Below are 142,977 nucleotides of genomic sequence, written 5' to 3'. Positions count from 1 at the left end.
GCGGGTACCCGCAATGTCGGGTACGGGATATCGGAAAAGGGTATTGGGTAATCCCGATACGTTGTGGGGCGGGTATTAGGACAACAAATTTGGCTAAAATTGGGTACGAGTACCCGTGGGTAACCCGTTTCGCCATCCCTAGTATGTAACATGGGCAAATTGGTAGTTACAAATGTGATTGAGCCATAGGCTTTTTAGTGGGCTTTGTACGGGTCGGATACAAAATACGAGCTACGCAGATTAATAACATAGCTACCAAACACACAAACAAACCCGGATTAATCCTTTATCTAACCCTAGACCCTAAACCCTTTATATATCTTTAATTCTTCTTTCCCCTTGCTTCCTTCTTTTTCCGTCTTTCCTATTATTTCTTTATCTTCTTCTCCATTTTCTCCTTCTTCATATGAATAGCACTATAAATAGAAATGCATGAATGGGTAACTAATTTAAAACTTCCTTTTAAGATGCCAGAAATGCTCTTCACGGCTTGAAGGTATCTTGTGTGTCTAATTGTACGACCAACGCTTTTATAAAGTGGTTTTATTGTTAGTGTCCCAACTAAAATTAGGGAACAAATAGAAGCGCCTAAAAAAAGGATTAAGATAATTTTCCCTCAACTTGGCAGTGCTTTTTTTTCATCCTAAATTATGATTATTTTTAAAATTTTCAAGCGATGCTAATTGTGTCTCAGTTTTTACATCCTTAAAAGATAGTGCTAAGTTTTTTTTTTAGCTTAACTTTCTATAAATCCTGATAATATTAAGTTTTTTCTTTGTCAATTTATTAATCCCTACATTGTTCGAGAAAATCTATTTAAGTTTGAAATGTAGAAATTTAATATCTCGACATTGTTTCGATGTCGAAATTTATTCTCTGCGAAGGAAGTAAAAAAAATTTCATTTATTTGATCGTTCAACTATTGCATATCTAAGATGCTAAAATAACATCAAACAGAACCTCACATTTTCCGCATATTAACCATCTCTGTTTGTGTCATAATAATTGTACCCAACTCCCATTTTTAAAAAATAATTTCATATTTTTTTTATTCATAAAAAATTAATCTTATACTATTAAAAATGAAAAGTTATTACTATTAATTTGTCACACACTTTTTTATCCTTCTCTTTATTACTTTATCTATATTTTTCTTTCTTTTTCACCATTTATCAATTTTATAATAAAACTCATATGAATAAATTCAATTATTTTTTATTGAACGGTAAAGTATTTTATTTACTCTTTATCCTTAGTACTACTATTTAAAATTATTCATAAATGTAAATAACCTGTGCATAGCAATCGTACTGACGGTCCCACGCTATGATACAATATGAGTAGATTAATGTACTCCACATTTTATAATACTATACTATAACCGTGACAAACGATTAAATCATTCGTTTCTTTTTTCTAAATATTCACCGCATTTCACTAGTACTTTTATTATATTTAAAAGTAATGTTATGCTCTCCCTTATATAAAAAATAATTATATTTTCTGTTTTGGCTTATTCACCAAAATCAGTTTCTACATATAGTTTTATCTCTTTAATAAAATAGTAATTCAAATTTGTACTAACAATATCTAAACCACATTTTTTTTAATCTCTTTCTTTCTATTTTAAATTTTACATTAAATTCATGTCAGACAATTATTCATACTATTTTTTATTGACGGATGAAGTATAATAGTAGATCTTTATTAGTAATCTCTACGTTCATTTGTATTTGAATATTCCCTCCATCTCTGCTTAATAGAGGCATTTCTTTAGGCACAGATATTAACAAACTTTGTCAAAGGAGTACTAGAATAAATGAAGATAAAGTAAAATATGAGAGTAAAATAAGAAAAATAAGAGAAAATAAAGTAAGAAATTGACTAAATTAAGAGTAATTAGATATTTATTTCTGACTTTTTACTTGTAATTAATTTGTATTCACTTTTGCTATAAAAATATTCATTAACTCGAAATATTGAAATGGAATTTGTTACTGATCATATCATGGCAACTTAAACATGATCTTGTGGGAAGGAAAGCAAAAACAAAATAAAAACAAAATAATAGGCCAACTTCCAAAATGCATGTAGTAAGAAATTTGTAGTACAATTTTCAGTACACATTAGGTTAGCGAGTCACATGTTCGTCTTCGGAAGATATCGTATGTGGAGTAGATAAATTGAGATTTCAACCTTTTCACACTTCAAACGATATGATCATATTTATATTAGATCAATAAAAAATTATAGTAGTAGTAAATGAATGGAATAATAAAATTTTATTTGGAGATCCATTTTGTATCTTATTCAGGTAAGATTATGCTAATTTATAAATTTACTCTCACACCTCTCTCCCTCTTTCTGGGGTTTTCTTAATATTGAGAGATATTTATAATGTGAGAAAGAGTAGGTTGAACGGATCAACCAATGGAAGAATTAAGAGAAAGACAAAATAGTTTAGGGATCGGTCCAATAAATCGACTGGCAGTTTTCAGGTTAGTTACCAAAGCCTTCACTTGGATCTTATTCCACGTTCTACTATTATCGAGTACTAACATTTTAGTTTGTGTCACACTTCTTAAGTAGGAGAATATTCATATAAATTTAGATTTTTGTGTTGGATCCATACACTTATTTCCACTTTTTAATTGGGTCTTTGAGTTCTATATTGTACACCTGTTGTTCATTTATTTTAAAATAAAATTTTTAATTAAATTTTATTAAAGAATATTTTTTGTAAGCTTTATCTCACTGTGAAGGAGTATTTTTTAAAATATTACTGTATTTTAATAAAAAGACAATTATTTTGATAAATAAAAGCGTAATACTAGAGACATACTATAGACTAGGGTGTAGTCCATTGGAAATAGGAACATTTCCCAGAAAAAAAAAGAGAGTAGTGACAAAACCAGGTACCAAATTAAGTTTAAGTTGATTTCCATTGGTGTATAATCAATGCCTTTTATATTTGTTTGAAAAGCAAAAAGTATATAAATAATTAATCATTTGCTATAAAAAAAAGTACAAGAAAATCCATCCTCTGATCTCCATTTGTTGGAGTTTTTTATTTTTAAAGTTGAAAGTGTGATGGTTTAGACACTAATTATTTGATTAAGTTCCATACGGTAGAAACAAAAGTTTTGAATGTATTTTTAAGAATCCATCTTGGGTGACTATAGACATTATAAAGATGTGCATGGATCATATCAAATGAGAAGCAAGAATCCTAGTTATAATTGTCAGATGAGATGTTAATGCAATCCTATTTATTATTGTAAATTATTACTCCCTTAACGCGACCCGGAAGGTGTATATACCACTAAAAATAAATTTACGAAAAATATTTATTAAAAATAAAATAAGATTAATTAAGACCATCTCAAATGTACACTATAGAAGTTAAAATAGAGTAGGCAATTAGCTCCAATGGCACTCCAAAATCAATTTCATTTAGAGGTAATTTTGAGTAAAACATAATACTCCTACTACTTATTTTTAGGTTCACACTAAAACAAACCCAAATTATTTTTCAAATTCTGCGAGTGAAAAATAGTGAAAATAGAATATTCTTTAAGTTTGAGTTTAATGTAAATGGTTAGAGTAAAATTACTATTCCCCCTTGCCCATCATTATGTATCTCAGTTTTCCATTTTAGTTCGTCTCATATTAATTGTTTCACTTTACTTTTACCATTTTTAATATGGGCATCACATTCAACTAACATATTTATATTCACATTTTATAAAAAACAAATTCTATACAAACGTAAGACTTACATTTCACTAATTTTTTTAACTAACTTTTTATAATAGAATGTTAATATCTATTAAAGCTTATGTTATGTTATGTTAAAAGTAGGACACATATTAATGAACAAAGGACATACATACTCCTACAATTTAATGTGATATTTCTATTAAAATAAGTTTAAATTTAAAGATAGCTCAAATTATTATCTAAGATCCAGCAAATAAGAGACTACTTTGACAAAGTGTAAAGAGTAAAACAATAACAATGATTGGATCATGCACGTTGTGCAATGATAGGATGTGTAGTAGGTATTTGTGTGCCCAAGAATATAGTAAGATTCTTCTAGGAGTAATACATCTTTATATTTTTATAAAGAAATTCACCAAGATAATCTATCCCCAAATGCACTACTTCCTCGCTTTTTTGTTAATTAATTTCATTTTTTTATTAGAGTAATACTTCCTCGGGATGCAATTAAAAATTTTAATTTATTAGTTTCAGTATACTTTTATAATAAATGATAAGTATTTCACTGTCTCATTCTACTTACTCCCTTCGACCATCATTCAATTTAGCTTACGGGTTTTAGAGCATCTCCAATGGAGATAGGCTAGCCACTCTCTCTCTGCCACGTCATCAACACTAAAATTCCAACTATCACGTCATCATTTTAAGCAAATAGGCTAGCTTTAGCTAGCCTAAGGCTAGCCACAAGCTAGCCGCAATAAAAATAATTCAATTTACATAATTAAATTTATGACAAATTACGGAAATAAATTTAAGAGACATATACGGGAAAATTCATTAATTTCATTTAAATAAAAAAAAGGTACATTGTTTAAAAAAAATAACATTAAATAAAAAAATTTATATAATAAAAAAAAATCGGGCTTCCGCTCACGAGCCCCGCCTCTCTCTACTCCTCGCCACCGTTGCCGCCGCCACCCGAGAACTCCACATCTGACCCCGCGTCTGAGCCCCCCAAATGTGCCCTCGCGGCATCCAAATCGACCTGCATGCTCTCGAGCATCGAGTGAAGAAACCTCTTCTCCATGGGTCAGTTGCGGCCTTCCAATCTTGGAAGACCGTGTACATCTGCTCCCGCGTTTTTTGACGCGAGAAGAAGGTGAGCGCGGGTGGGGGGGTTGTCGACTGGACCTCCTGGGGCGATAGGGGGGAGGATCCCCTCGCTGCCCGTTGCGCCCGCTTTTGGCTAACCGGGCGAGCAAACGATGGAAGGGACGGAAACTCCTCAGCATCCGGGGAGAGGTCGTGGGAATCGCCGCTGTTGCCGCTGTAATCACCGGAATAGTTCAGTTTCTGCTTCTTCGGCCACCCAGCTTCGACCCCCGCCTGGAACTTTGCGGAGTCCTTCAGCACCAGATAGCAGTTCCAGTAGGTGAATTCCTTATAAATCCCCGGCTTGGGGAACTAACTCTCCACTATCCTCTAGCAGTCCTCCTCGGTCTGCCCACCAGTCTGCATGCGGAGGGCATTGGCGTACAAGCCCGGAAATCGGCCAACCGCGGCCCTGATGTGTTCCCACGCCTTCCGACACTCCTCTCCGGTGAAGTCCTTTCCATGCGGGCAGTTCCTCTTGTAAGTTGCTCTAATCTTAGCCCACATATTGACGATCCTCTGGTTGTTCGCAACTAGAGGATCGTCGTAAACTGATACCCACGCCTTGGACAGGGCGACGTTCTCATCGTCCGTCCACTTCCTCCGTGCGGTGGTGTCGTTAACAACCGGCTGCGACGACTCGCTGACCACCTTGCTCTTCCCCTTGTTCTTCTTCTTCTTCGGCGCGGCCCGACCCCGCTCTGCTCCCCCCGTTGGAACGGGAGTGTCTGCCTCCTCGACATGGATCCCCAACTCCTGTAACGAGAAACGGTCATCCCCAGTGAACTGCGTCTCACCGGGGTCGATGTGTGAGACGAAGCCGTCAAAACATCAAGAGTGAGACGATAGACCATGCCCCCCCCCCAGAAGCCCCTGCATCCCGGGCTGCACCCCCTACCATACCGACATCATCTCCATCATCTGTTGTATCATCTGCGGCGTACCTCCCCACCCCGACATTGCCTGCCCGTCGCTGGCCTGCCCCCCGCCCGGCATCGCCTGCCCGCCGCCATCAATCCCATCAACTGTTGCCAAGGGTACATGTTGTACTGCCCGCCCATCTGCCCCATCCAGATCCCACGGGTACCGTGGGAGTCTGAGACCCGCTCGTCGCCGGAGTAAATTGGTTGTTGTTGTCCATCTCTCGATGTTGCTCTTGTACAGAAATTTAGATAGAGAGAAAAATCGTTAAAACAAGTGGTGCAAATGAAAATGACGTGAAAATAGCGAATATATAGTGTTTCAAAAATTATAAAATATTGCGCTGGTCGATCGCATCGTCCAGCGCCTTCAAATCGGCGTGCGCTCGCCTAATGGCTAGCCGATTCGGCGCTCGCCGGTCGTAGTAGTTTGGCTAGCCGACCGGCTAGCGCCGCGAATCGGCTAGCCGGTGGGCTAGCCGCTGTTGGAGATGCTCTTAAGACATTACTATTTGACATTGTGAAGAAAAGTAAACGAAGAAAGTGAGTGGAATGTGAGACTCATTTGAAGCATTAGTTTTATATTGAATTGTGAGTGTAAAAAGTTGGTGGAATGTGGAGTTCTCATACTAAAAGTGGAATAAAATAAAGGGGAACATCTTTTTAGGTTCACGAACTTTGCCAAAGTATCATTTTAGGTCCGTGAACTTTAAAAATATCATTTTAGGTCCGTCAACTATAAGTTAATATCATTTGAGGTATTTTGAACTTTTTCCAGACGAAAATGCCCTTAAGGCCTTCAAAGGGAAATTTGGACAATTCTTTCACCACTCATCTTACGTCAAAGACCTAGAGTCCAATAATTTCTTTTACTAAGTACTACTTAATTCAATTACCATCCAAATTGACTTTAAATGTAATTAAATTTGCCGTAAAAAATGTGTTAATTTTTCAATTCTTAGACGACCAATTATTTAGCGATAGTGAATTGGGACTTGATAATTTATTTTATATTTTCAATCTAAACTGCATTTTAAGAACTTACTATAGGTGATTTGTGAATTGTATTTAGTTTATTTGTTTTGAAATTATATAGTTATTAATTTGGATTGTCATTCGAAGTATTAATTATATGAATTTCAAAATGGAGATCAATTACCATCCAAATTGAATTTAAATATAAAAAATTGCCATTAAAAATTGATGGACTCTAGGTCTCTGACGCAAGATGAGTGGCGAAGGAAATGTCCAAATTGCCCTTTGAAAGCTTTAAGGGCATTTTCTTCCGGAAAAAGTTTAAAATACCTCAAATGATATTAACTTTTAGTTGACGGACCTAAAATGATATTTTCAAAGTTCACGCACCTAAAATGATACTTTGGCAAAGTTCGTGGACCTAAAAAGATGTTTCCTCTAAAATAAATGCTTCTACAAATCGTGGATAACCCACTGATAAAAGGGTTCTTTAAGAGCATCTCCAATAGCGGCTAGCCCACCGGCTAGCCGATTCGCGTCGCTAGCCGGTCGGCTAGCCGAACTATTGGAAACGGCCAGCCGCATTTCGGCGAAGAAACCGGCGAGCGCACGCCGATTTGAGGGTGCTGGCCGATGCGCTCGCCGCCATTATGGCGTGCCGATCGGCGAGCAATCGGCCAGCGCCCATTTTTCATTTTTTTTTTGAAAAATTATATTTACGCGATTTTAGTTTCATTTTCATTTGCACTACTTGTTTTAACGAGTTTTCTCTCTCTCTAAATTTATGTACAAGAGCAACATCGAGCGATGGACAACAACAACGAGTCCAATCCGGCGACGAGTGAATCTCAGACTCCCACGGTAACAGTTGATGGGGATGATGGGCCAAGGGTTTAACGTCCCTTGGCAACAGTTGATGGGGATGATGGCGAGAGCGCAGGGGGGACGCGGTGGGGGATGCCGGGTGGGGGGGCTGGCCAGCGGCGGGCAGGAAATGCCGGGGTGGGGAGGTATGCCCCAGATGCTGCAACAGATGATGGGGACGATGCCGGTATGGCAGGGAGGGATGCAGCCCGGAATGCATCCCGGGATGCAGGGGTCACGGGGGGGGGGGGGGGGGGGGGGGGACACGGTGTATCGTCTCTCTCTTGATTTTTTGACGGCTTCGTCTCACATGTCGCCCCAAGTGGAGACGCAGTTCACTGAGGATGACCTTTTGTCATTGCATGAGATGGGGATCGATATCGGGGAGCCGGACACTCTCGTTCCAGCGGGTCGGGCCACGCCGAAGAAGAAGAAGATCAAGAGGAAGAGCAAGGTGGTCGGCGAATCGTCGCAGCCCGCTGTTCACGACACCCCCACACGGAGGAAGTGGACGGAGGATGAGTACGTCGGCGTGGCCAAGGCGTGGTTGTCGGTTTGCGACGATCCGCTAGTTGCCAACAACCAGCGGATCGTCAACATGTGGGCTAAGATTAGAGCAGCCTACAAGAGGAACTGCCCGCACGGAAAGGACTACAGCGGGGAGGAGTGCTGGAAGGGGTGGGAATGCATCAGGGCCGCGATCGGCCGATTTTCGGGGTTGTACACCAACGCCCTCCGCATGCTGATTAGTGGGCAGACTGAGGAGGACGTCCGGAGGATAGCGGAGAGTCAATTCCCCTTGCCGGGGACTTATAAGGAGTTCACCTTCTGGGAATGCTATCTGGTGCTGAAGGACTCTGAGAAGTTCCGGGCGGGGTGCGACGCTGGGTGGCCGAAGAAGCAGAGGCTGAACTATTCCGGCGATTACGGCGGTGTCACACCCCAACTCTTATGACTTATGCACTTACTATAAATAAATTCAAATTTTCAAAAGCACACATATACTATATAATTTCAAAAATCAACCTTTATCAAGTACATATTTCACAACATTCTAAACGGCAGTGACTCTCTCACCACTCTGTATACTATACATTTATCTACATGCAAAAATGATGAGGAGGAGAAGGTTGCCAAAACGCGTCAGCCGCCAATCCTGATAACATGTGCAATTCCTACGACCCATGTCAATGAAAAACTTCACTGATATCTTATTCCTGAAAAATATTAGTGGTTTATATGAGTCACAACTCAGTGTATATAAACCTTACCTTTAATTTCACATCTCAGGTATCAATATATTCTTTAACCAATATACATATAACAATAACCAACAAATATTAGAAACAATTTCATATACATATGCATATGTCACACTATTCAGTTTATTATTCTGTGACAAATCAAGCCCGACATCTGTACGGGATTCCATTGTATCTAACCCGAAGGTCTCATTGCCATTGTACATATATATATAGGAAAATGATCAATACAAAAATGCATCTCAATACAAAATCCAGACCAAATCCTGACCATGAGATTTTTCAATCTAATGATCAATAATTAAAGAAAAACACAGTGGGTCATTATAAAGCAGTTGTAGGTCATATTATAAAATTTGGGTTTGAGGTCATGTTAAGATCCTTTTATGTCATCCTAATTATAATGACATAAAAATAAGCTTACGATGACCTAAAAATAACCTATGTATGCTTGGTTCTGTATTTTTGTATTAAGAATGGGTTTTACATAGATCAAAACTCTATATATATATATGACCCGAAGGTCCATTGTCATTGTATATATAACCTGTAGGTTTCATTGCCATTGTATACATATATATGAACCGAAGGTCCATTGCCATTGTATATATGACCCGTAGGTCTCATTGCCATTGTATACATATATATGACCCGAAGGTCCATTGCCATTGTATATATGACCCGTAGGTCCATTGCCATTGATATCAGACTCAGGGCATGACTGTCAAAGATCCTCTTTAATCCAATGATTCAAATAATTCTAAAACCATGTGCAAACATATCAATTGCATCAATTACATATTTCTATCATATAACACATAATCATATTAGAGTCACATCATATAATCCAATTATTCACTTTATATAAATACTTAGCAAAGAAGCACATAAAATATGTAAAATTAAAAGTGTGATTTATACACACCTGATTAAGATAGACTATCTGACTGAGCTTCTGATTCCATCGACTAATCTACCCTCCGTTTGTATAACTCTCATTCTCCCCCACTTTTTTTGTTTTTCTCTAAGAACTTTTTTTATTTTTCCGCCATCCTAATACATCATTTACATATATGTGACAATTTTCTCTTCTCGCCGACTTAGTCTATGACTAAGCTAAAGAAGAGAAATTTGCTTATACTCATCACACGCGTCTTCATAAGAATTTTACTAATATTTCATATAAGCAAATAACTTCACACAAATCCATAACAACAATTATATAGGTAAATAGTCTAAATATATTTATCAGTTATAATACAAATATATGTTACACATAGATAGTAACAATTAAATTACAATAAACACTAACTTTGCATTTATAAAGACACAATTATATAGAACTATCACAATAATATCAAGTTATTAAAATATATTATATATAGGTATGTATTTAATGAATGCTAATTGACTCTACATATTTTTCGTACATATGTATATACACATTACTATTATTTTTATCATAAAATATATAATGTCATGCAAATGAAAATAATGGAATATGGAAAAATATATATTTCGGGTCATGGACGTCACAATTCTTCCCCTCTTTAAGAATTTTGTCCGCAAAATTCATTTCTCTCTAAGTTAACACAGTCTATAAAATTGCTAACCGTTAAACAGATGTGAATAATTATTTCTCATCTTTTCCTTTGTTTCCCAAGTTGCCTCTTCGACTCCGGGTGGCGGCGGCGAGGACGGCGGCGGCGACGATGAGGAGTAGAGAGCGGCGGGGCTCGTGTGTGGAAGCCCGTTTTTTTTTAAAAAAAATCATGTATTTTTTATATTTATGTACCTTTTTTTTAATGAAATGAATAAATTTTCACGTATATGTCTCGTAAATTTAATCCCGTAATTTATCGTAAATTTAATTCCGTAAATGTAGTTGTTTTTGAATTATTTTTTATTGCGGCTAGCCTATTTGATTAAAATGTTGATGTGACAGGTGGAATTTTAGTACTGATAACGTGGCAGAGAGAGAGAGAGGCTAGCATATGGTTGGCCTATTGTCATTGGAGATGCTCTAAATAATGGACAAAGAGAATATAAAATTAATATAGCAAAATAAGTCCTACATTCCACTATTTTTGATCACCCACTTTTCTGTACAATTCTTAAAATCTGTACTAAACTCAAATGGACTTATAATTGCGGACGGAGGGATTATATCTTTATATTTTTACAAAGACACTGACCAAGATAATCCATCCCCAAATAAGCTACTTCCTTGCTTTTTTTAAATTGATTTATTTAGTATTACTGAGATAATTGAGATATTTTTATTTTTAATAAAAAATATTTTTTAATAATTTCTCGTCAGTGTTATATTTTCTAAAATAATACTCCCTCCATCCCGCTTTAGGAGTTTCAGTTGATCAATTTCGGACGTCCCGCTTTAGGAGTTCCGGTTGGGATAAATTAATAAAAAATGTCTACAAAGTGTTAAAAGTGTAAAAAGTGGGTCCCAACATCCACTACAACTAATAAAAAAGTATTAAAAGTGGATCCCAATATACACTACAACTAATAAAAAAGTGCTAAAAGTGGCTCCCAACATCCACTACAATATTTATTTATTACACACTCAATAAAAAGTGGGTCCGACATCCACTACAATATTTATTTATTACACACTTAAACATTTTTCTCTTAAAACATGTGCCCAACCCTCAACTCAACCAAGACTCTTAAAACATTTCGTTTATAAGTAGTATTATACTCCTTCCGTCTCAATTTAAGCGAGATGTTTTTTTTTCACACCTATTTAAAAAAATTATTATAAGAGTTAAGATGAAGATAAAATTAAGTAAAATAAAGAATATTGTGAATAGTCTCACCTAATACATTATCAGGGTATCCACAATAGGAAGGCCGCGACGGCCGCCCCGGAGTCGGCCGCGACGCGGCTCTCTATAGTGATGGAAACTTCTCCGGGGCGTAGTCGGCTCAGGTGCCGCGAAAAGGCCATCGCCGAGTAGACGGCGTGGACGTGGCGGGGTGGGGAGCGGCGCCAATTTCGAATTTTTCATTTTTTTTTATTTTTCGTTTTCAAATTAGTAGAATGAGGGAGAGAGAAAGATGAGAGGAATGAGGAAGAAGATGATAAGTAGGATTTTGATTCGGTTAATTTTGGACTTTTCTAAATGAGGAAGAATATATGTTAATTTCGAGCTTTTTTTAATGGGTTTTGATTACTTTGGTCAAATGAGTCCAATCAAAATGATTTGGTTTTTTATCATTAGTTTTAATTTTTTTATTAAATAATATGTTTTTTCTAATTTTAGTCTGATAATTTTAATTCTAATTGAATTAAAATATAAAAAAAAATTGAAATGTGCCCAAAAAGTGTCCACTATTGCTGTGGGATTTTTTTTTTTTGTGACGGTGGACAAATCAGAAATGGCCCAGGGCAAAACAAGGTGGCTTGTCCAAGAAAGTGTCATCCCTATTGTAAATACTCTTACTTTCTTATTTATTTTTATCTTCATTCTAACTACTCTCTATGTTCCATAGTAATGGAAACGTCTTTTTTGGCACGAGGATTAAGAAAAATTGTGTTATGTGAGTTAAGAAAAGAGAGAATAAAGTGGAAAATGAAAAAGCTAGAAAGATGAAGAGAGAAAAAGTAAGAAAAAGTAAAGTAGATGTAAAAAAATGTGTTGATTTTTACTAAAAAGAGAAATGACTCTATTACTATAGAAGGTATCAAAGTGACAAAATGACTTTATTAATATGGAACAGAAGGAGTATTTAACACTATTTTTTAAAAAGTACTCCCTCCGTCCACGAATAAGAGTTCCGTTTTTCCATTTTTGTCCGTCCACGAATAAGAGTCCCGGTTCATAATTACCATAAATGGTAAAGAGACCACACATTCCACTAACTCATTCCTCTCACATATCATTTAAAATTAATATATACAAGTGGGACCCCTATTCCACTAACTTTATTCCACCCACTTTTCTTAACATTTCTTAAAACCCGTGTCATTTAGAAATGAGACTTTTAATCGTGGTGGACTTTTAATCGTGGTGGACGGAGGGAGTAATTAAAAATGAAATGGGTGTCGCGTACAAGAGACAATGGCCTAGTTAGTCTAGTGATTAGATTGATGTGACGTAATATTTACTTTTGGGAATCTATCCAGCGACTAGACGTTTTACATTTCCAGCTTAAAGTTTTAATGTATTTTATTGTGTCAGCATATGTTTGTTTATTACTCTGTCTATTGTTTGTGAAAATAATTATTGATTGGGCAACTACTCCTATTGGTGCTAGATTTGTTTTAACACTCTTCTGACTTTTAAAAGTGATACTCCCCTTGTTTCATAATAACGAAGACGTTTTTTTTTAGCAGTTTAAAAAAAAATTATATTAGATGAGTTTAATAAAGGAAGAGTAAAGTAGAAAATGAAAAAAATAGAGAAATGAAGAGATAATAAAGTAAAAAAGAGTAAAGTAGGTATGAAAAAATATATTGACTTTTACTAAAAAAGAAATGACTCTGCTACTATATGAAGAAGAATGTTAACAAGCAATAGACGGTCATGTTCGAAATTTTACATCTTACAATATGAATATTAATCATGTTCCCGTAAATATTATTTCTCCTTTAAAATTAAAAGCACATATAAAAAATTGGAGGGGATTGCTTTGTTAGATACTTGTATATATATACACGAGTAAACCCTTGTTACAGGTGAAGAAATCAACTCAAGTTGAGGTAAGCCTCGGTAGTGCTCACGGTTAACACATTGTCCCCAAAAATAAAACGATTTTGCTTATATAAAGTAGAAACATCTCAAAATTTGAGCCAAAAATCGAGCAACACAATGATCCTCAAAGTCAAGCTAATAAAAAGAGAAAGTGTGGAGATGATTTTCCGTCGTTGTGTTTTCCATCTATAACTTCATAGTATCTATTATAAGCACAAGTTGAAGGCATAAAAATCATAGCATAAGCCACTATTTTGCTCAACAATGGTTACAAAAAGAAGTCAGAAGGCAGAAAGATTCACATGATCTCCCTCATGATCATGAATCCACTACACCATTACAAACGCTCCTCCACAATTCCACGTTTTATATCATGTAGGAGCATGCCAATCGAAAATAATTCACCAAAACCGTGCAACAATTATCTTTTTTACTACATTTATTAATAAAAAAAATGTGCAACTTTCTTTTCTATTTAACTAAAACTCTCTATTTGTTTTTTATGGAATATTTTCTCGTTAACCAAATATTTACTTAATATTTTATTCAAATTCGTGATCAATTTCAATAGGCTTTACAACCATAAGCAGTATTCATACCTTAAGATGATGTTCGGTTGTCATGACTAATAATAATGAGACTATCCACTTAAGATTAAATTGAGGGATTATTTTAGTTGGAGAGGGAGGCTATGACTAATTATTATGAGACTATTCATTTAGGATTAAATTGTAGGGTTCAATCTTATGAATCAAACATGGAGTACATATTCAATTATGAGATTTAATCTTGACAACCCAACACCTCCAAAATAAGATTCTCAGCAGGTAACTTACATCTCCGGTGGGCCTTGTAATATTGGACTATAGAATAATTATAAATGGGCAGTTTGATTTCCCAAAATATAGGCCGATCAAATGAAGGAATTGGAATTGGGCTCTGATTTAATTTCTATAGTTTTCTCTTTTCACTCTATGATTGGGTGTTCATTTTGTTTTCAAAAGGGATGTGATTAAATACTAGGCTCTAAATATTGTATAAATTTTAAACTATAATCTGGAATGGTATAAAATTTTAATAGATGAAAAGATAGTAGCAATAAAAAATATCAATACAGTGTCAACGATTGATGCCGATTGATGCCGTGTTAATATTGTGTTGACATTTTTTTTGATATTATTTTATCATCAGTTGATATTTTTTAATGATCCAAATTATAGTTTAGAGTTCATATAATATTTATAGTTTGCATTTTATGACTGTTTCGTATTCAAAATATGTCATTGAGAAAGTGATAAACTAATTTTGATTTTAGTATATGCTTTTTGTTATGAAAACCCCATCTCAAACCCCACAAAATTATGTGCCCAAGAAAAATGAGGACGTCACTCCCAATAAATTTCGATTTTCCACCAGACTTTTTTGGAGAACAAAGGCCCAAAGCTATTACATAAAACTACACGCATCAACTGTTGCATAAATTAAATACGTAATACTCCTTATACTTACATCATTTCTTATAATATGCACTCGTTTTAAAAAAAAAAATTGAACAAAAATAAGATTTCAAAAATATTGTGCTAAATATAAATATATAATACTATTCCGATTTGGTTCAGTTGTTTGAATTTCAAAAAATAAAAAATAAAAAATTCAACCCTAACTAAAAGTCATTGAATTGGCATTACAGTAATAATATTACTCCAAATTAATGTGATGATCCATAAAAGTGGGCAATCCCATTTGGTAGAGCTTGGTCCCCACATTATCACAACTAAGAATATGACATTTTACTAACCCCTACCCTTAATATAGACAAACTTGTGAGATAAGTTCAACCAACCAAAACAATACACTGAATTCCTCTTAATGCCCCCATCATTATAATAACACCCGAAATAGGACTATCTTAATCTTACAATATTTAAATTATATTATGTTTGTACATATAATATTTTTTTCATCTAGTAAATACAAAACAAAATACTATTAAATATTGATCATAATGTCAAAGTGTTATTTTTATTGGAGCATATGCAGCCCCAAAAAAGAAAAGTGGATTTAATAAAGTAAATAAGGGGCAATTGTGGCCTTATCAGCCCATATATGTAAATGCCATTTGCTCAAAGACTTCAAACAACCAAAAGTGGCCCTTTCTCTAGTGGGGGACCATTTATTGGCATTAATCAAAAAGATTATGTGGCTAATGATTCTTTAAGATTTGAAAGGTGGAAAAGAGTGGTGCTAATTTTCACTTAGGTTGAATTAGGATAAGGTTCCATTCATAACCTCTAATCTCTATTCTTTTGTGCTTGCCCTATTATATCAAAATCGTTATCCTTCTTGGTCTATGAATTTTTAAACTGAGATGTATAATGAAATAATAAATTTTTTTTACCAGAGAATCAAATTGATAAAATATATTTATTAAAAAATATATGTGGCAAAGTTTTACCAGGTAAAAAGCATAACAATAAATAGTGAAAGTAAAATTGGAAGTAAAACGCGTATGGTTAGAAATTCCACGAAAGGAAAGTGACTCTCAAATACTAGTATGACTAGGGGTGGGTAGGTAAGGTATACCTTACCGAAACCACCATACCGTATACCTTACCGTAAATACGGTATGTGAAAAAGTCATACCTTTACCTTACCAAAGTTTTCGGTATACCGAACTTCGGTATACCTTATTTTCGGTATGATAAATTTTTATACCGATACCGTACCTCATTTTCGGTATATACCGTACCGAAGTTCGGTATACCTTACTTTTGCGGTATACCTGACTTTCAACATCAATTAAAATAGAAAATTAGAGTTTTTAAAATATTATTTATAATTTATAATTTTAAAAATAAATTAAATATAATTTATTCATAATTATATTTATATTTCACAATAGATTTTATAATTTAAAAATATATAAAATATATTTTATATATAATTATGTTTATATTTTTGTGGTATATACCTTAATTTACGGTATATACCGAATTTCGGTATGCAGCGGTATACCGCGGTATTTGAAAATTCATACCGTTACCTTACCGGAATCTTTCGGTAAGGTATCATACCATACCGAAAGTCACGGTATACCGAAAATTCGGTATTTTCGATATTTTTTCGGTACGATAAGGCCGGTATTTCAGTATTTCGATATTTTTCCCCAGCCCTAAGTATGACAAGATTTGATTTAGTCAATTAATCCCTTAAATTATATCCTCAACTTGAGAGAAAGTAACCTCATTATAACAATAATTATTGAATTTAGTACCATTCATAAGCCCTAACAATAAAGTAAAGATAAGCCTAATCACGATCATCCTCACTAATTCAAAATCAATCCCCAATTAAACTATCATAATTCTCTTGCTAAGGGTCTCTCTCTCCTCCCTTCTTAGTCCACCCAAATAATTTTCTTTAAAAAAAAAAGAAAAAAACAAGTCTCTCTTCCCCAAGCATCCCCTCCACACAAGGAGAACGCCGTTAAAAATTAAACGCCGTTTTCCTAAACCACTCCCAATTCTCACGTGACTTTGAAACTATACAAAAGTTTATAAAGTGGAAGTCACGTGACCTTTGGGATGGCGCTAGAGCAGTTGAGTTTAGGCACGGTGCCCGTTGACGGCGGAGCAGACGGCCGTCAGCCCTCCGGTGATGGCGCCGTTGCCGGCGACGAAGGGGGCAAAACGGCCCGGCTCCCGCGGTGGACGAGGCAAGAGATCCTGGTGCTGATTCAGGGCAAAAGAGTTGCGGAAAATCGAGTGAGAAGGGGGCGGGCTTCCGGGTCGGCGTTCGGGTCGGGTCAGATTGAGCCGAAGTGGGCGTCGATTTCCTCCTACTGCAAGAGGCACGGGGTGAACCGGGGGCCGGTCCAGTGCCGGAAGAGATGGAGCAATTTGGCAGGGGATTTCAAGAAGATAAAGGAGTGGGAATCGAAGATAAAGGAGGAGACGGAGTCGTATTGGGTGATGAGGAATGATTTGAGGAGAGAGAGGAAATTGCCTGGGTTTTTCGATAGGGAGATTTATGATATTCTTGACGGCGGCGGCAGCGGCAGCGGAGAGGAGGATGTGCTGCGTTTGGCCTTGGCGCCTGGGCCGGTGGACGAGGAGCCGGAGGCGTTGTTTGACAGTGGGCGGAGCACGGCGGCGGACGATGGACTTTTCTCGGATTTCGAGCAGTCGGGTCAGGAGGAGACGGGTCGGAGCTCCGAGAAGAACAGGGAAACTCCGGTTAAGGATATCCCCGCGCCAACGCCGATTTCAGGTAACTGATGATGCCAAAATTGTCTCTTTTTCCCCCATCTTTTGAAGTAAATTATGCTTCTTGGTTATTGTGATCGAAACATGTGATGGGATATTTTCAATTTCGTCTTATGCTTCAATGTATTGGTGCAAAAAAAGTTAGTACTAATGTATGGAAAGAAACTGTTTTTTAGGCTGAACTGAGGGAATATTTTAAAATAGTTTAGTTGGGATACATTGATACGTGGTGTGTGATTATCGATCTTGCAGAGAATAGACATATAATGTCTGATGACAAAGAGACACACTATATCTATGGACTTATTTGCTCATTTCTATTTTATTTTGGCACCTTTTTCTACTTTGCTTTTGGGGGAACAGGGATTTACTTGCTCTAGTCTGTATATCAGAGTTAGAAGGAGGCGATTATGTTCCATATTTTATCTGAGAATGTTTTGTGGAGCCATATCTATGTGGATGGGCTCATAGTTATCCTTAATGAGGATTCTTAAACTAAGCGGCATTAAGAATCAAATATTGATTAAGTGTGGAGTTGTTTGTTTATCTGTCAATGCTTGATGGTTAGTATCTGTTTTGTTAAGTTGCAGAGAAACAATGTGGATCGTTTCCTCAAGAATCCCCTGGCCGAGGTACTTTCTCCTCGCCTGCACAGTCTTACTTTTTCTTCTTGCATGATGGTAGACTTATTTTGGTCAGATTGACTGTTGGACGAGGCTTAGAAGGTTTTCTGAATCGTACAGACCAACTCATTCATATGAATATTTGGTTTTACTTTTGATCTTATTTGGTCATCTTTTTTGTACTATAATTTGACTTTATGAAGAAGCAGTATTTATTGAAAGTGTGTATGAAGTGGTGAACATATAATATTAACTTGATGGGAGGTGTTGAGCATATTTGATAAGTGTTGTGGGTGATTTGCAGGGAGAGATAAGGAGAAAGCAGGTGTGTCGGAAGAAAAGAATGAAGGAGGAAGGAAAAGAAAGCGATATGCAAGTGATGGAGGTGGAGAGGGCGAGGTTCAACATGAGCTGGTTGAAGCTTTGGAGAAAAACGGGCGATTGCTGCAGTCCCAACTAGAAACTCACAACACTCATCTTGAGTTGGATCGAGAACAGCGAAACGTCCATGTTAATAGCTTCATAACAGTCCTCAGCAAACTTGCAGATGCCCTTGGAAGAATTGCAGACAAATTGTAGCTGCTACTGCTGCTCATGTACAGATTCCTTTTTCTTCAGCTATACAATTCAACATTTTGGTTCTTCAACTGCCAATCAATAAAATAGCCATTTTGCCATTCTATCCTTGTTACTTTGTTAGCTTTAGAGCTGAGATTTGCATACTGTTTTATAGGATTATTTATTGTAATAAATTTTGGGAGTCTCTTCTTCTCTTCTCAGTGTATAATACTACTCCATTTGCTAGCTGTTTCCTTGTATGCCATTACATAGTTTTTACTCCCAAGATGCGCGTTATCTTTTTGCTTAAAAAATGCAAAAATTGAGGTTATTAATCTTCAATTGAATCTATTAATAAATCAACTAAACTGATTGACATAAATGTTCCTACATTCAAGATGAAATACAGCAGAGAATATTTCAGGAACTCTTGCATACAAATATTGGTTTTGACAATCTGGTAAGAGAGAGGTATATATGATTAGATTAGATAGTTGTGTGTATGAACCAAAGACGAACAGCTTTCATTTTGTTTTTCAATAATTTCAGTTTCCTATTGCTTCATGGTCTTGACTCTCATCTTGTCTTCAAATCTCACAAGCACTGGGAATGAGTAGTTAGGTTTGGATTTCAATATGCTCATTCAGTATCTCAGGACATTTTCTCATAAAAATTTTGGATATATTCCCTGATTATGGCAGAGTATCTGTAACGGTTTTGTATTCGGCGTGATTCTTGATCTTTTAGCGGGGCTTTACAAAGTTTGCTACTTCCCAGAATTTTCAGTATGTTGATTGCTAAGTTATATGTGCTCTAGATTGAAATACTAGTATGCACTGTGTAGTTCTGTTTGATGGCAAATCCTAGTTAACAGTTACGAAAACATCAGGTTAGTATGTATTGAATGGAAAAAGTCGATGGATTGATTGATTGAGCACTGAATTATTATTTAAAAAAATGGTCTTTATATTGAATGGCAAAGAGGTCTCAATACGTGTTGTTGTTGGATAGTGAGGAGCTAGCCATGTCCACCCGTTATTGACCTTAGTGATAGATTCTAGTGATAAAATGATGGCCTTGCTGAAAAGCTAGTGTGCTTGATCTCAGAGAGCTTAAGACAGCCATCTTGTTGCGTCAAAGAAGCTATTGGTGAATTCTATCAGAACATCACTGTGAGTTCCTTGGCCGCGGCCTCAGCTTATGCCTTATAGTGCAAACATAGGTTTTGTTGCTTCTAATGAAATTCAATAAATTGATCTAGTAAACTAGGGGGAATGCTTTGACACTGAATTAGAATCAACAATAATCACTAGTGTAGTTTGTGGATTGGTTTGATCGTTGTTGAGATAAACATGTCTGCCTATCATTTGCAGCCATCAATGCCTAATGCCTTGTAATTGCTGACGCTCTTCTGCTTCAGTTTTTTTTTTTTTTTCAATTATTAGTAGTATTTTTTTTGGTGGCTGCAGTTGTTGAATCATCACTTAAAATTCTTGAATCCAGATATTAGCATTCAATACAAGTAAAGGTCTTGCACAAGTTCTGCCTTTTGCGTTATGGCAAAGTATCAAATGCAATTGTATCTTCGTTATTTTACTAAAGTAACTCAAAAGTCCAAAATAAATAAAACATATAGGGCTATATGATTATGTAACTCCTTTGGTGCTTCACCGTGATTTCCATTCCAATTTCTAATATACCATGGATCTTTTTGTAGCTGCCTAGCTGGTAAAAAATTATGCTATTTATTATAAATAAAGTCACACTTACTACGAATACATGGGATCATGGCATGTAGTAGTACAGTAATCTATAAAAACTAGGGAAGTTGGAAAATATAATCATACTACAGTACTTAGATTACAAAATTGTGAGAAAAAGTATAAATAGAGTAAAATGAAAAGCATGGAATTGTCTGGGCATCGGTGGCCTTAGTTGTGAAGTGTCCCCATCTGCTTCTCCTTTAACTTTTTCTTTGTATCTTCCTTTTCTCTTATATATTTATTTTTAATTTCAGAATTTCATCTTTTTCTGTACCTCCACAATTATTTAATGAAATGAGACCCCTCTTTTAGTGGCCTCCCCCACCTCACTTTGCAAGTCGTTTCTCTTTCTCTCGCATTTTTTATTTTTATTTATTTTCATGATTGTTTTTCTTCGTGTTTCTCGGTTGGCAATCGATGCATCTCACGTGGCAGATTGTTCCTTGTTTTGCAATCTCTAGGTCATCATCATTTCACCAATTTGAGCATATATTACTCAATATAAATATTGGATCATGTTTTCGGATTGAATTATAAATCACGGTATTAACCTTGAGAGTACAAAACTACAAGCACATACGCCAGCGAATGCAATTGTATACATATAATGAATATCGACTTTGTGTCATTGCTTTTTGGGAAATTCGAGATATTTATTGTGTTTTTCTTTTTTTTTAATTTTGAAATTTAATTTGTCCCTTTTGGTACAAGTATAATGTGGAAAGAAAAATGTAAAAATGGTGTACGCGTAAAATCCTTGAAAATGATGGGACTTTGCATGCTAAGTTTGATTGCAATCAACTCATCAACTCCATTTTTGTCTTTACGCACTTACCCTGGTGCCACTTAATTTTTTTATTTACTTTTTTCACTATTTATTTTAATCTACTCCCTCCGTTCCATAGTAACGGAGACGTTTTTTCGGTACGGAGGTTAAGAAAAATTGTGTTAGGTGAGTTAAGTAAATTGGATTTAGAAAAATGTGTTGACTTTTAGTAAAAAAGGAAATGACTCTTACTATAAAGCGTACCAAAATAACTCTATTACTATGAAACGGAGGGAATATATCATAATGACTCGAACTTCTAATCTATTGGTCGGAAAGAAAACATCTTATCAATTGAGCTAAGCTTCCCGTGCCCCTTAATTGGTTATATATATCAATATTTGATTTATTAATTGTCACTGTTTAGAGTTTGTTCGGCAAATCCTGGAATATAGTTGATGTTGATTGAATCAATTCAAGCAGCATATATTCTGTAGTCATGTAGACATAATGTAGTATTGAATAATCAAGTTTTAGATTATGTTAAGTAATAAATTAGTAAAATTTTGTTCTTTGGCTGAAACCGTGAAAGACAATACATGGCGATCTTCTGTCTCACCTGAAGAGGTCTAGGATCAAATCTTATATTCTTATTATTCCAATAATCCAATGTCTTTGATTTTTGTTATTTTCATATCGTATCTCATGTTTCATTATCATTAGATGATAATATTCCATAATTAATGTTATCAGTGCTTTGCTTTGCATAGGTGGCGGCGGGCGCCGCACACCCAAATTTTCTTCCTAATACTAATTACTAAAAATTATTCTATTATCCAATAAAAATATATACACTTCATTCAAACTCAATACTAATATACATCAATTTATTTAAAATTTTACCACTATAGCACATCGTTACAATTCATTAAACACTAATAATAATGCGGATCTCACTATCCTTGTCTTTTTTTTCTTATTTTACCAGTTGTGTAATTCTCACGTCATTTCAAATGTCCATATTTTTGTTTTTATGTGATGGGAAAAATAATATATTTCATTTCAAATGACAATATTGCATGTATAAATAAATTACTGCTACTAGTGATTTCAACTATGAGAACAATATATATGATAAAAGCAGAAAAGAAATTGCAGTAAGTCAAAAAGTAAACAAAGCTAGGCCATAGTTGCTGCCTAAAAGCACCATTCATTTCACTTTTTCATTTGATCTGAGAATTTTTGCTTCGTTACTACTAGTAGTAGAAGTATTCTTTTAACAAAAAATACAACAATACTATTGATAAAATTGTAAAAAGTGATAACGCCACCGCCTCCAATCTATTTGACAAAATATCACAAAATGGAGTAATTATGAAGCTAGCTAGATATTTTGCCTCATCATTCAGTGGTTGTCCACTAATCCAATTAGCTAGAGCATACAGTGCAATTAGATTGTACTATTTGATTATAGTAAAAAAATTGACACTTGCATAAATATACACTACATAGCAATAGCATTGTATCATACATGATACAATCACCCTATAAATTAGTGATGCCTTTCTCAATCCAATTCATAGCGCCTATTCTACACCCTTTTAATGGAATTCATCATGACTTCTATACATCATAACATCACACTATTTATAATTATACAGGTATACTTTCACTGTCCCATTAAAAATAAAATATTTTCCTTTTTTTTTTGTCCATTAAAAATGAAACGTTTTTAAAAAAAGAAACAACACTCTCTCTACTTTTTCTTATCTCTTACTTTACTCTCTTTTCATTAACTCACAAAAACGCTACATAAAATCTCGTGCCGAAAACCAAATGTTCCATATTTAATGACACGATTTACTTGTTTTAGTTTTAGTTTTATTTTTATATTTAAGTCGGATGGATGGACAGGGTAAACTTTATTCTATATCAACTTTATTTCTAACTTGGAGACGGGGTTTCCAATCAAGTACGATTAGGTCGTGCTAAACTGCTAATTTCTAACACACGGAGCCCTTTTTAAAAATAAAAAATCACACACTAAATTATTTACTTTTGGATGACTAAGTTAATGTTTATGAAATAAGTGAAATACTGTGTGTAAAGTCACTTCTTGTTTGGTACATTAAATTGTATTTGTGTTTAAATTTTGATTGAATAAAATCAAATTTACAACAAATCTTAATTTACTGAAAAAAAATATTACTCCATGAGATATACTACATTCAATACAGATAAATCCAACCAGTTTGGTATGTTAAAATAAACTAATAAAATCAGAAAATCAATGTGGACTCGTTTAGACCGGGAATCCAACACAAGACATGATGATAAACAATAAATAAATCCATAATATATTTATATATATTCGTCCACCAAAAAGATTAAAAAATGAATATATTATTATTAGCCATCTCTATTTCTATTTTGGGTGTGGGGGTGGTTAAGTTTTGGCTGTTACGAATCAATAATGTTATGAAATGGTCAAACTGAAGTAACATACTGTAGTAATTAATGAAGACAATGACTTTGTTTATCAAAGACAATAAGAATGAATGTTGTTAGTTGTTACCCTAATATAAATGTCTCATTCTCATTTCTCACCACAACCTTGACATTGGAAGAGAAATAACTACAATCAAACAACTGCAAAAATACAAACAAAAATAACACTACTGTATAAGAGCATCCACTAATATAAATGTCTCATTCTCTGGGTATTAGATATTGGGATCACACCAATTTTTTCATTTACTTATAATTTATCCACACGAATCTTCATTTTTATTGGGGTTTGACCAATATGGTTATCCATAAGATGCTACACTAATTGACATTCCTAATCTGTCATGAAAAACTTGCAAAATAAATTCAGGAAAAAACACTTTAGTCATATAACTTGAAAAACTTGCCGCCCCTAAATAGTCATATAACAAACTTGCAAAATAACTACACCTTGAAACTTTATAATGTGGAAAAGTATTAAAAATTGAATATACCGAATATAATTCCTCATGATGGAACATTTAATTAAAAGAATAGTGGGCCACAAGGCAATTGATATATTCTTGAAATGCTCGAGACTCAAATCCGAATATTACTCTTCACATACAAAAAGTATTGGAGTAGAAAAAAATGTAAAAATCTCAGAAGCTGTCTGTGTGTTATATCAAAATCATATTGTGATAAAATAGAAATAAGCATATAATTAAAATCCAAGTAATTGAGAAAAGGGCACCCCATAAAATTGACACCTTTTTCTGATTCTTCAACAAAACATTCATCAATTCCCAAGTTTCTCCATTAACAGAAACAGATAATCTCTCTGGTCTCCTCCACTCTCACTATTTCTTCACTTTCCTTACCCCTAGGGTTTGGGTTCCTCTTCTAGGGTTTTGTACCAACATAATGTTAATTTTGTCTACTCCACTTTAGTCTTTAATGGAAAAGTGTTAAATTGGGAAAGAAAAAAACCGCATTTTGTTTTTCAAGGAAAAGTAAATTTCGAATAAACTTATATGGAAGGAATTATTTTTTTATTTTCCCTATTGCGTTCTCTTAGAGCTGAGATTTGAAGGTAGAGTTGGATCATTGAGATTCTGAAATCGGCACAAATGATAGTTAAGCTTAAGGAGAGGTAAAGATCCATGTTGTCACCTCTCTATGGAAGTCTGATGAAATTTCATTTTGTCTAGAAGAGCCGAAGAATTGTGTCTGCAAACATGCATTTTGCTAAGCTTGATGACTCTCCGATGTTCCGTAAGCAGGTTGGCGTTCTTTTCTTTCTTACACTCACTTTTTGAATTTTCTTTTGTCTGTTTTCTGCAAATTAAGCTTATTGAGTTAGTATTGGAGAATCTGAGACTGTTACTAAAATCATTTATTATTATAACTTGGTGATGATTGGCTTAATTGTTTTCCACCTTTTCTGGCTGTTCAAAGCTGAAATCATGGTTAGTTTGCCCTGGATTTCCTGCTTTTCTGATAATTGATCACTATCCCATTTAGCTGTTTGTTATTGTTAGGTTATCTTTGAACCGATTAATCCAATCTTTGCAAGCTTTGATCCTATGAATTTAACAGAACTTTTGGTAAAAATGTTTAGGTTTAGCTCATGTCTCAAAATTGAAAAATGCTGGGTTTTTTTTTTGTGTGCTTAATTTCCTCCCTCAGTACCTGACTTCTTAAAGTGACAGTACTCTGCATTCAATTTTCTCAAACACTGATAACCTATCCAATTATACGAGCATGTACTACTCCTTTAATTCCATCCTTTGCCTTTTGGATTTCAATTTCTGTTCTTCCTCATTTGAAGAAAGTAAGGAAGTCCTGGAACTGTGACATTTTCTTGTTGCCCATATCTTTCTTTAGGCTCAACATATTATGTTCCTTAAGAGTTTGTGTGTGTCTGATGATGCCAAGAGTTATGTTATCCATGATATTGAACAAAATAACCGGACTTCCATCAGAATCTAAGCTACGTTGAACTCTTCACATTCAAAGATATACTAGAAATATTTTGATGGCATACACATTTCAGAGAAAGCAAAGATGATCCTATATTTAAGACTTTGCTAGTCTCTGATACTGTCAGAGCTTATGTGTTACTCCAGTAAATTTGAGCTCATTCTGTTGTAAATTACAAGTTGTACTCACTTCTCGGACATGTCATACTTAGTTGTATAAATGTGATTTCATTCCTTCTACATTTGCTTCTTGATGTTCGTCGATATTTTTTCCCAATGGTAGTTCTGATACTCTGCTTTATCTATAAACAGATACAGACTTTGGAGGAAAGTGCTGACTCCTTGGGGGAAAGATGTTTGAAGTTTTGCAAAGGATGTCGAAGATACACGTGAGACCAGTATTGTTATGCTTTATTTTCTGTGGGCATGGTGTTTTCATCCCCTCTGATATTTCTTGGTTTTTATGGTACTGCATGTTAGCACTATTTGATTTGGACCTCAAATTAAGTATGGACTATCTTTGTTTTTTCTTATTACTAAGTAGAAATGAGTATGCTTGCTTCTTGCTTCTCTTATATATGTGGTTTCACTGCATCAATGCTTAGTGGTGCCTAAAACTCAAGCCAAAACTGTTATAAGCTATTACCTAATTTATGCTGATATTGAGTGGTGTAATAATTCACACAGTAACCACAGACAATGTACGCTCTGCTTAAATGTCATCTTCAAAATGTAGCAAAAAAAAAACTTTTGATTAGCTGGTACTCCCTCCGTCCCAAAAGTGAGACGTTTTCCCTTTTGGATTGTCGCACTAAAAGTGACTCATTTCCTAAAATGGAAAAAACATCATCTCTACTTTTTTCTCTCTCCACCTAACTCACAAAACAACACTAATGCTTCACATTTAGTGGGACGGAGGGAGTACAAGTTATCAGTTCAAGCTAATTTGACTGTAGTCTTTCTTAGTGAAGGAGAGTCATTTCTCTTACATAGTAGTGATTCTTCTTTTGGAAAATTAAGAGCTAACTTATCAATCTGGAGCAAGGTGCTCCAAAGTTCTAGTGAGCTGCACCATCGAACTATTCCTTCAGTTTCTATTAAACTACACTTGCTTGTTCTATTATATTTTTCTATGTGATAATGTGGAGTCTATTTCGAAAGTTTGAAGCATCTTTTTCTTTTTGCAGTGAAGGACTCGGTGAGGGATATGATGGAGACATAGCTTTTGCCAGTGCACTGGAAACCTTTGGTGGAGGCCATAATGATCCTATTAGTGTTGCCTTTGGAGGTATGAATGAATGTTCTATAAATTTACCTGTTGCGATCTAGTTAAATGTCATGCATAAATATTTGGGATGCTCAAGTGTCAAATTTCAATCCATTGGAATACTCCTACGATTGACCTTTTTTTTCTAACTGTGGATCTATATAAAAGCTTAGCCATTCTAATATTTGTTTAACTGATCTAATGAAATGTTATCTACCTTCCATACCTCAACATCGCACCGCATGCTATTCACCTAAACAATATATTGTCTTATGGTTCTTGGCATATCAAATATTTTCTCAATCTTTACAGACCAAGTGCTTTTTTAATTTTGTTTGATCTTGTTCCACAATATATTTCGCTCTATATTGATAAAATCTCCTATTTATTGTCATGGCACTGAGCTTCTTTCAGTCAATTGATTAAAATTGCTATTAATTTATAATTCTTGTACTTGTAGGTCCTGTTATGACAAAATTCACTATTGCATTGAGGGAAATTGGGACATACAAAGAAGTTCTTAGATCCCAGGTATGCACTTATGAGTTTGGCCTGTACCTATACTTTGTTGTTTATAGCTGATAACCGGGAAAAACGTGTCTTATCGGTCTCATGAAACTAGTTGAGGACTTGAGCTGTACTTCACCTGTAACTTTGACATACATTGTCATATCAACTATTATGGACGCATTTCCTTGATAGGGATATTGTATTTGATTGTGAAACTAAGATGCTCCCTTGATAAGGATATTGTATTAAACTTTTCTGCGTTTTGCTTGTACAGGTTGAACACTTGCTAAATGATCGATTGCTGCAGTTTGTAAATTTAGATTTGCATGATGTCAAGGTACCCTTTGCCTTTTGACTATTTTAGATTTAATTTGTCTTCTGATGCTGATAGAAAAACTACGGAATATGTTATTTTCTTGTTGGGCATACAGGCCATCTTTTCATCGGCAATCAATACATCAAAATTTCTGGAGTACTAGTTGAATGAATTCTAGTACTATTCTTCATTAGGCCCCAAATCACCCACCGCATTCCTTCCACAACTTAGATTCAGTATTCTATGCATCCAATCTTTGTTCTAGGTCTGGAATTATTTATCATCATCTTATTGAGCTACCCCCTACCCCCATGCATTTATTGGACTCATATCTCATTCTGCAATTGACATGTCTACTGAAAGTGTATTCTGCTGTCCATAGTTTTTGATAATTTCTCTAATAGATTTTACCACGCAGGAGGCACGCAAACGCTTTGACAAGGCTAGTCTTCTCTATGACCAGGTAATGTTCCATACCATATTGATTCTCATGTAGTGTCCAGTGCCTTCTCCTGAAGTGCAGCCGTGAAGGTCCTTGATAATATTCATGATGTATCTGATAGAGTCATTATAATGAGCATGGGATGAGTACAATTATATCAAGTGCTAAAACACCATAACCATTGCTTCAGTACTCTGGGGTTGTCAGTTTCTTCTCTAAGAAACTTCATGAAGTTTTACACTTTCCATGAGTAGGCTAAATGGATTTGCTTTTCCTTTTTAGCATCAGATTAGCCAATATGCTGGGCCAAGATATTTCAATTGTTTTAAATATTGGTGGGGTGTTTATTATGATTGACTTCGTCGGCAACATGAGTAAATTTTGTTAGTAAATCTGTTATAGTTCTACAGGCTCGTGAGAAGTTTTTGTCATTACGAAAAGGCACAAGAAGTGATGTAGCAACTGTCCTGGAGGAGGTAAACCTTCAAACTTGTCGCTATGATGCTAAATCATAAAGTCCATATAATACCCTTAACCACATGCATAATAACATTGTCTCTTGGATGTAACCAGGAGCTCCATCATGCTCGGTCAACTTTTGAACAGGCGCGATTTAATCTGGTTTGTAATTCCATTTACTGTTTTAATTATTTCAAAGTCGAATTAAGGTTCTCAAATATTAGTTTATGCTTAATTTTATATTCTTTCCGTCCAGGTCACTGCTCTTTCAAATGTTGAAGCAAAGAAAAGGTTTGAGTTCTTAGAAGCAGTTAGTGAAACAATGGCTTCTCATCTGCGCTATTTCAAACAGGTAGAACTTAAGTTTGAAGTGGTCGAATATCTTAATCTAGTGTTGCTGTCCTTTTCCAACTCCTTTATTCTTTGTTTTGTGTAGGGATATGAGCTGTTGCATCAGATGGAACCATATATTAACCAGGTTTACCTTACTTTTGATTTCTTTTGGTTGTTGAAGTAGTTGAGAATACAACTTATGATGATCATTTGTGATTCCCAAAGTTCTTCCTTTTCTTAAATCCTTAATAATAATACTCAGCAACATTATGTTTTCATGCTAATTAGTTCATTAGTATTTTGGACACACTATATGAGTTCTATAATATTATGACTCAAGAGCAATATTATACTCCATTGATGATTAATATTTGGTACAGGTCTCAACTTATGCAAAACAATCAAAAGAGAGATCCAACTATGAGCAAGCAGCTCTTAATGAGAGAATGCAAGAATATAAACGCCAGATTGATCGAGAGAGCCGGTGGTCCTCAAATGGTTCAAAAGGATCTCCAAATGGAGATGGAATCCAAGCCATTGGAAGGAGTTCGCATAAGATGATAGAGGCTGTCATGCAATCTGCTGCAAGAGGAAAGGTTAAAGAGCTTTGACGTTAAAATGACCAACTGTTTCTCTAGCTTATTGTTTTATATTTCATTTTGTTATTTGTCTGCCTCCTGAAGCTTGGAATTTCATTCAGGTCCAAACAATTAGACAGGGTTACCTTTCGAAGCGATCCTCAAACCTAAGGGGTGATTGGAAAAGAAGGTTCTTTGTTCTTGATAGCCGGGGTATGCTGTACTATTATCGCAAAAGAAGCAGCAAACCTTCTGTGAGTAGATACTTGAATTAAACACTTATGTAAAAATGAGATGCTGCTTTTCTCTAGAAATCCAGTCCTTTTAATCCCACGAGATATCATTAACTGCAGGGCTCAGGCACTCAACTTGCTAATCAAAGAAATAGTTCGGAATTGGGTTCTGGATTGCTAAGTCGTTGGTTGTCTTCTCAGTATCATGGTGGGGTACACGATGAGAAATCTGTTGCTCATCATACAGTAAACTTGTTGACTTCAACAATAAAAGTTGATGCTGACCAATCAGATTTAAGATTCTGCTTCAGAATAATATCCCCAACAAAGAACTATACACTCCAGGTCTGTTTTCTTAGTTTGTATGCCTCTTTACCTCTCAAGTATGCTATTATTTCAATTTTCATAAATTTTTCATTTTGCTTGTCAGGCAGAGAGTGCCCTGGATCAAATGGATTGGATTGAGAAAATAACAGGGGTGATAGCCTCATTGTTGAGTTCTCAGACTCCTGATAGGGTAACTTTTCTGAGATGTTATACTCTAATAATTTGTAATTAGTAAAATTCTGATGATTGAAGGTTTCCCATCGTTTATTCAGTGTTTACCCACTAGTCCAATGGGAAGTGGTCATCATCGGTCCACTAGTGAGAGTAGTTCATTTGAAAGTGCCGACTTTGATCATGGAGCAATTGAGGAGTACACATCAGAGAGATTTAACTCGTTACAGATAGACCGTCCTCTGAGAAACTCACAACAGCAAAGAACTGGTGTAAAAACCGAGAAGCCAATTGATGTACTGCGAAAAGTCTGTGGTAATGACAAATGTGCTGATTGTGGTGCTTCTGAACCAGATTGGGCATCCTTGAATCTTGGTGTTCTTGTATGCATTGAATGCTCTGGTGTTCACCGTAATCTTGGTGTGCACATATCTAAGGTATAGGCTACATAATTTTACTAGGCTTAGCACTAGGACACCACTATTGAATATCCCTGCTTATAATTCGCTAGCAGAAGGCAATTTAATTGCCTACCCTATATTTGGGATCTTAATTAAAAACTGTTCACCTATAGCTTTCATAATCTCTTGAAGGAAATGCTTACTGGATTTTGTGTTGTGTTCAACACATACTTTTGCTCTAAAGTATGAGTTAACATGCAATTCCATTCTTGCTCCTTCTTGCAGGTCAGGTCACTAACTCTCGACGTTAAGGTCTGGGAGCCGTCTGTTTTAAATCTATTTCAGTCTCTGGGAAACACCTTTGCAAATTCAGTATGGGAGGAATTACTGCAGTCAAAGGGTGTCTTCCAAGTCGATCTTGGTCCGACAGGGTAATGCTTATTTTAACTTAATAAATTATGTGCTTTGGCGAGTTGCTTTTGGTATAAAATCTATGCACATCATTACTTATTTATTCCTTTTTTTTTCTGTAGATTGTACCAGAGTAATAAGTCACAAATGGTTTACTTCAGCAAGCCCAGTCCCGCAGATTCAATTTCTACAAAGGAGAAATTTATTCATGCGAAGGTAATTTCTTATCAATCTCTTATTTTAAATCGAGTATCTCGTTATCTCTCATCTTATATATGAGCTGCTTCTGCTTCCACTGGCACAGTATGCAGATAAATTTTTTGTTCAGAAGGCCATGGACCACCAGCCTCTAGCACAGCAGATGTGGGATGCTGTCCGTGCCAATGATAAGAAGGCTGTCTACGGGCTCATTGTCAACTCAGGAATAGATATAAATGCTATTTATGGGCAAGGAGCTAGTAGCTCGTCTCTCACCCTTGCCAAAGTAATGCTGTTGCAAGAGCAGACTGCTCATGATCCGTACTCTGATTGCTTGGAAGCCGAGATGTTGCATGATACGTTTCCAAGCTCCATAAACCCAGCATGTACAAGCAAAGACAACAGTTCTGTTGAGGATATCGACGGATGCTCCTTGCTTCACCTTGCCTGTGAAACTGCGGATATAGGAATGATAGAGCTTCTTTTGCAATATGGTGCAAACATAAATGCGACTGATTCCAGGTCACACACACCCCTTCACCGGTGTATCATTAAAGGCAAAGCAGCATTAGCAAAGCTTCTCCTAACAAGGTAACAAATCATTTTGGGTTTAATATTGGGTATTAATAAACCTGATTGAGAGATGGTGGAGCTTAATTGCCATAAAAAATTGTGTATGGATAGTTAGTTCTCTTTCACTGACTAATCTGTTCATTTCAGAGGAGCTGATCCACGAGCTGTTGACTACCAAGGAAGATCCTCACTCCAGCTTGCTGTAGAATATAGTTTTGATGACACTGAGGTCCTTGCGATTCTTTCAGAATCACATGGATGATGATCTAAGTCAAGGACATAAGCAAGATATCTCTGAAGGACTGAAGCATGAATGGTGGTGATTGGGGGCTTTGGAGTCGGCTACTGTAATTATGTATCGTTGCTTCTCTACTATTGAGAACGCCGTTCATGAATCCCGGTTTCCTGCACAGGTAGCATATGCTTGTACATCGATCCTAAGGTTAATCTAGCCATTATGATTAATGGTGATGGGGAGGTTAGGTGTAATGAGACTGGTGTAAAATATAATGTTGGTTGAGTTATTATTTATTAAAATGGTGGGTTGTTGAGGGGGATTTTGGTGTGTTGGTGTGTGTTTTGTACATGCTAGTTAGGATGGTGAGTTTTTGTGTTGAGTCATGACTTTTTGTGTATACTTTGCCAGGAATTTGAACAGGAGTTGTGCCTTGTCAATTTCTCTTGCCTTCACTCCTTTTGTATTAGGTGGTGCATGTAATTTTGATGGTCCCTTTTTACAATATTTATTTATTTAATTGATTTTGGGGGTTCTTCAAGATTTTCATATAGTAAGAATGAATATATATACGTAAAAAAGAGAGTTTGCATGGAAATAGTTATTTGACCTTTTTGAGGAAAACTAGCCCAAATTTGTGTAACGGACTTTACATATAAAATCTTGCTGAGATTTAGATTTAAGACTATTTATTAGTACTATAAGAAAGAGATTCCCCCATTATTCCATCTCAAATTGGTGCCTTTAGTTATAGAAATAGGAAACATAGGAATATGTTGATAAATAGAGAGGGTGATGAGAAAGAAAATGATTATGGATTTATGGTATCTTGAGAAAAGTGGTTTGTGCATAAATTGCAGGGAAATGGAGGGTGGAGATAGCGCACAAGATTCGATGATGTTATGCTTTCGGCAATCAATTTATTAAAGAATAATCGTAAAATTAGACAGCTGAGAATGGATAAGATGCCTTTAGAAAACAAAAAAAGTAGATTAGAATGTATAATAATTCAAGCTGAGATACTGACTAATGTTACATTCGTGTTGGCGGACACAGTAAGCAATGGGGGAGGGCTTAAGCCCTTCCCCAATTTTTTTTTTTCATTTGTTCTTCTTGCAAAATTTTCAAAAAGTTTGAAATCGAGTTTCAGCCCTTCCAAAAAATTGCTACTGGAGAGTAAATTATAGAAAGTGGAATGAAAAGGAGGGGCTGAATCTAAGATCCTGAAGTGCAGAGTAAAATGATGGATACCGCTGCATTTAGGAAGAAGACGACCTGGGAGGGTATAATACAATATAATAATATTATTTGTACTCCGTAATGACACACTGGGATTTGACTGTAAATTGAAAACCGTCTCTTTTAAAAACCACAAATAGTTTTAAAAAAATGAACCACCAATTTATTTGCAAGTGTTGTTATACTCTAATTTCTTCAGGTTGGTTTAAGTATATTGAAAAACATAGTACTACAAGTACAACCTAATCTATTTCAATTTGAAAACTTAAGGTTAACTAAAACAATGCAGATTCTTTATTTTAAAAAAAATATATTAACTAGCTTTCATTGATAATTTTAATTTCTCTTACCTTTTTTTCCTTATCTATTCAATTGTAAAAAAACTTTTTGATTTTCTTTATCTAATTCTTTTCAGTTCAATTCAATTTTCTATTACTAATACACTTATTATTTTGTTATCTTTTTAAATTCTCTCATCTAATAAGCATTTTATTTCGAAGAGTTTTTCTGATATATGTTTGTTTTAATTAGAGTTCCAAGATGCTTATAATTATTATCTCACCGTAAAACTGAAAATTATGGTTATTCCCTCGTCCATGAAAACTTGTCTTATTTACCCTTTTAGAATATCCACGATTTAAACTCTTATCCCCTTTTTTCCATTTTAGATAATTGGACCTCACATTCAACTAAATCATTATAGTCATATTTTATTATAAATCCAATATATGGAGTATAAAAATAAGATTACATTCCACTAACTTCTTTCATCATTTTTCTTCACAAGTGTCAAACAATTTTTTAAAACTTGTGCCGCGCAAGTCAAAATGAGACTATAAATTTGGATGGATGGAGTACAATGCAGCCCCTACTAAACAAAATTTCTGCGTCCGCCACTGTAATCGTGGCCCCTTTGCCTAAATAAAAAAGATTTCAAGAAACCATATTACTATATTTATGAATCCAATGATGCGCTTCAATTTAATTGCTACAAGTATGTACTTATATCGTTTAAGAAAGTTTAGTTGTAGACTTTTTACGTGTAAATAATTATTTTCTTGGGCCTTAGTTGACGGACAACGGTGAAGAAATAGGATATTTGTCCGTCCACATATTTTGGTTTTTCCTCCAATCTTTAATATTTGAATCTAAATAGATGAATTTTGAGTTTTTTCTGATTTTTCTTCAAAAAATAGTTTTTCATTTTTCTTCAGAAAATAGTTTTTCTTTAAATTGAAGCTGACGTGTTAGTTGGAAGTGCTAACGTGGGAAAAAAACGATGAGTATTAAAACAACATCATTTGAATAAAGAAGGGTAATTTGTTTGAAAATACACGAATTTTCAAGATTTTCTAGAATATCCCACGGACTTTGAAGAATTTCCACCAAACTTTTGAAAATTTCCAATATTTTCTTTAACCGTAATTTTTTTCTTTCTAAAATCATGAATCCTCCAACACCTTTTAAATTCAGACATGAGTATTAATGTATATTCACAAAATTCATAGAGAGTGAAGCTTTTCAAATAATAATTCATTAAATTGTTTATAACACATCATTTGAATAAAGAAAATGGTTGATAAATAAAGTTTATATGCAAATTCTTATATATTCATATTAAATCACAAAAATAAAGTATTAATTTATAATAATGAAAATAATCACAATTCGAATCGAATGGAATTTGAAAGACAAAAATCGCAAATATCTCAATTCGTAACATCTCTTAAAATGTGTTAATTATTCAAGACAGTATACATAGTTTAATATAATTAAAAAATATTTATTGTCAAACAATAAAATTTTACAATTTAGAAAAAGGTAAAATTAGAGCAATTTACAAAATAATTTTATTTTGATTTAAATTGTTCATTGGGGGAAAATAAAAAAATCTCACTGTTAGGGCAACACATTTCTTAAAATTTGCTTAAATTGTCCTATTGATTTTCCACTTTTCGCCACGTAGATAGTAATACGTCAAGTGTACTCCACATTAGCTTTAATTTGACCGGAAATGTTTGGGAGAAAATCAGAAAAATTCAAATTTAATGTATTTACATTTAAAAATTATAGTCAGGGAAAAAATATAAAAAAATGTGAATGTTCTTGTATATACATACAAAACTCATTTTTCTTTTAGAGGTGTTTGCTTTTATTTTCCAAAATTTTGCTAAGTTCTGATTTTATATCAAGAGTGAACTACGTAAATGGTACCTGATCTTTCACTTTCACACATAAATGGTACATGATCTTTATTTTATATCGTTTTTAGTACCTATAAATCACATTTTTGGTACCTAATGCAATTTTGAACCCAAAATGCCCTCTAAACAAATACATATTTCCATTTGTATCATTAAGGTTATTTTGGGCATACAAAACTAAGTACCAAAAGTGATATTATAATTTCTTCTCTCATTCTTCTCACTCTTTATACTATTATTATTAATCAATATTATTTTTGATGTTATAAATTAACAATTAATTTATATTTTAATATCATACAATATACTTAATTATAATTATAGTTATAATTATATTTAATTATTATAATAATAATATTATTGTTATAATACTAAAAACTAGTTATAATTAATAAATAATAACATATTTATTTAAATTATGAATCACACAATATTATATAATAATAATAATAATAATAATTATTATTATTATTATTATTATTTATATTAAATTAATAACTAATCAATATAGTCTTGATAAAAATTTAAAATTTAAAATTGTGAATTGTAATCATAATGATATTAAGAGTTGAATATTTTCAGTTTGGTGTTTCAACCATAAAATGAGTATAAAATAATTCAATAAAATATTTAATTGATTTAAATATTTTAAATAATTAATTTAAATAGGTGTTTTGTTCTTGATTTATATTATGAATGCAATTAGATGTATGTATAAAACACTAAAAAGTAAGAAGAAAAAGAAGAGAAAAGAAAAAAGAGAAAACATAAACTAAAGAGAAAAAGAAAGAAAAAAAGGAAGATAAAATACCAAAAAGAAAGAAGAAAATGAAGAAAAACGAAAAAAAGGAGAAATTAAAGAAGAAAAAAAGAAATAAGAAATGAAAAAAACAATCACATGTTTAGTATACTATTTAATGAAAATTTACAAAAATATCTTCCATAACAAAATAATCACAAGTTTGGTACCTAGGGTTATTTTTGTCATTGGGTACCAAAAACGATATAAAATAAAGATCAGGTACCATTTGCGTGCGAAAGTGAAAGATCAGGTACCATTTATTGGCAGATCTTTAAATTGAAATATCAGGTACCATTTATGTAATTCACTCTTGATATTCAATTTAAAGATCTGCCAATAAATTATTAAATTATTTATTTATTTCAATCTTAAAGTATTGCATATAAAGTACATTAGGGCAATGCATTTTCTTTTCTTAAAATTGTAGGTTATTAATTATATTTATGTAACAAGTACAAGTGAATAACAATAATGACATTATCCATTTATTTCCCTTTTTGTCGTTGGCGTACAGGTCCAATGCCTACATTATTTGCATTTTCGTGTATATTGTGCATACAAATTTCAAATACTACATGTACTAGAAATCTTCATTACTATGAATCTATGATTACCCACACTTTCTTATTACTACTATTATCTGGAATATTAATTTACAATAACTAACAGTAGTGCTAGTACTAATTTTTATGGCGACACTTCATACAAATTTTATTAGAATAAAAAGATTTTCTTGAAAATTCAAATTTCAATAATACTGAGAGTGAAAATGGGTTAAACAAGAGCCCAAGACACAGCAATTCGGAGTAATTTAATCTGTGGGTGTTATTAGAATAGTGTTTAAAAGTATAATCTTTTTAGCAGAAAAGAGGCCAACATGATGTTTTTTGATGCAATTCGTGTATGAATGTTTTGGGTTTGAAATGTTATTCGTGTGTTAGCAAAATCCTGTCTTTTTGAAATATGGGTTTTGCTTTTCCCTTTCGCAGTTTTCACCATTTTTAACACTATCCCACACTCCACTTCTCTCAGGCGCAGTTTGAATTTGAAGGTAGAAAACAGACAAAGATAAAGATCAAGGTGGGTGCAAAAAGGATGGAATCTGTGATGTAATCATTCACCTCCTCCTTCATTCTCAACACCACCTTTGATTTTATCCTATTCCGCCTCCCATTTTCGTTTAAAGTTTCAGTCTTTTGCCATTTGGGGCTCCAAGATTCCTCTAGAAACTGCTGAGAAATTGGTGGCCTGGCCTCCTTCAATGATGTGACTTTCTTCACCTTTTATTGGGGAAATGCAGTTTGCTTTTCCATTCTCTCTCTCTCCTCTCCATACTGCTTAGCCCTTGGAATCTTGTGTTTGAGACATGGTAGGAACTCATGCTTATCTAAGACTCTTTATTTCATGAGAGGTTTTGCTTTCATATTTTAGCTATCTTTCCATGGAGAAGAAAAGACAAGAACTTGGTGCAAGCAAGGCACTGAAGATGGTTGTGTTTGTAGCTTTTTGTCTCAACATAGTTTCTGCTGAATGCGCAGATAGGCTGAGCAAGAACTTCTCCGGCGAGCCTCCGCCGCCGCCCAGCCTCAAGAGTAGGCTTAGAAGGATTTTCCTGAGCATAGCATTAGGGAGTGTGACAGGATTGATTGGTGCCCTTCTCTTAGCTTTGCTGTTTAGGCACTTTGTGAAATATGTGAATAGAGCTCCAATTCTCAAAGGCCCTCTGCTGTTTTCACCTAGAATATCTGTTAGGACACTTAGATCAGCCCTCTCGAACAGCTCGGAGCTTCTGAGCTCGAGCCCGACTGGAAGATACTACAAGGCCGTGATGGACAACGGCCTTGTAGTAGCAGTCAAGAGGCTAGAGCCCGACTGTGGGGCCGGGGCTAGGGGCAAGGCCTTGAGGAAAAAGATACACAAGGAGCTCGAGGTTCTTGCTAGCTTGAGGCATAGGAATTTGATGAGTTTGAGGTCTTATGTGTGGGAATCTAGTGGATACTCATTAGTGTACGATTTTGCCCCGGCTGGGAGTCTTGAAGATGCAATGAGGAGAGTGAGGGAGAATCAGTTGGAGCTCAAGTGGGAGTCTCGGCTTCGAATTGGTGTAGGTATAGTGAAAGGGTTGTATTATCTTCATTTCACTTGTGATCCCAGAAGGTTGCATTACAACTTGAAGCCTTCGAATGTCATGTTGAACTCACAGTTCGACCCTAGGCTGGCCGATTTCGGATTGGCTGCCGTCCTTCCTGATTTCAGACGAGCAGCATCGGGTTACAATGCACCCGAGTGTTTCCAGAACTGTAGGTATGAAGCAATGCTTACATGTTACTGCAGTAATTAATAGTATTACTTGCTTGTCCTTCACTTTAGACTAATGTTTATTGACATATTTAGTGTGATTGATTGCTTCATGTTTGATCAATAATCTATTGTGCTTGGTTGATGATTATGCATCTAGAAAAAGTTTGATTAAGAAGAGAACTTATCTCCTTTGGTCATGTGAAAAAGTTATAGAATCTGCAGACAGCTGAAAGTGCATTAAGCTTTATGCAAAAGCTGTGTAAAGCATAAAATTAAAGTATATTTGTGTTGATCATCATCATATAAAGTTGATATTCACTTTGGTAGAATATGGTAGAAACTATTATAGTAAGAAATCCATTGCTTGAACTATTATTTGTGGAAATGTAGTTGTATCTTATTTGTTATTGATTTCTAGGTATACAGATAAAAGTGATGTCTTCAGCTTTGGGGTCATATTAGGTGTTCTATTAACCGGGAAGGACCCGCTGGACCCGTTCTTTGGCGAAGCAGCGAGCGGGGGGAGCTTAGGGCAGTGGCTCCGGCAGTTGCAGCAAGCCGGTGAGGGGCGGGAGGCTTTAGACAAGAGCATTCTAGGAGAAGAAGTGGAAGAGGAGGAGATGCTGATGGCTGTTAGAATTGCGGTTGTGTGCCTATCAGACTTGCCCGCTGATCGCCCCTCAACGGATGAGCTCGTCTCCATGCTGACTCAGCTGAACAGTTTCTGAAGCACACGTCGAGAGAAGAAGCTTTTGGTTGTTCCCACGGCTTCCACTGTACGAGAGCGTGCATAGGTTTGCCGTGGGAGCAACCGCTGAGCTCCACCTTCTTCCGGGTCGTTTTCGAGCTCGGATTTGACAGCTGCGTTGGTGTGTTTCATGCTTGAGGGAGATTGGTGTAGTGAAGAAATTGATGTGATGGAGTAGGGAGGCATTTGCTCATGGTGGTGGGGATGATTTTGTTTGCTCGGTTTTTTCTTGGAAGAGGCCATTTCACATTTTCACCGCTTTTTAACACATGTTAATGTTAATTGTCTACTTCTTTTTGGAAAATTACAGTTCACATACAAATTACTCCATGTGCTTAAAAAATATAGTTTATGATATTTTTATGATATGCGTATACAAGGGGGGTTCTTTACTTTCTTTTTTCAATTTAACCCAATTTTGTTTTTAACTAGAGTAATTTCATTCGTCCGTTTTCTAGTTTTTGCGAGATGATACACAATTCAATTTTTGAAAATGGTAGTAATAACTAATAATTCCATCGACTCCATTTGTTCACAAGAAGTTATTAACAATTGTTTAGTGATAGAATCAATATTTTGAATTCACGTCACAATGATTCGGGAAGATTTAAAGGAAAAACTGATATGATGGGTGGTAGTAGTGGTGTTGGTTAATATGTTGGCCTCCTGGCACTGCATAGATTTGACATTTTGACCAGCCTTTTTAGTTTTTACTGAATTCATCATCTACCGGGAAAGAAATTTTAAAAGTAGATACTACTCCATTTTTCTTACCAAACAGAGAATATTAAAATTATCATTTCAAAGAAATTGATAAACAATTTACTCCAATGATTGATAAATTAATGAATGACAAATTTTGATCGCCCTATTCACTTATGAAAACAATTGCTTATGCAAATAGACCTCGCATAACACTGGGCAAACAATATTATTGATAGTATAAGCCATTTGCGAATACTACAAAGTAGCAGTAATCAAAGGTAAGCGGTGTTAAACAAGGACAGGCCCCCCTTTGGAATCTTATCGTCCTGATCCAACTGGATTTAGGACTATACAAAGTTTGTCTCACTCAATTTCTCAAATAAAAACACATAGCATTATTAGTATTAAGAAGAAGATATCATTCTTATGATTTTGAAATGGCACCTTGTGTAAAGTGTAAGCCAGCCCATCACCAAGAGTTTAGAATCAAGTAATTACAGAGAAGCAGTAGCTTATATACATATAAAAGAAGATAAATTTAAAGTATTTCATCAGCTTCAAGCAAATGCATCCCTATCATAGATACTGGTGGATCCTGAAGTTAACCCCATATATTTTCATATTTGGGGACACTGATGCATTAACTTACAAGATTGTAAACATAATGCCATATCAACTAAAATTCCATGAGTTAAATTCATGTATTATGATGCAACTTAGGAAATTGTTCTAGTGTGATGATCAGTCTCCTGAACGAGTCCCTCTAGAACCAAATATTGGAGCGATATCGAGTACTTAGCAGAAGATGTTGGCTTTGCATTCGGCGTAGTTGAATAGCTTTTCTTCATAACAAATGACCCCGCCCCAACCCCTTCTTCAACACAAAACAAAGAGGCCTATTACTATAACACCAAACACCAAACTAACCATATGCGATGAAAAATCCAACCTGAAATGGAATTTACCTTTGATAGTGTAGATGCAAGACACCCATCTCTTGTAAATGTAGAGCAGCCTCGGGGTGTCACCTTTGTGAGTGTCCGACAACACAATCTCACAACGACTGCTCTTACTGCCACGGTAACAATGTCGTGCTTCAATATAACTAATTATAACAAGATTGAATAGGAATGAACATATGAAAAATTGCACACTTGGCATGGCTGATTGCATTTCGACAGAGTGCTAGCACTCGGATCATTGCCAGCTCTCTTCCTCTAGGGTGGTTGTATTTCTCTTGGCAATTCCTTTTGACAAATCACGAGCATTGAGAAAATGATCTATTTATAGTAGTGCGTAAGAAATGCAAAATTATGAAGGAATCCTGTAACCTCTCAACGAAGAAATGCCCGAAATTGTCTACAATAACTGAGGTCGGAAATGTAGGATGCAAATGAAAAGCAGCAAAGTAGCGCTTGATCCCTTCATCATCTTCCACATACCTTTCAATAAACAAGTGCAAATTGTACAAGTTATCACTAGTCAAAGATGAAGAGAGGCGCGAATTGGACTCACTTGATTTGAATTCTGCGGAAAATCTCGGAAGATGGATCAACATCCTGGAATGATAGGAAATACAGCAACTGGGGTTTGATGAGGAAAAAAAGAGAAAAGAGTGGAAGATTGGGGAAACCTGAGAGAGAAAAGGTGGGGTGGTTTCCAGGGTGCGGCGGTGGCACAAGATCACTACGGCATTTCCCTCTGCTGCGGAGTTGAATGCGAACTGGAAAAGCAATGAGGTTTTGCCGCTGCACAAAATGAGAGAGAGAGCAATTGAATTAGGGGTGAAACGGAGAGAATAAGGAAATGGTGGTGAAGAAGATTACGAGCAAGGCGGCCCAGAGAGAATGCTGATAGCTTCGCTCTCATCCCCAAACTCAAATTTCGTGTTGCCTCTCAAGAAAAATCTCTCCACCATTTTTGTTTTGCTCTGTTTCACTCCCAACCAAAATTAGATATTCTCGTTATATTCAATTTCTTTTTTTATGTAATCCTAGCATTTTTGTTGATTGAAACACTAATATTTTCACATTTTCAAGTTTAATTTTATTATAATCCCATCCAAAAAAAGTGATCTAAAACTTGAAAAAAGTAGCTAGTTTTCATATTAGCAGAGCTTAGTTGAGTTATGATTTATAGCTGGCAACAAAAAAAAAAGAAAAACTAATTTACGAATTACAGAATAAAAACAACCGAGTTACAATCTGAGTAAGAGTCACTAAAATGATGGATCTAAGGCAGCGATTGTGAAAGCATATCAAGTATACTCACAATAACAACTATAGTAGTAATAAGTTGGTTAAAGGGCCCCAGTTAGAGTCAGCCTAAGCGTTGGTGAGTGCCACTTCGCCGCTCTCGAAGAAGGAATAGTGAAGGGCCTTGACACACTCTTCTGCTTCACTGTCATTTACTATCAGGGACATGTTCACCTGTGTCAAAACCGCTCGTCAGAAAACACAAAACAACAACGGTTTTTTTAACCAGTGTTGATATATCACAACCTTGGAAGCTCCTTGTGAGATCATCTGCACGTTCACGTTATGTCTCCTGAAGACACTGAACGCCTGCCGAATATGAAATCAGATCAACTTCTCAACACAAGTAGCAATGGCAGTTGATTCTCTACTCTATATCTGAGAAACTACCTTTTCCAATATCAAAGAAGAATATTGGATGTTGCCAATGAGGGAGATAATTGATCTCTGCGGCAGAAGTTTTACAACAGCAATTTTTCCAAGCTCTTCAACCACGCGGTCAAGTTCCTGATAATGCCCAGCCCAACAACTCAATTTTTCTTATCATTCTTGCAAATTAAATCTGCATTTGAAGATAGGATACTTAACTTGCCTGCTTAATTAGCTCTCTGCTCCAAATTTTTGATGGATCAAGTGTAACCGAGATACTGACTTCACTAGTTGCTACAACATCCACAGATATGTCCAAATCTTCGAATATTGCAAATACCTGAAATGAATAGATATCAAACGCATTTTGAGTTTCTCATGTTGATAGGTTCAAAGTGGAAGAATAACTGACATGATCCATAATAAAGATTGACACCTTTGCCAGGAAGCCAAACTGACCCAACATTCGAGTACTAACAATATCCAGCATCGTAACATTCTGCTTTAGGACTATGCTAGTGAGTAGAGCCTGTCAGTTATTTCACATAGAAAGGTCAATGCTTTGAGCTCTTCCATCCAAAGTAGTAGTAGTAGTAGTAGTATTTGCAGAATAGAAACCTTGGTCATGTCTCTATCTTTACTGATGAGAGTGCCTGGGGCTTTAGGGTTGTAAGAGTTCTTAACTCTAACTGGAATGTTGCTCTCCATAGCTGGTCTCATTGCTTGTGGGTGCAACACCTGTACAAAATTTGCTATGTTCAATATACATGTCTTCCACCTATAATTAAGAATGCAGAAAAATAACCTGAGCTCCAAAATAAGCAAGCTCTGCAGCCTCTTCAAACGTCAAATAAGGAACAGGTTTTGCACACGGATGAATACTGGGATCACAGGTAAGAACACCATTGACATCCTTCCAGACCTGTGGGAAATTGAAGCAAAACCGAATGATTATTTTTCTATGAATCAAACAATATATGGAGTCACCATAAAATATTCTTCATGATTTCACCTGAATTTCTCGTAAACCCAAAGCTTTGCCAATTACAGTAGCTGTCAAGTCACTACCACCTCTACCTAGAGCAGTTATCTCACCAGACTTGCATCCCTGCATATGGAAACTCCTTTGTAATTTTCAAAGGCTATAATCAGTAAATAAATACTACCAGTTGATGCTTAAACAACTTCCTCAGGGTCAGCAGATTTGAGTAAAAACCTTTCCGAGAAAGCCAGTAACTACAGGAATTGCTTTATTGCTAATCCAGTCAGCATGTAATTTAGCGGCAACAGCAGGATAGGTTGCATCCAAAATGTCTGCATTTGTGAAATCATCCGTTGTGACAAATCCAATGTCGAATGCATCATACTGCAGTATTCACAGACCACCATAAGGGCAGAGGATAGTGATAATGAGTGTAATGCACCAAATGATATGTTAGATAATCCATTTTCACAATATAAACGGGAAACAATTTGAATCAGATGAGCAGCAGCCACCAAAATGTTCAACCATGTGTCTCAGAGAATGAAGTTAAAGCCACAACAGCTGAAGCCTTATCTGGATTATATAAGAGAATTTACTTATCTATTTCTAGAACAATGCAAGATCACACAATTTCAATATCACATCACAACTGCCAACTGTTAATTAGTTTCACCAATTAATTATATTCTACACTTCCCATAGGCCAAATTTCTCCTTGTCAATCATCAAACAAGAACCTAAGAAGGAAGTGCCAACTTTCTCCAAATGTTGGGGAGGCTGGAGGTGCCATATAACTAACAGTAGCCTTACTTAGAGCAATGAAACCTCTCATTCATTCTGAGTGGAATTCAGTTGTTTCAATGTTTTCCACAAGTATGAACGTGTATATTATTAACTAGTAGTACTTTTTTTCAAATTATGTGATGGCGACTCAAGTCATACTGGTAGAAAAATGACGTTTTGTGCCCATATGATGCCATGCTACACATTAGGTTGCACAAGAAACTTTTCGGTGTTGTTTGGAACAAAAAAAAAAGGCATGACGTGTCCTATGGAACCAAAAAAACAATGTTCACTCACACCATGCAGATATTGAATTTCCAGAAGTTCTGGGGTTTGAGTCAGTTAAGCATAATCTTCAACATGAAAGAAAGAGCAGCAAACATACTTGTTGTGCTTTTACGCCAATGCTATTAAGATAGGCAGCAAAAACCCTCGTAGACATACACTCCCCAAATGAAACTAGTTTGTCTCGAGTCCGTGGTGTCAGCTCCTTCAGTCTAGCTATCCCATTCAAAAGCAACTCCAATTCATCCAGTTGTTCTGAGAAGAAACCAAAACAAAACTTTATGCCAATATCCGACGGAGATAGCATCGTTGTTCCAAGTGTATCTATATCATAAGGCAGTAGCCAAGGGCATACAACTATAGCATACTAAACAGTAACTGGATGCATGGTTTTTTTACAGCCAAGAAATTCATCCGCTATTACAAAATACTATGATTCTCATACATAATACATTTACAATTTCTATATAGAGATAAACGTATACTACTAAAATTCCTTTGTGTATGACCTGCACAATGGAATGTCTTTCAAGCAGAAATAACACCTTCTTGAGATCTAGAACAGACCTTAAATAAAGGAACGTCCAACCAGTGCGAAATATATGGCTGTCAGCAATTACATAACTTAAATCAGCAGAACTTAGGTAAAACCCACAAAAAGAATACATTTTCTTGATCACTGCTCACTATATCTAAAATTAAGATTCTTTCAACCATTGAGAAACTAATGCTCTATAAATTAGGTGTAAAAGGACAAAAAATGCTCTTTCAATTCTCAGACTATTTTGAAGAGAATAAATGCAACAGCCACAAAGAAACCTTACCAGTAATCACAGACACACCAATCCCCAGCTCGTTCACTGTTCTGAAAAACACAACCTAAAGGTATTTATAAGTAATTGGCTAGATATTTGTATTTTGTATTGCACAATGTATAGAAGAAACTCTAAGAAAACAAGTGTATAGTACAGTACAGTTATTCCTTGTATGTTGCATAGAGCTTTCAAAAATAGAAATAACCTAAGATGCACGTCTTTGATAAGGCTCAACTCCTCGATCTCCGACACGTTGGTGAATCCGCAGCTGACAGCCTTCTCTCCTGCCTATAATTCAACTCCGTGACTCAAAATGCACAGTAAAACTGGAATCCAGTAAAGCTACTTTTAACTTAACCTACGCAAATTAGATTGTTGGTGGTCTTTCCCATGGCGGAAAGCACGATTATTGGATTCTCCTCGGGAAAACATTGGATGAGATTAGCCACCTCTCTCATCCTCTCCGCCAGCGCTACCGAAGAGCCGCCGAACTTCATCACGCACGTAAAGGCGTCGCCCCCATCTCCATCTTTGTTGCAGTAAACAATCGAGGTGGAGGACCTTTTGTGATCAACGAGGGCAGAGAATCGGTAATTGGGAGGGAAATGGAGGTGATCGGGGAGTTGGAATAGGTGGTTTTGGTTAAATTGATGGTAGAATCTAGTGCACAAAATCTTAGCATTGGAGTGGAGTGAAATCGACATTATCAGAGAATGAATTCTACCTCGCTTTCTGATTTCCAATTTTAGTACCTTCACTTTACTGTTTACTCCTACTTCAACTCAAGGTTACATTTTTCGCCGCCATTTTCATTATTTTTTTTAATACTACATCCGTCCCTCAAAATTTGCTACACTTTGACCCGACACGAGTTTTAAGAAATGTAATAGAAAGTGAGTTAAAAAAGTTGGTAGGATGTGAGTCCTACTTTTAAAGTATTAGTTTTATAATAAAATGTGAGTAGGAATGAGTTAGTGGAATATGTGATTCACTACCAAAAATGGTAAAAGTGAAGTGTATCAAATTTTCAGGGACGGACCAAAATAGTAAACTGTATCAAATTTTCAGGGACGGAGGTAGTAATCACCAATGTCTTCTACTAAAACATACTAATCCTTCCGTTCGATAGTAGGAGAGACATTTCATTTTGCGTACTCAATTTTAAAAAATAATTATAAATAGTTAAAGGAAAAAAAGTAAAATAAGAAAAAGAATATTATAGATAAGACTCTTCTAATTGAAAATGAAAAATGTCTCGTGGAACGTGGAACGGAGGTTGAGTGGTAATTGCCAAAATGAAATACTAATCGAATTAGTACAGTAGTAACTAAATATGGTCCACAGTTTCAAAATTTGTAAGAGCACTCCCAATGGAGGTGGCGAATTCTCGGCGATAAATCGCCGATTATCGCCGAATTATCGCCGGCCATTGTGGCGAAGTCGGCGATAATTCGGCGATAATGTTACCGTTGCTTCGCCGAGTGGCGATTTATCGCCGGATTATCGCCGAGCGATCGCCGGCCACTGTGGGCGACGCTCGGCGATAATCGGCGATTTTTAAAATTTTTTTTTTTTTTTTTGGCCGAACGGCTATTTTATCCCACCCCTATAAATATTTCATCCTCTTCCTCCATTCATCACCCACAAACTTCATTCACACAAATTTTCAATCTTTTTTCTCTCCATCTTTATTAAATGAGTTCTGATTCATCGTCTCGTGCTCAGTCCGACGAGGAAATATCACATTCTTCTTCCGAAGAAGAGGTACCTCCCGCTCCCACCGGATGGGATGTAGCGGGTTTCGCCAACAACCCAATCAACAACTATATCTCCCGCTGCATACAAAGCGAGATCGCTCGAATGCAGCAGCCACCCCCCCAACGGCCAATCCGCCGGCGGCGCCGATACATCCCTCGCAACCACACTGGTGCGCACGATCGGCTGTTCGCCGATTATTTCGCGGAGGAACCACGTTATCCGGCAGATGTATTTCGTCGCCGGTTCAGAATGCGCCGCTCCCTCTTCCTGCGCATTGTTAATGCGTTGTCCGCGCGTTACCCCGAGTTCCGGCTCCAGCGAGACGCAGCAGGGAAGCCCGGACTATCGCCCCTACAGAAATGCACTGTTGCCATCCGGCAGTTGGCATATGGAGGGTCCGCCGACATGTTCGATGAGTATCTGCAATGCGGCGAGACGACTGGCAACGAGTGCCTGAAGAATTTCTGTCAGGGCGTGCGAGAGATATTTGGGGAGCACTACCTTCGCTCGCCGGACGCAGCTGACTGCCAGTTCCTACTGGATTGGCACTGGAGGACCCACGGCTTTCCGGGGATGCTCGGCAGCATCGACTGTATGCACTGGCAGTGGAAGAACTGCCCAACCGCGTGGCGAGGCCAGTTTACTACCGGCTACAAAGGTACGCATCCCACCATCATTCTTGAAGCCGTTGCCGACCAACGGCTTTGGATTTGGCATGCTTATTTTGGTATAGCCGGGTCGAACAACGACCTAAATGTTCTCAATTCCTCGCCCCTTTTCAACGAGCGGATCAACGGATTAGGCCCCTCCATCGAATTCACGGCCAATGGCAATGTGCATAACATGGGGTACTACCTGGCTGACGGCATCTATCCGCAATGGCCCGTGTTTCTGAAGACGATCAGATGCCCACTCGGAGATAGAAGAAGGTATTTTGCCCGAGCGCAAGAGTCTGCGCGCAAGGATGTGGAGAGGGCATTTGGGGTGCTCCAATCGCGATTTGCACTGGTAAAGGGTCCGACGCGCTTTTTCTACCAGGGGGATATTGCCGATATCATGTATGCGTGCATCATCATGCATAACATGATCATCGAAGATGAACACGAAGGCGTCCTCGACGTCACCAACGACCCAAGTGTTGCATCATCGAGTCACGGTGTCTCAACCGAGTCCGCCCGCCAGGGTGTACCGCACAACGAACATGAACGGTTCCAGGCGTTCATGGACATACACCAGAAGGAGGCCCATCAAGCACTACAACACGATATCATCGAAGAATTGTGGGCAAATAGAAACCGCGCCCACCGCCCTTGAATTTTTTTTTCTTTGAATTTTTTTTTTGATTTTTTATTTCCATTCGTGTACTTTTTTTTTTTTTAATTTTCTTCGTTGTAATGTGTACCCGTGTTTAATACAACGAACTTTATTACTATTTATTTGATTTATCTTTATAAATTAAATAAGCTAGCTTTATTATATATAAAAATAAAACAATTAAATTAGTGATGATGTAAAAATGAAATGTTGAGTTAGGGAGAAATAAGGGAGAAATAAGGGAGAAACCATTGTAGGGGTTGGCTAAAAACTGGGGATAAAATGTGATGCTGATGTGGCGCTGATGTGGCAGGAGTTAGGGAGAAATAAGGGAGAAATAAGGGAACTCCATTGGGAGTGCTCTAACTCGCCACCAATTTTGAATTGATAATTGACTGGTTCAAAAACGTCGATTTTTTTTTAAAAAATTTTGATAACTTCTGGTACCAAGTAAGCATGTTCTAATTGAAAATGATTATACGATGAAGAAGAACACTCGAATATAATAATAAATTGATGATATTAAAATGTAGAGTTCAAATATTAAATACTCCATAAAACTATAAGAAGTAAACATAAGAATATTTCATGACATTTATTTAAATAATAAAATATTTATAAATTACAAAGTTTAAGTTGTACTAGTAGTAATAAACAAGCTATTGGCTCTTGCATCTCTCAATTTTTCATGTGATTGTTTAAGTAATTGTAAAGTTTAATTAACTAAGCATATAATGTGTAAAGAGGGGATTGACTTTGATGGGAGAAGTGAAAGCTGAAGTAGATTAGAAAAGGATTTATCTTTATGAATGATTTTGAGGTTAAGATCTTTTGAAGCCTTTAAGTGTTTTGATTTTTGAAGGTCATTTTAGAATCAGGAATGAAATAGAATAATATATGGCCTTTCCTGGTACGAGATTTGTGAGGCCTGATTTACTGTATCAAATAAAAGGCCCATGGTTTAGTTCACACTTTTAACAAAACATAGCTCTAGGCGTCTTCTTTTACTTGGCACCAAAATTCAAATCAATTCAAGTTTAAATGGATTTTTATAAATAGATTGACCATATTCTGTGGGTGCAAACCAAGTGTTGGAAAGGTGGCAGCCATCAAGGTCAATAAAAAAAGGGAAAAAATTAAATTGAACTTGTAACAAAATAGTACTCCCTCCATACTCCTTGGAATTGCCATGACTCAATATTCACAATCTACAGTAGTACTAGTATTTTCTCTCTTTCGTTCTTATCAGCTTGGAGTTAATTAACCATGGGTAGAATTAGTTGTGGCATCTAGCTTTAAATCCTTAGGTATTGTACTCCAGTACTTTTACAAAAATCTATAGTTAATGGTGTTGGGCATGTTTTAGAAGATTATTTGATGTGGTTATTGTTCTAAGTTAATTTTGTAGTATTCATTTATTGTGTTCCTTGATTTGTTGTGTTGATACTTTTCGAGCTTCCATTTTTGGTTAGTTTGTTTTACTCTTCTATCATTTCCAAACTTCTACTTTGGAAGTGATGTGTGGAGTCCCCCTGATGTTGCAATTTGGAAATTCCGCATGAAGACTCTCCTTGATCTTGGTCAGGTATCCTGTACGAAATCCATTGTCGGATTTCCATCCGTGAGCAACTAGATCCAGCAAAGTGGCTGCTAAGATCTCCTCTTCACGAAAGATCCAAATGCGGCGTGAACGGTCCCCCTTACGAAACTTTTGCCTTACCGAACCAGCCACACCTATTTCGTGGAAAATGTCAGCATATAACATCAAATGCATACACTTACAACGACGTCTATGCATAAACATAACAAAAGAAAAATACAGTAGCAACCAAAACGAACCTTCCTGTGAGAAGGTACCAGTACCACTCTGCATCATTGGACGTTTTCCATTTGACATACCACCTACAAGGACCAATTAAAGCATTAATTTGATGCCACAAATGCATCAATATAAACTACAATTCATTCAAATCGAACCTTCCTGTGAGAAGATACCAGTACCACTCTGCATCATTGGGCGGTTTCCATTTGACATACCACCTACAAGGGCCAATTAGAATAGTAATTTGATGTCACAAATGCATCAATATCATATACAATTCATTCAAACCGTATCTTCCTGTGAGAAGGTACCAATACTACTCTGCATCATTGGGCGTTTTCCATTTTACATACCATCTACAAGGAGCAAATAAAGCAGTATTTTTATGCCACAGATGCATCAATATCATATACAATTAAGACAAATCGTGTGTTGCTTCAAGCTCCCCAAATTTTGCCCAACCAATTGAAGATAATAAATGGCAATTAAATTGCATTCTCCCAACCCATTATGTACTACGCTTTATGCAGTGTAAGATCCAAGGGGTCTCTGGTATCTAGCCCCATTACAGCAATCGAAAATACAGTTTTACAACAACAGAGAAGATGATTGCATTTGAGTTGCTGGAACAATTCTGCACTCTCCTCCAAACGTGAGTTCTCCAATTGAGAATGAAGCTTATTTATTGAAAGATCTACGCCGCTCAAATTTTTCGAAGTCGCGCCTAAAACTTGGCAGAACATGATTGTTGATCAATATAGTATTCAATTAATTATTTTGTCATTGACAAAGCTGCATCTATTTATTAAGAGTAAACTAAGTATTTGATATTTCACTTTCGCACGAAAATGGTACTTGATCTTTATTTTATATCGTTTTTGGTACTTGATACAATTTTCTTCCCAAAATATCATTTAAGCAAATATATTTTCCCATTCATGTCACAGAGGGTATTTTGGGCATACATAAAATTAGTACCAAAAGTGATATTATAATATATTCTCTTATTCTCCTCACTCTTTATACCATTATTATTAATCAATATTAATATTATTATTTTGATGTTCAAAATTAATAATTAATTCATTTTAATATCATTCAAATATACTTAAATATAATTATAATTATAATTAATTATTATAATAATAATATTATTATAATACTAAAAATTGATAGTAATTAATAAATAATTGTAGTATAATTATATAAATTATGAACCACATAATATTATGTAATAATAATTATAACAATAAAGGGAACATCTTTTTTGGTCCACGAACTTTGCCAAAGTATCATTTTAGGTCCGTGAACTTTGAAAATATCATTTGAGGTCCATCAACTATGGGTTAATATCATTTGAAGTACTTTTTTACTATTTTCAAATTTTTCTGGACGAAAATACCCTCAATATTTTTAAGGGTATATATTTTTAATAAACTTATCATATACTCATATTTTTTTATAAATATCTTTACTATATATTTTTGATGAATTTTCTAAATATAATTTGACCTACAATATTATCACTTAATTTTGTGACATGCAAGAAAATATCCTTATTCAATTTTTTATTATTAAAGAAAAGTTTTTTATTCAACCTTCAATATTATCACTTAATTTTGTGACATGCAAGAAAATATCCTTATTCAATTTTTTATTATTAAAGAAAAATTCTTTATTCAACTTTCAATATTATCACTTAATTTTGTGACATGCAAGAAAATATCCTTATTCAATTTTTTATTATTAAAGAAAGTTCTTTATTCAACCGTCAATATTATCACTTAATTTTGTGACATGCAAGAAAATATCCTTATTCAATTTTTTATTATTAAGAAAGTTCTTTATTCAATTTTAAAATTCTTTAATATAAAAAATTGAAGAAGCAATTTTACTTGCATGTCACAAAATTAAGTGATAATATTGAAGGTCAAATTATATTTAGAAAATTCGTCAAAAATATATTGTAAAGATATTTATAAAAAATATGGGTATATGATAAGTTTATTAAGAATATATACCCTTTAAGGTATTAAGGGTATTTTCGTCCAGAAAAACATGGAAATAGTAAAAAAGTACTTCAAATGATATTAACCCATAGTTGATGGACCTCAAATGATATTTTTAAAGTTCACGGACCTAAAATGATACTTTGGCAAAGTTTGTGGACCAAAAAAGATGTTCCCTCTTATTATTATTATTATTATTATTATTATTATTATTATTATTATTATTATTATTATTATTATTTTACATTAAATTAGTAACTAATCAATATAGCCTTAATAAAAATTTATATTGTGAATTGTATTCATAATGATATAAAAAGTTGAATATTTTTAGTTAGGTGTTTAAACCTTAAAATGAGTATAAAATAATTTAATAAAAAATATTCAATTGATTTAATTATTTTAAATAATCAATTTAATTAGGTATTTTGTTTTTTATTTATATTATGAATGCAACTAGATGTTGTATAAAATACTAAAAAGAAAGAAGAAAAAGAAGAGAAAAGAAAAACTAAGGAGAAAAAAAGAAAAAAGAAAGGCAGATAAAATACTAAAAAAAGAAAATGAAGAAAAAAGAAAGATAGAAGAAACTAAAGAAGAAAAAGAGAAATAAGAAAAGAAGAAAAAATAATCACATATTTGGTACTATTTAATTGAAATTTCCAAAAATATTCTCCATTAAAAAAAATCACATGTTTGATACCTAGGGTTATTTTTGTTATAGGATATCAAAAACGATATAAAATAAAGATCAAGTACCATTTATGTGCGAAAACGAAAGATTAGGTACCATTTATTTAATTCACTCATTTATTAAACACCGAACGCATGAAAGTGGTTTTAATTAAGTGGGCCCTTCTCCCTCAATTCTAGCTAACTTAGTTTTATATCTCACCTTCCTATATCTGGGTAACTAAACACGCTCTAGTGTTTAGTTCGAAATCTATAGGGAATAAAGGGAACCAAAAATATTTTGAATTTTCTTAGCCTGCTCTTTCTTGTTAGCCCTATTGTTATTGTTCTTAAATTTTCTTCCCAAACTTCCGAAGTCAGTTTTTAAGTTGTAAACTCTTGCGAGTTTCGAAAATATTGAAGAAGAAGAAGAAAGGAGAGAAAATATTGTTTACAAGTGTTGATTTGTTTAGTGTTTCTATCGCCTAGTGTTGATTTTTTTGTTATTTATCTCTGTTGTTAGGTTTTAGAAGCTTATATCTCCTTTATTTTTGCCTAGTTTATTTTATTGTAGTTGTTGCCACTTGATTTAGTATAGTTACTCTATTTTCTCTTGCAACCTAATTTGAAGTGTGGCATTGCCAAATCTTTCTAAACGTAGTAAGTTCATCCCCTAATTATCCTGTTCCTCGTGTATTACACCATTAATCTCTAATGTAGAAGAAAAAAAATTCCCTAGTCCATGTTTACCTAGTGTAGGGCTAAACTACCACTCTACCAGTATTCATAACTGTAATATTTCTCTTCACTTATTCTCCTACGCAATATATTATCCTTACAAAATTCAATAATTCACTGCACTTTTTATATATGAATCTCCACCCTACTCGGCTACTCTTATTGACTTTATAAAGCATCAACATCAGATTCCAAAATTTTAGGAAAATCATTCCAAAAACAGTCTTATTTTCTGGTTGACGTCCAAGTACCGTCCAAGTACCGTCCACGTATATATGAAACACTATTCTTTTGAAGGATAAGTTGAGAGAGTTTATTCAAAAAGGTGAGTGGATTACCGATTGGATACAAATCTAATCAAAATCTAACATCCATATTCCAAACCCTTATTTTTTATTTTTTCTGAAAAACATTTTTCATGATTATGTAGTACTATAAATTTAATTTCGGGTTTCCGGGGAGAGAGAGAGAAACACGATAAAGATTGAGCACTCACTTATTAATTAATCTAGGGCTTAGTGGAAACCAATAAAATAGGGTGATAATTAGATAAAGCGAAAAAGTGTGTGTATAGAAAGCAGGTCGACGCGTTTCGAGTAATGAAACCCATATGGAGTATTAACTAAAGATGCCACTTAATTAATCTATCAATATTAAATTGCTGGACGAAGCTTCGTCCGCCAATGTGTCACCTTTGTTTAATTCCCTTTATCTAAAATATTTACTTTCTTTTGCTTTAAAACATTGATATTGATTTTGGTGATGGACATTAGCCCCATGTTTGCTATACAAACATACCCCTTCTCCAGTAAAACCATCAAACAAAGCAAAGTTTATTTAGTGGTCCATTTTTCGCAAATATTTTCACCTACCAACTTATTCTTTCCCAAAGATCCAATTGAAAAAAATACTGTAAGAATCTTATAGTAGAATTTATGAAATCTTGAAATATAATGTCCGATTAATTATAATTAAAAAAATAATTAATATTTTTGTAATTATAATGAATTGGACAAACCACATAATAATATGTTCGTTTTGGTATATGGAGATTGTACCTTTTGTTTGCGACTTAAGATTTAGAAAATTTTGTTTCAATCAGTTTCATCGTATACACTCATGCACTAAAAATGATTCCAAGTGTCTTTTCAATTTACATGCGATTTGTTATCTTTATCTGTTGTTATTTTTTCTATTTAGAGTTACTATTGATAATTTTTAACCAACTTTCAAATATGTGATTACGGATTGTTGTACGTAACAATCTTCATTATCAACATAAATTATTACTACATTTTTGTCGTGCAAATACCAAGATAGAGAATTATATATATACATTTCTAATTGTTTGATGTCATAGTTAACCTTAACTCAAAGCCCATATAAGACAAATGCTCTATTCAATCTTACCAAAATTATAACTTTAACCATGTTTATGTAACCCACCAATTTATCAAGTTAAGCCATGTTATATAATATGGCACTATATAAATTTAGATAATTTCTTTTCAATCAAATAACAACGAAAAAAAATCATATCTTTGCATATCTTGACATAAAACCCGTATTTCTCATCATGTTTTATATATCTACTCATATCCTATCTTTTATATCAAACGAGTCCTTAGTATATTAGTGTTCGGTCACATGCTTTGAACTATATTAGGTATATATTCATTATTTTCTCTTGAGAAATATAGGCTTGCATACTTGCACTCATCCAAATCTATAGATATTAGAAAAACATAATTGAATTAATATAGCAGTGTCGGTCACATGCATTGAACTATATTAGTTACATATTCTATTATCTCTCTTAAAATATAAAGTTAAACACTTGTACTCATCCAAATCTATAGATATTGGAAAACACAATTGAATTGATATAGCGGTGTTCGGTCACATGCATTGAACTATAGATTATGTATATAATCATTATCCTTTCTTGAAATATAAAATTGCACAATTGCACTTGTTCAAATCTATAGATATTAGAAAAACATATTTGAATTTGTATGATATTTATAAGCAGTTTTAAAATCAAGAAAAAATTGTGAAAAAACTTGAAGCGAAAATTAAGTAGGCTACTTATAAAAGACGCAATAGCTAATCATAGTAACCGAAGAGGCATACATGTCCAAGGAGAGTAGCATCAGATTCATGAAACCTACCCTTCAAACGTGTGCTTAATAATGATTTTAAATTAAATAAAAGTAATGAGTAAGTAATCTTGAAAAACAGGGGACTGTTTAGTGTAATAAAAAGCTGCCGCCAAATGAGAGGTCGTGTGGGGGAGTGGCGACAAAAAAATAAAGCACAGTACTTTCGAATGTCCTCGTTTCTAACAACTCTAAACTCTAAACTATACATTATCTAATCTTATTATTGTGTAATGATGTCACCCCCTTCGCCACCCATAACCTCATCCCTTCCTATCAAAACTCCACCCCCTCACGATTTTATGTTTCATAGTATAAATTCAAAACAAATCTCCAAAGTTGGGAATATTTTCTTTCTGGGATTAATTACCCAACAGAAACAAAAAGATAAAGGTTTGATTTTTAGTTTGTTTTTCGTATGTATGACCCCCCTTTGCCCTTGCCGACTTCTTTTGCTTGCTTTTCTTGAATATGATGTTTATCCTTTTCCCCTCTTCTTTGCCATTTGCTATCAAGTATTGTGTGGATTGCCCCTCTCTCTCTCACACAAGCTTTCTGAATATTGTTTTGTATGCCATGAAGTTTTATTACATGTCTGCTCATTATGCACAAATGCTGGTCCCCTAGATTCAAATGGAAGTTTTTTCTTGCTGAACATTAAATGAGGGTCTTGTTGGAAACATTAAATGGAAGTGTTTTATTAGATTTGGACTGTTAGGGAAGAAGTGCACAAAATTAGATATAGTGAAGTGAGCTTACTTTCTTTCTAGTATAGTAGGAAATGAACACACAGTTGCTGCCCTAGTTTGGCATTGCCATTAATCAAATTATAGAACTAGGGATTGCAGCTCGAGGTCTTATTTTTCAGTTCATTCTTTCTGATTAGTTGCTTTCAAGGACTGTTTTCATTGTTTTTGAGGTTAGAATGGCAAGATTTAGCTGTTTTAAGTTATGTAGATATATTCACAACCTCAAGGATTTGGGGCTAACTATAGCCATAATTTATGTGGCTCTTCATCTAAATACTTCGTTTGATGAGAAAGGTATTGCTCTATATCAGATTATCAGTAAGCTTTGGCATTTCGTTTGACACAACAGAATTTCCCTTGGGTTGTTGCTGGATTTGGGAAAGTGATAGGGCAACATGGTTGTGTGTTTCTCAGTCTTTCTGATGTATCTGGAGAATAAACCGTGTGATCAGTAATGCTTGTGTTTCTAGATAAAGTGCAACTTTTTTATTTAATTTTAATGCTAATGTAATTTTAATATGCAAGAAATCAATGAACATGTATTCTGATGATTGGTATTTATGGTAACCTCAATGATATTCTATATTTGGAACTGATGATGCCATTAATTAGCGTGTAGGAGCATCTGCACAAAAACTCAGGCAATATAGTATTATTTGATTATATATTAGTATATTATATCAACTTGTGCAACTTGCATGGCCCTCACAATACTATGTATGATGATAAACAGTGAGCTGTGTTCTATGTTGTGAGCTGAAAATGTTTATTTTAATTGAAAATGTTTTAAAATCCCAACTTGCTGAATGTGCATGGTGTCTGCATGTAGCTTAGAAGTATGCTTCTATTGCTAAATCATTATATTTCTGATGAAAATATTACACGATATTGCATGCCTTTTTCGTTTTGTTTATGATTAGGTCTGTCTGAAGATGAAGCTGGTGTTGTTTGATTCTAGTGTTCCTTTGTTTCTTATCTGATGTTGGAACTCTCTATGGCAGTAACTACAAGTTTTCTTGCTGCTCGAAACAATGGACACTTCAGAAATTAATTCTTCTCGAGGATATGGTAAACCACCGTGGATTTTCAAGGGAAGGCAAGTTTTTTTATCCCATTTCAAATGAAGTTTCGCTGACTAATATTCTGTATCAAGTTCTTGATGGAAAAAAAATATCGAAATGTACATAAAGTGCTCAGTCTTGACATTTCAGTGCCTTGTACCAGCTCCATCTTGTGAAGGCAGAGACAGCTCGAGCATTCATTCCCAAAGAACTCAGATTAGTAGAGGCGTTCGGGTAAACCAGTGGCGTAAACAGCTTGTTTCTTCAGATGCACGTAAAGTCAGAATCTTTTTTTAATACTACTAGTTGGTACTATCTATGTACTCTGCAGGTATACTCTTGGAGGATTCTTTCTTGCTAATTATGAGGAGAGTCCTGCTGGGATATTTGATGAGGTTTTTCATTGTTTATATTGCCTATTTCTATTATTTATTCCTGATAAGCCCATGTGAGCTACCATGATTCCTGAGATAATTGAAAACAATAATACAACTTGATTGAATATTAAAATGCAGTTTATGGGGACATTCATTTCTATTTAGGAACATGAAAAAAGGATCTGTCTGTTAAGCTTAAATTAATGTCAACTTGCATTTAATCTACTTTTTCTTTTGGCCTTATTTTTTCAGCTTGTGGTAATAGCAGGAATTGTTTGGAACCCTCCTACTTCTTGTGCGTAAGTATTCTGCGAACAAGTTGGGGATTTTGTATATAATGTCAAAACTACTTTGTCTGACTATTTTCTTTATATATGTAGCTACTATTTTTCACATGCTTATATGATTTTTGAATGAGATTTCATACCTCATATTCCTTGTATGACTGGTTCCCTACTGAGTAATCCTGCAGTTTGGACGTGGATGATCTAAGTCCATATTTATCTTGTGCTCCGGGCGTATGGATATTAGGTCACGCTAGTGTTTCAGATACTACTATACATCATTTTCTGTTTTCCTACATTTTACTACTGGAAGACGATGACCTTAGTTGCACCACTTTGAAAATGCTGTTATATATAAATTTATGTTGCAGCTGATAAATTTGTTCCAAGCATATTATTATACTATCATCTGACACATACACACAAGATTTTGTTTCTACATATGATGTGCTTGCATAGATGTTCAGGCAATTTACTAATAAACTCACCATTTTTCAGTATTAGTCCTCTATCATCTAGACTGTGAAGCTGTAGTTTTGTTAAGTATTCACACTCACACTGACAAGTTCCCTTGTATATATTTTATGGATAGATGGGCTGCAAGAGTGCTGGTAAACAGTGACAAAGCATGCCTCCACGGACAAAAGGTAGCCTTTGGAGTTTCCAGTTTGCCATATTTTTGTCGTTTCATTCATCACAGAGCTTCCGGGTCAAGGATTCAGTTTTGATTGATATGAAATAGCTTCCAGAAATTAGCTAGGCAAGCTATAGGCATGCTATACAATCTCATGGTCATACATTCCAGCTGCAGAGCTCCCTGCAAAACTTTAATAACATTTCTTAAAAATATTATGCAGGACGTCGGACTCCCTAGCCGAGTTGCCAATTTTACAAAGGTGGGCTTCAATCTGAATGCATACGCCTCTAGGAATCACAAACTGTGATGTATTTCCATCTAACATTTCTAGGTTTGTATTAACTAGAGCGTGAGAGCACTTCCCGTGTCAAAAAGGAGTCGATTTGGTGGCTTTATGAACAAGATTGGCATCAGTGATAGCATGGAGAAATGTTTGGATATAAAAGTAGAAGAGATGAACAATCACACAGCCATGGACTTGTGCAGTATCAAACTCACTGCTGCTGGTCAGTATGCTGCCTTCTCTTGTCAATTTGATATCGTGCTATAAGTGACTCATTTTTTCTTGGCAGCATCTCAAAAAGACACTGGAAGATGGATGGGCCCAGAAATCAAGATGTCACTCCCAAGCTTCAGGTATTCACTTTACTTTTTTTCGAAGTTCCATCCTTTGGAGATCGCAGTAAATGAAACTGTTTTTGGTTTTTCACAAAATGCAGCGGCCGCACAGAGCACATTCCTCACCTCCTTAAGTATTCTTGCCATATTGGATGCAGGTTTCTTCCTAGTAATTATTTTACACCATTTTCAGCTATATTTTCATCTAAATGTTTTGTTTCAACAGTACACAATTTGCTTATTTATTCAACTTTATTGAGGGTGAGAGCAGTGTCACCAGCTAAAGTGTGTGGTCCATTTGCATCAAATATGGATGGTGAGAGTACGGACGGGTATTCTGGAAATGAGAAGAGAGACCTCAGCATCTCCGTGATGCTATCAAAGCCTATTTTAGCCTTGGAGTTCAACTGTCTGCAAATGAAGGTGGAAGCTCCAACAATCATTCCACAGGAGAAGCACGGATGAAAAAGTGACCCGTGTCGTTGTTGTTACTTTATAACTTGCTTCCGTAGTTTCCACATGTTCATTCTTTGATTTGCAAGATGATTTGTTCTGTCTAAATATCGTTGGGAAATAAATGTCTCTTAATCTTATAATGGTTGTTACTATTGCTGGCCTTCTTTTCAATTAAATATCTAGTTTCAGAAAGTTGATTATTTTGTTTGAATTTGCAATTTCATCAGCACTAAAAATACACTTCCATCTTCTGACAAAAACTGCCACCAATTGGCACACACCATTTCTTCATTCTTACAAATCTTGATTTCCAGAAACCAAACAAATTAACAAATGTAAATTCTTTAACATCATCACTCAACAGTTTAACTACTTACAATTTGAATCTGAGATGTTCTCTAAAATTCTTGAGGTAGAGGCCTGCCTTCCAGAAACGCTTTGAACAGCACAAGGGATCTCTTCGGCTGAGAAAATGGAGCTTCATGAGACGCCCCTCGGATTGTTGCAAACGAGAGGTTGTTGTCGTAGACCTGAGTCCACCCTCCAACCTGAGATGAGCATCATCACTCAGACATGTTAACCAGGAACACACTATATTGATTGATTCACTCAAGAGAGAATTTCACCTGCATCCCAGCAAACCACACCCTGTAAGGCGTAGTTGAACGCAGCTTCAACAGCCGTGCCAGTCTGTGAACGAGCCTTCGACTTCCAGTTAAAGGTATGACTGAATCTTGATCTCCACTGTACACCAAAATAGGGATTCCAGCCTGAATTATTCTCCCCACAACGTTGATTGTAGGTATCTCGAGATCAAGTGGTTCATAATCCAAAATACTGAAACAAGGTTGTCACAAAAAGTTCAGAATCCTGTTCTGCATCGTGTGTGCATGTGGGAGGTACGTTTATGAACAACAAGGATTATTACTTGCTGCAGACGAGCCACCGGTTGAGTCCAACGAGGCGCGCATGAAGGGCCTTCTGAACATCTTTCCTGTTCAAGTAATTCAGAGTCTCGTCCTCCACACACACATCTATGCTCTCAGTGACTTGCTGCACAGAAGAAACGCGCAATTCAGACTTGCAAATGCAGTAAGACAGTTAGAGGCCCTAAAAAACTGGGACTCTAACCTGAGGAGCAAGGGCTTTGGACTGAGCGAGCACGGATGGGATGCAGACATCGAGAGTGACATCGTATTTGTCAACAAATTTGCTGGTTTCAGTTGTGACAAGGCTCATCACCTTGGTGCAGATCGGGGAGAGAGAGCCTCTGTAGTATTCGCTCACATATCGCGAATAATTGCAGGCAGAAGTGAACATTCTGTACGTTGTATCGGATATTAGGCCATGAGACCAGAAGAATTCAGCCCTTGAGTTGAAGTCTGTTCCATATTCTAGTACTGGATTCCCTAGCTACATTATAGATTATAAGTACATTACAAATTATTGATCTTGAAACAAGATGGGAATTCTGTTTGAGCAAAACTCACTGCAATTCCTTTGAGATTGAATTCTTTTCTCTTTTTGTTGAATTGGAGCATCAGCTCTGCTAGCTGGGGAATATAGTGGCCTAAGAGTAACTAAAACTTGTTAGGAATCATTCCACCTCACAATTTTATTCTATTGAAAAAAATATATTCTTTTTGGAGGGTACTACCAGCATAGCTCTCTCCTGTGATATACAAGCTTCTGTCCTTGTATTGTGGGAATTTAAGGAACCAGTTTTGCAGAAATACCAAGTTGTCACGAGCTATAACACAGAGCTAGATTTTAGAATATTAATTACAGATACTTCCCATCTCCTAAAATGGAACAAAAAATTATAAAAGCAACAATATACATGCATGGAGACATGCCTGTGATTTTGTCATTTACACCTTCATAAGAAGATGAATTGGCAGCATAAGAAAAACCTACTCCAATGGGTGACTCCAAATACAAGACATTTGCTTCTGCAGAGCATCACACAAATCAAATGCCACAAAATGAGTGAAGCAAAGATATGTTGAAGATTGAATGAAACCTCTATTCCAGCTATGCTCATTCCTGACCAGTCCATTTCCACTTGGCCTAAAAGGCCCATTTTCAGAAAATGCCCCAACTCCCAAAGATGAACAACCAGGACCTGTCAATAATCACACCATTCAAACTACTATCATAAACACACAGACACACACACACAGAGTGAGAAATGTGACCTCCATTCAACCATAGAACAAGAGGCTTCGACGCAGGATCAATCTCAGCTTCAACAAAATAGTAAAACAGAGCTCTCTCCTCATTTTGATCAACAGATACGTAGCCAGAATATTGGTGGAAGCTAACCCGGGGCTGCCCAGGAAGCTCAGATATTCTGTCAGCAGCTGACAGAGAAGAAGATGAGGAATGACACTTAGCTGAATGTGCCAATAAAGCGAAAAAAGCTACGATCTTTACATTGGCAGCCATGGCCAAATTCAAAGCCATGATTGATTTAGCTTTAGTCGCTTTGGAGATTATTTGAATGTGATGTGAGATGAAGAAAGAATAAAACTGGTTTCACAACGTGAGCTGTATGAATGAACAAGGATATGATAAAAGGGAATGGAAAAAACTGGGGTCTGATTTCTTGCAGACTGCAATTGTAGTTGTAGTCCCCGCTCTTCGCTTGTTCTCTTGTTGTCTTGTGAAAAAAGTTAGGACATACATTTACAATAAATCTAAAAAAGATCCACTTTTTTGAAGTGGGATTTATTCGATTCAAGGTCAAGACTCTTTCACACTGTTGCAGCATCAGTTGCAATTGTGTGTAGACTAGAAAGCTTCTCCTTCCACACTGAGTTCCAAGATTCTTTATTTCTAAAATTCTTAGTATTTCTGCAAATGCACACCAATAAAACACAATACTTCACTAAAAAACCGTAATTATGAATCCTAAAACCATAATTTGGGGTAAATCAAACACAATAGCATATAAAATTAGAAAAAAATCAATAGTTTAATTGGAAAAAAAAATCCATAGCTTGATAATTTATAAACAGATTTTAAAACTGTTATGCAAAACCAAATCTAGTGAAAAATTTAGGAATATACCAGCAAATTACTCTTTTATCAATGGTCAACAAGCATTAGACAGCCCCACAATATCAATTTGACAACAATGCAACTATGTATGTATGTTAAAAGGAGACCCAACAGCAACATTGCCAACTAAAAATAGTTGCTTAAAGTGGAAAATTAAACGAGCATCAGTGCTTGCCAATATTAGAGATTTGTTGCTAGATAAAAATATTGAAATTTCATGTCTAAATGCTATAGAAATATATTATAATCTTGAAAGAGATAATCATATCTTTTTTGGTATTCGACCAAAAAAAACAGTATGCTACTCTTTATATATAAATAATGCGCCTGAGACACCTTCCAATTCAGTCGAAAAAGTAAAAGAAAAAAAAATTGGAAATTGGAGAGTAGCAGTTGCAGCAGCAGATGATTGTGTCAACAATGAAATGATGGGCTTTTCACCATCTTTAATTTCACGCCTTAGATTTCATGTCTACACAATTCATGTGCATTTACTACTACTCCCTCCGTCCCGGCTAAGATGACACATTGCTTAGCCGGCACGGGATTTTAGGAGTTATTGGTTAAAGTGTTTAATTGGAGAGAGAGAAGGTGGTTGTAGGTATTAAAGTAGAGAGATGAAGATAGATGGATATTTTAATAGGAGGTGAGAAAAAAGTGGTTGAGTGTATTAATTGAAGAGAGAAAGTTACCAAAAAAGGAAATGTGTCATCTTAGTTGGGACAAACTAAAAAGGAAAACGTGTCATCTTAAGCGGGACGGAGGGAGTATATCATTTACATATAGTCTTGCTATGAATATGATCTTTCTTTATTTCCTTTTTCTTGATTGTAATAAGTGTACCAGACACTAATATTACCACGCCATATCCACATATATTTATATTGCAACATTTAATAAAATGGGAATAAGATTTAGAGATAAGATGATCTAAATATTTGCGTGTTGATACTATTATTATATTACTGAGGGGTGTTCGGTCGCCAAGATTAAATTTCATGATTAAAGATGTATCATGTTTGGTTCACAAGATTAAACCCTACAACTTAATTTTAGATAGATAGTTTCATAATATTTAGTCATAGCCTCCCCCTACAACTAAAATAATCCCATAACTTAATCCTAGATGGATAGTCTCATGATACTTAGTCATGGCAACTGAATGCTACCATAGTGAAACAAGATTTGGGTTTAGACCCACAACATAAAACAACAGCTTGAAATTCATCAGATTTATTCTTGTCATAGTTTGTTTGCAAATTTTCAACAACTTCAAGAGTGGTACTTGTATATGGAGTAGTAGAGTAAATATCAGTTGCACAGCCTCCACTTGTAAGAGCATCCACAATGGCGGCTAGCGCATCAGCTAGCCGAATCATTGAAACCGGCCAGCGACATTTCAGCGAAAAAACAGGTGAGCGCACGCCGATTTCCAGGCGCTGGCCGCCATTGTGGCGTGTCGATCGACGAGTGATCGGCCAGCGCAATTTTTTATTTTTATTTTTTAAAATTTTTTGAAACACTATATATACGCGATTTTAGTTTCATTTTCATTTGCACCACTTGTTTTAACGAGTTTTATCACTCTCTAAATTTCTGTACAAGAGCAACATCGAGCGATGAGTAACGCGGGTGGTAGTAGTGGTGGTAGTGGTGGGGATGCTGAGGAGTACGAACGGAGGATGAACAAGGCTATGGAGGCCTACATGAACCGCGAGATATAGCGGTATATGCAAAGGGTCGAACAGCATGCGATACCTCGCCCTCGATCCGTTGTCCACCCGCCGAACAGTGATTGATCGGCATCACGTAGCTGCACATCAACGGCTATATGACGACTACTTCGCTCCGGACCCGCGGTTTAACGCAAACATGTTCAGGCGGTGTTTTAGATAGCGCAGGGAGTTGTTTATGCGTATTGTTGACGCTTTGGAGCGTCGATATCTGTATTTCCGCTTCAGGCACGATGCAGTTGGCAGACCCGGCCAAACCCCTATTCAAAAGTGCACGATGGTAATCAGGCAATTGGCCTACGGAGGCGCGGCAGACATGTGGGATGAGTACCTCCACATCGGTGAGACGACTGCTTTGGAATGTCTGAAGTTTTTCTGTCAGAGCGTGATTTAAAATTTCCATGATCAGTACCTTCGAAGCCCTACCCCCAAGATTGTCAGAATCTGATGCAGATGCACGGGGAGCAGCATGGGTTCCTCGGGATGTTAGGCAGCATAGATTGTATGCATTGGGAGTGGAAGAACTGTCCAACTGCCTGGAAGGGGGCCTACACGACCGGCTACAAGGGAAAGAATCCCACGATGATCCTCGAGGCCGTAGCTGATTACCGACTGTGGATCTGTCATGCTTATTTTGGGGTAGCCGGGTCGAACAACGACCTCAACGTCCTCAACTCGTCGCCCCTCTTCAACGAGAAGTGCCAGGGCATCGGTCCGACCGTCTCATTTGTGGCCAACGGCAACCGGCATGATATGGGCTACTACTTGGCGGATGGGAAGTGGCCTGTCTTTGTGAAGACGATTAGGCACGCAAATGATGACAGGAAGGCCTACTTTGCGGAACAGCAGAAGTCGGCGCGCAAGGACGTGGAGCGCGCATTTGGTGTGCTCCAGTCTCGATGGGCGGCAATTAAGGGTCCAACGCGTTTGTGAGATGTCAAATGCATTGCTGATATAATGTACGCTTGCATTATCCTGCACAACATGATCGTCGAAGACGAAGGCGTGCAACTGACTAATTGGGCCAATGACGATACTGATGCAGCCGGTCCAAGCCACGGCGTGGCCACCCTCAACGTACGAAGGGGGGTACCTCACGATGAAGCCGGCCGTCTCCAGGCACATGCAGACATACGCCAAGTTGATGCTCATATTCAACTCCAAAAGGATATAATTGAAGAGTTGTGACACGGAAGACTGTACGACGATAGTTTTTTTCTTTATTATGTAATTTTTTTCTAAAACGAATGTAGTTTTTTAAAAATGAAATTAATGAATTTTCCCGTATATGTCTCATAAATTTAATTTAGTAATTTATCGTAAATTTAATTCCGTAAATGTAGTTGTTTTTGAATTATTTTTATTGCGGCTAGCCTATTTGATTAAAATAATGATGTGGCAGGTGGATTTTTAGTGCTGATGACGTGACATGGAGAGAGTGGCTAGCCTGTGACTGGCCTAAAGCCATCGTGGATCTCTATCTAAAATGACAATTTTTCCATCCTAATGAAGTCTCTATTATAACTGAAGGATTATTGGTGGAATCGATTCGCCGGCGTTTCGATAGTTCAATCAATCAGACTATTATTTTCAGTCAATCAGACCTATTGTTTCAGTAAATCCTCGTGAATTATAATAGTAGCTTGGGTTTTATAGCCTCAATTGTTAACGGTATATTAAAAGATTCTTTTTTTTAGTTATGCGAAACAAATATAAGTACTTAATGAAATAAACAAATAATATGAGGATCTACTAGACAAATTTTTATAGTAACGGAAGAATGTGTTTTTCCGAGAATGAAATTGATATATATTCGAATAAAAAGATCCAAACTAGTTTCAGGTAAACAGAATATAACATCCATATATGACTAGAAAATGCCTCATATTTACATCTCCAAAAGCATCTCACTCGTACAATTTACACCATCTAGCGCTTTTACGCTATGCAGTAGGAGATTTTGGTCAGTTAAGAAGGGAGGCATCCTGCTCTAGTTCCTTGCGCGATGCTTCCCACAGTCTCGGCTCGATTGCCAATTTCCGCAGCTCCATTAGACCTTGCTCCACTGCATTCATAGTTACCACATGGCTCATTCCAAGTGCAAGTTTTAAATGGGGTGTGTACTTCAGTAGATGATGTGATTATAGAAAACCAGTTGTACAACATGTGAGAGGATGATAAAACTCACCGTTAAAGGCATCGTGCGAAGTTGGTGCTTTCCCACTACGGCTGATCCAGAACTCGAGTCTCTTCTTAGCTTTCTCTTCCTCTATACCATAAGCTTTAGCTCTTCTCCAAAAGTATGTAAGCCATGCCTGTAGTGCACCATCAGAGGAATCAATGCAGGATACTGCAACTTCTCAAAATGACTTGCTCACCCACCAAGTCGAGACCTTTTATTTAAAAACTTTAAAGAACAAGTAGTAACTGCATACAGAGATGGACAAACCTCTTTGAAGAGTACATCCTCAGATTCCTCTGCGCTCAGTTCTGTAAGATAAAAGCAATAAATGGGAGAGTTTATATTTATTATTAATCATCAATCGTCATCAAATTTGATGGATAAGGTACACAAAAAATAATTTGATTACTATTACTATTAGATACATCTGTGAGCACTGCACCATGAGCCAAACATCTCTTGAGGTTTATCTAAATCATAAATATAATGACTAATGAGTCTCAGGGGAGGCTGGTTGCGTCATGATTGCACCCCAAAATTTCATAAACTTCCCTTGAGGTTTATCCAAATCATAATGAGCCCTCCCTGAGGCTGGTCACATTATGATTAAACACCTTTTAACTATTCACCGTATCTGTCCCAAATAACCCCAAGTGGTCTTTGTAGTCCAATATCATTAAAATCACCAAGATATTGCATGACTTTACTTAAACCCTCCCCTAACATTTCAGAAGATGGTTGAAGTCAATCCTATAAATATTGATACATGGAATGTAGTTCTTATTAAAATGGTAGAACACACTTTCAAAATTTTATTAGAATTGCCATCAGAAGTTTGGCATATACATAACATAATTTTTCAGAAAGTGTAACTACGGACATAATTAAAGACGTCTTCCTAATTAATGAAAGAAAACTTGGATTCTCAACACTACAATAGAGGTTCAAGCTATATAAGGTAATTCATCCCACAAAGGCAAACTTGGATTTCCATTTTTTTCACCATATTCATATTCTTCCAGATTTGTCTCTAAATTTATAATTTGATATAACTCATGAAGGTATATGTGGAAGTGAGGTCCCACGGTAGAAACAAGAAAAGTATGTCAGGGCTGAGATCCAATAGTGAACTGCACAGTAAGGGACCATAGGAGCTTACCGAATGCTTCCGTATACTTCGGATCAATTGGTGACCTCAAATCTGCCGAATCAGAAAGTTCAGAAAATATGGAGAGAGTAAAAATAAAACTAAACATCTTTTTAACGCACTCATTGTGAGATGTAAGCTCATGCTAGCTTTAACGTTTCCAGTACTAACAATTATCATACTTTATGAGCTTCAGAAAACAACCATGACAAATAGATCAAGTAAATGGCTAGCTTAACAAAGATAATATTTCCAGTACTAATGAAATTTTCCTAGGCAAGACTGACAGATTTGATTATGCACCAAATCTAGTTTTAGGAGAGAAAATACAGGCTTGAAAGAAAATCTTCAATTTGAAAATTGAAGAAGAAGTTACGCGAGAACAAAAAGGTTTTTGGTCTGAGAAGGAGAACAATTAGATCCATAAATTACAGATACTAAGAACAAACCTGGAATTGAAGTCTTAGTGGAGTTGTGTCTTCTTTGTTGAGCAAACGCAAGAACAACAGATTCTTCAACCTAAATGACAATTGTTATAAAAAAAAATAAAAAGGTCAAATCACCTGTCCAAACACCCAGATAAAGCAACTGCAAGATCTTTATTCCAAAATTAAGCAAGACTTACATTTGGAAGGAAATGGAAATTGCTCCAGAAACCTTACTAGATAAAATATAATCCCTTTGCCCAAGTATTATGACTCACATTTTCCATGAAACAGTAGAAAAAAAACTTTACATGCATTTTTGCAACATTTTCTCAAAAATAGTCCTCAAGAGGTGGATAGATGTTAAACACTAAAGGACATCTTCAGATCAGGTCCTCTTAGGATAAAAGTTTATATTTCAGAAATAACTTATTCTGAAATATTCTTAGCATATATTAAAATAAAGGAGTGTAAACTCAAACCACTGAGTAATAAATTCATAAGAAAGCAACTAGAGTCCAGTAAAAATAAATATGCAAGTTCTGGCCATTTTTAGAGTAAACCTTCAAAGAAGCAAGTTCTCTTAAGCCCATTTCAACTGCTAGGGTGCTCTCAATGTTTCCATCTCCAGTAAGATCAAAATCTTCAACAAGTTTGCTTCTTTGTGAGTTGTTATGACCTGCATATCATCAGGCAAGAACAAAGCTGATAAATTCCAAAGTGTAAGGGAACACCTAAAATCTCTTGGCTTGGATTGCTTTTACAGGTAAGAAGCAGAAAATCAGCAAGAGATAACTAGCCTTTATCCCAACGTTCTTCCTTAGCCTTCTGTCCAGCGGATAGGACAATCTCCAAAGGAAGAGGTGCCAAAGACGACCAGTATTCATGCTTTGATGCAGCGATATCAGCACATATGCCTGTTTGGGTGGAAGAATAAGAAGGTAACAATTAATAGCAATCAACTGTAATTGTTTGCTTTATATTTTTACCCAGAAAGTGCTAGCTATGAATTTATATAAGCCAACCAAGTGCTCCAAGGATGGAACTATTAACATCAACGAAAAGACGCAGTATCCCCGGATAACCAAAAAACAATGTGGATGGGAGGGGTCATGAAAGGTTATAATAAACTCTAGCAAGTGCAGGAATAGAACATTTCAATGAGGTAAGCATACCCAAAGAAACAAGAAGAAAAATGTTTAGGGAAGAAAAGGAATATTAGATTATCAGTAAATAAACTTTTCATCTCTCTTTTCTGAAGGTTTGCTTCCCTTAATAAAGTCCAAACAGTCTAGGTTCCAAATTCAGCTTAGCCGTTTGTCATGATATGCCATAACCTTAGGACATAGTTGAAGAAGTATATAGAAAACTCAACTAATATTCAAAAGCTTGGTCACTAATTTTAATCATGCATTCAGAGATAAGGCAAAATAATTCCCATACAAAAGATATGAACACATATTCAAATTTCAATATGTTGGATTACCAAGTTTAGCAGCTAAGCCCCAATATCTAGCCAGCCAGCACCTTTTAAGAACAACATCTTCCTGCAAATATAAATTTTAGAAAAGATTGGCAGGTAGTTTGTACTTTTCATAGAGTAGTAGCCACCTACCATTTCATGTTGGGTCAAAACAATTCTTTGTGTCATTGAGCGAAGAGCTTTAACTTCAGACTCAGTTCCACGCAGTTGTTCAGCAACAGCCGCAGACTCTTTTTTTGCCAGCTGAATCAGTAATGGGGTAACATTTGTAAAAGCAGTATGCTGCACTAGTATTTCTAAACAAGTCTAAGCTAACCTTCCTCACCTTAATATCAGATTGCAATGATGACACTTCCACGTCATCTTTTGCACGCCTAGCCTCTTTAAGAGCAGCCTAGATCAATTTTAGAACAAACAAAATTCATAAAGGTATAAACAAAGCCATTTCAAATCAATTTGTCTTAGGGGACAAAACAGTCCATGTAATAAGACTAAAGTGAAGTGAAGATAATAAAAGAAAGTCACCTCTCTTTGACGCAATGCTGCTTCCTTTCTGTACATTATCAATGTGCAATATTAGCATATTGAGAACGGAGAAAAAGGTGGCATAATGGAGGTTTTTGTTGTTAATAGATAATATACCTGCTCAAAAGTTTAGCTTCCAAAGAAACTCCTTCTCCAAGAGCAGCTACCTGAAGAGTACATTTGATATGTCAAGGTACTCAACAAGTAAAAAATTTACTACCTCCATCCACGAAAAACAGTCAAATTTTTCCATTTTGGTTCGTCCACCAAAATTAGTCTCGTTTCTATTTATGGAAACTTTCTCACAATTTTTTCTCTTTCTCTCATACTTTACCAGTTACGCATTAAAACCCGTGCCATCCACAAATGAGACTATTTTTTTTTTGGACAGAGGGAGTAAAATACAACTAGAATTAAGTTTAAGTTGTCTGAAATACAGAATGAAACATAGGTATGATCAGTAGGTTTCAATCTTATTTAGAAAAAAAAATAGCGATTTGAAACTAAGGGCATATTATGAATGAGCAGCCATAGCCCCAGACTGGTCACTGGAGAAGTTAATGCAGGAGTCTTAGACTCTTAGGATCCAAAACTGATAGTATACATAACTTTCAGGATGCAAGAGTTTCCAAAATTGGACCCTTGGTAAACTCTGTCCTATTAAACTATGGAGTATTGACTCCATTTCTTCATTCTAGATTGCCCCCAAGACATGGCCGAATTGGATAAGTTAGCATTCCATCTAATTTCTAAAGACCAACATCTAGAATAGAAAGAATAAGGCCAAACAAGCTTGACAATAAAGAATAAGTAAACCTGCTTTCAGATTGAATATCATTGTTTATTACTGGTTCAAAGTTATTAATATAAGACATAAAGTTACAACAGTAACTCACAATCAGGAAACCACCTTATCAGGATAATTCTTAGAGACAGATTGCTTGATGCATTTCCTATGTTATTCGAATAAATCATCTGGGTAGTGATAATTCCAAAAGGTAAACAAACACCCACAATTTTGAGTGCAAAGAGCTAATGAAGGTAAATATGGTCTCTTTCAAGGTTGCTACATATTCCTCTTCATTTCTCCCAAGTCCTAATCAGATTCGAATTTACTTAACAACACAATCACATACAGTACTAAATATTTTGCGAAGATTTACTTGCAATAAAAGTAAATGGAATGGAGAATGCATCACCTGTTTCTCAAGCTCCTTGACTCTTGCTTCAGCTGCTTCCCAACTCTCCTCTGCAAGTCTGAGCTGTAAAATCCAAATCAGACAAATAAATAAACATTGTTAGACTTGCATTAGGGAATAAGAGCAATGCTGGTTATAAAAGACGGACAGACCTTCTCAACAATATTTTCATTTTCTTCTTGCAGCATATCAAGCTGTTAAGAAGTAGATATTAGTTTGAGAATATACAACCTAAAAACCCCAGATTTTTTAAGATCTATACAGCTAAAGTGTGGATGTGCCAAACATACTTCATCACGAAGTGCAGAAGAAGCACGCCCATCTCCAGCATCTCTCAGATTTTGTTGTCCTATATCTGGTGAGAATCTGCAGTTAATATCTGTACACATCAGTGATCAGTTCATATCAAATAGATTCTACATTGTATGAGTAGATAGTTGATGCACTAAAATTCTGATTTAAGAAGCTAATGGAACTGTAGAATGATGTAATGATCATGCAAGGACGAAGTTAGTTATCCCAGAACTTTTCTAAAGGAGAATATTTTCCAATTGAAATACGGAAACTAGCAAAGACTCAAAGCATCAAAAGATGGATTCTGGGTACTTCTTTTCTCTCTGCCGGCTGCTAGGAGGATCAATTGCCGGAATAGGTGTAGGAGTTTTCACAGAAGGCCTACTAGGAGGTACAGACGGCACTGTTCTAGTTGACATTGACGGCCTTCCTGTTGAAGTTGATCGTGGTGGTTGAATTTCCAATAAGTCGCGAGTAACCTAACAAAACAATATTCCAAACAATCACAGGAAGAAAAAAAAACCTCAAATTAGCATCAAATTATGGTTCCTCTGCAACAAAATGCCCCTCTCTGGCACAATCTAGGCATAAAATCTCAGAGATCTCGCTATGGGACGATTTTTCCACATTTATGTTTCCAAACAACAATCCCCCAGTAGCAGGTGATTCCTCAAAGAATCCAGCTAAAAAAGCAGAAGAAAATGCAGTTATACTATTAAACCGCATCTCAACATTGCTAACACGAGAATTCAAATGCAGCTAAAATGCACAAAAGCAAGTGATAAAGTAATTTTGGAATTAGAAGAAGCACACGATAAAAAATTACCGCATCGGAGGAAGATCTAATAATCTTAGTGCCGTTGGTAGCTCCATTAGTGTTAAGAGGCGGCCTGGAGAGAGATAGCGGAAGAGGAGGATTGAATCGGAGTCCGAAATCAGCATCATTGTCCCCGACGGCAGCGTCGTCGTCATCGTCGGCAGCCTGCGAGGCCATGACCTGAGCCAGGCGCTGAGCGGCGGCTTTGGCGGCGTAGTTCTGAGTGCGCTTGATGGTGGAAATGCCGCTGGCGGAGGAGGAGCGAGAGTGGTGGGGACGCGCCGGGGATGAACCGCCGGACTGGCTGCCCCATTGGCGCATCTTCTCCATAGAATCAAAAGAGGAAATCAGAGATGAATGTTTAGCGCCTAGAATCTAGATCTTCCAGTTATAAAATGGCCGTGTTTTTTGTTTTTGGAGATTTCTGGGATACTCAATTCACATTAATAAAAATGATAATTAGAAGTTAATGATGCTAATTATAAATTACTGCTAACATAAATGCAAATGGAGCAGTCAACTTCAAGCTCGTTGTCACTGCATTCCAATGGATAATAGTAGTTCAGTGCGGATATACTAGCATCGATGTCATACATCGAGACTATCACTACTAGTTGGAAACAGCAAATTTAAACTATAAATATTGATATATGGAAACACTATTTTATAACAATAAAAATTCGACGAAAATTAGGCTTAATAATTGTAAATATGCAGTACTATAATTTTATTCGAATCTAGTAGTACTAGGATTTTAAAATCTTACAAACTATAGTACCTCCATTTATATTTTTTGAGATCTCCGAGTTTTAAGAGAAAATTAATATTTCCTCTGTCCCATGTTTATCATTTTTTGGTGATTCACTTTAGGAATTTTAATTGGAATATCCAATAAATAGTAATAATCTTTATGTTCCACTAACCTTTTGCAGTAATTATTTTTCATTCACATTTTATTATAAAACTAATATTACTCCATAAAAGTAGACCCGTATTTCACTATTTTCTCACCAACTTTTTTTTATATATCTTAAAATTTGTGCCGAACTCAAATGAGACTCCTAAAGTGGAATAAATGGAGCATGTGTGATAATAATTAATAGGTGAACAAACTTGGCTAAAACCACGATTGAGAATGGCGTGATTACAAATATTAGAATGATATAGTTGTGTGAATAAATCCGTGTTAATGTTGCATTTTATGGTATTTAACTGTTTATACAGTAGTAGTTTAATTTTTCGGAAATATAGTACTACTAGGGTTCAAATATTTGGTATTGCATGTATCCAAAAAGAAAAAGGGAAAGAGAAACTTGACCGGATGCTCTTTATTCTTAAAAGTTCATTCAAGCTTTGGCCGACAATATGTTTTATTGTTTGGTTGAAATTGTGTAAAGTTGAACTAATAATATGGACCAAGTGTTGATCAAAGTCTTAAGTAATTAGATAAAATATAGTTCACCACTTCGATTCTATAACTCAATCAATATTACATGTGTGTAGTATAAGTAAAATTAATTCAATACATGTTTACAGCATAAGTAAAGTTAATTCAATACATGTGCATAGCATAAGTAATTAATACTATTAATTCATAAATAAATGGGAAAGTGATCATTACTTATTTATATATATTTTGGAGACATCACATTGAAGTTGCAAGGTATTCATGTTGCATGTTTTATAAGTTACTCCCTCCGTCCCCGATTAAAAGTCACACTTTGATCGGACATGAGTTTTAAGAAAAGTAAAGAAAAATTGGCTGAAAAAGTTAGTGGAATGTGAGACCCATTTTTTATATTGGTTTTATAATAAAAATGTGAGTGAATTTATAATAAAAATGTGAGTGAATTGAGTTAGTGGAATGTGAGACCTACTTACTATTTATAGTAAAAATGAAATATGACTCTTAATTAGGGACGGATCGAAATGTAAAAGTATGACTCTTAATCAGGGACGGAGGGAGTACTGCTTTAATTTGTTGCTCTTGGTGCTTATCAAGATTCTGCATTAATTGCTATAAAATGTGTCATTAAAAGACGTAGAATTTACTTTCTTGGTAAAATGAGTCATATCCATCTTTTTATATAGTATATACATTCACATGTCTTTTATTAAAAAATAAACTAGCATGACTCATAACAGAATTCATGTATACGTATAGCTACCTTTTCTTCCAATGATTATTAATATGTACAACTACATTACGACGATTTATTTGAATTCATATCACAAAGAATTAATATTGCACATTTTTTACGGACCGAGGAAGAGAGTAATAGAAAAAATAATGCAATTTGTCATGTGTTGAATTATTTAAAAAACAATACCAAACATATTATATTCCATTATTTTTTCTGTTCAAATGGAAAAAAGACACTACTATATTTGATAGTTGATACACACCTTCAAATTAAGATGAGATTTGAAAATAACCTTGACCTCACAAATACTACTCCACCACTAATCAAGCCGTCTATAATAACCAAGACACAAATAGTATCAACAATTCTCGAGAGCATGCATGAGACATTGAGTGTGGTTGTAACTTGTAAAGATGGAAACATAGATTATTATCTGATTCATTGTAATGATTGTTATTTAGTCGATCATTAATGAAACTTGCTTCAGGTGAAAGCAATTCGTACAAGAACGTGCACAAATGCGACTGTTGCTAAATCTTAAGCAATAAAAAATTAGTATACACAAATACACACACTGCACTAACTTTATTCAATTCTAAATCCTAAGTTTGGTAAAATAAAGTTTAATAAAAAATTGAATTTGAAGAATTTGTGCACACACACTATACACAAAATACACACTCACACATACTTTACACAAAATACATATACTATACACAAATACACACTGCACACTCTAGACACGCTATACAAAAAATACACACACTGCACACACACTATACACAAAATATACACATTCCGCACACTACACAAAATACACACTACACACAAAATATACACACTGCACACACTATACACAAAATACACACACTATACACAAAGTACACACTGCACATGATACACACACTACACACATTATTGACTCAACTTATTTTAAACACAAATATACCCGCAAGTGTATGGGGCTATTGTAGCAAATAGTAAGCAAGAGTATCGTATCCACATAGACAATGAGTGTTAACCTAAGTATCACGAGTCAACCTTAACTACTATCTAGAAGAATCGGAAAGTTTTAGTTTTCTAAATCTACTTGAAAGCAAAGCATAAAGCAAATAAAAACAATTTAGACAAATAAACGCAAGAGAAAGGTAACGGATATAGATCAAGAATTGGGAAGGTAGAATCCTACGGGATCGATAACAACTATCCTATGCTCGACTAATTTCCAAATTATGCCAACAAAGGGTCTCAAGGGTTATTAAGCTATCACTAAGGTAAAACTATATCTTCTCCCGAAGCATACAATTTGTACATTTTAACCTAGAACTAAGGTAACAGCTCATAAAAGCTCCTAAGATACTTAGTTTCATTCAAAGGCTCAAATTTCCCAATTATATTGGCAAAGACGTCAACATCTCTTCTTTCAAATTAAACTACTCATCTCCCGAGTATTATAGTAAAATCCACATGCATTTATTAGATGATCAGTCAAATAAATGTATAAGCACAAGAAAAGTCAAAAAAACCACATGAGCCAAGACATAGAAAAAAGAAATCAATTAAACATAAGAATCATTGTATCTCCCCCATAGAACTCTACTAATGGTTTAGCTACCCATGTTCATCACAAAAGTCAAAGAACTATTCAAAAACATTGTTTGAACTAAGACAAAACTAAAATATGAACTCCTGGAATTGGATTGGGTGGATTGGAGGCCTCGTCTTCAATCTTGCGATGAATACTCGTCCTCTGATCGTTCTTCTCTTCTTTCTAGGTGGAAAACTGGGAATTTTGGGGTAGGAGGCGTGTAGAATGTGTTGGGAGGTGTTTCCTAGGCATATATATATATATATATACCCAGGGATGATTTTGGGCGCGAAATAAGCTGTCGGTCGAATCTGGCGGGTCGCCAGGTTCGTTGTGCGTCGAAGCTGGCGAGTTGCCAGTTGCCTATGGCGTTTTTCCTGTGTTTTACTGGCGGGTCGCCAGGTTCGTTTGCATGCGAACCCGGCGGGTAGCCAGCTATGTCATTGTTGCACACAGTATTTGTAAGACGACCATAACTTCTTCTACCGAACTCCGATTGAGACGTTTAAGATATCTAGGTGAAGCTCTTTCAAAGACGAAGAGAATGGTATGCAATCTGGACTGATTGGATTTCAAAATCTCCAGAAAAACTGTCTCAAACCAAAGCTGCTGCACATCCACATATTTTGTACATTTTTCTACACATTCTTCACAAAATGGTCAAAATACCAATATCATAGAGAAGTAACTATAACCATGCGTCAAAGTACACAATATGTAACAACCCGCCATTCTAGGGTACAATAATAATGACGATCGCTATCTAGGAAGACTTAAATGCAACAAAGATCATAGGTTAAGGTCTCATTTAAAGGTAATTTACCAGAGCATTTAATGAACAATTAAATGGGAGAAGAATAACGCCTTAGCAATGGAATCCAACAAAAAGGCTATCACAATAAATGCTCCGAAATAGCAAAGTTCCAGAACAATCTCAACTGTTTCATATCCAAAATACTCCCACGAAATAAAATAATTCAACCCAACCAAAAGATCACAAGTTTTCATGTTTTAGCGGAAGCGATCAAGAGAGAAGTGAAGCTATGTATGGAGACACAACGACACATAAAGTTTCAACAGATCATGTTATTATTTCCTACTCAACACCGCCGCCCGCTCGTCACTGCTCAACCTGCACATAGGGAAAACACATGCAGGGCTGAGTACTATAATCATACTCAGTGGACTCATTGCCGAAAACAGTTTTATCACAAAAATAGTTATCATGCCATTTTCAAGTGTCCATTGGGGTTTTATCTTTAGAAAGGCCCGAGGCACCACAATATATTCTTTATCAAATATCACGGTCGCGCAACCATTTTTCACATCGACGTTTACCATATCCTCATTCTACATGACAAGGAATGTGGCCGCAATCCAGGTCACTAGACCGGCCGACCCGTACGCCAGCACTCGGTCTAACATTGGTGTACACTAATCCAAGTAGAGTTTGCGGCTCTACAAGGATCCGAATTCGATTAAATCAATAGTGGCATAGTCACGAGGGATAGGCACGACAAAACAAATCAAGGCATGATAACACATATTTCATTCTCATCAACATCAGTTTAGGACAATGTCCTTATTTTAAAAGAAAGCCCACCTCGTCGGCTTAGCTCGAAAGTATTCTCTTCTCCTCGTTTATCACGCTGAGAGCGCGAAGTATCACCTTTAAATTAGGCGTATCACAAATCAGTTTCGAACATTGATTTCAAATCATGCATGTTCCCACGTTTCCCTTTTTCCCATCGATAAATCTTTAATATCATCATCCAAAATCAAGGTACGATTAGCATATCATTTTTATTCGAATAACAACTCCAAATTCACCATCAAATCGTGTCGCGCATGAGTGTTCTACACACACACGAACACAACACATGTGCACGCCTTCTGAGGCGTGCACACACACACACACACTCGGTCACACACACACACTTATCACATGCATCCCAAGTTCATCAATTTAATTCCCCTTCACTCAATCTAAATGCATGTGGACTCAAGAGCACCGATTGATCGGTAGAAGAAGAAAGATTAGTATAGAAAATACCTTTTCCAAAAGAACGAACGGTAGAAACAAGTTATAGCCTTGATTCTTCAATAAATTCTTGAACTTCAACTTGGATTCTTCTCAATTGATGAAGAAATCTTGAAGAAAGTAGAAGAATTTTAGGAGAGAGTGGGAGAGAGGGATTTCGAAAATTTGGGAGGAGTGGGGCGATTTTTATCTGACTCTAGGTTTAGGTTTCTCTCTTATTTATAGAGTGTAGGATATAATATCTTTAATTAAATAAATTATAGATTTGAGAAGATATGGAGAGATTTGATAGTAGAAGTTGGCGTGATTTTGGAGAGAATTAAGGGAAATTCGAAAATTCTAGGCTATTTAATTAGCATATGATTTAATTCAAATATTTCACGGAGTAGAATAATATATCACGGAGCATAATAAAATAATAAAATCCTCCCCAAATAATAGTAGTAGGCGATTTTTATGCCTCTCCCACAAGGAATTTAAATTCAAATCCTAATTTAATTAGGATATGACAATATCTTCTTAGATATGGCAAGATATGGTAAGATATTCTAGCATATTTATATTTATTCATGGAAGAGAATAAATAAGAGATCAAATAATATAGTAAATAATTCCTTCTTCCCTAATATATGAGATTTTCGAAAATCTCAAGTAATAGGGTGGGTTTCGAAAATTCCCAGGTGGAATTAAAGAATAATTGGACTTTGGATTTAATTTGGATAATTATCCCAAACAAATAATTAAATCCAAGAAAAATATGATTCCTTCTCCAAATAAAAATAGGAGGGATCGAAAATTCCACATGATTAAATAATGCTCCTATTTAATTCTCACTCATCCCTTAGGAAAATAATTCACCACAATTATATTAGGGAAATTGGTCTCTAAAACCATGAACTTTGCCTAAAATTTGGTATTTCCCATAAACTTTGAAATTGGTATATAATATCACGAACTTTGCATTTTGTTTGGTATTTCCCGAACTCACTCAAATAAGATATTTTCATCAAAATCTTATTTAACATAGGCAACCATGATATGTTTTATAATATTTGAAATCACTTTTTAAGTTCATAACATGTAGCATAAAAAGTCACGTTGAAAACCACGTTGATTTAATTGTGTCAAGTATGATAAAAGCCTCGTAAGTTAGTCAAATATAGTAATAAACATGCCGTGGGAAATACCAAACAAAATGCAAAGTTCGTGATATTATATACCAATTTCAAAGTTCATGGGAAATACCAAATTTTAGGCAAAGTTCATGGTTTTAGAGACCAATTTCCCATTATATTATTCCGCATCAAATATTCACACCAAATCAATCATTTCTTTACTTTCACTTCATTTTCTCAACGCATTGACCTTTCAACGGCCACGTCATATTTTCCACATCTTTGACTATTCAATAGCCACGTCATATTTTCAACAAGTTGACTATTCAACTCAAACTCAACTCTCATACGCAATTAGGTCACAAAGACATCATGTAATTAATTACTCATCAATTAATCCACATATCATAGCATTAAAGGCATTTAATGCAAAAATTTTATAACCCGAAAACTAGGGTTTGAAAAAAGTGGGGCGTTACACAATATATGATCAAAACCAAGTAAAACTACCCTCTAAAACCATGTAAAATCCAAGTGAATCAATTATATACAAAATACACACACTGCAGACAATATACACACACGTTATACACAAAATAAACACGCTACACACACTATTCATAAACTGAAATTTCAAATTTGGTTCGAATTTTCAGTTTTTAGGTTTAGTTCAATTTACAATTTTTGCAAGATTCAATTTTTTGATTTGATCCGGTTCAGATCTAAAAAATAAAATAAATAAAAAAATCGGATGCTTGAAATGTATAAAGTGTGTAATGTTCGTAGGGTGTGAAGTGTTTGTAGTGTGTGAAAGTGTGTGTAGTGTGTGAAATGTATGTTAGTGCGTGAAGTGTGTGTGGTGTGTGAAGTGTGTGTAATGTGTGAAGTGTGTGAGGCGTGTAGTATATGGAATGTGTGTGGTGTGTGAAGTGTGTGTGAAATATGTTAGGTGTGTATAATGAAATTATCTAATTTTATGTCTATTTGAAATTCTAATTTTCCACTTTTAATATGAAATTCAAATTGTGGAATTGAAAGATTTGGAATTACAATTCAATTTCAAATTCAAATATTTTTATGGTACTAAACATTGAATTTGGATTTGGGGATTCTAATTCCAATTTCACACCTTCAGATCATGTACCAAAGACAACATAAATCATTTTTAGTTGCTGCTAATGGTTTATATCCAACTAATTAAGAGACAATATTATTGCTTGGAGGTAATTGTTGGACATTATTTATCATCATATATTCAAGATCACATAATTGAATATAAATAAGGCAAAATCTTCGAACATCATGTATTTCACGTAAAACCATAAACATAACAGGATCGAAATATACCTTGGCGATCCATAGCGGAAGCGATTGGGGAAGACGGAGAGGCGGAAGCGATTGGGGAAGACGGAGAGAACTTCCTCGGACTTTCTTTGGTGTAGTAGCGCAGCTCCAACTCCAAGGATTTGTTTCTCTCTCTTTCCCTCGTTTATGTGTTCTCTTAATGTGTGTGATTTGATGGGATCACCACACTTGTATTTATAGGCAGAGAGAGGACAAACCTAATTATAAAACATTAAAGCCCTTTTCCATCAAAGTGGATATTTAATTAGGACGTTTCTTTTTGACCAAGTAATACCAAAATCAAATGAAATAATTGATGACAATAATTTGATTTCTTAGTCAGTAATATATCAAAACCAATTAAACTATAAATATATATGCATCTATTTTCTTTACTTAATAATCAAAGGAATGAAATATTACTTCCACTTAATGACTACAATCAAGGACGCACATATATACTTATAATTATATATTCTCCTTTTCCTTACTTGATAGGAACATATATTTAGTCAATCTTTATGACTAATTTAGAGAAATATATTATGGTTAATTTAATTATGATAATTTAGGGAAACATCACATTCCAATTATATATTAATAGCTAATTGATAGCTAATTAATTAGGGTAAAATGTGTCTTATACCAAGTTAATGTATTATATCAAAATCCAATTCTATTTAGGATTCTATCACATGTCACATATGTGAGACATAAAACTTACAGTAATATCATTTATTTAAATATTTTCCTACGTAGTGATAGGTGGTGTTCTTTTTTTCTCTCTCAGACGTAGTTTTATTTGAATCAACATCTTTCAATTATTAATAAGTACATATAATTGGTTTGAAAATATTTGAAAATAAAAGATTGTCGTAAGTCACTGATGTAACTGAAGTCAACAAATGACCAAGTAGATTTACTAATTTAGTTATGTTCTAATTCAGTTTTTGGACAATCAATCAAACTGAATTTGTCACCTTTATGAATTGGAACAACACTTGGAGAACATGCACTCATGCCATATCTCTCTAAAAGATTCGATCTATGTAGCTTTTATGAGACAATCCAAAAGTCCACGTGATTGATCACAAGATATTTCTATCATATGACGTAGGACATCTCACACATATCTTTTATGTTGGAATTTTTTAGAGAGATAATTTTAGTGTCATGTAGTAATTCAATGTCACTACTAGCAAGCAATATATTATCAACAAACAGAACCAAAAATATGAACTTGCTCCCACTAATCTTAAGGTATATGCACCGATCAACGGTGTTTTCTTTAAAACCAAAAGTAGTTCTAGCGCCATGGAATTTAAAATACCATTGAGCCTATTTCAGTCCATAAATTGATTTCTTAAGTTTGCAGACTAAATTTTCATTCCATTTCTTAATGAAGTCTTCAGGTTGTTTCATGTAGACTTCTTCTTTCAAATCATCATTTAGAAAAGCTATTTTCATATCCATTTGATGCAGCTCCAAGTCAAAATGGGCTACAAGTGCCAAAATGATTCTAAGTGAGTCCTTCTTTGATACATTAGAGAAAGTCTCTCTATAATCAACGTTATCTTTCTGAGTATAACCTTTGGAAACATGTCTGGCTTTAAATCATTTGACTAAACCATTTATGTTGAATTTGGTCTTGATGACCCATTTACACCCAATACATTTGTGTCTATCAGGTAATTCGACAAGGTTCCAGACTTTATCATAATCCATAGATTTTAACTCTTCTATCATGACATCAATCCATTTATTAGAATTATTATGCTTAATGGCTAGTGAATGTGAATCTGGACTATTATGTGTCTCTATGCCACATTCAGATTTTTAGAGATATACCAGTCATCAGAAATGGCCGGCCTTCGTTCTCGTTGAGAACGCCTTAATGGCACTTCTGTAGATGCTTCTTCCACACCTATGTTCAATGACTTCGACATCACCATTAAGTGGTTGGTCATTCAAATGTTCAATATTGTTAGATTGTTAAACAATATTTAGCACACTTAACTCTTAAGGAAAAGGGAGAAGAGGGAAATCTACCCTTATCTCACTGATGACCGCATTATGAGTTTTAAAACTCCCACTAATCTCATCATTCTTAAAGAATTAATCTTGAATTTCCAGTTTCAACAATTTTTCATGCTATGATTAGGACGGTAAAAACTATACCCTTTGGACTTTACTGGGTAACCCATAATGTAACTACTAACAATCTAAAGTCCAATTTCTTTTCTTGCGAAGAGTATACTCTAGTTTCTGCTGGACAGCCCCAAACATGAAAGTGCTGCAACTAGGTTTTTCTACGTGTCCAAAGTTCATAAGGGGTCTTTGGAACAGCCTTAATAGAAACTCGGTTTAATACATAAATAGCCATTCTAAGAGCATAAATTCACAACGATATGGGTAAGGTAGAATTAACATACTTCTAACCATTTCCATGAGAGTTCGGTTTCGTCTCTCAGCAACATCATTATGCTGAGACGTACTTGGCATAGTGTATTAAGCACAAATGCCATGCTTTTCTAAGTATTTGGCAAAAGGTCCATGTAATTGACTTACTTTAGTGGTACGACCATAAAATTCACCACCTCTAGATTGAATAATATTCACCTTTCTATTTAATTGCCTTTCAACCTCAGTCATAAAATGTTCAACTGTGCCTGAGATTTTTCTTGCAATAAATAAATCCATAACGCGAAAAAATAGTCAATAAATGTGATAAAATATTTTTCTTCACCAAAAGTCGAGACATCAAAAGGTCCGCAAATATCTGTATGTATAATTTTAAGGAGCTCATTGCTTCTTGTGGCATTTTTAGTAGTGTGTTTGGTTTGTTTACATTTAGTACAATCCACACAAACGGTAATGCTTGTAAAGTCTAAATTCGAATGAATATTATCCTTTATAAGCCTCTTAATTCTTTCACTAGAAATATGATCCAGTTCCTTTATACCATAAGAATGATAAATTCGAATGAATATTATCCTTTAGACACTCCTTCGGTTGCAATATAGGCATGAGATGATGCACCCATTCCATACTTCTTCATCTTATGCTCCTCCTAGACCAATACGTTTCCCAATTCTTTACGAGTCCACTAATCTTTTATAGTGAATCAATTTGGAATGGTCTGAGGATATAAGGAAGTTAGGATGAATTGAACAATGAAATCCTTATCCACCTATAATCCTAACTTTTCCAGCTTAGAAGAGATGTTATTTATTTCCATCACATGCAAGTACATAGTCCGAGAACCATCATATTGCATGCTCATGAGATCCTTCATAAGTTTTCCTGCAATAGACTTATATGAAGTTGTGAACCGATCCTCAACATTATGCAAACATTCTTTTGCAACATCAGTCGTTGAGAGACTTTATCTACAACGAATATTCTAATGAACTGTAAACTTGGTCCTGTTAGATTTTTCCCAAGCATTATGGGCAATCAACCATCTACTTTGATCATAAGATCATTGGCTTATCATTCAAAAAATGTTAGGTCCAAGTCCATTTCTCCAAGAGTGAACTTAAGTTTCTCTTTCCATTCAGAGAAGTTAGATCCATTAAGTTGGAGAACGTTTGAGGTAAACATACTAGTAGAAAAAAAATATGTTTTTACATTATAGGAGCAATTAAGGGATGAATGCTCACATATAAAAGCTTTGAATAATAACACGAACATTAATTTGAAAACCCATATTGTGATGCAATTATGAAAACTTGGGTAGTCTTCATACAATAATAAAAATCATGCTTTTAATATCCATATCTTAGTTCAATAATTGAGTAATAATAAATTGGCGTTACCTTTGGGTAATCGACGCCAATTTATATTATTAACTCCATTAGTGTTCATTACGTCGCAAAGACTATTTCCTTTGGGAATCTAGACCTTTTATGACAAACAAACTATTTAGATAATGAATAACCACAACAAGCATGATGATTAATTGCATAAATGGATTTTCATATCAACTTGATTATAAACTCTTCTTATTTTACCGCACTTTGGTAATTGCAAAATAAACATAATATAATCAACAATGTATTGTTTAAGCAGATTTTCATTTAATTTGATTATAAACTTTTATTATTTTACCTCACTTTGGTGATCGCAAAATAAACATAATATAATAAAAAACTTTTAGTGATTAATTTGCTCAAACAGATTTTCGTACGAATTTGATTATAAACTCTACTTATTTTGCCTCACTTTGGTGATGACAAAATAAACATAATATAATCAAGGTACGTATTGAAACATGAATTGAATTATGTAATCATTTATTCCACCGTCTCGGTAGATTCATAATCATGAAATATTTAATTCCAATACATATATTCAAACTCAATTTACACACAACATGTACACAATCAAAATACCCAAATCAATTTCATATACATAAATAGAATCAATTATGGAAACAATATATTTCAAATTTATGGCATCATTAAATTTGACATAAAACCTAGTGTATAACAATCTGTCGGATTCATGAGGAGAATTTGAGATCATTAAAAAACATACACACGCTTAATGTAAAAATTCATAACCAAGTTATGTGAATCAAATTAAATATTCATACAGAAACAATTTTCTATAAAGAATCGTCGAATCAAATCATAAAACTTCAACTAGTAATATGCATATATTGAATTCACAAATACGTAATACACAATTTACTAAATTTGAAGTCATAATATGCTTGAACATGTTTTAACAATAATCGGATCAATCATAGCAATTTATCAAAAATAAATTCAAAAAGTATAGTTTTCAATAATACAAAAATACATGAGTTCTCAACCATGCTCTGATACCACATGCTTGACATTATTTATCATCATATATTCAAGATCACATAATTGAATATAAATAAAGCAAGATCTTCGAACATCATATATTTCACGTAAAACCATAAACATAACAGGATCGAAATATACCTTGGCGATCCATAGCGGAAGCGATTGGGGAAGACAGAGAGAACTTCCTCGGACTTTCTTTGGTGTAGTAGCGCAACTCCAACTCCAAGGATTTGTTTCTCTCTCTTTCCCTCGTTTATGTGTTCTCTTAATGTGTGTGATTTGATGGGATCACCAATATTTATAGGCAGAGAGAGGACAAACCTAATTATAAAACATTAAAGCCCTTTTCCATCAAAGTGGATATTTAATTAGGACGTTTCTTTTTGACCAAGTAATACCAAAATCAAATGAAATAATTGATGACAATAATTTGATTTCTTAGTCAGTAAATATCAAAACCAATTAAGCTATAAATATATATGCATCTATTTTCTTTACTTAATAATCAAAGGAATGAAATATTACTTCCACTTAATGACTACAATCAAGGACGCAAATATATACTTATAATTATATATTCTCCTTTTCCTTACTTGATAGGAACATATATTTAGTCAATCTTTATGACTAATTTAGAGAAATATATTATGGCTAATTTAATTATGATAATTTAGGGAAACATCACATTCCAATTATATATTAATAGCTAATTGATAGCTAATTAATTAGGGTAAAATGTGTCTTGTACCAAGTTAATGTATTATATCAAAATCCAATTCTATTTAGGATTCTATCACATGTCACATATGTGAGACATAAAACTTACAGTAATATCATTTATTTAAATATTTTCCTACGTAGTGATAGGTGGTGTTCTTTTTTTTCTCTCTCAGACGTAGTTTTATTTGAATCAACATCTTTCAATTATTAATAAATACATATAATTGGTTTGAAAATATTTTGAAAATATTTAAAAATAAAAGATCGTCGTAAGTCACTGATGTAACTGAAGTCAACAAATGACCAAGTAGATTTACTAATTTATACGTAAGTAAAGTGGAGTAGATTAATGATCCAGATCCGAGAGGTCGCGTTTTAATTAAAAGGTGCAATCTTTTTATTGGGCTCAAAATTGGCCCAAATAAAATCATGAAATCAAACATTTTTGGGTCAAGTATATATAGGGAGCCTCTTAAACTAGAAAATCACACACACACACACACGCGCACTGGAATTAAGGAAGAACTAGAATAAAGATAAGAAGTTACATCTTACATTAGTCCAATTAATGAAACACACAAATCTCTAATCAAATTGGCTAAGAGATTTAATGAAAGCCCCAAAGCCAACATAAGTTACGCCAAGTCACGACGGCCCAACACCTTTTACATGGATGGGGCTAATTACTTCTTCAACCTACTCTTCATTAGTATTGTATTGCAAGAGAAATTAATAATTTAAAGAGAGGGAAAAAAAAGAAGAATTGAAAAAGAAAAAATACAAACCACTACCTAGAAGTATTGAAACCGAAATCAAAAGATAACGAGCAACGAAAAGATATAAAACGTACTTGAATTGATAATTTAAAGTTAAAATCGATAGCCGGAGTCCTGTTGGATCGGGTTGGGTAGGGTCGGGCCGAAATATTTAATTAGAGGGATGGGTTCTAGCATAGTGAAGCACCATTATGTGATGAGTAGTTGAGGAATTGGGAAGCAAAGTGATGAAATCCCTTGAACTACTCCAAATGTTATCTCTTACATACTGCAGTGTCAACAAAGGTAGAAGCCTTTGTCCTTTGCATTTTATCTCTATCTGCAAAATACATCCAACCAAACACAAATTAACCAAATCATTCCATTTTTTATTACACATAATTATTTCATCATTCGTTATTATTAGTGTTATCATGCATACACATATAGTCATGGTGACTACACACATGTCAATTCTCATATGATGCAAATTTGTCCCATGCACGTCTATGTCATCAGAAATAGCTGTTAATGCATTGGAAATTTGGAAGTAGGTGGGAGAGAAGTTCACCCAAAATAAACGTTATATTTGGAGTGATTGATAAAGAAACAATGATACATGTATGTTTTTTATATGAAGAGGGTTAATCATAGCAAGAATTTTAGAAAAGGTTAAATTTAATCAAATCAATGAGTCAAAATCACATCTAATATATTTTCATGTAACTATTGATCTTTCAAATAAGCTAATTCCTACATTCAATCTAACTATAGATTATACTATCGATCGAGTCATGCTATGGTCATAACGAATAGGCATCTTCCAAATTCTCTTTGCCAAAGAAACCGATCACATCAAAATATATCTTTCTCTATCAATAAAGTAAACCCTTTGATTAATTTATGTTGGACGCACGTATTGCATTTTAATTAATTGATTGATTGGTAGTATATTGTTGAAGAAGCGATAATCACACATCTAATTTAATAATGTTATCGACAAGATGTATTAATTATGATATAATTTAGACATAAAACCTACCCAATACTGAGAGCTATGCCGCCCCAATGCAAAATTTCCACCATCACTAAATTTATCTACACTTTAATCATTTTACAGGGGACCCATTCAGACTTTGCTCCTACGCCTAAATCATTATACCTTTAGACTTCATTCTATTTGATGTTGGAATACTATCTATCTCTACAATATTTTATAATATACTATACCACATTTGTTACTAGTATTATTTGTACATTGTAAAAAGATGCACAAATATCGGCCACCGAACAATATAATAATTATAACAACATATAATATGAAATGATAAGAAGAAGAATAACTACAACAACAATAATTTTATACTATTAAATAAAAAAGTTGACGGATCCTGAGAGTACGGCGAGTAATCGGCACTTTTTATATTTATATATTCCCTTTTTATATAGTTTACCTAACTTGTAATTGATAGGTTTGCATTCTAAAATTAATACTATAATCTTATAGCATATCTTTCATGCAAGTCCCCTTCACGTTGCTTTCTTCACTTACAAAACCTATATAAATAGTAGATTATGTATAAAGTAATTAATATTTATGTACATATTAGGGATATACCCGGGCCCACATAAACCTAAATGTATATAGGCTTCAATTTCCATACCAATTAATGAAGATCCAAGACTCTAGCTGGCTAAGTCCCTAAAAATAAACGTTATGTATATTCGTGACGTGCCAAAACTATTTATGTATAACTAGTAGTAATAGGGAATATAATTATCTAAGACATTCCCTCCAGACATTCTTTGCAAGTGGAGTAGTACTTTTTATTGGTTAAATGAACATTCCATTCCCTCTCTCTCACACATATAAGTATGTGTGTAAATTGAATTTGAATATCTGGTCACGTCAATCCTCATCACGCTTTCTTGTTCGTTTCTTGTCAACAACACCAAATCATTCTGCTGTGCATTATCTATCATGCATTGCTTTCCTCCAACGTAAAACATCCATTCACTTCTCTCTCTCTCTCTCTCTCTAGAATTCTCTTCTCTCTTCACGCTCACATTAAAGTCTACTTTTTATTGGCACATAAATAATCCTACGTAAATATTGAAGCAAATAAAAACCATACAAATCAATGTCTCAAAAGCCCACAGCTATCAATTACCCCCTTTCAACTCTATTTCAATCCTGCATTTCCACAAAAGGGTAACAAAATACAGAAAATAATTTTTTCCACTACTTAATTAAGTGTATGATATAGTAGTACATATACTTCTTTATAAATAGCTGCTGGGAAATGGGAATAAATAGGATACATTATATACATACTATATAGTACGTATATGATGATGGTGTTTATCATTTATTTATCACCTTGTATTATGATGTAAGTGCAGCACTTAAGACAATCAAGGCCCTACAATGGGCTGGGTTGAAACCAACGCAAGCATGATGAAATCAAACCATATTACTCTTGAGAACGACATGCTCCACGTGTGATTTTTCACTATTTCAATCAAATTTAAATGTTTTCCTTTCTTGCTATATATTTATGATATATGAATAACACGTAGCTTAAAGTGATTAATGATTATCCTAATCCTAAAACAATATCAGAAACCTAGCTATTTTCGTTTTCTACTATTAAAAACCTCCCTAGAATTATAGGGTTATAATAACATGAGGACAAAAGGATAAGACCAATAATATATTTATCTAATCATATTCTAGTATATATATTGAATGGATCCAATGAGATCTCTTTACAAGATTTTTCCCCCTCTATCATTAACATCAATGTTTGTTGTCACGTATTCTAAGTAATAATTAATCATTATTACGAGATATAAACTATTTAATGCGCTCATATTCATATGGTATGAAAACCAAGATCTTCAGCTTAAAAGTAAATTGATTTCATCATACCAAATCAGTCCAAGATTTCCCCATTTAAGTACGAGAGAGAGAAATGCCCTAATTATACTTGATTTTCATGCAGATTCCAAACTTTAATTAGCAGATATTTTATTATCCCTACCCACTTATAATCTTAATGATTGGCCACTAAGTTGCATGCCGTGTCTAAAAAAGTTTTTGAAATTCAGGGCCAAAACGGGCATAATTTATTATTCTATTTTAGGTCATATTATTTATAATCAAGACCGCCCTAACCATCCATGCTAACCATTTGGCTAAATAGTAGTATGACTTAAAAAATAAAAACTAATTAACTATGTCACCTCCGAAATAGAACTATACTAACTAATCAAAATTAGAGAAAAAAATGGTTAAGGGGAAAGGAAAGGTTTTTTTTTTTTTTTAAGGGGAAAGGAAAGGTTGACTTAGGAAAACATGCATGATATGTACAGGAGAATGTTGAGTGTCATACATTCTCAACGTATCAAAATCGTATTTAATAATACTAATTACTAATAAATGTATATACAAGAGCGGCACGTATAATTCTACCTAACATATATTTTATTGAAAAAGATTACATTAGAATTCTGTTGGTTGTACAAATAGCTGTGTAGATTATAGATTATGTTATAATAAGATGTTTTCAATACCTTACTTTATGATATGAAGTCTGATGTGCAATCAAAGGAGGGTTATATACGCATCCTAATCATAAAGGGTTGACATAATTATAAATTAATCAATACTAAATTAAAAAATTATACTAGTAGAACTTTGAATACTTGCATTAATTATGAGGAAATTGTATTCGGAATGTTTGCAGTTGTACTATGTTGGGAAATGGGAATTGTGGTAGGCAGGTTAGGCTAATTTCAGTTTAGGGAGGCAGATTAATATTCAGACTTAATGACGATTTCAATAATTAAACAAGGAAAATGGATTGAAGTATTATTTCAGTTGATTATACTCTATAATATATGGCATTGACATCAATTTTTTATTAAATAAAATAAATAAAGATTTACACGCCAGAAGCACACATAATATTTACACTTTAATTTTCAAAGAGATTGAAATATTTTATATCAGCATTAAAATAGAGCATGCAGCTAGCTATCCTGCGATACACTTATAATATAATTTAATACTACTAGTATCTAGACCATGATAATATTTGGAGCCACGTATCATTTTATCGATCGAGTTTACCTTCACCAAAATAATATTCTTTAATTCCAGACTTGAATTTTTTACCTATATAGAATGAAACCAACCTACTTCCTCAACTTTATGACGAATTTTAGCCTTTATGGAAATATGTTCTTAATCTCAATAATTCATATTCTGCACTAGTATATTAGTATAAAACAATAAATCTAGAATTTCCATTATATTTGCTTGCATATGGAGTATCTAATACTGATATACATACTACTTCTAAATATCCAAAATTGAACGGTCTACAACGACTGGGTCATTTGTAACACGCATGTATAAATTTAATCAATATGTCATATAAATAATACTATAAGAATATTCTATCCAAATTGTTAACGACCTAACTCATTAAATTATCCAACAAATTGAAGTAGCTACCTTGATTATTGACGAAGCTATTAATTAATAGTCGATTACGGAATATCATATCTTTAAACTCTCTAAAACACGTCTTCCTATAGAAACTCCCTATTAAAAACTATCATTAGTCATCACGTCGAAATTCATAATATACTTTGATTAATTTTATCTTAAGAACACCTCCAGATAACATAACAAATATTCTACAACTACTTATTCGGAAGAATACTTTTAGTAATATTTTTATGCATGATACTTAATCCTAAAAAATACTGTATACCCATATTCTTTCAACTACAACTCAATCTCCTTATGCTCTTTATAATGACTGGATATTTAATCACCTTTGTCATAAAACTAATCACAGAAAAAATACATCCTGTTTAGTTTTTGATAAATCTTTTGCAATAATGGCTTATGAGCTTTGAATAAAAAACCTTAATCCTAGGCTGTTAAGCCTATTCATAAATCCATAAACACAATCAAATCTACAGATTAATACTATAACTAACCGTAGCACCTAAAACGGAATAAGAATTAAACTACAAAAATCTTAAGGATGCAATGAAATTATAATTAGAACGAAGGGCTAACTTTCTTTTGTTGGTTTGTTATATTTTTGAATGGCTTACACAAATTAACACTTAATATCATTTTCCATTATATTTGAACCTATTATTTAAACCATCAAATTCGGGTGTATAATTCCTTAGTAGAAAAATAAAAAGTAGGCTTTCTCCTCTTTAATAATGCCTATATATAATAAATATATATGGACAAATTTTAAGGTTACAAAGTTGAAAAAAGCTTATAAAATAGGGCACTTAGCTTATGTATAAATATAGTAAGGTGTAATATATGATGATGATGATGAGTGGATTGAGGGAAGGATAATCGATGGAGGCGTCACTTTCCTGAAAACAAAATGAAGTAGAGAAGCAAATAGCTATGGGAATTGCTTATAAGGTGACAAGTAGTTTTCCTTCAACATTTCGTCACTTCAACCCTAAATCTCATATCCTTTACTTGGATCATAACTAACTCTCTAAATCACATATTAGCGACTGATCAAGCAAGCAATTAAGTATCCACTAATTATGGGATTAAGCTAATATCAACAGAAACAGACCTAAGACACATACACCATACCTACTTATGATGTTATCCCTCAAATTTTCCCTTGAGATTAAGAACTAACCCACTATGGTTCTCCTGTTTACATCATCTCACACACACCAACCATTTCTCCTCCTATTCCATATTACCGAATCACATCTAACATACTAATCAAGTAGTAGGCAATTAATTAAAGAAGAAGCTGAGTTTAATTACCTCTGATTCATCTTCCAAGCTAAGCTTGTTAACAAGGTATTTTATCACCAGTCGAATCGTCATCCTCCCATCCCTAAACACACAAACAAAAGATTGAATCATTATTAATTTAAAAAGTAATTAAATGAGTAAACAGAAGAGAAAGAGAATTACTTGATTCTCAAGTAGCTCTTGGATATCTGGGGAAGAAATGGCTCTCTTTCCCTGAGATGGTGAGAAACAGCCCATTACACATGATGGTGTCCAAAGTAGGGACACCAGAAATCAAAACTCATCAACAAAAAATGGTGATGATTAGTTCGATTACACTTTTATTCTAACAATTGAACAACTACTTACTGATTATGCGATGCTTGGAGCATAAACCAGACTCCAGAATGCGGCCTCCTCGGGGGCTGCACCACTCTGAAATCCGGCTCGTACAGCTGGAACGCCGGCCTCACAAAATAAGAGGGCGATGGCGATGGCGAAGGACTAGCAATCGGAATAGGCCTAAACGCCCAGTTAATCTCGTGCTGATGCGATATAAAAGAGGGGCTAAACCCGGCCGGAGCGCGATACGTCTCCGGCCTAATTTGCGAATGAGGCAACAACTCCAACTCCACCGGCGGCCTATTCTTCTTTCCAGCATCCTGGGCACCGCCACCGCCGATGCTGAGCTGCAGCCACTCCTCGTCTTTGGAGCTCGATTCGCCGCCTTCCTTAACATGAGAATCTCCCTTTTCCTCCGTCATTCCACCAACTAGATCCGATCCTACGCTTAAGAAACCATAACCCTCGCCGCTGCAAAATCTCCGCTTCTCAGCCGAAAACATGGTCATCTCGAAACCCCAGCCCGATCACAAGCGATCTCCATGAATGAGGGTTTTTAGGCTGGGAGAGAGATCTATTGCTGCTGCCATGAACATGAATCAAACCAGATGCAACTCATATCCATTTACCAGATAAGTACTAGTATTAATTTTGTTGTGTGTGTGTGTGTGTGTGTATATATGTATGGTGGAAATAAGAGAATAAAACTTTCAAATCTCACTTTCCATTAATTCTCTTTGTTTGGAAGCTTGTGGGGGGGCTGGGGCTGGTAGAGAGATGGTGCTTAGTCAGTTACATGCTATATATAATGTCAAGTGATGTGTATGTATATTATAGGGCCAACAGTAATTAGCTATATATTAATTTTTTGACTTTATTAATAAGAAAAAAATACACGTTCCAACTTGTTTTGTAATGGAGGTTTTCCAAGCTAACAACTTTAGGGCATGTTCCAAGAATGAAAAATTACAATACAAGTAACTCTCTTTTTCAGATATCACAAAAAGGTCCTTTTTAGCTTCTTTTGGGGCATTGGATACTAGGAAAGGAATTAACCCATCTTTTTTCTTTTACCTGGAAATGCTAAACACCATTAATTTCTCTTTATTAATCAATTGTATAACCTAGATTAATTAACTCCAATCAACGCTTTATATCCGATTATAGTTAATTTAGTTATCTTTTCTGTTCACTTTTTAATTCAATCACCACCACTTAGCTACCAGAAAAAAGCAATGTTAATCTATTTGTAAACAGGTTAAAGGTGAAAAGTCTGCATCTTTAGTAATAATACCTGTATATAGTTAACTACAAGAACAAGTTAATTAACGCTATAAATCACTAGATTTTGCACTCAAGGTGCATAATCAAAAGGAAAACATAAAAGGAGAATGCAGTTGCCAAGTCAATGACATGGTAGCTTTATTATACTCCTATATACTTGCCATTATGACATTTTCACTCATTTCCACGCCTCCTCCTATTCAGATTAATTAGTTTTATTTTTTTATTTCACAACTTTGTTACTTATGAGTAGCTCGATTGAAAAGATGATTGGGTGGTTTTTAAATTGATATGTACCTTAACTTTTGAGATTTTACCCCTCTCTTAATTTCCATCTAAAATGAGGTTAGCACTTGGCATGCTCACAACATTCACGGTAACCTCGAATAGCTAACATACAATGGAAATTTATTAAATTTTCAACCATTAGGATGTTGCACGTATTTGATAATGTGGTGTGATTATATACGCATATGTATAGTATAGTAGCAAAAGTAGAAATTACATTATGAGTATATGATTTCATTTTTGTCACATATCAATATCATCATATTCGTATGCGGTGGTTTCTTTATCTCACGTGTCTTAATTGTATAATTGTATTTGCCTCACTTTATTACCCTCTAGCTATACCTTCCCTAAATTTCTTGGGTTACTGATGATTATGTGTGTTTTGTTAAATGAGATACACTATGGTGCATCCGTTATAATTAAATATCAAATTCCAATTGTAGAATACTAGTAAAATTTAATTAGGGAATGATGAACTCTATATGAATTATGAAGTAGTTACACCGTACATGCATCAGAATGTATACATTTTTTTTTGTTTTTAGCTAGGGGGTTCATGGACATGGCCTATATAGCTATATCGGTAGGCAGAGTTTCCAAATTATGTTACAATATTTCCATATATCAATCACATATGTAGTGTGAGTATTATATATGTAAACAGTTTCGTTTTGGGTGTAATAAATCATAGAAAAACTATTTGTTGGATGAACATAGGCAAGGAGAAGGGTAAGTATAGTAGAGACAAATCGGAGAGCTAGAAAATTCTGATTTGAAGGGGGAATTAAAAGTATATATAATTAATGTTGGGATAGGGGCATAGGGCGTAGGGGAGATTAATTAAGAAATAATGAGAGCATAATAAGAAAGAAAAAAGAAAAAAAGAAATGGAGAAGAGGGGTTTAGGCATGCATGATTGTGTTTTCTGAAAAGCCAAGAATTGAAGAGAGGACGTGGTCTTGTTCAGACATTCCGTTTAACAGGCATGTGCCCCCCACCCTCCCAACTTTCTCTACAGTTGACTCTCATTTGTCCCCCAATTCCCATTTCCATTATTCCCTTAATTAATTTCCCTCAATTTATTCTTAGTACAAAACTATTAATTTAAACTTTCATAAAATATTTGTCATTTTTAAGCATCCTCCACATTAGTTAAAAGTGGAATCTTTTAGGATCTTATAACTTGAAAATTAGTGTTTATAAAATTGGTGAAGGAGAATAATTAGTATGTAACGTATGGATAAAAAATAATAGAGGGGGGCAGGGGGCGTGTTAGGCTGCATCTCCCTCAGAAAAGCTGATATCATCCCATTAAAAGTGGTCTGATCAACCAAGCTCCTCTCTTCTTTTTTCTCTAAATTATTTTTTATTTTATTTTATTTCTCTTTCGATGCAACGGCAACTGTGACCTGGGAACATGTAGTAGTATAATTTTGAAGAGAGATATGTATAGCCTGGAGGGCCATGCTTTTGAATTGTTAATTTGCAAAAAACAACTAGGAGCTTTGCCTTTACTGTACTTGTAAATATAACAAAATTCTTATAGTATTTATATTACATTTGCCTTCATAAATTCACACCTGAAATATGTTATCATATGCCATGCAATTTTTTTTATAGCGCTTATGTTTTATAGTAATTGTGTGGTACTGGTATATATAGCAAGGAGCCCAAATAGAAGACTACAAATAAAGTCTAATGTGGAAATTGAAAAGGTTATATTTAATCCATAAATATATCGCAGGGCAAATTAATTGGTGATGTGTAGTAAACAATGATGAAAGGAGGCAGCTTTGAAATAAAGGGTTTTCCAATTGTAAGGTAGAAAAAGTTTTGATGGTTGTTGTTAAAAAGAGGAAGCATTTGGTATGATGAAAAGCAGCATTTAATTGGAAAAATGAAGCATGAGCTTGCTTGATTTAGTGATGAGAGTGCATGGAATGGCCGACTTAAGGGCTTGTTGGACATATATTTCTACCACAACAATTGATGGAGTATTATTTTATTTTTCCCCTCTTAATTAGTATCCTATCAATATAAGTGACAGAAGTAGAAACTAATTGATGACAACAGCAACAACATAAAATCTGATAGAAACCAGTTTTATGCTGATGTCGTGGCCTACAAAACACTAATAAGAACTTATGATGGTTGGACTTCTGATTCTCTTCTCCTTTATGATCCTCATCTTCTTATTCCATTCCCTTTGTCACAATTTCCCAGTTATCGTTATTCACAGTAAAGTGCGATCATAACACGATTTTTACGAATATTAATGGACTAATTTTGTTATTTATAGTGCTATTTAATTTAATTTTACAAAGTGGATGATCATTATAAATATAACAACAGAATTAAGTTGTGGCATGAATAGAAGTACGAAGAGATGTATGAGTAGAGGATGCCCTTAAGAACTCCAAACTATCATGTGGTAGGTGTGCCACATGCCTACTGAGTGTCTTTAATTTAATCTTATTTTTTGTTTTGAGATTAATTTTAAGTTTTTCGAGAGTAATTCTTTTTTTTATTCGAACTGCATCTACAAATATTTAAATCTTATTTATTGTATATAATATATTAAGTAGTAATATTTTACGTCTGTAGTATAGTAGAAATTTTGAATGTGGTATAGACATTATTATAATATGCTGCTACTAATACAAGAGTATTAATTTAATACTATATATGCCTACAATAACTCATCACATTCGAGTAAATAAGTAGGAGTAATTAATACTCCATATATAACGTGTCGTATAAACAGTAATCCTATCATCTCTTATTACAATAGAGAACCAAAGTTAACATATTTGGGTGCATAAATTAATGAGTTTTAATTTATTTGAAATGTTAGTATTACTAAACAATCTCATAATCTTGAGTCGGCTTTAATTTATTGAAGAAGTCGTCTCATACATAAATAATTATTATTAATTACTAGAAGATGTTGAAGAAATTGTGCAGTTTTTATAAGAGATCCCAACCAAAGAGACATATATTTATACAAGTAAAACTCGAAATGATCGAATCATGATAAACTATTGATTAAAGAGTTGAAAATTTTAATCTTTAGAGTGGAGCAACGGAAAAATCAAAGCATTGATGATGAATTGATGATGATGATGATGATCCACATAAGAAGACGCAAACTCGAGAGAGAGAGTACGTACGATTGGGTAATACACGTAATCATAATGCATTTGCATGGGATGCTTTCCCTATTCTTTCATACAACACCACATTATTCCTTCTCATCATTCTCAATTTGTATGCCCACATTTTATTCAACTCTCTAAGAGAGGGGCCGCCCATTTATTTATCATGTTTTCTCTTCTTTATTCATAATATATGCATGTTAATACTCCATATATAATTGGATGAGAATTAATTTGTGGTTCCCACTTCTCATTTGCATAGTTGAGGGTAAAAAGGGCTGCTGCTTTTGTGTGTGCTTCATGAATCATCATGGCATCATGACTGCCATCATCATCCTTCATTCCATCCCCCAATATTATGTTACTACCTATTAACAAGGCTAGTGCGATCCCAAAAAAAAAAAAAAAAAAAAAAAAAAAACTCGAGCTCTCGTTATGCATTCATTCATCATGCCTTTACTATTTACTTCCATTCTTTTTATTTTCTTTAATTTAATTTTCTTTTAGAAGGAATAAAATCATCAAAAGGTTAGAGATCCAAACAATTATAGTGATTGAACTAATAAACAAATTGCTAAACAAAGTTGTTTATGTAAGATATCCCCTTAGAAAAGGATACATTAATTGTCAATTTGACCATATATAGTGTAAAGACTAAAATTCTCATGTTCCAGAAAAGTCAGGCAATGAAATGGAGAGTATATAATAAACACTAGACTTAAAGTTTAACAGAAATGCTTTAGCAAAGTTTAGCAGAAATGTGTAGTTGTAATAAGAAAGTAAAATAATATGCATGTTGCATGTGCCCTAATTAATGCTGTGACAGTCTCTGCATGTGAATCATCACTTCATCCAACATTATAACTACATAATTTTTTTTTAACTCGAACATCACAATCTGTTTGTTTATTAGGTTCAATCAGACAAAGGTACTGATTTCTTAAGAATTTCTAGGTTTTCCAACATTATTTAAGCATGATTGCTGACAAATTAATAAGTACGAGTAGTCAATTATACAGTAGTTACAAGTTATTTATCATTCAACTTACACTCTTAAGCTTGGATCGAGTCAATTTGGATATAGCTAGTGATAAATTCGTTGATCTACTTTCGCGAAAATAAAGGAAATGTTTTATAAAAAAAATCGAGAAGTGAATCAGCATATATTTGTGATTAGCTAGATTATAATGTTGACTCCATCTAACTAAAAGCACCACCAATTTACTTAATTTTGTTCTCCTTGCGTAATCATATTATTTTTGGTTCTGAGGGGATCTATAAAAACTCTTCTTTTTTTTTTTGTGAAAATGAAGAACCATTTTCAGTCATTTGCTCGGAAAGATAAAATGGCGGATGTATTTTTGAGATCAATATGGTGAATGTCATTTCTTTGCTTAAAAAAAAAGGAAACATCAGAGTTCAAATTCAATGAGCGAAAATTTCATTAAATTTAATTTCAAAATATAATTAATTGTAACTGTAAATGCAACAATCTAGTTCAATAGTTTACCACTGAAAATAACAATTTAAGTTAACCCTACCCTAACCTATATGTTCATTATCGAAATCCTAGAATTAAATTATCATTCAACCAGAGTGGGTTGAAACTTTGAATATGTTATACTACTACTATTGACACAATGACCCACACAAAAATATTGAAATTAAATGTAAAAATATGCTATTTGTCGAAGGTTGTCATAAAAATATTCCTTCCATTCCGACCAATACAGTGGTTCGTGCAGATCAATCTGAAACATTCTTTATGCAGACTTGTTTCAATAAATCTTGTGATGCAGACTACAACTATTCTTGTACTAGAAGAGAAAGTTGATAGGGATTTTTTTGCCACACCTCATCCAAATTATGCTTTGATGATTATCTAAATTCTACATATATATACTCATGATTTTTTTAGTACCGTTTCTGATATCGACTGGATATGAATACTTGAATAACCATGTTTAAGATCAGGTACTGTATATAGGCAATATTACATATACAAATCTTTGCACAGAAATAACTTATCAATTTTTTTTAATCCAAATAGATAAATTTATTTTTGTCGCAATCTTCTCACAGTTTAACAATTTTTAAAACAAAGTAAATGTGACATAAATGTGGTTAAGTTCGTCCCTAAAACTAAAGGACAAAAAATTCTGTATTTTAAGTCAATTTACAATTTGTTAACATTTAATTAATACAGTAGAAATTTAAGTATTCATGGCACTTTCAGTTGCTACATTACCTTTGGTTTGGCTCGATTGTGATAAAATTTCATCAAATTAAATGTGAAGTTTGTGTATTTGAATAAAAGATTGAAAGTGTATGTATACGAAATAAATAAAAACAGAGAAACAACTACTCCATGTATTTTTGATGCAACCGATCTTCTGTACAATAAGAATGTAGGTATACATATATGTGAAATTAAAATGTGATATAGTACTACATAAATATCCACAAATGGAGAAGCTTTTTGTGGTGTGGTTGGAGAATTAGTGTCGTGGGTTTCTCTACATATATACTTATATTGCATACAAATCATTAATTCTCCAAAAAAGAAAAAGTGAAGAGAGAGTGTGTATGTGTGTTTACACTTTAGCATAAGTCTCCCCCTTTTTTTGGGATGCACTTTTGCATTGCATGTTGGCTTCTGATGAAGGAAAAATTAGCTCTCACGTCCAAGCAATCTACCACTTTTATTTTATTTTTCTTTACACTTTGGAAAAATAGACCCCTTAACATTTATGCCTAGTGGCCCCCTCTCACTTATTCAATCCTTACTCTATAATTCATTATTACCTCTATTGTCATTTCAATTTTTGGAAATGGTTTCTATTTCAATCACTTTCCTTCGTGTTTTTCTTTATATGCATTTCGAGATAGATATAATTTTTCGAGTAATATTTTGACCAACTTCGCTTTAAAGGTAAAATTTAAAGGATCTTAGATATTAGTATTTTTTTTTTTCATAAACTAGTTGTTGGCATATTTTGATGAAAAGTAACATTGAGTTTTCAAAATCTATGTCTTTTGACCTAAAACTAATATACTATCACTTTTAGTAAACATTTATGAATAAATGAGTTTTCTTTGTTACAAAATTGTTTAATACGCATTTCATGCTGGCAGTTGAACTTAAAAAACCCTAATACTGATTTAGGTCAGATCAGTTAATTTAAACTGGGTTAATGTATAATCATATCTGAAGAATATCAAACAACTAATCACTAAAGCCAAATTGCATATTTTTTCCCCTACTGTCACATTTTACTTAACACACACACACACACACACACATACATATATTATATAATAAATCTAAGTGTATAATCGGCAAGACAAATTCGTTGGGTTGGGGTTATTAATTGCAGAAAGAGCAGGCACGCTTTGAAACACTGAAACTGAAATGGGACATGCATTTGGAATAGAGAGGTGGGGTTTTATATAGTATTGATAATAATATTGTGAGTGATGCGAAAGTGAAACTATAAACAATAGTAGTAATTAATTAATTAATCAAGTAAGCAGTGTAGGGTAACAAAGGTGAATGCATTTATATTTGCATGTCACAAACCCCCAAATATTCCTCTCTTTTTAATCCCTTTTTCCCTTCTCTCGTTTACTCATAGAGAACCCCACCTTCCATCATTACCACAACCCACTCATTTCTTCTCCCATTTCAATTTTTTCAACTAATGTTAAAATCATTTAATTCCGTAACTCGATGTGACTCTATAGTTACTCTATATTACTAGTACATCGAAAGAGGATAGCACATTAGCACAGTTTTTCTTAGTTAAATAAACAAATAATCATAAAACTTAACGCAATTGATGTATGCCTACTTACTAACTCAGATAAAACTATAGTCTAATTAAATATTGAGTAGGGAAATCATTTTTTTCGCATTTTATATTTCTGTTGAAAAAAATTTCCCATGCAAAAGAACCTATGTGTATTCATGCTAATTGAGGGCATAATGGTCCCGAAAAGGTGAGGCGTGGAATAATTTGAATTTGGAACTGGTCCATTTTTTTAAATAACGGACAAAAGGCATTGATCAACCAGGAATTTGTCTATTCAAGAAGTGACAAGGATTTATTATATTGATTTCATCAACATGACTTTACTAAATGTTAATTTAATTTGCTTGTCTATTTTTACTTTTAAAAAAATTCTCCTAGTTATTGAACATATTTATACTAGTACTTTTTTTTTTCTTATTTTTCTTTAAATATATGCATATGGAAATTTAGAAATAAATTCAGTGTCAGTTTTCAGTTTTGTCTTAAGAAATCTATGCCACAAGACATCCAAACATTTTTTTTGGATAGATTGAGAGTATATTGGTCAGAATTTCTGTATATGTGCAACGTCAACTCCCAATTTATTTTTAGGTTGCAATGTCATAATTACATGTTTGCAATATCATTGCGTGTTTATTCTTGTTTCGTCAACCACGGGGATTTCTTTTGCCATACCACCAATTCATCAAATCTTATGTGGGTCCCCATACAATATATATATATATGCAACTATTTCAAAATTTATGAGTTTCAACCCAGGAGATAAACAGCTAGTACTATAATTCAAGAATCTGATAGGTATGAAATTGTATAATTATCACATGAATTGCCATGTGTAATTTCTTATTCCTCAATCAAATTGTATAATTCAAGAATGCGATAGCTGTGAGATGTTTATCGATTAAAAGTGTTAGTATTTATTAATATGTGAAAGTTACAGATATAAATTCTTGACTTTGTATCTTAATGGACCGAAACGCTTACAAAATCAAGTCATGTACAACTTTGTCCAACTAAAAGCAAAGTAATTTAAATACAAAGCGGATAAGCTTTCTTTCTTGCATAAGTATCTGTGTTATATTATCAACTGAAGATATAAAATTAAATCCCCTGAAAATATTCTAATTTAAAAAGACTTAAAAAAGCATGTAGCCTATATTTATTGCTCATTGATTAACGAGACGTGGGTTGGATGAATTTCGTTTCATCATGCTTTGTCCTTGACTGATTTTGACCCCAAAGAGATATTTTCACTATTGATAGATAATAAATTCGCCATTATATTTTGCACATATTAATTGGTGGAACGAATTTAAGAAATCAATTAGATTATAGTACTTATCTTTTTTGGCCCATAATAGGGTTTTCAGAATTTATGAAGGTTTTGTTGTTGGAAATTACGTAATACCCTCCACGAGCAAATACAATTAAAACTTTAAAAAGAGGGAGTAGTATAGAAAACCAAGGATGACAATTGTATTTCTGGTAGTAATATAAATGAAGTTAGAGAGGAAAAAAAAAGGAAAAAAAATGGGAAAAAGAAGTCATGCAGAAAATATAAAAAAATAGCGGCGGGGGGCCATCAAATTCCACGCCTGCATGGACGTGCGTGTGCTGAGCTGGCTTACTCCCGTGGGCCCCATCTCGCGTGCAATCCTCCCACGTACATTTATATTCCTTTTAACCATCATTATATTCTTTTCCTAATCATACTTTACCAATTAGTTTACCACCATTTTTCACTCTTTTTTACGTTGTGAAAATTATGTTGGATTTATTTGTTTCTAATCATTGCTATATATTTTTCTCACTTTTCAAGTACACACAAAAGTTCAATATTGGAATGGAAACCATCTCTCGAGTTATAATATAGACTTGTAGCGCTAGCACATACTACTAATTATTGACAGTAACTTAAATAAAGTAATATTTGTTAATATATGTAGAGAAAAGGACCCAAACAAAACCAGAGTGTAAAGTTCATTCCACTTGAATACATTTTTATGTATGAATCCCATTCATTTCTACTTAAATAGTGTTACAACAAACAGCAAGCATGCATAGATGCAACCAGTTCTTACTTGTAATGATCTTTTAGACCTGTTTCTTCACACATAGTGATAATGGAAGAATAACCCAAGCATGCTTAGCGCATCCAAATCTTTCAGATGATAAACCTGCATAATCTGATTATTCTGATGAGTTTCTGTTTAAATACAATCTATGCTAACTAGAATAGCTAAGGAGAGTCTATGAGTTCAGAGCATGGGAAACATGCAGAAAAAAAGGAGTGCTGTGTTAACCATATATATGCACAAACACTATTAAGCCTATATATGTATGGGCTCACAAGTCTGACAATTGATTTATATCTTATGTTATGATACATCTCAGATACAGAAAGCGGTTATGGTTGTGTTTAGTTGTATGCTCAAATCTGCTTTCCTAAAACTGCATCTGCATCTGCATCACTCCAAGAAGAATTCCTAATATTCTTCCAAGAAGAAATGCTATGGAATCAATCATTTTCTAGGATTCTTATCTCCTCATGTACTACTAATATATAAGGATTCAAGCCAGTCCTAGCCCTAACAATGACATCCTTCATGTCTCTGCCTTAGTCGGATAAAGAGAGAAAATAAAGATAAAAGGCCTTAGGGGAGACGACGCCCAACACTTTTCAATTAAGGGACACCCAGTAAATTTGATATCTCCAATGCTGGATATAAAATTTCAGCTGGACACAAACAACAAATTCAATATCAGTTTCAAACATAAATATCTTCAGTGGACATACTTTTAAGAAATTAATTGTATTGATTCATATTCTTGCTATCATCTTATTATGGTATATTTGATTAACTATCTGCGGTTGGAATTTCAAATGTTTGTGCAGCATGAATGTAACAACAAACCAAATAGTAAGATAAGATATTGCTTTCAGTGACACAAAATCACATAGAAAATCATAAGGGGTATATAACTATCACAGAGAAAGAACAAGATATTGGACGAAGAGTCGTATCGAATACCACATTACAAGTAAATAGTGGGATTAAGGAAGGATCTTGGAAATAACTTTTCTTTGGTCTAGGTATACAATCATATTCTATCCACTCAAATCTGGAAATTTCCTTATATATTCATCTACAAGTCAGTATTGATCACAAAGAGAATATCTAGTCAATAATGACGATCAAACAACCATAGAATATACATACACCAATATCTTCTTGTAAAGTAAAATACATTATAACCTTCAAGAATCTAAATTTTACTTTGTTTTGAAGCATTTCAGTGGAAACTTTATTAATTCTATTAGCTTATTTTGAAGAAAGTGACTGTGGTGAATTTTCCCATCACTGATAGGGAATACATGAATCAAAATAATTATGTTTCATGTGTAATACGGGTCATGTGTGAAACATCAAAAAATTGAATTAGAAGTCGGAGACAATAGGTAGGCAAGTAGGCATACTAATCACTCTCCATACATCAGCAATCTTAAACGACACACATAATTGACCATCAGGTGTCCAAAAGTGGTCATTCAATAGTCTGATAATTTTCAGAGTAAGACGTTGACAAAGAAAACAAAACCAAACTCTTTTCAGACCGAATCAGAAACAGAGTATTCACACTCGATCGTAAATATCAGAAAAATTTACAGATCTAAATAATACTTCAAATTAAATTAAATTTTCAGCGACATCGACTTAAAACACTTCCTAAATGTACCTACTTCAGTCATTCCTATATCTGTCATGCATACATGTGAACGTCACTAGATGTCCGAAACAGACAACAAATTCATATGTAACTTTGAACTATTGTACCACAGCAAAGAGCATAGTCTATTTGATTAAGTTTCATTTTACATGTAATGATGAACAATAAAGCCCAAGTAATATAGCATAAGGGATAATGGAACAATAAGTTTTTACTTCTAAAATAGAAAAACTTAAGTAAGAACCATATATGGTAAAAGTTTGTAGGACATATCAAATTACTTTGAGCTCCAAAACAGAAGAGTAATTACTTTTCTCAAACAGGATTAGATCTAACAGGGCAAAATGGATAACCATTATTATTAACAATGACTTATAATACTGGTGAAAGTAGAATTGTATGTTACCAGAAAAATTACCTCGGTACCTCTAAGATTTTGGAGACTTCAGAAGACCATGTAAATTGTTGCCAGGACTTGATTGTAGACTCACCACCAGTATGTGGTGTGATGATCATGTATTACACTAAACAATCCAATTGCGATGCAACTACAAGGTACTAGTATTCAATCAATGATCTCATATTCATAGAGCAGAGTCAGATTTGAACAATATTGAAAAGCTGTGTGTATTAACTAATGAATGACACCTTCATTTTCCAGATCCTCTTTTCATTTCCAAGTAGTATTCAATCAATGATCTCATATTCCGATAAAAATCGGTAAAATTAATATCAAATCCAGACTCTATGTGCTAAGTTTCCATGGATATACGGTCCAAAAGCACAAAATGAATGTCAGCGTGACGCCATGACATGAGTTAATCATAACAGTTGCTAGTATTAAAAACAGCAGGAATGGTGAATGTAGAAACAGGGATTAAGAAGGGATGAAAACAGTAGTAAGGAATACAGCTGGTTCCTTTAAAGGCAAAAATATCTTGAGGATGTTTGAATAGTGTATAGAAAGTCTTGTAGCCATAATTTGGTTTCCTACTTATTCAACACATGATATAATGGGAATATTTAATAGAAATCTTTATTGATCTTGTGTATAAGGAATAAGTTTACAGATTTATCATACTCTTTGGACTGAGAATATCCCAGAATCATAAGTACTAGTAACAAACGAAACAACATTCCTTTCTGGCATTTCATCGAACAATTTTAGAGCATCATATTCCAAGTGCAGATTCAAACAAAAATAGCGAGCCAATAGGTTTAAACAGTTGAGATGCTGTGGAAACTGGAAAGGGATATTCGATGACAGCCGGCGTATCTCCATTGCTGCAAAAATGTCCAACATCTGAATTTGGAGTATTAGAGATAGGAGTAGAAAACATGCTGCCGATTGCATAAAATTATATATCCATATAAATTATCTTAATAAATGTGATTACTAATCTACTCTACACATCTGATAGGTATTAAGAAATATCAGTTTTATTTTTTATATTGTTTGATAGAGTTTTTGAAATAATAGATGAAAATAGATAATGATAATATTATCCTTTAATTAATTTTCATAATAATTAAAAATTAGAGAAAAAGGTACGCAGCCTTCTTCTCCGTTACTTCACTTTCTCAACTCTCAACTCTCAACTCTCCATTACTCATTCCATCACTCCACTTCTCAATCATTTTAATCTCACTCTCTCCACTCATGAAATAGGTCTCCATCTCAAAGTTTTCTCTAAACAGGACTCCTCTCATTTGGCATAATTTACAGTCCAACAAAGTTGTAACGGAGGTATACAAAATTTCTAGTGTTTGTTTACGTATTAATTTCGTTCCTGATCCTCTTTCCCAATCGAAATTTGTATTGTTTGTTTTGTGCATTAATCGGTTCTTCTCGTCGTTGGTTAGGCATGGCTGAGCATCAAGCTTCAAAAATGGTTATAGATGGTCAAAAGACACGATCTATGAGATTATGTTTGACACTACACAAGAAAGCATATCTCTATTAATCAATATGATTGTAAGAGGTAGTTCAACAAAAGCATTTTATTCCAATAAAAGGCTGTAAATATGCATAGGCTGTACACCTAAAACACATATCTGAATAAATGGTATATGTCAATGTTCTCATTGTAAATTTCGGTATTATCCAAGAAAGCATTTCTCTGTTATTTAATTTAATTGAAGTATGTAGTTCAGGGAAAGAATTTTAGTGTTGTGTTATATTGTTATCTTTATTTAATTGAGAATAAACGTTTCTAGTCTTCGTGGACGTAGGTTCCGCAGGTGGTAATGATATGGGGCGTAACAAGCCCAAGAGTGAAAACACAAGACATGACTAGACTTATCGAGAAGAAAAAATCCTACTAGCTTCTTTGAAGGACATAATAGGGCAAGGATGGAAGTCGGATAATGGTTTCAGAAACGGATACCTCTTCAAACTTGAAGAGGCTAAGAAACGGGAGTTTCCTAACACTGATTTAAGGGCTACCCCACACATTTCATAAAAAATTACTACGCAGAAGAGGAGTTACTCCTCGCTGAGGGATATTCTTAGTCATAGCATGATTGGATTCAATCTCAATGGCAATCATGGATCGAGTGTGAGGATGAACAATGGGAACAAATCATCAAGGTATTGATAATAAGTAATAACCAAGGTGTTTATTTGTTCATTTTCGATTATTACTTTGTTCCACTAAATTAAGGTGAGAAATCGTAATATATTTAAAGCTGTGAGTTTTTTAGATTTATTTATAATATTATCACTCTACGGATTGACTATATTTCTTTTTTATGACTTAGGTTGACGGAAATGTTAGATCTATGCGTAACAAGTCGTGGTCGTATTGGGAGGATTGGAAAGAAATATTTAGCCATGACCGAGCGAATGGCAAGAACACTGTAGATTTTCTCGAAGCTATGAATGACCTAGATGTACATGACAACATAGGGAACATAGGAGTTGATGGTACCGATTACCATGTCAACCTAGAAGACATTTTGGCAAACGAGAATGCTAAAGATACTGCTCCCAACTATGCAACGGAAGACACCCAAGGCAAGAGAGATGGTCCACCTCCAAAACAGTCTAGTAATAAGCAGAAAGCAGATGATGTGATGGATGGACAAGGCCTCCATTCGGGAATTGTTGTCCTTGTGCATATTGGTAAACAAATCAAAAAAATCATCCATCACATCACCTGCTTTCCGCTTCTTACTAGACCGTTTTGGAGGTGAACCATCTCTCTTGCCTTGGGTGTCTTCCGTTGCATAGTTGGGAGCAGTATCTTTAGCATTCTTGTTTGCCAAAATGTCTTCTAGGTTGACATGGTAATCGGTACCATCTACTCCTATGTTCCCTATGTTGTCATTTACATCTAGGTCATTCATAGCTTCAAGAATATCTACAGCGTTCTTGCCATTCGCTCGGTCATGGCCAAATCTTTCTTTCTAATCCTCCTAATACGGCCACGACTTGTTACGCATAGATCTAACATTTCCATCAACCTAAGTCATAAAGGAAAAAAAAATAGTCAATCCGTAGAGTGATAATATTATAAATAAATCTAAAAAACTCACACCCATAAATATATTACGATTTCTCGCCTCAATTTAGTGGAACAAAGTAATAATCGAAAATGAATAAATAAACACCTTGGTTATTACTTATTATCAATACCTTGATGATTTGTTCCCATTGTTCATCCTCACACTCGATCCTATGATTGCCATTGAGATTGAATCCAATTCCGCTACGACTAAGAATATCCCTCAGCGAGGAGTAACTCCCCTTCCGCGTAGTAATTTTTGATGAAATGTGAGGGGTAGCCCTTAAATCAGTGTTAGGGAACTCCCGTTTCATAGCCTCTTCAAGTTTGAAGAGGTATCCGTTTCTGAAACCATTATCTGACTTCCATCCTTGCCCTATTATGGTATCCGTTTCTCGAAACCATTATCTGATAGAGATCGGTACGGTATTATACCGTACCGAAAACTACGGTATACCGAAAAAACGGTATTTTCGGTATTTTTTCGGTACGGTAAGTCCGGTGTTCCGGTATTTCGGTATAATTCCCCAGCCCTAATCACTACCACCTACGGAACCTACATCCACAAAGACTAGAAACGTTTATTCTCAATTAAATGAAGATAACAATACAACACTAAAACTCTTTCGTTGAACTACCTACTTCAATCTAATTAAATAACAGAGAAATGCTTTCTTGGATAATACTGAAATTTAAATGAGAATATTGACATATACCTTTTATTCAGATATGTGTTTTAGAGGTGTACAGCTTATTCATATTTACAGCCTTTTCTTGGAATAACAATGCTTTCGCTGAACTACCTATTTCAATCAAATTGAATAAAAGAGATGTGCTTTCTTGTGTAGTGTCAAACATAATCTTATACCTTGTGTCTTTTGACTATCATTTTTGAACCTTGATTCTCAGCCATGCCTAACCAACGACGAGAAGAACCGATTAATGCACAAAACAAACAATACACATTTCGATTGGGAAAGAGGAACGAAATTAATACATAAAATTTTGTATACCTCCGTTGCAACTTTGTTGGACTGTAAATTAAGGAAATGAAAGGAGTCTATATTTAGAAAATTTGGAGATGGAGAACTACTTCATGAGTGGAGAGAGTGGGATTAAAATGGTTGAGAAGTGGAGTGATGAAATGTATAATGGAGAGTTGAGAGTTGAGAAAGTGAAGTAATGGAGAAGAAGGCTACTTGGAGATGGAGGCAACTTTTTGTCTAATTTTAAATAGAACCCTAATTATTATGAAAATTAATTAAAGAATAATATTGTCATTATATATTTTAATCTATTATTTTTGAAACTCTATCAAACAACATAAAAAATAAAATTGATATTTCTTAATGCCTACCAAACGTGATTTTATAAAGCTACCAAATTATGCCTTAACGTGTGCAAAAATTCGCAAACTTTTTAATCTAAATAAAAGAAATATATTTTTTTCTAATTTTTCTCTAAATTAAACTTGATGTTGTGCGTGTCGTGTGGCAAATTAAATCGATTTTTAAAAGAACAATCGTTTTTAATAAAAGAAGGTATTTCCTATACACATTAAATTTCAATATTTTATGGTTATTTTCCCTTATTTTTGTTTTTAAGCGAAATACATTAATTTTTTTGAATTGAAAAAAAATATACTACTAATAAATACTAGTTAAAGTGGAGAAAAAGCAAAACAATAATTTTCTACATTATTATCTCTCTTATTTTACACTTTCTCCACTTGAATTATTTACTATCATTTTTTCAGAACGAGTACTCCCCAAGTAATTGAGCGTGAGAGCCAAATGAATCGAAAGATTCATGTTTGGTTCGGGAAGGGATTATAGAAGTTTTAAAATGAACGGAAAGATAATCTACTTTCATTAAGTGATTTATTAGATAATCGAAAACAGATGATTTTGAATATTATTCGGAATTCAAAAGAACTGCGTGGGGGAGCCATTGAACAGCTGGAAAAAGCCCGGGCCCGCTTACGGAAAGTAGAAATGGAAGCAGATCAGTTTCGGGTGAATGGATTTTGAGATAGAACGAGAAATATTGAAGATAAGATCAGTTTCAGCATCCAAAACTTTTAAAGCAAATACTCCCTCCATCCACAAAATACACAAAATGGTAAAACTTGTCTATTTTTTATTAATGGTGGGAGTATTCTGCATTCGAAGTAGCTCATGTCATTTACAACCATGTCCTTAAATCATTCCCTTCTTTGAATATTCGGATGTCTCGAACTCTCGATGTATTTTTGCCTCATTCCTTACTCAAGAAATAATACTCACAATCAACCATGGTTACCCTAAGCTATTCATGGGTCTCACATTTTTTCTATATTTTGTGTTGTAATTTATTTATCTTAATTTAGTTAAATTACAAAATTTATTAAAATCCCAAAATTACATTTTTACTAAAAGACGAAAAATACATAATTGAAATCCTAAAATTACATTTTATTGCGCATAATCTAAATATGTTGTGGCCAAAGATTGTCCTAATGTAGTCAACTAGATCTTGTTGGAGTACGTCGTGGGCGGTGGCATTGCGAGACGACTCCCGACATCGTAGATATTCACATAATGGTGGCGGCACACCTTGGTGCGTGGGATTAGCTGTAGTGGCGGAGTTTGATGGGCCGATTGTTTCTTTGTTGAACCAGTTAATCGCGTATTTCATTTGTCTTCAATAATCATATCACCTACGGCAAATCGTGATTCATCTCCTAATACACACTCACAAATATAATAAATGATGGTGGGATCCATTACTTATGTTTGTGTGTGTATTAGGAGATGGATCACGATTTGCAGTAGGTAATCTTCTCTGAATATTCAAAAACACTTCTAGGAACCATATTCACCCTAGAGTTTTGGTGATGGCGAAACATGTATGTAGAACTCTGAATATTCTTTCAACACCTTTTCAAACACCTTCTCGATTATGCGCAAAAAGAACATATTTAAGATCGATTGAGCGAGATATTGACTTCACAAATGTCGCCCACTTCCAATAAATACATCCTCGTCGAATGAACCGTTATCATCATTAGGACTCATACTCATATTGCAAGAAAAATACTAAAGATAAAGATGAAAAGTGTGAAAAATAAATTTGAGTGGATAAGCCTTATATAAACGCCGCTCTCATGGAGCTTACGTTAGCATTATTTATTTTTGTTATATAAACTTTCCATACATCTTTCGTGGGTTGCATTAGTGTGCTAACTAATTTACAGTAATAACTAATAACTTTCAATATTGTGTATTAAAATTATCAACACAAAGATATAATTATATTAATAATAACATGTAAATTTAAAATGTTAACACAAAGACATAAGTTTATCAACACAAGAAGATTGATAAATTTATGTCTTTGTGTTATGTTTTTAACATACAAAATTGATATTAGTTATTAGTTATTACCGTAACTTAGTTAGTATTTGATCATACACCTTTTGTCGTTTTATATGCTTAGTTACAGGTTATACCTTTAAAACTACTTACTCCCTCCATTCCTGAAAATATGAACTATTTTCTTTTTAGTTCGTCCCTGAGAAGTATGAACTTTCTAATTTTGAAAACTTTTTTCTCTCTAATTAGATGGGATCCATTCTCTACTAACAATACTTAAAAAACTTTTTTCTTTTTATCTCTCTCTTACTTTTTCAATTATGCATTAAAATCTGTGCCGAACCAAATGTTCATACTCTTTTTGAAGTGAGAAAGAATTATTCAAAAAGGAAAAAAATGAAGTGGCACAATTTCTCAACCTCCCTAGACCAAAAGGTAGACATATGCACAGACTTAACAATGGAAAAGGCACCCCCAAAACTGTATGAATAAAGAGTCCAGAGAAGCTTACAAAATACACACTAGTATTATTTTTCTCTATCAAACGAATACAGGATAACTTGAGAAACTCAACACCAATCTTTCACAAATTAATAAGTCGTTCTTTCAATATAGAGAACAAATGGAAAGGGAATGAAAAAATAAAGAGCAAGGGGAAAATAAAGCCAAGACACGTACATGATCTAACATCAGTTCAGAATTTACACATTTAATACAGTTTTTACCACAATATTTGCAACTTCAACACACGGATCAACCCCTGCCCGTATTACCATGGCGTTGATTTCTGAAGTAGCTAAGAAGTTGCTGTGCCTGCAAGAGCGAAAAATACAGTAAATAATCACATTAAGAAATGAGCAGCAACGGTAAAGTAACAGAGTGATTGTGAGTTTACTTTTTCTCTGGCTCTCGGTGTTCCAGACTGTGAGAGGGCCACTAATGGGGGAACAGCACCTTCCTGAAGAACCATATTACAATATCTAGCGCTGTTGGTGCAAAGCTGAAGAAGACCAGCAGCTGCATTCTCTTTACCTCTTGCAGACCCCAACTCAACAACTTCAACCAGAACGGGGATCCCATTTTCCTGACCAATTGCCGTCCTTCCTTCATGAATAGTCGCAAGATTCGACAGAACAGCCACCGCCTTATCAACCATCCCAAATGCAGGGTCCATCAACTCAACGAGATATTTGACTGCGCCTGCTTGCACTATGCGTGCTTTATTTTCATGATTGATGGACAAGTTAAACAGTGCAGTGGCAGCATCTTTCTTGCCTCTCGGAGTTCCATTTCCCAGTAAGTCAACCAAAGGCTTGATTGCACCTGATCGCCCAATCTCGATTTTGTTTTCTTCCATCACAGAAAGGCTAAAGAGAGTTGCAGCAGAGTTTTCCTTGGCCTCAGGACTTCCAGTCTCAAGGACATAAATCAAGGGTTTAATAGCTTCAGCATTTGCAATGGCAGTCTTGTTGTTATCATTAATTGATAGGTTGAGAAGAGCAGTAACAGCATGTTCTTGTACTGCCAAATCTGTTGAGCGTAGTAGATTCACCAATAAGTTAATAGCCCCGCAATTTGCAATAATTATTCGGTTGTCCATGTTATGCTTAGCCAAAACCCGAATGTCGTGCGTAGCAGATCTCTGCACATCAATGTCACTGCTCTTAAGATCCTCAACCAGCCTTTTGACTTGAGTTTCAACCTCTAACAGGTCAGGCCTCATTTCCACAGTAGGAGAAGAAACAAGTCGTTGGACAAATCTTTCTGATGGCCTACGCCATATTGCTTGGCCACGAAGTCTTGTTTCCAGCCTAGAAGGGGCATCAGTGTCTCTTTGTGGAGCACTTAAGTTAGAAGCAGGTCGAGACTCAGCATTAAGCTCACCAGAAGCATCACTACCATACGCTGAAGCATGTGATGCTACTTCATTGCCATCAGCTGCTGTTCCCTGCGACATATTAGAATTTGAATGTGTACTGGACGCTGAATTGGTTCGATTATGCCCCTGAGGTAACTCTACATCAGCACTAGCTCCACCATTTCTAGATGGGGACATAAGACCCAAACCACCTGAGTTCAAAGTTCTCTCACCCGAATGGTCTGACCTATCTTCAGAGCTTTTCAAGGACATTCTTTCTATATCCAACACATTTCCATTTATAGCCGCTTCTGCGAAAGAATCCTCAGACAATGAACGTGGATGAGATGGGGAAGTTCCATCTCTTCGTGTGGCAATCGATGGGACAGAACCCACTAAGGGAGAACCAATAGACCTTTCAGGAGTTCCAGAGTTGTTACCTCTTCTGACACCACCAGACTCAGCATTTACAAGTAGTGAAGAAGGCTGCTTTAAGTGGATTGATTTTGGGTCAGGCAGCTTCACATTGTTCGATTCGCACCAATTTGCAATGAGAGCCTTGACAGTGTAATTAGGAATAAGATTTGTATGCGCCAGAGTCTGTCGCGTCTTTGGGCAGACAGTAAGCCCAAGATCTATCCACCTTCTTATAAAAGCCCGCTCATATGTTTGCCCAGATGCAACAATAACAGGATCGGTCATGAGTTCAAGTGAAAGAGGGCAACAAAAGTCAGGAGGTATGGCAACAGGATTACAGGTTTCTGACTGTTTCATCATAACAAGGAGGTCATGCATGTGGCTGACCAGGGCAATCATTTGATCTATATAATCAACTTCACTAGATTTGTCAGCTTGTTCAGCATTTTCCTTCAGCTTCTCAAGAGCCACAACCTCAATTAGAAGTTCCTCATTTGACTTTAATCCCAAACAATCAGCAACATCTGCCAGGCTCTCTGCACTGGCTCCAGAACCCTCCACATGATCCTTGATAGCACCCATGATTATTGACGAAGTTTGCTCAGATTCCACATGCTTGATTTTCAGTACAGATTGCTACACATAAAGACTACTATGAGAACAAGTAACCATCTATCATCATACGTACCTCTTACACATAGAAAAGTAACAGGTGATTTTAGCCATTAAACAGTACCTCAAGAGATGCAGGGCTGAGTTCATCAGGTAAGCATTGATCAGATGACTTGAGCAACTCCAGAATATCCACACCATGATTTCTAATCTTTGACATAAGTGACTCAACTTGTAAAACCTATATGTCCAGAAAAACAACCAGTACAAAGTTAATTTCTAGTACTATACAACAAATTTATTAGATGTTCAACTTATGATTAAAAAAAACTAATCACGTACAAAGTAAACTTTACTCATCAATGGTTGCCAATTTTCACAAATATCTTTCAATTCATCAACAGATTGTAGGATTCCAGCAAATGCTCCTTGAACCATTTCATCGGAGACAAATTCAGCATCAGCAATCGCATCAAGTATTGGCTTTAGAAGCTTCAAAATCTCCTCAATCTTTGGGTGATATGTCTGAACTGGTTCAGTTTGTATGCTTTCACTAGTGGATAATTGTAAAAAACTAGTGATGCTGTTGAGGAGTGATTTCAGCAAAGATATCTCCATTTCCCTGCTACAACGAAAATAAATAATTGCCTGTGATATAAGATGCAAGCTAACCACAGAATAGAAGGTATATTAGCAAACTACGATCAATACATTCACACATCCAAAAAGTAAATTTCGAGTAGGAATTTTCCGTAATAATTCGTCAGAATGAATTATATCTAGTATCTAACAATAAAGCTCATACATGAGAACAGCAGAGGCAGAGAGGAGACAAATAATTTGGGAAGTAGATATAATTAAGATAGAAGACATACTCCGATTTAGTTCCGCGACGGGCAGAGAGGAAAGCGGAGATGAGTAGAGGAGTAGGTGAGGGTTTTACAATATGGGGAAATATTGAGATGAGGTATGAGGGTTTCCGATCCTTGCGGAGGCGGAGGAGGAGGAGAGGAAAAGGCGGAGTATCGGCTGAGAAGGGTTCTTTGATTTGGGGGAACACTGGGTTGGGTTTGGGTGGGGTTGACCCTCAGCCTGCGCACCAAATTTGACCTGAATTCAACAAAGAATACTGGGTCTCATTTTTTTTTTTCTCGAATTTTTAAAATTGCTACTGCTACTATCATTTCACATAACGAATTATTGAACGCACTATGCAGAATCCAACAACTCCTCATATATTAAAATATTAATTAAATAACTACACAAATTATAATACTACTAGAAATTAGAAAAGACTATGCAAAATGTTTTGTTACAGGGTGTGTCTATATGTTCTAATCGAATTTATAAAACATGTGTGGCTGTATATAATAAAAACATCAAATTGTCCATACGCATACATACAGCTATATTGTAAAATTAAAAAATTGAGGAATTGTGTCATGATTATGCCTAAACAAAATATTTTATTTTTAACTTCTGATGTTTGCTTAATTTTTAATTGAACAAGAAAAATAATCAAAATTATGAAAACAATCAAATTAGTGCAACTTTCCAGAATTCTAATTTTCAAACTTTTCTTAGATTCTCTTTTGGAGTACAATTTCAGGAGTTGTACATATTTAGAAAGTTAATGCAGGGGTACTTTTTATCATACCATGTTGATGTAACATTATTATTATTATTATTAGTATTATTATTAGTATTATTATTATTATTATTATAACTAACTACAAAAATATTATAATTCAAATTATGAATCATACTTCATTATGAATCTTCTATTATTTATTATTGTTATATACTATGTTATCGACTAAAAACTTATAAAAAAATATTAATGTATTTATTCAAATTAAAGTAATAGTATTGATAGAATTAAGAACAACTTATTATTATATTTTTAATTTATAACTTATTAATCAAACTTAATGTAAAATAAAAAATTGTGGATCATATTATTATTGTTTTAAAAATTAAAACGAGATTACGACACTTAGTTAAGTATTTTTTATTATGTCAAATTGATTAATTGAATTCAGTTAATTATTATAAGTTCGGGAATCTTAACAATTTTTATTGATATTTCCAAACATAGGATTGTAATCTATCAATTATATTATTACTGGCAAACGAACGGGTCTAATAAAATTGTAATCCAATATTATTATAGAATTGTGTTTGTATATAGAACATTTAAGCTAAATAGAACAAATTGTGAAAAAAAATCTTACTAAAATCAATTGGTCGTAGCATAGTTGGCAGTGATGAGCTATAATGATCTTGAGATCATGGGTCTCTATCATCTGCTTAGAGACTTTTAGTCTTAATCCACAAACCCAATCGAATAGAATTAATCCGATTCCGCTGAAGACAGGTTCGGAAAATCTGTGGTCAAACCAAAAAAACGACGTGCTAAAATTAGTATGTATGTCGTTTCTAATCGGGATCGACTAGAGTTTATCATCTAGTGATACGAAAATGTTTTTCTATAGTATTAAATTTTTGTAGAATAAAAATCAAGGATTAAAGATTACTCGGCACAACACCTACTTTAGATTAACAATATGTATACCATAGCACAAAGTCGTAGGTCTATTATATAAGGTGTCAAATTTTATACTCCAATTCATGAGTTTTACTTGAGATGTCTTGATGAACAAAGAATCCTACGTAAGAAGATTTAAATATTAAACTTTCTTTTGAAATCAAACTTAATTTCCACAAATTTTCAAAACTTATATTTTAATTTGAGTGAACTGCGTAAATGGTACCCGATCTTTCATTTTCGCATATAAATGGTACCTGGTCTTTATTTTATACTCCTTCGTGCATAAAAAATAGATCACTTTGTGTATGGCATGAATTTTAATGTAGAATTGGTAAAGTAAGAGAGAGGAGGAGAAAAAGTAGGTAAAGTAAGAGAGATAGGGAGAAAAAGTGAGTAAAGTATGAGAGAGGGAAGAAAAAGTGGAAAAAGTATGAGAGATAAACTTTCCATTTTAAGAAAGTGATCTATTTTTTGTAGACGTCCCAAAATGGCAAAAGTGATCTATTGTTTGTGGACGGAGGGAGTATGTTTTTTGGTACCTTGTGACAAAAGTAACCTCAGGTACCAAAGATGTGATTTTTTTGTTATGGAGGATATTTTTGGAAATTTCAATTAAATAGTACCAAATGTGTGATTATTTTTTCTTCCTTTCTTATTTCTTTTTTAGTTTCTTCTTCATTCTTTTTTCTTCATTTTCTTCTTTTTTTAGTATTTTATCTTTCTATCTTCTCTCTTTTTTTCTCCTTAGTTTATATTTCTTCTTCTTTCTTTTTTCTTTTATCTTCTTTTTTTCTTTCCTTTTAGTTTTTTATACATACATCAATTGCATTCATAACATAAATCAAGAACAAAATATCTAATTAAATTAATTATTTAAAATAATTAAATCAATTAGATATTTTTTATTAAATTACTTTATCCTCATTTTAAGATTGAAACACCTAACTAAAAATATTCAACTCTTTATATCATTATGAATATAATTCACAATTATAATTACATAATATTATATGATTCATAATTTATATAATTATACTATAATTATTTATTAATTACTGCTATTTTTAGTATTATAACAATAATATTTTTATAATAATTAAATATAATTATAACTATAATTATAATTAACTATATTTGAATGATATTAAAAATAAATTAATTATTAATTTATAACATCAAAATAATAATATTAATATTGATTAATAATAATAGTATAAAGAGTGAGGAGAATGAGAGAAGGTATTATAATATCACTTTTGGTACTAATTTTATGTATACCTAAAATATACTTTACGACATAAATGAGAAAATGTATTTGTTTAGAGGACATTTTGGGAAGAAAATTGCATCAAGTACCAAAAATGTGATTTATAGGTACCAAAAACGATATAAAATAAAGATCAGATACCATTTACGTATGAAAGTGAAAGATCAGGTACTATTTATGTAGTTCGCTCTTTTAATTTAACTTCGCACATAGGAACAATGAAGAAAGATAAATGAAATAGGCAGAGACAAATTTTTAAATCTCAAATTTGGTTGATTAAATAAAAATAAACTACCTTTAAAAACCATACTCGCCCATTTGTCCATTGATCATGGAACAACATACAAGTCCTATCACAAAAGGAAAAATTGGGTTCCAAGGGTCCTCAACAGTGGCTCCATTACTTAATGAACTACCTTGTGCTTGCCATTGCAAAATGGGTTTGTTTAGTGCAGCCCAAGATTATTAAAGTTTGCTCGATGGGCTACGCAAATGCCCATGACTTGAGTTGGTCAGATTTGGGCTAGAATTTTTTCTTTGTAAGTTTAGACACAGCCTAACCTAGACTGTGTTTATAATTTCTCCATTTTTTTTTTAATTTCTCACCAAATTAAATTTTAATTTTTTAAGAAGTTCAGTATCATAAATTAAAAATTGTACAAATCATATATTCACAATATACACATAACTTTCTACAAAGTGTAGTACATATTTGCATAGAAGATAAAACAATTAAAATGATGGTTTTTAGGTGGGTCGGACATGGGCTCAGTCTGGCCTGAAATGAGCTTGGATTTGAACGAGGCCCGAGTTTAAAAAATACTAGCTTAATTACACCCTGTTTCATTTTTCAGAAAAACCATCCCATTGGCTATCGCCTATCCAATGCTCCATCCATGCCCTGCCATTGTTTCCTCTAGGAAGTCCCATTGTACGGAGTCATACGTCTTTCGGAATTTTTTGATCCACAAAACTATTCCATTGGCTATCAACAATCCATCCATGATCACTCCACATGGACTCTCTACTTACTTGATCGTATGAAATTGATATGAAAACAATTTGAGTAATTGAATCATGTTAACTTGTGAAAAAAAATGCGTATTAGCCTGTGAAATTATATACTACTCCGTACTACATATGCTTCATCACTTGTTACCGAAATGAGTTTCAACATTCGTTGTTACCGAAATGAGCTCCAACTTTCGTCATCTAAATAGTGGAGTACACGAGTATTGGACTTTATTCCTACATATACTGATCAATGGAGTAATATTGCGATTTTCGATCTTTGCACTTAGTTAGATATACACTTTTTAAAAGTAGATCCTTATATTATGTTGAAATCAAGTCATTGCCTTCTTTTTTTATCGCAACTCAGAACTGTAAAGTTTTGAATAAAAATTAATTTAAACAATAATAAACCATATCGAAAAAAAAGTAGTAACAAAAACACTTACAAAATACTTCATCTCCCCCACAATAATTCTCACTCTTATTGTGGGCATAAATTTTAAGAAATATAAAGAAAAATTGGTTAAAAAAGTTAGTAGAATGTGTGACCATTTTTTTTATATTGGTTTTATAATAAAATGTGAGTGAAGTGAGTTAGTGGAATGTGAGACCTACTTACAATTTATAGGAAAAATAAAGTGTGACAATTATTATGGGACAGACCGAAATTAGAAAATGATGGCAATTATTGTGGAACAAATGGAGTAATAATTTTAAATTTTTGATTGTGCTATACATTTTTAATTTGATCCAAAAGAATAACTAGTACTATCCGTTTACATTTTTTCTCTCTATCTCCTTCATATTTTTATCAATTTTGTTATGTATATTGTCTATTATAAGAATTATTTTTGGTGAACAAGAAAAATGAAAATATATGATTTTTACTATTTTTGATCAAAGATAACGTAACCTCATATGGAGGGGAAGATCATAGTATTAAAATGTGTATTTAATTTATAAGACTAATTCCTCACGACACGTTCCTATTGAGTTAGTTCAGCAAGTCAAATCAAAATAAAATTGTGCATGAATTATTATCAGCGGAAAACCTAAATTAATTATGTCGATCTAGAACACGAAAACCACATGTCTCAAAATCTAGATACATTAAAATTTCCACAGTTGAATTGGTCAACAATTAGGCGCTTGTTCAAAGTTTGGTTTTTCTTTTAAGTATAGATGGCAAATATCAGTTCATCATATTTATAGCACACACTAAAGTCAATTGCAAGAAATTACACTGCACAAACAATATTGTAATTTAATAGTAGTAATCTACTAGTAATAAAATAAAAAAAGTGGTCGTAGCATTCCACACTATGAACATGACTAAACCAAGAAACTGCAGCCAACAAATTGGCGCAGAAAAAAGCCAACCCATGAAAGTGCGACGAAACTAATACCTAAAAACGTGCTTCTTGCGGATCCAACCACCAAAGATTCAAAGTAGTAATTAGAATAAATAATTATGTATTTTTTTTGTTTTTTTCCTTCCACAGCAACCATCTTAGTATGGGTACCCCGTAATTAGCCTGCATTCAAATTCAAAACCGCGTTAATTACATTTGACCCACGTGGTCACTTGCTTTACTATTTAATTGACTTCCAATTTAAAATTCCAATTTTATCACATGTTTAGTGCTTCGGTTTTAACAACTACTAGAAATATATAGGAACTCCTCCTCTGTCTCACACATAGCATTAAACAGAATTGTCGACCTTAAGTTTTGCACGATAATGTTATTACTTCTTCATCAATGTTCAACCCTGAAAAAATTTAAATTCAGACTTGGATTATCAAAAAAAGAGGGAACAATATATAGGATTATTAATGAGCCGGCGGCAACATGAAGAAGGAAAGATTAAACCGCCGAATCATATAATTTTAATCCCGAATTAAATGGTGCCGCTGCTAATTAACTATAAATAAATATGGGGTGGCATATTATAGGTTGTTTGGTAGTAGTGAGTATAATTTTCGAGAAAAATGTTTATCATAAACAATAATACTAACCTTTCCTTTCGCTTCTGCAGAAACCTTTGCAGAGAATTTTTCCTTGATATGGGCAAATCTGCATATATCCATTCAAGTATTACCAAAATAGTAGAAATTAATAATGAGTGAAAAAGCGAAACCAACCTCCGTTGAAAGATTCCAGCAAATTTGTTTCACCATTAGAATTGGAGTCCAAGTTTTGGGGCGATTTAGAAGGAAGCATTTGATCAGCCACTTTGAGAATATCTTGTGCCTGTTCCGATCATAAATAAGAATTGAAAAAAAGAAATTTGAAGAATCTTAGGTATGTGTGAAAAATGACGCACCTTGCGTGGAGAGACGTCAAATACAGAAACCATTCCATTGTAGAAAATGGTCATTGGAGCTCTATTGTCATCACCCCCACACCGCAGGCTACGTAATTCAAAAAAAAAAATGAATTAAATACAGGAAATGAAATAAGGAAGAAAATATATGGTTAGGTACCTAAGTTTGGGAGAAGGACTCGCAAAAGCGCCATTCCCAATCACGCTCTTCACCACCTCCGGATTCATCTTCGTTATAACACCTTGTATATCTGCACATGTATACATATAGTCTGAGAGAGAGACAGAGATAAAAGGATGGAGTACTATTTTATAGTATTTCTACAAACCTCGAAAACTTCTTCTGCGCTGAAAAACGGGGGCGGCGGTGGGCGGTGGGAGAGCAGTAGATCCTTTATCCATGGCGAAAAAATCATGTTCCAGAGATGAAGATTTCGCCATGGCTAAATTTATGTATTTCTGTTTGATTTAGATTAGATAGAGAGAGAGAAGGTGCGAGGTATTTAGATGGTGAGTCACTCACGTAATGGCATATGCTTCGATGTGCATATCCATATTTATATACACACTACACACGGGGAAAATGAGACTTCAGTCTTGTACTTTGTGGATCACTCATGCTACTTCTTTTATTTAATACTCATATTCTTTCTGTGGTTGATGGGTTGGTATCGCCGTTTAATTTTTGGGCTAATTCCTTACCTTTTGTCATTACAATACCACCAATGTACACCACATGCCTTCATTATTGTTTCGAGAAATTCATTTTACTGTGGTATATTAATTATATACGCCACCAAGTGAGAGGGACATAGTGAGAGTTTTTTCAATTAAAAAGAAATGGGAAAAATAAATATTATGGTCAGTCACAATTCACTATATCTTTATTAGAGTTAACTTTCGAGAAAAGCGACATTGGCCACATCACAATTGTTCTTTACTTTAGAATTTTATCTTATGGTATGTTTCTAAAGATCTTCACTTGTTTTACAATCTAGTCATATATTTGGATTTTACATACTTTAGATTGTTTTACAATCTACTGATATATTTGGATTTTACATACTTTAGAGTAGTTTTGTTTGGTTTTGGTCATATATTTTGTATTTTGAGATATAATTATATCTATTTCTCTATGATATTAATATTTTGACCACTTTGTGAAGAATACGAAGAAAAAAAAAAGATTGAAAATGAGCTTATAAGAGCAAAAGGAAGGATCCGGCTTAAAAGGGATAAAAAATCGTACAAGCTGGTGAACCACCAGCTTCGCATGAAGATCAACCTGGCGACCCGCCAGGATTGCACCGAGAATTGCCGAGAGGTACTGGCGACTCACCAGCTTCGAGCCTCAATGGACCTGGCGACTCGCCAGGTTCAGCCGACAGAAATTAAAGACGAAAAATTCAACCATAATTATATATATTCACACGCCTCCTACATAACTTTACACGCCTCCAACCTAAAAAACCTCAGTTTTCCACCTAGGAAGAAGAGAAGAACGAGCGGAGGACGGGTATTCATCGCAAGATTGAAGACAAGGCCTCCAATCCGCCCAATCCAATTTTAGGAGTTCATATTTTAGTTTTACTTTTGTTCAAACAATGTTTTTGAATATTTTCTTGAATATTTCTTTGACTTCTGTGATGAACATGCATAGCTAAATCCTTCGTAGAGTTCTACAGGGGAGATACAATGATTCTTATGTTTAATTGATTTCCTTTTTATATGCCTTGGTCATATGGTTATTCTGATTTCTCTTGTGCTTATACATTTAGTTGACTGATTGCCTTATAAATGCATGTGGATTCTATTACAATAATCGGAAGATGAATAGTTTTATTTGAAAGAAGAGAAATTGACGCATGTGTCAATATAATTAAGAGATTTGAGCATTGAATGAAACCAATTATCTCGTGAGCTTTTAGGAGTTGTTGCTTTATTCTAAGAAGTAGACTTCGGTTCTAGGTAGCAATCTACAAATTGTATGCTTCGGGAGAAGATATAGTTTTACCTTAATGACGGCTTAGTAACCCTTGAGACCATTTGCTGGAATAGTTTGGAATTTAGTTGAACATAGGATAGTTGTTATCGATCCCGTAGGATTCTATTTCCCCAAATCTTGATCTCCATCTTTTATTTGCTCTTATTTGTTTGAGTTGTCTTTGTTTATTTTAGTAATTTTAATTGTTGTTTATGCTTTTGATTCCAGTAGAATTGGATTTCCAAAACCATTTGATTCATCTAGATAGTCGTTGAGATTGGTTCGTGGTAATTAGGTAGATACATTTTGTCTCTTTAGATATGATACGCTTGCTTACTATTTGCTACAGTACAGTTGTGGGTATATTTGTATTTAAAATTAGTTGAGTCATCTAGATAGATAAAGCATGAGTACCTTTCAGTTAAGTATTTCAGTGTTCACGTTTAAGTTAGTACTCCCTTCGTTCCATAGTATAGGAGTTATTTTGTCATATTGGTACGTTCCATAATAGTGGAGTTATTTCTCTTTTTAGTAAAAGTCAAATCATTCTTCTTACTTATTTTATTTTCTCCTCATCTCTCTACCCTTTTCATTTCCTACTTTATTCTTCTTATTTAACTCACTTAACACAATTTTTTTGAATTGCGTACCGAAAAGAAACGTCTCCACTAATGCGGAACGGAGAGAGTACTATATAATATTGATAGTACATTATCAATTACTATATACTACCTCAGTTTAAAAAAATTATGTCACCAATTGACTTGACATAGATTTTAAGAAATACTACCTCCTTCATTCCACAAGTAGTAGAGTCATTTTTCCATTTTGGGACATTCCATCATAATAGAGTCATTTCCCTATTTAGCAAAAAGTTATACTCCCTCCATCCCACTTTAGCAGTCTCATTGACTTTTCTGCACTCATTTTGTGAAAATGATAATAAATAGTTAAAGTGGAGAAATAATAAAGTAATAAAGAGAATAATATAGAGAAGAGTCTTATCTACATTATTCTCTTTTTTACTTTATTATTTCTCCACTTTAACTATTTATTATCATTTTTACAAAACGAGTGCAGAAAAGTCAATGGGACTGCTAAAGTGGGACGGACGGAGTATTTTTCTCTCTCTTACTTTATTTTTTCTACTTTTCTCTCTTTCTTACTTTATTATCTCTTCACTTAATATATTTACTACTACTATATACCTCTTTCTTAATCTCCGCGCCGAAAAGAAATGACTCTAATATCACGGAACATAGGGAGTATAATACTAGAAAATGCGTTGAAAAAGTTAATAGAACGTGAGTCTTACTTTTATACAAGTACTACTACTTTATTAGTTTTATAATAAAGAGTGACGAACTATGCAAATGGTCCATGAAATTTGCGTTTTGCCATCAATAATTCTTGGACTTTAAAAATATCGTGGATAGCCCATGAACTAATGTATATTATTATTTTGTTATACTTTTTCACTATTCATCCTATTTTCAACCGAAAATTACCCACAAGGCATTACCCACAAGGCATGGAGGGCAACTTTTGTCTACTCATAAAATTGGGATATTTTCTCTGTCTCACTCTTTACTATTGAATAGTGGTATTTTCATATAGTTTGAATACTTGCAAATATGCGGTGACAAATGAGATTACACCTTAGCGTGCAAAACACCAAGTTCATTGATTATTTATGTAGTTCACTTTATAATAAAATGTGTGTGATAATGAATTAGTGAAATGTGAGGTGCGTTAAAAGTGAAAAGTGACAAAATTAAATTTTGGAAGATGGATGAAAATAAAAATAAATGATAATTTTTTTAGGAAGGAAAGAGCACTTTTTTTAACTCGTTTACGAGTGTGAGTTTTTGTTATAAAAAACCTGACATCTTGGTAGCGAGTCTAGTGACGGTCAATTACTTTACATTTGATTGTAACTTGACAAAATCCAAGTTGATATATGTCATAATAGGTCATTCAAGAAAAGTTTTATCTTACAAAAATGTGGTAAGCTTGATATCTGTCCACATTAGGTTATTTGAAAAAAAATTATCGCACATAATTAAACCTGGCCAATTAAATTTGTTCCAGTACAGTAATTAAGAATTTTGAACTAGACTGCTCTTAATTAATACTATGTTAAATTAATACTCAACAAGTTTTTCTGATTAAATAAAAAAAATAATTAATCATTAAAAAGCAAAATAGAATATTTCCCTCATTTCGTTTATATGGTTTACTGTACTTAAATTTCGTGGCTTACTCATCGCTTTAAAGTGAAACCTACACCGTATATATAGTATATGTACAATACTACAATGCAATTCAATGGACATCAAAGCCACCAATTCCAAAAGAAATAAAAAAATTTACGTATATAAAATGTTAAGCAATTTTTCGTGATGTAGTTATGGGATTGACCACTTGACATTTGTAGTGTGCCACACTTTGAGCAATTTCCGCTCCCCAAGGACTCATCCAAACGCAAAAAACCCACCTGCTTTATAATTTTCCATATATTACTTTGTTTATCTTTTAATTGAAAAATGAAAAAATAAACTATGTCTAACATGGCAGACAACATGACATCACTTCATCAAAATTTGACCGACATTTGGTGGCTTTGTTTCAATCAGTTTAACTGTTTAAGTTAATCGAGTTTCTGGAAGTTTCACGTTGAATGTATTTCTTTTTCACCTCTAGATTTTATTGGTGAGTGTTAATAATTTCTTTCTCTATTTCATTTTCTCTGGTCTGATTATGTTCCTTTTCTTTTTGGTTTTTATTTCATGTTATGCAATGAATTTGGAAATGTAATCAATTTCCGGTACATCCTGATCATATGTAGATCAGATTTTGCATAGATAGATTTTGATTTTCGGGTAAAAAACTTGTCTGTTTTAAATACTCTTATGAATTCTCGGATAGAAAACTTGCCTATACTAAATAGTTATGAATTTTAAATAAATTTTTATGTACAGTATTTATCATTTTCGTTTCGTCATGTCACATTGTCAGGTCCGATTAAGGCATATTTATATTCTTTTTTGAAATAGATGGAACTAGTTTTCCATATTATTGACACTTTAAAAAGCATTAATTGGGAGCTGCAATAATCCTACTTTAGTGAACTGGAAAGCAGTTGGCTCATTTAAGAATGTCACTCAATTTGCACGCAAACATCATTTCATCATTATAGTAGTTGTATTAATGAACAGAGGCAGAGCCGAGCTGCCCCCTTCAATCTTCATAAAAGTAGTAGGAGTAGGAGTAGCATAGTGTACTTAGTAATAGTATATTAAATATGAAATTATTATGGATCATTTAAAAATAAAAACATAATATTTTGTTTTTGTAGGTACACTTCAACTTTAATATGTCGATTTTCTATATTTTAAAAAAAATTAATTACACAGCCCATATATAATAAATTACACATGTTGAGAAATCAAAATAATTAATGCCGCTAAAGTTTTGATAATCATGATTCATGCATGTGCATGATACTTTGATAGTATCTACAAGTGTACAGTATTATCTTTAAATTCTGTACAACCCAATATACGAGATGATATAACTCAGTAATTTGAAAGACGACGAAAAGAAATGAAATAAAAAAGTTTCATTTAGGTGTACGGTACATCCACTCTACTTAAATTTAATTATGATTCACCTATCTCTAACTAGAATTTGTTAGTCTCCAGTTAGATTTTATTAGTAAGTAGTAGTACGTACTATTTAGGACATGGTGTACCGTGCACTATGCCTCATCAAAATAGATTGTACTAGTATTAGGAATTTAGGATTGGTGCATACGAGAAATGAGAATATGTTTGCAATTATCATTTGAAATGAATAATATTAATAAATAACTGAAAGAAACTAATTTATTAACAAAACAAAAACGTGGCACCAATAATCTAATTTTGACACTTTTTTTGCAATTTTCACAAATATTTTCAGTTTTCTGTGGTAATGATGCAAACGTGGCACTAATAATCTAATATTGACACTCTTAAACGTGAGAAACATTTCACTACTATTATCCAGATATAAGAAATTAACAAGGTGAATATCACCTGAAGAGAAAGTAAATGGTTTTAAAACATAATTAACGCAATTGTATTTTACCTTTCTGCTACATTTGTTATTGGCAGATGAACATCTTTTACTTTTCAGTTAATTAACCAATAATAGAACTTAAATTCACTGATTAAGATGGTTGAGTCAAATAAAATTGCCACGAATTAAATCACTCAAAACTATATTAGCACTAGAGTGATGCTATTTCAACCCACAATTTACACAGTCAATGACTCAATTGCCTTTCCCTTTTAAATGGTAGTAGTTGAATAGTCCCTCACAATATTTATCACAAGCAGTAATATCACAACCAATATCTTACTCCAAATGGCAATTCATTATTACTCAATTTGACTGGATCTGGATATTAAGGTGATCTAAAGTCAAATAACCAACCACAGCTTACTTCAATTTTTTTTCTTCATAATTTCACTGATATAAAATTATAAATTCATAAAATAATTACCTCTGAGAGCGCATAAATTCATTTGATTAGTCAAACAAAAAAGATAAGAAAAAAAATATAATCAGTTATTATTCCATCAAATACTATTCCTTAAATCTACATTGACTCCAACAATAATTTCTAGACAAATATAATGGGTTTCTTTAATGTGATAAATCAAAATAAAATAAAGCAACTGCTTTGTTTAATTAGTTGTAGCATAGAGATATAGTAGACAGTATTGTTTTGGTCACAGTATAAACGTGTGATTGTATTGGGTGCGATTATATCCGAAAACGGAAAGATATAGCTAGGGCGGCAAACAATAATTTTACATCTGTACCACATACCACATTATTTGATTTTACCTTTTTTATAGTATTTTAAATTATAAAAATATATGGCTAAAGATATGGACCGTGGTTTACGATAGTTCAGTTATGTGATAATTAGTATCTCTACATTTTATGGGTGGATAAACTGCACGTTTGAATTGAGTTGATGAGTTGTACACGCCAAGAAGATCGAGTAGTTCAACTACTGACTTTTGCTGCCAAATAGGAATCTAAAGATATATCGCTATCAGATAAATATTTATAAGGATAAGAGTGAACTTAAAAAATGGTCCCTGGACTAAAAAATATCACCAGCAGTCCTGAACTAAGGGTTAATATAAAAAACGGTCCTTTTGCACTGTTTCGAGACGAAAATGCCCTTCTGAGAGGTTTTGGAGGGTTTGGGCAATTTGGTCTTTTTACACTTTTAACATTTTAAATCTACTATTATTTCAGTTATGTACAAAATCTGATATTATTTCAAAATTATCATTTTTCTTTCCTTTAGTCATCCTTCACTTTGTTTCTTTATTTCAATATTAGATTTAATTTTACAAAATTAATTTTTAAATTTTAGTTTTTAAATATCAATAAATTTTTTATAATTATAAAAATTAATAAATAACAAAAATTAATAGTCATAATCAATTTTTGATAGTGTCTAATATTTAATCAATAAGATATGACAACGCCTTAGTTTTAATCAATATTTAATAGCTTCAATCATAAATAGATCATATAACACGATTTATTCTGAAATAAATATGCATCTAATGTAAGACTAATATAATTTTCGTTTATTAATTTGAAAACAATCAAAATGACTAGAAAATTTCAACAAAAATACTCCTATATAAAATTTTTAGTCAACTTCGTAATATTCAATCACAAGCAATTATAACAACCGAACGAAGACTAAATAGAATAGCTCTTATTTTTCCATCATGATCAATATTATTTTTCTGTACTTCTTCAATTCAGCTGAATATTATATTAAATAACAAAAGTTAATAGTTTTAATCAATATTTATAGTGTCCATGAATTAATAGTTTTAATTAAAAAAATTTATTGATATTTATAAATTAAAGTTTAAAATTTAATTTTATAAATTAAATCTAATATTGAAATAAAGAAACAAAGTGAAGGATGACAAAAGGGAAGAAGAATGATAATTTTGAAGTAATATCAGATTTAGTACATAACTGAAATAATATCAGATTTAAAATGTTAAAACTTTAAAAAGACCAAATTACCCAAACCCTTCAAAACTCCTCAAAATGGCATTTTCATCTCGAAACAGTGCAAAAGGACCGTTTTTGATATTAACCCTTAGTCCAGGGACTACTGGTGATATTTTTAAAATCCAGGGACCATTTTCGAGATAAACCCATAGTTTAGGGACCATTTTTGATCGCTCTAAAGATAAACGCTACCAATTTCTTTACTTTATGGTAAATACACGTATCACCATAACATACCATGTGTATATTGGTATGTTTCTTCGAAATTCCAAGATACTGTACATAAATGTAACAATGTTCCATGTAAAACCAGCCCATAAATTTAAATTTATTGGATTAATTATAGTTTATTTTTCAATATTTTCAAACTCTATTTTAATCTTTATAAAATATCAATTTTATCACCAAATTCAATATCCAATCACATTGGTGGCACAGCATGCCAAAAGCTTATGTACATATTGGCGAAGAAAAAATTTGTCTACCTCACTTTACATAATTCTTCCGCATGCCATATCATTAATGTGATGATGTAAATTTAATCAAGGGATAGGTTTGATAAAGTTTGAAAATTAGTGCTCCATAAAATTAATACGTACTGTACTACTAGTATTTTATTAAGATTATGATAGATTTGAAAATATTATAGAATATTGGGATATAAATTAAAACTAGCCCATTTATACAATTTCTCACAAGTTTTTGTTTTAAGATCATATCGAGATAATCTCTAAAGCATTTTAACAACATTTTCGAATATTTTGTTTTCCTTTTGATGTTGTAAATTAATTTGGAACTGAAACATAGTATGTTTTTGTATCAATTTAAAACTTTTGATAAATAATGTTCAATTCTGTCGATTGAAAACAAAAACCGATGAAGCATGAGTTGAAGCCCAATAAATTCATAGCCCCCTTTCCCTTTGTACGCCTGGAGGTGTTACTAAGGAGTGGGCTTAGATGTCTGCTACTACATTGTAGTAGAGTAGTATATTAGTTAGTACCACCTAGTTTTAAATTTCAATTCAAAGTTTTCATGGTACAAGAATTATGCTTGATCAACATTTTCACATCAAATTTGGATGGTTTTTTTGCCTTGCGAGTGAAGAATATCCAAATTTTATTACTACCAAAAAAACAGAAAATTAAATGTATTAGGTTGTTGATTATTGACCCCGACCACAGGTAACATATGATCTTAAACTGATAATTTTTTCATTGCAAAAATATTTACACTATTAATTTCCGAACAAATTTTCATCACCAACTGATGGGAATTGTGTAGCTTCTAGGCCACATATAGGTCAGGTGTCATTTGTTTCTTTATTTTTCTAGGTTTCATAATTATGTACTCCATTTAATAAGTACTGCATCTTTATAACACGTGAAAGTTGTTGAAATATATGTTCACCTCTTTACTGATTCAGAATTGGAGTATATTATTAGTAGCATTAAAAAAGGTATTTTAATATAAATCCCAAACGAGGCATTGCACAAATAATAAAATTTGAGTAATCTTCATGTAGTGTAGTATATTGTCACACCTTACGTGGTGGGTAAGTGGTACATAATGGTCTCGTTCATATAGAGCATATATAGTGGGCCGGCCTGTATATGATGTAGTGGCTCCAACTTCAATGATAGTGCCACATTGTATTAGTGTAATTCATAGTAGTAATATACTCCATATAGATATATAGACACAAATTAACTTGACGTAATTCTCAAAAAAAAAAAAAAAAATCGTATTATTTATACTTATTTGTTTATACAAACTTATAGTATAAATTAAGATGTGAAGGAGAGAGATGTTGATGGATTGAGACAATGAATTCACCAATGAGGATAAAGAAAAGAATCTCATGTTCTCTGTTTGGCTCACTAATCTCATTCTCTCTTAGGTCTATCTCTTTCTATAGTTCTTTCTCTCTGCAAAGTTGGATTGTAGGCTTCTTTCCTCTGCACAGATTCCTCTTTTTCTGTTTTTTTTTTCTTTTCTTCCATAGTCCTTTATCTTCTTATATATTTGCCTTGGACTAGACCATTTATTTCCAGATTTTTTTTTTCTCTTTCTCTTAACTCCTTAGGAGATGTTTGGTGTCCAACCACTTGCTCTACCGTACATACCAAATATTGTATACTCCCTCCGTCCCAATAAATATGAAACGTCGCTTTTCGGCACAAGATTTTATGTAGTGTTGTTTTGTGAGTTAAAGAAGAGAGAGTAAAGTAAGAGAGAGAGAAAAGTAGAGATAAAATTATTTTTATTTTAAGAAACGTTTTATTTTTAATGGGACAATCCAAAAAGAAAAACGTTTCATTTCTAATGGGACAGAGAGAGTACAAAACTTTGAAGACAAAACAAGCCGTCCAAACACTTGCTTGATTTCCACTAAAATTTAGATATGTTGGTCCCTATCTCTAACTAAGGAGGCGGATCCCCTGCTGTGGTTAATAACACAGCAGGGCGTGCGGTGCTTAATACGCACAAACTTATAAACAAAATGCGGCACTTCTGCCAACTCTTTTTTATGTTTTATTCACTTCATCTTATAAAATTTTTTATTCTATGAAACAGCAAAATACTCAAAAAAGGTGTTTGCGTACATTGTTGACTTTAATTATTAGTGAATTTTTAAATGCTTAATAAGCGGCGCTTAAAACGCACGAATTTAGAGTCCCATATTTATAATTGAATGATATAGGATTAGGACTGGGTAAATATATCGAAAAAACGGTATATCGATCGTATCGTATTGAAAAATATCGAAAAATATCGAATTTTCGGTATACCGAAACTTTCGGTACGATACAATACCGTATCGAAAGTTTTCGGTATGATAACGATATGAATTTTCTTATACCGCGGTATACCGTTTTATATCGAATATACGATATATATCGATATTATCGGTATACCGAAATATATCGAAAATCAATACGTATCGAATTATCGATACATATCGTTTATACCGTTTATACCGATGATAATGATGATGATGATGATGATGATGATGATAATAGTAATAACATAATATAATAATAGTAATAATAATATATCCATATAACTTAATTATATATTTTTTGATTATGAAGATGTGGACGATGTTTATTTTATTATGTTAAAATTATACTCCATTAATTTTGGTTTTATTTTTCGGTTTTGAAATTATATTTTTTGGTATACAGGTATTCGAAATGGTATAAAATTTCGGTATATCGTACGAAATATCGATATACCGTTCAGAACGGTATACCGAAGTTCGGTACGATATACCGAAATTTTGAAACGGTAACGGTATAGTTTTTTTCCATACCGAAATTTCGGTATATACCGAAATACGGTATACCGTAACTTTCGAAACAATAACGATATGAAATTCTTTCATATCGATATTTTCGGTATGATAAGGAAACAAAAATTTTGATACGGTATATCGTATCGACCCAACCCTATATAGGATTATTGAGTATTTTGGCAATGAGGTATTTATAAATAATTTTTGAAATTATTATAAAATTAAAAAAAAATCGGTAAAGGGGGAGCCGCGGCTCTCGTCTGCCACAATAGGGAGGCGTGGCCGAGCCGCCGTCGTGGCTCTCCCTTGGGCACCCCCCCGCCGCGGCCTTGGTGGCACAAGCAATAGGGAGCTGCGGCCGAGCCACGAGCCGCTGGCTCCTCTGTTGTGGTTCCTCCTAGAGTGTCCAAACTATTGTAACACTTTCATCTATCTCATGATTCCTGCATTACTTACTTTATCACCAACTTATAAATAGCAAATCAAACTTGATTCGATGTAGGTGTAGCTCAATAGGACCAATGGTCCAATATAGATAAAAACAACAAAGGTAAGTCCCTTTACGATGCGTTGGGTCGAGAATCTTGAAACCCTTAAAAGTTATTTGGACCTTACCAATATATAGCTTGAGGTAGGTTGTCCAGATTGTCAAATTCTGACTCCCCCCCAGCAAATTCAGAACGTATACTTGAATTTTGTGAATTGATAATAAGGATTTATTAATTTCAAGTATGTTTATGTTTTCTGGAATCAGAGTTTTAATTTTAATTAAATTTTAGTATTAATTACAAATTTGAATAATCAATTAAATCAACCAAATACATAAATATATGAGTAAATGGGGGTGAGATCCGAACTCACGGGTGCTTTTATCCTCTTTTATCTTTTCAATTTGATGTATTTCAAAATAATCTACAACGTCAATATAATTTGAAAATGAATTGAAAAAATAAATAAAAAATGTGGAGAAAAAACAAGATCTCACATTGCTATAACATACATTTCAGATTTCATGAAAATATAGAGTCCTTTTATAAGCAAACGGTATTCATACCCCGAAAGGCCCAAACATTGAACCATATTCATCTGCACACTACTTCTCTTACTACACACACTGGTACCAATTTTTAAAAACAATAAATGCGTGAAAATTAAAATATAATGCAAGAAATCATAAAATGTAAAGAATGAATACAAGATTAAGAATGCATTTTGGCTGATTAAGAGAAAAAAGAGGATTTTTGTTTTCAAGAAGAGGGTGCATTTTGGGATGGATCAAGGTGGAGAAGTTGAGCACAACATTTGGGACATATTTGCAGGTGTTTGGGCAGCATGTAGTACATTAGGCAGGCCTTGCATCCAGCCACCACCACCACATTATTAGTATTAGTATTAGTATTAGTATTAGTATTAGTATTAGTATTCTCACTCTTTTCTTCTTCTTCTTCATCACAACAATTTTGTTGACCACCCCATTGCTCTGTTGATGAAGAAGGCGATGACGACCCGTCGCTGCTGTCCTCCTCCGAGAAGTCCACCGTCCGTGGATCCTCCGTCGCTTTCATGCCCGTCTTCCAATTGATGTAGTATATCTCACCGCTCTGTTATTAATCAACAATAATAGTAGGACTAATTTTATTTCGTTTTTTATAGAAAAAGATTGTATATTTTGTTACTACTACTACTACCTTTAAATCAAGGCATTGCTCCCAGTGCAAAGGGAGGGCTGTGGCTTCTGAATTGAGTTCCAACGTCTCCGCCGCCGGCACTGCGAGTTGGTGGTTCAAGGAGCAGTTTTGCAAGGATCTCTCAATAGTAGCCATGTTTGGAGTTGCCATTTTTGTTTTAATTTCTTCAAAGGGGAAATGTTATGTGGGAGTTTGATGGTCATGAAAAATCATACTACTAGTAAGTAGGAGTTGTGTTGTGAAAGGTTATGGAGTGAGATATCATATCTCCAAAAGAATCAAAACCACTACCCTCCTCACTCCCATTTCTCACTTTTTTGTCTCCCATATAATCTCGTAATTAATCTCAATAATCAATATTTTACTTCACCTAAAAGTTGAATTAATTAAATAAAATTTTACACTTATTTAATTTTATTCCGTTATTAACAAAGAGGTATGTGCCCTGGATTGGATATCAACTTTGTGTTGAAAGAGAATACTATAATATTAGATTATAAATGATTAAGATGTTCAAACAAATTCCAAATATTAATTGACCCACTAAGAATCTAAAATTATAAATGGATTAATTTGAACTATTTTTATCAATCAATCATATTTTTATAATTTCATTACATTTCACATCCTCCACCTCCATCTCATTGTTCCCCTTCGTCCACCTTAATTTGTCGTTCCCATCATAGGCAGAAAATTGGGAGGCATTTGACCCCGAGAAGTCATTCAAAAGAAAACTTTAAAAAAATCGTCAAATCCGGATTCATATTGGGTTTGACCCGAGATCACTGTGTGCGTATATAACTCTAACAAAATTACTTAAAAAAACAAGAAAAAAAGAAAAAGAAAAAGAAAAAGAAAAAGCAAGGAGTAGGTAATCACGAGATGGCGGAATATGTGTATTGGGAGTTATCAGAAAAGGAGGAATCTTTTGATTCTTTTTCACTGAATACTCTGACATCAAAGACATGGACTAACACCTTTCTCTTTCATTCCATATATTTCCCCTCGCCCATTCCCCCCCTCTTCAATTATTCCCATTTTCCACTTCTTATTTTCTTTATCTAATAAATCTCATATTACCTTTTAGGAGCATTTCTACATATTTGAACCACTCATACTTTTAGTTCGAAAAGTTTCACTTTCGAGCTAAGCAATTCTTTAAGATATACTGATATTGTAGTTTTAAACTATACATAGACATATCCCTCTAAGGCTCTAACACCAAGTTGAATTGGACCTAAAGCCTAGCGTTCAAACTTCATTCATAAAATTGCAGTATAAAATTCCAAAATATAGTATCTTTTTGCTTTTCAATTCATTTCCTTAATAGAGAGTGATTCAATTAAAACTATCTTAAAATAAAAATTTTGAGAACTTATCAATTGAAACTTGGAAGTAAAAAGCATATCAGTTGGTGACACAAAATATATAAGTTGTCAACCTAAACCCAAACTCATTTTAAGATAGTTCTCAACCACTTGCTTCCCTAAGATCTACTCACTCCGTTCCTTAGTAATAGAGTCATTTTGTCATTTTGGTATGTTTCATAGTAACACAGAGTCATTTTCTCAAAAGTCAACATATTTTTCCACACCTACTTTACTCTTTCTTGCTTTTTTCTCTCTTCATCTCACTACTTTTTTCATTTTCCACTTTATTATTCTCTCTTTACTTAACTCATTTTCGTGCCGAAAAGAAACGCCTCAATTACTATGGAACGGAGGGAGTACAAAATTGAGTGATAGTAATTGATTTGACATACAGGGCTAGACTTTTGGAAAAGGCCGGAGAAAATAAATTTTGCTATTAGAAAAAGAAATAGTACTACTACAAAGGTAGAGTACCACACATATTTTTCACTTTTTCATAGCCCACTTTTCATACTGGGCCTCTATTGACAAAATCTATATCTTTCTTCTCTCTTCCTTGTGATTCAGGTTTACTGGATTATTGATGCCAAGAATAACAGATTTACAATGCACTTGTATCATACTACTTCCGTCCCATTTTCATAGAAGCATTTCATAACGGTTGAAAAATATTGTATTAAGCAATAGGAATTCAACGAACTTGAAATTGGTGAAAGTGAGATTGAGTCGATCTCATATTACAAAAGACTATCTGTATATATTCGAGAAGGAAACATTTGCTACTATTTCTTGCATTGAATTGATGAAAATGTAATTACTTAAATATTTTATTTATTGTTTGTTTTGACATGCAAGTTTTGTATTGCTAGCTAGATCCGTCACGTTATTAATCCTTCCCCTTTCAAACCATATATGTAATAATATAAGTGGTTGTCATATTTCGCATAGTTGGGAGTCCAATTGCTTAATCAATGTACATCCAACCAATTGCTTGTGCTCGGAGACACATTTTAAATGGGACAGCCACCCATAACATAATTATTATGGACTTAATGCGAACTCTTCAATAAGATTTCTCTACTCTAATTGCTCAGTTGTATTGTACTCGATAAAAAAGGGGTAAATACATTTCCCATACATAATGTGTCACTTTTATTTTATATTAATACAAAAAGTTCATACGTTTTTTAATTTAGTACATTCCGTTATATGTGTTTAAACGGCGTTTAACTCTTTATCTATGTGAAGTACAAAATGTGTCATCATTATTTCATGTTGGTAAAAAAAAAAAGTTTTATGATTGTTTCATAATTGTAAAAAAGTGTCAGCATTGTTAAAAATTTGGTTATAAGATTTAAGTTTATAAGTGACATGTGATATGGCCGGTGGTAAATGCCATTATTTCCACATGTTCATTGTTAAGGAAGTATGGGTTGAAGAGTGAAGATAAATAATGTCGGTAAAAGGCAAAAAAGAAAAAGATGCCCATGCCAGGTCAGCAAAAAGGTTAAGATATTTTACAAGTCGTCTACTCCGTACACCAGACAAATCCACAAACTTGCACAGAGAGGTTTCCATTAATAGAAATTAGGATATTTCTAAACTTAATTAAAATTTAAAAATACTAATCTTTAATCTATTAGTCAATGTGTGGAGTGATGAAATGAATATAAATAAATAACTACACCTTCATCATTATCATCACCTACCTTCCCATAAAGTGCAAAATTCTGCCACCAACACTCTTTTAATCATATGAAAAATCTACCAATTTCATCAAAACAACTTTATTTCCATATTGGGAAGTTTTGGTGGAAATCTTATAGTAGTACTACAAAATATTTAATCCATCAATCAAATAGGAGTAGTATTGGTGTTGCGATGGTTTGGTGTGATTTCTGCGGGTCGAGGCAGGCGATTCTGTACTGCCGCGCGGACACCGCTCAGCTCTGCCTGTGGTGTGACCAGCAGGTGCACTCCGCCAACGCCCTCTCCAAGAAGCATCTCCGCTCCCAGATCTGTGACAGCTGCGCCGCCCAGCCGGCGTCCTTCCGCTGCTCGACGGACGGCGACAGTTTCTCGGGCTGTCCGTCGACAAGCCCTACGAGTGGACGATCTCATGGTTCCCGATAAGAAGAAGAATTCTGCAGCAGCTTATCGAATTGTTAGCTGATGGCGGCTGTGGTGGAGATAGGGAGGATTTAGAACCGGGGACGCCGAGGCGCGAACAGGATGTGCAACAGGAATTTACGTCGTTGCTATTGATGCCCACGCCGCCCAATCACAACACCACCACTGCATGTATGTTTCATGTTCCCCGATCATTTCATAAACAATTTTGACAACTTATTCAATGATATATGGACTATTTTGCAATGTGCTAGTACTTTTCAATGCTTGCAATTCGAGAATTTCGGATTTAAAGTTTCGAATTTAGGAAGATCAATGAAATGTTATTGCACGACTCATTTCTGGAAATGCACCAAAATGTTTGAGGATTTTGTGGTATATGTTACTCCACTCGTCATTCTTCACATAATGTGAAACTCAATTCTTGTCTTCGCTAGTGAATTGTTTTTAGTCTGCAATGTTTGGGCAGAAACTAAGCTCGTAGTCGTAGGCAAGACATATGCGCGCAACATGCTGAGTTGCAAATCCATTGCCCGTATTAGACCTTTCTTGCAAATCCCCTTTTGAAGCTGAGTTTGTACTACTTTCTCTCCTAGCTGCTTTCTGATGAGCGCATGCAGGCGGCCTTTTTTACTTTTGCTTCTTTCCCTTCTCCAGTTAAATAGGTATCTGATTCTGATAAACCAACTTTCAGACTTATGATGGCATGCCGATAAGACCTTGTTTTTGTACAAAATCTACTAAGTTCCAACAATGCAAAATTGGAGGGTGGGGAGTGTTTTTCAAAATGAAAGACCATTAGTGCTGATTATCAAATGCTTTCTTTCCTATCCTGTTCTTCCTTTGCTGATAAATATGCTGCATTCGCTTCTGCAGATATGGGACTTCAATCTGGGACAATTGAGGGGCCATGAGGAGTCTAGCCCCGTTGAACTAGAATTTGGAGGAAGTGACATGTACACTATGAAAAGTTATGGGGAAGCATCATTGGCAAAGAGAAGAGTGGTGGACATCTCTGGAGTGAACTGTTCTGTTGCCAAGGAAGATATAATCCCCTTTCACGTAAGCATTTTTACTTCAGAACCCTTTCATCTAACTTTGATGTCCTTTAGTGATTCATAATTGATCCTAATAAGTAGACATTGATGTCCGTCCTGTCCGTTCATTTTAGTCCAGATTTCTGGCTGGTGGTGGCTATTGGCTATTGGCATCCTAGATTAGGACGTATCGGTTTTAGTTTGAGAAGTAAAGACTCTTCATAGTTCATCTAATTTCATCAATACTATACTAAAAAGATATACCATGTTCTGCTTTTCTAAGATTAATCATTACATTATTGGCCTGTTGTTTATCCACATTGTAAGGTCATCTGGTTATGAGTTTTATATTAGGATATCTGCAACGAGCGCATGCAAGAACTTCACAAAATCTGGATGTGACTGCCAAATCGTAGTTTCTCAGAATCTTGGACTTTGATATGCTTGCTAGTGGCCAAAAAATGTTCATATTTGTCAATTATTGTGATGGGAGCTGCGAATAAGTGGTGGAAGAAGCAGAAATAATATTGTCTTACAGTCCTGTATTCTCTATGCTTAAAGTTTTTTTTATGTTAGATTTTGGTCTCATTTATAATGCAGAATGCTGCCAATAACCAGACTCCATGTCAGGGGCCTGCACACCAGAGAGTAATAATGTACCTGTATCAAGGCCACCATGTTCCGGTTTAACCAAACCCGAATCCTTAGGTGGTTCGAAAGATTTGCAGTTCACAAATCAGTCTATTCTATTGGCAAGCGAAAGTATGGCAGCTATGTCAAAGAGTGACATCGAGCTTCTGGCAAAGAATAGAGGCAACGCTATGCAACGATACAAGGAAAAGAAGAAAACAAGGAGGTTAACTACTTCCTCTCATTCTCTTTCACCACTAAGAAAATATGAAATCCCTGGCCATTTTGTTCTGATATTGTCATGACATTCATGTGTAGATACGACAAACATATAAGATATGAGTCCAGAAAAGCAAGAGCAGATACTAGGAAGCGAGTGAAGGGCCGGTTCGTCAAAGCTCATGAAGCTCCAGCATGATGACATGTTTTGACAGTTGACATCTAACTTTGTCTGTATGTACATAGGTGGTGTTTCTGATTGTTATGTATAATGCCCTAACCATCGTACCCCTCTTCCAAACAAGTTGTGTGTTTCACGTTGTCCTGATAAGCGCGTTCGATAATAGAGTTAGTGTGGGTCTCACTCAGTTGCTAGCATGAACATGCATATGATGATTATAGTTTTGGAACCAACATAGTTTCCAGTTGGCATCAGACATGTAGTTTTCAACAATCACCCGATATATGTTTGGATCGCATTGCTATCTTTGAAGCTTTCTCCTCTAATTATATTTTTCTATATCAATGGACTTCTGAGGGGAGAAATTTTGTCCAGCTTCCTTAATAGATACTACACGAAACCCATTTCTTCATTTAGTCATTGCGGTGTCGATCTGGTTTGGAGGCAAGAATTGAATATTCATAATGGTGAATTTATTTGAAATGTATTATGGTAAGTGGTTTGAAACTCAAAAACTTATTAGTCATCAAGTCATTCAACAAACTGCTATAAATGAGGGCCCTTAAGTATCTTGAGGGTAGCTTTTCTTTTTCAAGAGTGGGAGTTGGGAAACTTGTGATACATCTCCCTCTCTCTCTTCATGTGACTGCTTTTAAAGCATTTATTCATGCTCTGTTACTGATCCACCATTCATTATGCACTGATTTTCACGTAGAGTGCAGGTGGTGAATGAGCTGCAGCTGTATGTTGTGAACAAGTTTGTAGGTGTGAAGATGAAGAAAGGGTTGAGAAACTTGTGCATCGGAGAGGGCTCCACCTCCATTCTGGAGGGAGAAAGGCAACCGACTTTGGAGGAGATGATCCTGGGGTTGGAGATGGAGAGTGGAAAGAGCAAGGTAGAGTTGCAGAGAATGTCGTGCGTGAGCAGCTGCGACATTCTAAGGAGCGCGAGAAAGGCATTGGATGAGTA

The 142,977-nt window shown here is 34.2% G+C and overlaps 13 protein-coding genes and 1 pseudogene across 25 annotated transcripts in view; 6 read left to right on the top strand and 8 right to left on the bottom strand.

Moving 5' to 3' along the window:
- The first annotated feature begins 16,946 nt into the window (after nt 1-16,946).
- Nucleotides 16,947-19,300, top strand: LOC125207378 (Homeodomain-like superfamily protein). Of its 3 annotated transcripts, none has more exons than XM_048106686.2 (3): nt 16,947-17,877; nt 18,464-18,505; nt 18,801-19,300. In XM_048106686.2, the coding sequence occupies exons 1-3, from the start codon at nt 17,193-17,195 to the stop codon at nt 19,073-19,075; spliced, it is 1,002 nt and encodes a 333-aa protein (XP_047962643.1). In that variant the 5' UTR covers nt 16,947-17,192; the 3' UTR covers nt 19,076-19,300. The 3 variants fall into 3 exon arrangements, with proteins under 3 accessions (XP_047962643.1, XP_047962644.1, XP_047962642.1); XM_048106685.2 differs by having other exon boundaries at nt 16,955-17,877; nt 18,458-18,505; XM_048106687.2 differs by lacking the exon at nt 18,464-18,505.
- Nucleotides 19,301-24,814: 5,514 nt separating this feature from the next.
- Nucleotides 24,815-33,047, top strand: LOC125206360 (ADP-ribosylation factor GTPase-activating protein AGD3). Its single transcript, XM_089060506.1, has 19 exons — nt 24,815-25,353; nt 26,365-26,441; nt 27,240-27,340; nt 27,780-27,850; nt 28,104-28,166; nt 28,564-28,608; nt 28,998-29,063; nt 29,161-29,208; nt 29,303-29,398; nt 29,483-29,524; nt 29,760-29,975; nt 30,080-30,211; nt 30,311-30,535; nt 30,621-30,707; nt 30,790-31,125; nt 31,375-31,520; nt 31,623-31,716; nt 31,805-32,289; nt 32,419-33,047. Exons 1-19 carry the CDS (start codon nt 25,309-25,311, stop codon nt 32,531-32,533), a joined length of 2,490 nt encoding a protein of 829 aa, XP_088916632.1. The 5' UTR covers nt 24,815-25,308; the 3' UTR covers nt 32,534-33,047.
- Nucleotides 33,048-37,485: 4,438 nt separating this feature from the next.
- On the top strand, nt 37,486-40,155 carry LOC125205760 (inactive leucine-rich repeat receptor-like protein kinase CORYNE). Of its 2 annotated transcripts, none has more exons than XM_089060507.1 (2): nt 37,486-39,055; nt 39,515-39,762. In XM_089060507.1, the coding sequence occupies exons 1-2, from the start codon at nt 38,193-38,195 to the stop codon at nt 39,615-39,617; spliced, it is 966 nt and encodes a 321-aa protein (XP_088916633.1). In that variant the 5' UTR covers nt 37,486-38,192; the 3' UTR covers nt 39,618-39,762. The 2 variants fall into 2 exon arrangements, with proteins under 2 accessions (XP_088916633.1, XP_047960822.2); XM_048104865.2 differs by having other exon boundaries at nt 37,534-39,055; nt 39,471-40,155.
- Nucleotides 40,156-41,061: 906 nt separating this feature from the next.
- On the bottom strand, nt 41,062-42,905 carry LOC125207383 (tRNA dimethylallyltransferase). 2 transcript variants are annotated; one of them, XM_048106693.2, is made up of 8 exons: nt 42,777-42,905; nt 42,332-42,435; nt 42,139-42,253; nt 42,021-42,064; nt 41,837-41,947; nt 41,660-41,752; nt 41,471-41,577; nt 41,062-41,379 (listed from the first exon to the last, which is right to left on the bottom strand). In XM_048106693.2, the coding sequence occupies exons 2-8, from the start codon at nt 42,421-42,423 to the stop codon at nt 41,222-41,224; spliced, it is 720 nt and encodes a 239-aa protein (XP_047962650.2). In that variant the 5' UTR covers nt 42,424-42,435; nt 42,777-42,905; the 3' UTR covers nt 41,062-41,221. The 2 variants fall into 2 exon arrangements, with proteins under 2 accessions (XP_047962650.2, XP_047962652.2); XM_048106695.2 differs by having other exon boundaries at nt 41,062-41,376.
- Nucleotides 42,654-46,745, bottom strand: LOC125207382 (aspartokinase 1, chloroplastic-like). The gene is made up of 13 exons (XM_048106692.2): nt 46,360-46,745; nt 46,203-46,285; nt 46,007-46,047; nt 45,283-45,437; nt 44,346-44,495; nt 44,142-44,237; nt 43,935-44,051; nt 43,748-43,867; nt 43,566-43,658; nt 43,353-43,469; nt 43,151-43,267; nt 43,007-43,069; nt 42,654-42,934 (listed from the first exon to the last, which is right to left on the bottom strand). Exons 1-13 carry the CDS (start codon nt 46,699-46,701, stop codon nt 42,830-42,832), a joined length of 1,599 nt encoding a protein of 532 aa, XP_047962649.1. The 5' UTR covers nt 46,702-46,745; the 3' UTR covers nt 42,654-42,829.
- Nucleotides 46,746-56,702: 9,957 nt separating this feature from the next.
- Nucleotides 56,703-60,791, top strand: LOC125206359 (protein NEOXANTHIN-DEFICIENT 1). 6 transcript variants are annotated; one of them, XM_089061034.1, is made up of 11 exons: nt 56,703-56,862; nt 58,220-58,314; nt 58,430-58,513; nt 58,611-58,674; nt 58,909-58,955; nt 59,533-59,587; nt 59,798-59,836; nt 59,924-60,083; nt 60,150-60,213; nt 60,297-60,364; nt 60,467-60,791. In XM_089061034.1, exons 2-11 carry the CDS (start codon nt 58,250-58,252, stop codon nt 60,658-60,660), a joined length of 840 nt encoding a protein of 279 aa, XP_088917160.1. In that variant the 5' UTR covers nt 56,703-56,862; nt 58,220-58,249; the 3' UTR covers nt 60,661-60,791. The 6 variants fall into 6 exon arrangements, with proteins under 6 accessions (XP_088917160.1, XP_088917156.1, XP_088917161.1 ...); XM_089061030.1 differs by having other exon boundaries at nt 56,704-56,862; nt 60,297-60,353; nt 60,456-60,791; XM_089061035.1 differs by having other exon boundaries at nt 56,704-56,862; nt 60,297-60,353; nt 60,422-60,620.
- A 78-nt stretch (nt 60,792-60,869) lies between these two features.
- LOC125207849 (serine carboxypeptidase-like 45) lies at nt 60,870-63,537 on the bottom strand. The gene is made up of 9 exons (XM_048107350.2): nt 62,850-63,537; nt 62,675-62,776; nt 62,508-62,603; nt 62,309-62,401; nt 62,142-62,221; nt 61,783-62,064; nt 61,580-61,704; nt 61,278-61,488; nt 60,870-61,199 (listed from the first exon to the last, which is right to left on the bottom strand). The coding sequence occupies exons 1-9, from the start codon at nt 63,115-63,117 to the stop codon at nt 61,050-61,052; spliced, it is 1,407 nt and encodes a 468-aa protein (XP_047963307.1). The 5' UTR covers nt 63,118-63,537; the 3' UTR covers nt 60,870-61,049.
- A 3,671-nt stretch (nt 63,538-67,208) lies between these two features.
- Nucleotides 67,209-73,988, bottom strand: LOC125207848 (coiled-coil domain-containing protein SCD2-like). Its single transcript, XM_048107349.2, has 17 exons — nt 73,529-73,988; nt 73,015-73,181; nt 72,699-72,774; nt 72,561-72,602; nt 72,409-72,471; nt 71,327-71,376; nt 71,210-71,237; nt 71,010-71,078; nt 70,817-70,927; nt 70,688-70,748; nt 70,002-70,118; nt 69,765-69,880; nt 69,226-69,295; nt 68,789-68,830; nt 67,897-67,937; nt 67,636-67,762; nt 67,209-67,512 (listed from the first exon to the last, which is right to left on the bottom strand). Exons 1-17 carry the CDS (start codon nt 73,847-73,849, stop codon nt 67,412-67,414), a joined length of 1,602 nt encoding a protein of 533 aa, XP_047963306.1. The 5' UTR covers nt 73,850-73,988; the 3' UTR covers nt 67,209-67,411.
- A 13,809-nt stretch (nt 73,989-87,797) lies between these two features.
- Nucleotides 87,798-95,014, bottom strand: LOC125204770 (uncharacterized). 2 transcript variants are annotated; one of them, XM_048103499.2, is made up of 5 exons: nt 94,913-95,014; nt 94,219-94,771; nt 94,033-94,083; nt 93,880-93,952; nt 87,798-88,383 (listed from the first exon to the last, which is right to left on the bottom strand). In XM_048103499.2, the coding sequence occupies exons 2-5, from the start codon at nt 94,698-94,700 to the stop codon at nt 88,216-88,218; spliced, it is 774 nt and encodes a 257-aa protein (XP_047959456.1). In that variant the 5' UTR covers nt 94,701-94,771; nt 94,913-95,014; the 3' UTR covers nt 87,798-88,215. The 2 variants fall into 2 exon arrangements, with proteins under 2 accessions (XP_047959456.1, XP_047959455.1); XM_048103498.2 differs by having other exon boundaries at nt 94,219-94,979.
- Nucleotides 95,015-113,881: 18,867 nt separating this feature from the next.
- PUB4 (RING/U-box superfamily protein with ARM repeat domain-containing protein) lies at nt 113,882-117,293 on the bottom strand. Of its 2 annotated transcripts, none has more exons than XM_048105048.2 (5): nt 117,084-117,293; nt 116,551-116,833; nt 116,333-116,449; nt 114,217-116,232; nt 113,882-114,134 (listed from the first exon to the last, which is right to left on the bottom strand). In XM_048105048.2, the coding sequence occupies exons 2-5, from the start codon at nt 116,824-116,826 to the stop codon at nt 114,075-114,077; spliced, it is 2,469 nt and encodes an 822-aa protein (XP_047961005.1). In that variant the 5' UTR covers nt 116,827-116,833; nt 117,084-117,293; the 3' UTR covers nt 113,882-114,074. The 2 variants fall into 2 exon arrangements, with proteins under 2 accessions (XP_047961005.1, XP_047961004.1); XM_048105047.2 differs by having other exon boundaries at nt 116,551-116,830; nt 117,084-117,255.
- A 4,928-nt stretch (nt 117,294-122,221) lies between these two features.
- On the bottom strand, nt 122,222-123,923 carry LOC125204678 (protein TIFY 9-like). Its single transcript, XM_048103384.2, has 6 exons — nt 123,695-123,923; nt 123,526-123,616; nt 123,366-123,453; nt 123,184-123,292; nt 123,058-123,115; nt 122,222-122,575 (listed from the first exon to the last, which is right to left on the bottom strand). Exons 1-6 carry the CDS (start codon nt 123,804-123,806, stop codon nt 122,551-122,553), a joined length of 483 nt encoding a protein of 160 aa, XP_047959341.1. The 5' UTR covers nt 123,807-123,923; the 3' UTR covers nt 122,222-122,550.
- An 11,815-nt stretch (nt 123,924-135,738) lies between these two features.
- Nucleotides 135,739-136,685, bottom strand: LOC125203554 (protein CURLY FLAG LEAF 1-like). Its single transcript, XM_048101930.2, has 2 exons — nt 136,441-136,685; nt 135,739-136,353 (listed from the first exon to the last, which is right to left on the bottom strand). The coding sequence occupies exons 1-2, from the start codon at nt 136,588-136,590 to the stop codon at nt 136,000-136,002; spliced, it is 504 nt and encodes a 167-aa protein (XP_047957887.1). The 5' UTR covers nt 136,591-136,685; the 3' UTR covers nt 135,739-135,999.
- A 2,858-nt stretch (nt 136,686-139,543) lies between these two features.
- On the top strand, nt 139,544-142,391 carry LOC125204200 (zinc finger protein CONSTANS-LIKE 14-like; annotated as a pseudogene). The gene is made up of 4 exons (XR_016132876.1): nt 139,544-140,122; nt 140,817-141,002; nt 141,578-141,833; nt 141,926-142,391. The product of XR_016132876.1 is annotated as a zinc finger protein CONSTANS-LIKE 14-like (transcript).
- Nucleotides 142,392-142,532: 141 nt separating this feature from the next.
- LOC148923340 (uncharacterized) overlaps nt 142,533-142,977 on the top strand; it is an 894-nt gene continuing 449 nt past the window's right edge. Inside the window, exon 1 of the mRNA XM_089060230.1 lies at nt 142,533-142,977. This exon is cut by the window's right edge and continues 449 nt beyond it. Within this exon, the coding sequence (XP_088916356.1) occupies nt 142,781-142,977 (197 nt within the window). The 5' untranslated portion in view covers nt 142,533-142,780.

This window comes from Salvia hispanica, chromosome 6, assembly GCF_029641045.1.
Source record: "Salvia hispanica isolate PSC_SH4W2 chromosome 6, Shi_PSC_v1, whole genome shotgun sequence".
In the NCBI taxonomy this organism is placed as follows: Eukaryota; Viridiplantae; Streptophyta; class Magnoliopsida; order Lamiales; family Lamiaceae; genus Salvia; species Salvia hispanica.
This window is presented reverse-complemented; position numbering and strand designations above follow the sequence as displayed.

Bases quoted from the DNA above. Each gene is read 5' to 3' on its own strand.
- LOC125207378 (XM_048106685.2), top strand. From the start codon at position 17,193: ATGGCGCTAGAGCAGTTGAGTTTAGGCACGGTGCCCGTTGACGGCGGA. The intron at 17,878-18,457 runs GTAACTGATGAT...TGTTTTGTTAAG, and splicing joins CGCGCCAACGCCGATTTCAG to TTGCAGAGAAACAATGTGGA. The intron at 18,506-18,800 runs GTACTTTCTCCT...GGTGATTTGCAG, and splicing joins TCAAGAATCCCCTGGCCGAG to GGAGAGATAAGGAGAAAGCA.
- LOC125206360 (XM_089060506.1), top strand. From the start codon at position 25,309: ATGCATTTTGCTAAGCTTGATGACTCTCCGATGTTCCGTAAGCAG. The intron at 26,442-27,239 runs GTGAGACCAGTA...TTCTTTTTGCAG, and splicing joins AAAGGATGTCGAAGATACAC to TGAAGGACTCGGTGAGGGAT. The intron at 28,609-28,997 runs GTAATGTTCCAT...ATAGTTCTACAG, and splicing joins CTAGTCTTCTCTATGACCAG to GCTCGTGAGAAGTTTTTGTC.
- LOC125205760 (XM_048104865.2), top strand. From the start codon at position 38,193: ATGGAGAAGAAAAGACAAGAACTTGGTGCAAGCAAGGCACTGAAGATG. The intron at 39,056-39,470 runs GTATGAAGCAAT...ATTGATTTCTAG, and splicing joins GAGTGTTTCCAGAACTGTAG to GTATACAGATAAAAGTGATG.
- LOC125207383 (XM_048106693.2), bottom strand. From the start codon at position 42,423: ATGGTGGAGAGATTTTTCTTGAGAGGCAACACGAAATTTGAGTTTGGG. The intron at 42,065-42,138 runs GTTTCCCCAATC...CTATCATTCCAG, and splicing joins CCCCACCTTTTCTCTCTCAG to GATGTTGATCCATCTTCCGA. The intron at 41,380-41,470 runs GTAAATTCCATT...TTTGTGTTGAAG, and splicing joins TTGCATCTACACTATCAAAG to AAGGGGTTGGGGCGGGGTCA.
- LOC125207382 (XM_048106692.2), bottom strand. From the start codon at position 46,701: ATGTCGATTTCACTCCACTCCAATGCTAAGATTTTGTGCACTAGATTC. The intron at 46,286-46,359 runs GTAGGTTAAGTT...GTTGAATTATAG, and splicing joins CCACCAACAATCTAATTTGC to GCAGGAGAGAAGGCTGTCAG. The intron at 42,935-43,006 runs GTTGTGATATAT...GTTTTGACACAG, and splicing joins TCTCACAAGGAGCTTCCAAG to GTGAACATGTCCCTGATAGT.
- LOC125206359 (XM_089061034.1), top strand. From the start codon at position 58,250: ATGGACACTTCAGAAATTAATTCTTCTCGAGGATATGGTAAACCACCG. The intron at 58,514-58,610 runs GTAAACCAGTGG...TGTACTCTGCAG, and splicing joins AGATTAGTAGAGGCGTTCGG to GTATACTCTTGGAGGATTCT. The intron at 60,084-60,149 runs GTCAGTATGCTG...TTTTCTTGGCAG, and splicing joins TATCAAACTCACTGCTGCTG to CATCTCAAAAAGACACTGGA.
- LOC125207849 (XM_048107350.2), bottom strand. From the start codon at position 63,117: ATGGCTTTGAATTTGGCCATGGCTGCCAATGTAAAGATCGTAGCTTTT. The intron at 61,705-61,782 runs GTTAGAGTCCCA...TCTTCTGTGCAG, and splicing joins CCAAAGCCCTTGCTCCTCAG to CAAGTCACTGAGAGCATAGA. The intron at 61,200-61,277 runs GTGAAATTCTCT...TGCTCATCTCAG, and splicing joins TGTGGTTTGCTGGGATGCAG to GTTGGAGGGTGGACTCAGGT.
- LOC125207848 (XM_048107349.2), bottom strand. From the start codon at position 73,849: ATGGAGAAGATGCGCCAATGGGGCAGCCAGTCCGGCGGTTCATCCCCG. The intron at 70,119-70,687 runs GTAATCCAACAT...CCACCCAAACAG, and splicing joins GGGCTTAGCTGCTAAACTTG to GCATATGTGCTGATATCGCT. The intron at 69,881-70,001 runs GCTAGTTATCTC...GATGATATGCAG, and splicing joins GGAAGAACGTTGGGATAAAG to GTCATAACAACTCACAAAGA.
- LOC125204770 (XM_048103499.2), bottom strand. From the start codon at position 94,700: ATGACCATGTTTTCGGCTGAGAAGCGGAGATTTTGCAGCGGCGAGGGT. The intron at 93,953-94,032 runs GTAATTCTCTTT...TTGTGTGTTTAG, and splicing joins AAGAGCTACTTGAGAATCAA to GGATGGGAGGATGACGATTC. The intron at 88,384-93,879 runs GTAATTAAACTC...TGTATTTTGCAG, and splicing joins GCTTGGAAGATGAATCAGAG to ATAGAGATAAAATGCAAAGG.
- PUB4 (XM_048105048.2), bottom strand. From the start codon at position 116,826: ATGGAGATATCTTTGCTGAAATCACTCCTCAACAGCATCACTAGTTTT. The intron at 116,450-116,550 runs GTACGTGATTAG...CTGGACATATAG, and splicing joins TGATGAGTAAAGTTTACTTT to GTTTTACAAGTTGAGTCACT. The intron at 116,233-116,332 runs GTACTGTTTAAT...CTTTATGTGTAG, and splicing joins TCAGCCCTGCATCTCTTGAG to CAATCTGTACTGAAAATCAA.
- LOC125204678 (XM_048103384.2), bottom strand. From the start codon at position 123,806: ATGGCGAAATCTTCATCTCTGGAACATGATTTTTTCGCCATGGATAAA. The intron at 123,454-123,525 runs GTACCTAACCAT...TGAATTACGTAG, and splicing joins AGTCCTTCTCCCAAACTTAG to CCTGCGGTGTGGGGGTGATG. The intron at 123,116-123,183 runs GTTGGTTTCGCT...GGATATATGCAG, and splicing joins GCTGGAATCTTTCAACGGAG to ATTTGCCCATATCAAGGAAA.
- LOC125203554 (XM_048101930.2), bottom strand. From the start codon at position 136,590: ATGGCAACTCCAAACATGGCTACTATTGAGAGATCCTTGCAAAACTGC. The intron at 136,354-136,440 runs GTAGTAGTAGTA...GATTAATAACAG, and splicing joins AGCAATGCCTTGATTTAAAG to AGCGGTGAGATATACTACAT.